This window comes from Bubalus bubalis, chromosome 6, assembly GCF_019923935.1.
Source record: "Bubalus bubalis isolate 160015118507 breed Murrah chromosome 6, NDDB_SH_1, whole genome shotgun sequence".
Lineage (NCBI taxonomy): Eukaryota > Metazoa > Chordata > Mammalia > Artiodactyla > Bovidae > Bubalus > Bubalus bubalis.
This window is the reverse complement of record NC_059162.1, coordinates 6129785-6273963: the sequence shown is the minus strand read 5'-3', so window position 1 is coordinate 6273963 and position 144179 is coordinate 6129785. Positions and strand designations below refer to the sequence as shown.

At 39.6% G+C, this 144179-nt stretch overlaps 1 protein-coding gene across 2 annotated transcripts; it reads right to left on the bottom strand.

The window, feature by feature from the left end:
- Positions 1-25724: 25724 nt before the first annotated feature.
- RGS5 (regulator of G protein signaling 5) lies at positions 25725-83180 on the bottom strand. 2 transcript variants are annotated; one of them, XM_025287450.3, is made up of 6 exons: positions 83029-83138; positions 74725-74838; positions 53976-54086; positions 46559-46620; positions 35358-35524; positions 25725-30786 (listed from the first exon to the last, which is right to left on the bottom strand). In XM_025287450.3, the coding sequence occupies exons 5-6, from the start codon at positions 35457-35459 to the stop codon at positions 30625-30627; spliced, it is 264 nt and encodes an 87-aa protein (XP_025143235.3). In that variant the 5' UTR covers positions 35460-35524; positions 46559-46620; positions 53976-54086; positions 74725-74838; positions 83029-83138; the 3' UTR covers positions 25725-30624. The 2 variants fall into 2 exon arrangements, with proteins under 2 accessions (XP_025143235.3, XP_006052896.3); XM_006052834.4 differs by lacking the exon at positions 74725-74838 and having other exon boundaries at positions 83029-83180.
- Between the last annotated feature and the right edge of the window lie 60999 nt (positions 83181-144179).

Here is a 144179-nt window from a genome sequence, read left to right as displayed (position 1 = left end):
CATCAACAGGAGAATGTTGGATCCCTCCAAGAAAAGATACCCCATGTTCAAGGGCAAAGGAAAAGCCCCAGAAAGATGGTAGGAGGGGCAAAATTGCATTTAAAATCAAACCCCATACCTGCCAGAGATGCCCAGGGGGCTCAAACAAAAACTTGTGCACATCAGGACTCAGAGGCCTCACAGAGGCTGAGCCAGACCTGCCTTTGAGTGTCTGAGTGTCTTCTGCGGAGGTATGGGTCAGCAGTGGCCTGTCTCAGGGACAGAGGCTGTGGGTACAGCAGACCTGGGTCACATAGTGTGTGGCATAAGCCCTCTTGGAGGAGGTCATCATTAACCTCACCACAGAGTCACCGAGCAGATGACCAACAAACGGTAGAACAATTATACCAAGTAAATTGACTGTGTGGATCATAACTGTGGGAAGCTCTTAAAGAGATGGGGATACCAGACCATCTTACCTATTTCCTGAGAAACCTGTATGTGGGTCAAAAAGCAACAGTTAGAGCCCTGTGTGGAACAACTGATTGGTGCAGGATTGAGAAAGAAGTACAACAGGGCTGTCTGCTGTCACTGTTTGCTTAAACTATACACTGAGCATATCATGAGAAATGCCAGGCTCGATGACTTACAAGCTGAAATCAAGATAGGTGGGAAAAATATCAACAACCTCAGATACATGGATAATACCACTAGAATGGCAGAAAGCAAAGAGGAACTAAAAAGTCTGTTGATGAGGGTGAAGGAAGAGAGTGAAAGAGCCAGCTTAAAGCCAAGTATTACTAAAACTAAGATCATGGCATATCCAGCCCCATTACTTTATGGCAAACAGAAAGGGAAAAGTGGAAGCAGTGACAGATTTGCTTTTCTTGGGCTCTAAAATCACTGTGAATGGTGACTGCAGCCATGAAATCAGAAGATGATTGCTTCTTGGCAGGAAAGCAGTGACAAACCTGGACCCTGTGTTGAAAGCAGAGACATCACTCTTCCAAAAAAGGTCCTTGGTCCTTGACCAAGTCAAAGCTATGGTCTTGCCAGTGACCACCAACAGTTGTGAGAGCTCGACTGTAAGAAGGCAGAGCACCAAAAAATCGATGCCTTTGAACAGTGGTGCTGGAGAAGACTCTTGAGTGTCCCTTGGATGGCAAGGAGATCAAACCAATCAATCTTAAGGGAAATCAGCCCTGAATACTCATTGGAAGAACTGATGCTGAAGCTGAAACTCCAGTATTTTGGTACCCTGATGGGAACAGCCAACTCATTGGAAAAGTCCCTGATTCTGGGAATGATTGAGGACAGAAGGAGAAGAGGGCATCAGAGGATGATGGCTGAATGGCATCACTGATGCAATGGACATGAACTTGGGCAAACTTCAGGAGGATGGTGAGGGACAGGGAGGCCTGGTGTGCTGCAGTCCATGGAGTTGCAGAGTCAAACATGATTGGGAGGCTGAACAACAACAACAAAAACCCTAAAGATTAGCAAAACTTAACTCACCTGATATCAAGTATTAGCAATAATTGTCAAGGGGAAAAGAAACATATACATTGCTTTTTTTGGATTATAATCTGGGACAACCACTTTGGAAAACAATTTTGCATCATTTATGAAATTTTAACATTTCCATAACCAAACCACTGGTTATACACTTTCAGTTTCAGCATTAGGCAAATTACTGTGCATGTGCATCAAGATGTGTAAACAAACATTACTATAGCATTATTCATAGATGCAAAATAAGTAAATGCACAGAATGATAATAAGAGAAACAACTCAAATGTCTATCCAGATTCAAATGGATAAACAAATTATAGTACTTTCCTTGTAATATAATATTATATAGCTGCTGCTGCTAAGTCGCTTCAGTTGTGTCCAACTCTGTGCAACCCCATAGACCGCAGCCCACCAGGCTCCCCCATCCCTGGGATTCTCCAGGCAAGAACACTGGAGTGGGTTGCCATTTCCTTCTCCAATGCGTGAAAGTGAAAAGTGAAAGTGAAGTCACTCAGTCGTGTCTGACCCTCAGCGACCCCATGGACTGCAGCTTTCCAGGCTCCTCCATCCATGGGATTTTCCAGGCAAGAGTACTGGAGTGGGGTGCCATTGCCTTCTCTGTATTATATAGCAGTCAAAATCAATAAAACAAAGCTATATGTACCAGCACATTCTCAAAAGTATCATTTAAGCAATGGAAAAACAAAACATATTATTCCATTTATATACATTTCAATAACATAAAACTAAACTGTGTTTTAGTTATATATCCATAAGTGATAAGCTTGTGAGAAAAGCAAAAGAGTAATTAACAAAATTTTGTGTTATGATCATTTTCCTTGGAACTTATTTCTGTTCCAATTATTATATCCTTTCAGATCAATTTCTAATTAGAAATTTTTTTCTGTAATTTTAAACTTAGTATATAATAGAGGTTCCCAGGTGGCACTAATTGCAAAGAAATTGCTTGCCAATGAAAGAGATGTAAGAGATGTGGGTTTTATCCTTGGGTCAGGAAGATCCCCTGGAGGAGGAAATGGCAACCCACTCCAGTATTCTTGCCTAGAGAATCCTATGGACAGAGGAGCCTGGAGGGCTACAGTCCTTAGGGTTGTAAAGAGTTGCCCAACTGAAGCGACTTAGCACACATATATACAATAGAAGTTATAAACTGTATAAAGTTTATTTGTTACCCCTCTTTCCCCAAAAATGAGGTTTAAAATAAGATGTAAAATAATCAAAAAATCAAATTATAGGGAAGATAATTGAGCCTGGAGGAACGGAAACTTGGATGAAAACATAAAATTAACCCTTGGGCAGATGTCATATGGCAGAGAAGGCAATGGCAACCCACTCCAGTACTCTTGCCTGGAAAATCCCATGGACAGAGGAGCCTGGTAGGCTGCAGTCCATGGGGTCGCGTAGAGTCTGACACCACTGAGAGACTTCACTTTCACTTTTCACTTTCATGCACTGGAGAAAGAAATGGCAACGCACTTCAGTGTTCTTGCCTGGAGAACCCCAGGGACGGGGGCGCCTGGTGGGCTGCCGTCTATGGGGTCGCACAGGGTCGGATAAGACTGAAGCGACTTAGCAGCAGCAGCACCAGATGTCATATGGAGGAATGAGTGCTCTGATTTTCCAAACATAGTGCCTTAGAAGAGAATTAGAATGAAAATCACAGAGTCATAGTAGGTAGATAGTGGCTATTTTTTAAAGTGTGTTTGTGTATGTTGAACATGTATGTATTTTTAACAACAATAGATTTCAATATTTACAAATTATAAATACAATTTAAAATATAGAGATATAGTCTGATATTGTTTTCCATTTTTTAATTGAGCTATTCATTCTCTTGCTGTTGTTTTTCAGTGTTCTTTATATATTCTGGATACAGTCCTCTATCAGATATATGATTTACAAATATTTTCTCCCAGTCTGTGACTTGTCATTTCTTTTTTTCTTTTCTTTTTTTAAATTTTATTTTATTTTTAAACTTTACATAATTGTATTAGTTTTGCCAAATATCAAAATGAATCCGCCACAGGTATACATGTGTTCCCCACCCTGAACCCTCCTCCCTCCTCCCTCCCCATTCCATCCCTCTGGGTTGTCCCAGTGCACTAGCCCCAAGCATCCAGTATCGTGCATCGAACCTAGACTGGCAACTCGTTTCATACATGATATTTTACATGTTTCAATGCCATTCTCCCAAATCTTCCCACCCTCTCCTTCTCCCACAGAGTCCATAAGACTGTTCTACACATCAGTGTCTCTTTTGCTGTCTTGTACACAGGGTTATTGTTACCATCTTTCTAAATTCCATATATATGTGTTAGTATACTATATTGGTGTTTTTCTTTCTGGCTTACTTCACTCTGTATAATAGGCTCCAGTTTCATCCACCTCATTAGAACTGATTCAAATGTATTCTTTTTAATGGCTGAGTAATACTCCATTGTGTATGTGTACCACAGCTTGCTTATCCATTCATCTGCTAATGGACATCTAGGTTGCTTCCATGTCCTGGCTATTATAAACAGTGCTGCGATGAACACTGGGGTACATGTGTCTCTTTCCCTTCTGGTTTCCTCAGTGTGTATGCCCAGCATTGGGATTGCTGGATCATACGGCAGTTCTATTTCCAGTTTTTTAAGGAATCTCCACACTGTTCTCCGTAGTGGCTGTACTAGTTGGCATTCCCACCAACAGTGTAAAAGGGTTCCCTTTTCTCCACACCCTCTCCAGCATTTATTACTTGTAGACTTTTGGATTGCAGCCATTCTGACTGGTGTGGAATGGTACCTCATAGTGGTTTTGATTTGCATTTCTCTGATAATGAGTGATGTTGAGCATCTTTTCATGTGTTTGTTAGCCATCTGTATGTCTTCTTTGGAGAAATGTCTATTTAGTTCTTTGGCCCATTTTTTGATTGGGTCTTTTATTTTTCTGGAGTTGAGCTGTAGGAGTTGCTTGTTTATTTTTGAGATTAGTTGTGACTTGTCATTTCATTCTCTTATGTTGTTTTAAACATTTGTATGATCTGCCTTGGTGTCTCTTTATTACTTTTTAATACTGGCAATTTCCTAACCCTTCCTTACTGGTAGTTTCAGCTTTCTCAAATTCTTTTGGTATAGTCTCATTTGCATGCATAGTTGCTCAGTCATGTCCAACTCTTTGCAACTTCGCCAGGCTCCTCTATCCATGGAATTTTCCATGCAAGAATACTGGACTTCCTTCTCCTGGGGATCTTTCTAAACCAGGGAGCAAATCCATGTCTCCTGTATCTCCTGCATTGGCAGGCAGACTCTTTACCACTTGAGCCATCTAGGAAGCCCTAGTTTTTATGAAAAACAACCTATTAGCTTTTTTGATTCTAGAAAGAATTTTTGTTTCCTGTTATTTCCTGTTCCAAAATTCATTTTACTTACTTCCGTCTACTTTCATTAAGTTTATTATGCTTTTCTACTTTTTTTTTTCTTTTTTTGAGATAAATGCTTAGACCATGGTTATTTGTCTTTTGGACATTCTTTCTGTCATACTAATATAAGCACCTTAAGTTGTCAATTATTCTATGAGCACAGAATTGGCTATATTCCACACACTTTTTATATCATAATTTTGTAACTATTCACTTAAAATTTCATTCTAATTTGCACTTGACCCTTTTTTTTTAACTTTTGAAAAGAAGACAACGTATTTCAGGCTATCAAAAATGTGATATTCACAAGGATACAAGTGAATATTAAAAATAAAAGATAAAGTAATATCATTTGTCCATTTTCAGTTTTGCTTAATTGTATATGTTTTGGTATGATATGTTTTTTCCCTAATACCTTAGTAAATGGTGTACTTAGGCTATTTTGTTCCAAGCGTTATTGTACATTGTTGTTTCTTAATTTCTAAGCAGGTAAGACTATGTTGGTAGGGTTTTTGTAATTCGTTTCCAACTTCATGTGTTTTATAATAAAAATGTAATATATACACATATTTCTTTCTCTTAAATGTGTATCATATATAAGTGTGTATTGAAAAAAAGATACTTTATGTATAGGAGAACAAAGGTAAAGTTGATTGTTGCTTTTTTATAAGAAGCTAAGTAACCAAAAGACAATGAAAAAACAAATTCAACCTAGAATTCTCTTTCAAGAGAAAAATATCTATCAAAAATAAAGGTATTTCTCTAATAATGAGCAATGTTGAGCATCTTTTCATGTGTTTGTTAGCCATCTGTGTGTGTTCTTTGGATAAATGTCTGTTTAGGTCTTTTTCCCACTTTGTAATTGGGTTGTTTGCTTTTCCGGTATTGAGTTGTATGAGATACTTGTATATTTTGGAAATTAATTCTTTGTCAGTTGTTTCCTTTGCTATGGTTTTATCCCATTCTGAGGTTTGTCTTTTCACCTTGCTTGTAGTTTCCTTTGCTGTGCAAAAGATTGTAAGTTTAATTAGGTCTCATTTGCTTATTTTTAAATTTATATGCATTACTTTAGGAGGTGGGTCATAGAAGATCTGCTTTGACTTATGTCATTGTGTGTTCTGCCTGTTTTCTCGAAGAGTTTTATAGTTTTTGGTCTTTCAATTAGGTATTTAATTCATTTGAGATACCACTCACACCAGTCAGGATGGCCATCATCAAAATGTCTACAAACAATAAATGCTGGAAAGGGTGTGGAGAAAAGGGAACCCTCTTGCATTGCTGGTGGGAAGGTAAATTGATATAGCATTATGGAGATTCCTTAAAATACAGTATGGAGATTCCTTAAAAAACTAGGAATAAAACCACCATATGACCCAGAGATTTCAGTCATAGGTATATATCCTGAGGAAACCAAAGTTGAAAAAGACACGTGTAACCCACTGTTCATTGCACCACTGTTTACAATAGCTAGAACACGGAAGCAACCTAGATGTCCATCAACAGATGAATGGATAAATAAATTGTGGTACATATATACAGTGGAATACTACTCAGCCATAAAAAGGAGTGAATTTGAGTCATTTCCAATGAGGTGGATGAACCTAGAGCCTATTATACCGAGTGAAGTAAGTCAGAAAGAGAAATATAAGTATCATATACTGATGCATATATATGGACTCTCAAAAGACGGTACTGATGAATTAATTTTCAGGGCAGCAGTGGAGAAACAGACGTAGAGAACAGACCTATGGACACTGACGTAGGGGATGGGGGAGAGGGTGAGATGTATGAAGTGAGTAACATGGAAATTTACAATACCATCTGTAAGATAGATAGCAATTGGAACTTACTGTATAACTCAGGGAACTCAAACAGGGGCTCTGTAACAATCTAGAAGGGTGGGATGGGGAAGGAGGCTTGGGAGGGAGGGCACATGGGTGTCCCTATAGCTGATTCTTGTTGATGTATGACAGAAAACCACAAAATTCTCTAAAGCAATTATCTTTCAATTAAAAAAATAAATAAATTGGTAAAAAAAAAAAGGTTAAAAAAAGACATTTAAAAACAAAAGCTGACAGACTTAAAATCTTCAAATACTTACTACAAGAAATGCCAATAGATTTCCTCAGACAACTCTTCTAAACAAAGGAATAAAGACCACCAAAAATGAGAAACAAGTGGGCAAATATAAAAGTGAAAGGAGACTCTAGGTCCATCCATGTCTCTACAAGTGACCCAATTTTATTCCTTTTATGGCTGAGTAATATCCCATGGTATATATGTACCACATCTTATTTATTCATTCATCTATCAATGGACATTTAAATTTCTTCCATGTCTTGGTTATTGTAAATAGTGCTGCAATGAACATTACAGAGACATGGATGAGCCTAGAGTCTCATACAGAGTGAAGTAAATCAGAAAGAGAAAAACAAATATCATATGTTAATGCACATATATGGAATCTAGAAAAGTGTTACAGATGGACCCATCTGCAGGGCAGGAATAGAGATGCAGATGTAGAGAATTAACATATGAACAATGCAGGGAGCAAAGAAGGTGGGATGAATTAGGAGATGGGATTAACATATATACATTATCACATGTAAAATAGATAGCTAGTAGGAAGCTGTTGTATAGCACAGGGAACTCAGCTCGGTGCTCTGTGATGACCTGGACAAGTGGTATGAGAGTTGGGAGGGAGGTCCAAGAAGGAAGGGATATATGTAATCACTGCAGATGGTGACTGCAGCCATGAAATTAAAAGACGCTTACTCCTTGGAAGGAAAGTTATGACCAACCTAGATAGCATATTGAAAAGCAGAGATGTTACTTTTCCAACAAAAGTCCTTCTAGTCAAGGCTATGGTTTTTCCAGTGGTCATGTATGGATGTGAGAGTTGGACTGTGAAGAAAGATGAGCGCTGAAGAATTGATGCCTTTGAACTGTGGTGTTGGAAAAGACTCTTGAGAGTCCCTTGGACTGCAAGGAGATCCAACCAGTGCATTCTGAAGGAGATCAGCCCTGGGATTTCTTTGGAAGGAATGATGCTGAAGCTGAAACTCCAGTACTTTGGCCACCTCATGCGAAGAGCTGACTCATTGGAAAAGACTCTGATGCTGGGAGGGACTGGGGGCAGGAGGAGAAGGGGACAACAGAGGATGAGATGGCTGGATGGCATCATCAACTTGATGGACGTGAGTTTGAGTGAACTCTGGGAGATGGTGATGGACAGGGAGGCCTGGCGTGCTGCGATTCATGGGGTCACAAAGAGTCAGACATGACTGAGCAACTGATCTGATCTGATCTGATAACTAATTTACCTTCTTGTGAAACTAGCGTATTATAAAGCAACTCTATCCCAACTAAAATATATAAATAAATAAATAAAATTAATCTTTATTGAATTAAAAAAAAGGGAAAGTAAGAGAAAGAAAACAAAATGGAAACTTTAATCATAAGAAACCTGGAGTGGATATGATACAAAGTATACTATAAGACACCCACTCCTGTGTTCTTGCCTGGAGAATCCCAGAGATGGGGGAGCCTGGTGGGCTGCCGTCTATGGGGTCACACAGAGTCGGACACGACTGAAGTGACTTAGCAGCAGCAACAGCATACTCTAAGGCAAAGAATAATACTGGATATAAATAGAAACATTTTACAATGATAAAAATGTCAATTTTTCAAGAAGACATAGCATTCCTAAATTTATGTATACCTAATAATAAAGGTTTAAATCATGAAGCAAGCAATAACAGACTCAAAGTTAATAAATATAGTCTAATATTCATCACTCAATAATTAGAATAAGTATACAAAACTGTAAAGGTATAGAAAGTTTGGACAATATTATCAATAAAATGTCTTCTCAGAAAAATATATTGTCCGTGAAATAAAAGGGCAAGACTATATCCCAGGAGAAAATATTTGAAATAATTATAACTGACAAATAAGTTACATACAAAATATAAAAAGAACTCCTATATTTCAATAAAAAAGAACAAACAGCTCAATAAAAGCAAGCAAATGTTTTGGTACATGGTACCATGTCTGTCACCAAGGAAGATAAGCAAAAGGCTAATAATTATATGAAAAAAGTACCCATCACTATTAGTCATCAGCTAAATAGCTAAAATCACAATTCACCCATTAGAATGGCTAAAATTTAAAAAATAGTGATACTAATTATTGGTGAGAATCTGGAGCAATGGAATCTCTCATACATTGCTGATGCACATCTTGCAACATTTTAGTGAAAGTAAGTGTCATCCTGGGGTTAGATTTTTGCAAGTGATGGTTTAGTCACTAACTTGTGTCCAACTCTTGTGACCCCATGGACTCTAGCCCATCAGGCTCCTCCATCCTCAGCATTTCCCAGGCAAGAATACTGGAGTGGTTTTCCATTTCCTTTTCCAGTCAATCTTACTGACCCAGGGATTGAACTCAGGTCTCCTGCACTGCAGGCAGATTCTTTACAGACTGAGCTACCAGTGAAGGCCTTAACTGTGCAAGAGAACCTGGGAAAATAAAATGAGCTCAGGATTTTTAACTCCTAGCTAAATATTCACATGCAAGATCTAAAAATTATATAACTTCTCAGAATGACTTTTACCTCCTATAATCACAGATCCTAAAATTCTGAAAATCAAACCATATCTAACACTGTAGGTGGCTGAATTACAATGCAAATTGAATCTTCAGCTTCACAAGTCTTAGCTGTTAAAGCTAAGGCCTTTATTGGGAAGGAATGGAATTCTGAAAATTGAGATGAGGATATAGGGGCAGATCCAGATGAAGCCACAGTTCAGTTCAGTTCAGGTGCTCAGTTGTGTCCGAGCCTTTGCAACTGCATGGACCGCAGCACACCAGGCCTCCCTGTCCATCACCAACTTCCGGAGTTTACTCAAACTCATGTCCATTGAGTTGGTGATGCCATCCTCTGTTGTCCCCTTCTCCTCCTGCCTACAATCTTTCCAAACATCAGGGTCTTTTCAAATGAGTCAGCTGTTTGCATCAGGTGGCCAAAGTACTAGAGTTTCAGCTTCAACATCAGTCCTTCCAATGAACAGTCAGGACTAATCTCCTTTAGGATGGACTCGTTGGATCTCCTTGCAGGCCAAGGGACTCTCAAGAGTCTTCTCCAACACCACAGTTCAAAAGCATCAATTCTTTGGTGCTCAGCTTTCTTTATAGTCCAACTCTCACATCCATACATGACTACTGAAAAAACCATAGCCTTGACTAGATGGACATTTGTTGGCAAAGTAACATCTCTGCTTTTTAATATGCTGTCTAGGTAGGTCATAACTTTCCTTCCAAGGAGTAAGCGTCTTTTAATTTCATGGCTGCAGTCACCATCTCCAGAGACTTTGGAACCCCAAAAAATAAAGTCTGCCACTGTTTCCCCATCTATTTGCCATGAAGTGATGGGACTGGGTGCCATGATCTTTGTTTTCTGAATGTTGAGCTTTAAGCCAACTTTTTCACTCTCCTCTTTCACTTTCATCAAGAGGCTCTTTAATTCTTCTTTACTTTCTGCAATAAGGGTGCTGTCAGCAGCATATCTGAAGTTATTGATATTTCTCCCAGCAATCTTGATTCTAGCTTCTGCTTCATCCAGCCCAGTGTCTCTCATGATGTACTCTGCATTTAAGTTAAATAAGCAGGGTGACAATACACAGCTTTGACGTACTCTTTTTCCTATTTGGAACCAGTCTATTGTCCCATGTCCAGTTCTAACTGTTGCTTCCTGACCTGCACACAAGTCTCTCAAAAAGCAGGTCAGGTGGTCTGGTATTCCTATCTCTTTCAGAATTTTCCACAGTTTCTTGTGATCCACACAGTCAAAGGTTTTGGCATAGTCAATAAAGCAGAAGTAAATGCTTTTCTGAAACTCTCTTGCTTTTTCAATGATCCAGTGGATGTTGGCAATTTGATCTTTGGTTCTTCTGCCTTTTCTAAAACCAGCTTGAATATCTTGAAGTTCATGGTTCACGTATTGTTGAAGCCTGGCTTGGAGAATTTTGAGCATTACTTTGCTAGTGTGTGAGATGAGTGCAATTGTGCGGTAGTTTGAGCATTCTTTGGCATTGCCTTTCTTTGGGATTGGAATGAAAACTGACCTTTTCCAGTCCTGTGTCCACTGCTGAGTTTTCCCAATTTGCTGGCATATTGAGTGCAGCACTTTCACAGCATCATCTTTTAGGATTTGAAATAGCTCAGCTGGAATTCCATCACCTCCACTAGTTTTGTTTGTAGTTATGCTTCCTAAGCCCCACTTGACTTCATATTCCAGGATGTCTGGCTCTAAGTGAGTGATAACACCATCGTGATTATCTGGGTCATGAAGATATTTTTGTACAATTCTTCTGTGTATTCTTGCCACCTTTTCTTAATTTCTTCTGTTTCTGTTAGGTCCATCCCATTTCTGTTCTTTATTGAGTCCATCTTTGCATGAAATGTTCCCTTGGTATCTCTAATTTTCTTGAAGAGATCTCTAGTCTTTCCCATTCTATTGTTTTCCTCTATTTCTTTTTTTTTTTTTAGATATATTTTATTTTATTTTTTTGTTTAACTTTACAATATTGTATTGGTTTTGCCATATATCAAAATGAATCCACCACAGGTATACATGTGTTCCCCATCCCGAACCCTCCTCCTTCCCCATACCATCCCTCTGGGTCGTCCCAGTGCACCAGCCCCAAGCATCCAGTATCGTGCATCGAACCTGGACTGGTGACTCGTTTCATATATAATATTATATATGCTTCAATGCCATTCTCCCAAATCATCCCACCCTCTCTGAGGAAGGCTTTCTTATCTATCCTTGCTATTCTTTGGAATTCTGCATTCAAATGGGTATACCTTTCCTTTTCTCCTTTGCTTTTCACTTCTCTTTTTTTCTCAGCTATTTGTAAGGCCTCCTCAGACAGCTATTTTGCTTTTTTTGCATTTCTTTTTCCTGGGAATGGTCTTGATCCCTGTCTCCTGTACAATGTCATGAACCTCTGTCCATAGTTCATCAGGCACTCTGTCTATCAGATCTAGTCCCTTAAATCACTTCCATTGTATAGTCGTTAGGAATTTGATTTAGGTCATACCTGAATGGTCTAGTGGTTTTCCCTACTTTCTTCAATTTAATTGTGAATTTGGCAATAAGGAGTTCATGATCTGAGCCACAGTCAGCTCCCGGTCTTGTTCTTGCTGACTGTAAAGAGTTTCTCCATCTTTGGCTGCAAAAGATATAATCAATCTGATTTTGGTGTTGGCCATCTGGTGATGTCCATGGGTAGAGACTTCTCCGAGGCATGTAATTTCAAGTACTGTGTATCTTCCATTTTCTCTTCCTACCACACCCAATTTTTGTTAATATTCCACACCTCTGTAGAATCTCACTGAATTCTACTCACCTCCAGTTTTCTTTATCAACCACAGACTATCACCTATGGGTCCCTGGGTAGTTTACATATTCTCTTTAAAAACATTTTTTTTTTTTAAATTGGAGGGTGATTGCTTTACAGTGTTGTGTTAGTTTCTGCTGTAGAGCAATGTGAATCAGCTATACGTATACATGTATCCCCTTCCTCTTGAACGTCCCTTGTACCCCCGTATCCCTCCCCTCTAGGTCATCACAGAGCAGCAAGCTGAGCTCCCTAGTTTCATAAACACAAAGAAGTAATAGGCTATGCATATTAGGCAACCAGAGGTTACAGAGATTTTCCAAGACAGTTGCCATTTCAAGTATCCTATTCTATTTCCCAAAGTACACTTGTCAGACTATGTGTTCTGGTTTAGGGGTTAGAAAGTACATTTAGTCCAGCTAAGATGTAATTCAGCCCAGACAGACCAGGTTTGTATAACCTTGGTAATGTTAACAAATCAGCAGCTGTAGAACCTTTCATTCCTAAGCTTCAGAGTACAAACTGCTAATCCTGAGGCATCATGGATCAAATCACATACTGCCTAAGAAAACTTCTCTGAAAATGGTGGCCTAGTAGGATAAAAACAAAAATCCTGGTCTGATCCTTATGGACATTTCAGCTTATGAAGTCTTTGACAGCACTCCCAGCAGTGTCTGTGGCTCCCTGCTTCTCTGCACGTTAACATTGTTCTGAATGAGATTATAGCACTTACTGCAGATGTTTCAGTTCAGTTCAGTTGCTCAGTTGTGTCCAACTCTTTGCGGCCCCATGGACCATAACACACCAGGCTTCCCTGTCCATCACCAACTCCCAGAGCTGCAGTTGTTTAATATACACTTAATTACTGAATTCTATGTGCTAGGTCCTATGCTAGTTAGGAACACAAATATGGGTTAAGCCTAGCCCCTGTTCTCCTAAGGGCCTGGGATCTAGATGGGGGGTATAGGCATTAATAGAGTTCCCAAAGGTAACAAGTGACATGGTAGAGATCATGAATGTAGAATACTAGAAGAAGGAGCCATGGTAGAGCACAGTGGGTGAATTTGATCATATATTCATACCACATGGTCACTATCTTTTATCTTCTACATGAATGAGCTCATCAAAGAGGTCTACACTGCACACAACCACATCCATCCTCTTCATTCCTAATGCCTTCTCCCCAGCTTTACCCAACTGAGCCATTTTTAAAAGACTCAGCTTGAGGGCCACTTATGAGCCATGTTATTCTGACCACACCTTTTACAAAGTAAGAATAACTCCCTTTGTTTAATATTTTCTCTCTAAAACATTGATATTGATAATAAAATAATTTTTGATAGGCATTTTTCCCAGCTCTTTCTGTCCATTATCATAATAGTCTCAAGAAATAAACAGGAGATATCTGTTAGCATTCCAGTTTTGAAAATGAGACAAGAGACTTAGTAACTTGCCCAAGACTGCAGTGTTTCTTCTATTCATATAAACTATGAACTCTATGACTTATTTAAATGTGTAACCCAAGGAACATAGAATAGGACTGTGCCTATGATAAATTATAATCGTAAGAGATGTTTGTGGAAAGAAATTAGTGATTGGATGCTAGACAAAAGTGAAGCTCAATTCACCTTCATAGTAACTTTGTGAGGTGGGTGTGGGGAAATTGACAGGATGGTGCCAGTCAGGCTCTCTCACCCCATGCTCTCATGTCCTCTTGCCCCATGTTCTGTAAACAGTGACTTTGCACAGTGATGTAATGACTGAGATCATTTGTAGCCCTGTGCATGTGCATCACAAGGTACTCGCTTGGCCGCGGACTGCTGTGTGCAGTTCACCCGTGTGAGCTTCACCATGAAAGCCCTGGCTGCTGCTGCTTTGGGGCTACACTGGAGTGACACCATGTTTATGCTATATGAGGTTATGATTATGTTCTGACTGCTGCTATGGCTGCTGAGTCAGCCAGGAGAGATACTGTGTTATGGCTGCCATGCCAGCCAGGACAGAATGAGTGTGTCTGCAGTTCCTATTGCTCCTTGAGTCTCCTTCCAGTCTCTTAGCTCACGCCTTGCCTACCCTGGGTTCAGGGAACAGTGCGGACAGTGTGAACAGGGAGACAATTGGTCCTGTGAGCAGGATCAGCAGTACAGTAGGGAAAGCACATGCCATTATCCCCACTTTACAGTTGAGGGAGATTAAGTAATCTGCCCAAGTCCCACAAGCAGAAAAGGCCAGACATCCATGTCAGGAACCCTAGCCCAAGACCTGTATCCCACCATTCCTTCATCCTGTTAAAGCAGCAGATGCCTTTTCATTATGTCTTCACATGTCTAAAAGCAGAGTAAAGTTATGCCAACACTAAAAAATCAAGCTGAGTTCCGGGGTTTCATTATCTGTGATGTCCTACCCCCAGAACATTGAATGTTATATTCATTAATCACAAATATTCATCAGTCACTCACTGCTCTCAGTTTTGGGCTGTTAAGAAATAGTCCTGGCTGAAAAGGATTTCCCTGGTGTAGAGCAAATGGCATCTGATCAAAATTCCTTTTGGTCCCTATATGTGTGAGTCTGCTTCTTTTTCGTTATATTCACTAGTTGTATTTTTTAGATTCTACATATAAATGATATCATACAGTATTTGTCTTTGTTTGACATTTCTCTTAATGCAAGGTCCTTCAAGTCTGTTCATGTTGCTGAAAATGGCAAAGTTTCATTGATTTTTATGGCTGAATAGTATTCCATTGTCTATAACACATCTTTATTCCTTTACCTGTTGATAAACTCTAAAAATACTGTAAACTAGTAAGCATAACAAAAAAGAAGCCGAGTCACAGATACAGAGAACAAACTAGTTGTCACCAGTGGGGAGAGGGGGAGGGGGAGGGGCAATATAAGAACAGAGGATTTAGAAGGTACAAGCTATTTGGTGTAAAATAGGCTACAAGGATATATTGTACACCATAGGGAATGTAACAAGTATTTTATAATAACTATAATTGGAATATTTCCTTTAAAAATTGTGAATCACTGTATTGTACACCTGTAATATAATACTATACATCAACTCCATTTCAGTGTAAAAAACTCCTTTTGGGTTTTTCAGTTCTTGATAGGTCATCACTAAAGGATGGTTTAGAAAATAAGTGTTTACCACTTTTAATAAGTAATATGATTACTGCTTCCTTAAGTTAGAGAGATCAAACTCTTCAAGCAGGAGTAGAACATTTTTTACTAGTGAAAAGGCTCAAGCAAATTTTGATGTTCAAGGTCTGTGACTTCATCATTCATGATGATGGGGAAACAGTGGAAACAGTGACAGACTTTATTTTGGGGGGCTCCAAAATCACTGCAGATGGTGACTGCAGCCATGAAATTAAAAGACGCTTACTCCATGGAAGAAAAGTTATGACCAACCTAGACAGCATATTAAAAAGCATAGAAATTATTTTGCCAACAAAAGTCCATCTAGTTAAGACTACGGTTTTTCCAGTAGTCATGTACGGATGCGAGAGTTGGACTGTAAAGAAAGTTGAGCGCCAAAGAATTGATGCTTTTGAACTGTGGTGTTGGAGAAGACTTGAGAGTCTCTTGGCCTGCAAGAAGATCCAACCAGTCCATCCTAAAGGAAATCAGTCCTGACTGTTCATTGGAAGGACTGATGTTGAAGCTGAAACTCCAATAATTTGGCCACCTGATGCGAAGAGCTGACTCATTTGAAAAGACCCTTATGCTGAGAAAGATTGAAGCGGGGAGGAGAAGGGGACAACAGAGGGTGAGGTTGTTGGATGGCATCACCAACTCAATGGACATGAGTTTGAGTAAACTCTGGGAGTTGGTGATGGACAGGGAGGCCTGGCATGCTGTAGTTCATGGGGTCGCAAAGAGTTGGACATGACTGAGCAACTAAACTGAAGAAGTCAAAGAGAAAATCTAGGCATTCTTCAGGATAAATCAACCTGATTTGAAGTTAAAAGGAGGGAGAATAAAACTAAAGAAGAAAGGAAAAGGGAAACACCAAGCTTGGTATTGACAGCTATCATCTATCCCAGTGTGGTCCCTTTCTAGCTGTGTGACCAGAAACTTATCACTGACTCGCCCTGAGTATTACTAGTTCCTCAGAGAAAAAAGTGGAGTAAAAGTTCTGATAGCATAAAACCATATATATATTCACCAAGAATATAAGCAAATTAAATTTGAAGTAAGATGAAAGTTGTATTCTATTGTATTTTTCAAACATTTTATTTAAATATAGTTTATTTACAAAGATGTGTTAGTTTTAGGTGTATAGCAAAGTGATTTAGTTATATTCTTTTCCCTTATGGGATATTACAAAATATTGAGTATAGTTCCTTGTGCTATACAATAATTCCTGTTGGTGATCTACCTTATACATAGTAGTGTGCAATCTTCTAATTTCTCCTTGCCCACCCCTTTCCCCTTTGGTAACCATAAGTTTGGTTTCTATGTCTATGGGTCTATTTCTGCTTTGTAAATAAGTTCAGTTGTATCATTTTTTTTAATGATTCCACATGTAAGTGATATCATATGATATTTGTCTTTCTCTGTCTGGCTTACTTCACATAGTATGATAATCTCTAGGTCCATCAATGTAGCTGCAAATGGCATTATTTCATTCGTTTCATGGCTGAGTAATATTCCATTATGTGTGTGTGTGTGTATATATATATATATATATATATATATATACACGCAATGAAATATGTATATTAACATATATATCATATGCTCTGTATACATTCATCTGTTGATGGACATTTAGTTTGGAAAGCTGCGTGATATAAATTAAAAAGTAGAAAGGAGTCAAAGAAGAGGGAAAAAAGAGCAAGGTCAAAAAAGTCAAGAAGAAATTAATCCCAAGAATGATGTAATCTGACCTCAAATGATATAATCTGACCTCAAAACAGAATTGCTCACACTAGAGATAGCTACAAAGACTCTAAGGAAAGAGAAATTGGAAGTAGGAAGCTATGTAATCTCATATGTAGAAATGATTTGAGAATTTAAAGAATACATCCAGATGTGAGCAGTAACTAAACACTAAAGCAATATAACCCATCACTCAATACCAGGTTTACACAAAAGGTCATAAAAGTATAATATCAGATATCAGTCTAGAGGTCCAGGTTTAGGGAAATTTGACAGATGGCCCAGCTGGCTGAAATCTAAGAACACCTTTTTAAAAAAAGGGACCAGGCAGAGGCATTATAAATAAACCTGACCACAGACTACAGAAAAATATTCACTCCTGTATCCTTCTTTTTTTCTTATCCACTTACATAAACTATGACTTTATTGATGTTAACCTCCAAAGAGGAAGATTGAAAAAGAAAAATTGTATTTTTTATATGCATACACATTCACCCATGAATCTTCAATAAAGATCACAAAGACATTATTCAAGATTTTCATTCTATTACCAAACCCCAAAATATGCTTTAATGCTGAGTTTGTTAACTGCACCCTATAGAGTCTGGCATAAAAAATGAGCTCCAAAACTAGAACCAGAAGATTCCTACTCTAGGCTTAGCTATGCTGATGCTAACTGTGTGACCTTGCTAAGCCCTTTAGATTTTATGAGCTTCAGACATCTCATATGTAATGTTACCATTTAAATTTTACCTACTTTAACCACTTCACAGAGTTATTATGACAATCCAGTGAAATAAGGTTGAGAAAATCTGTACAACAGCATTTATTATTAGGTCATTGAGTAGAATATTGTACTGAAGAGGCTAAAGTATCTCATGTAGGTATTTGGTGGGCCTGATTAAATTATATTCTAGACTCTCAAGACACACAGATGCTAAGGAATAAGATATGGCCCCAGCCTTTATTCAGGTCACAGGAATTGGCTGGAAGAAGGGAGCAATGTGGTGGAGATAAGGACATATTCTTGTTTTTTCTTCTGGCTATCCTACAGAACTGCTTACTTTCTCTGCTCATGCCTCTGATGATTGGCATTAGCAAGACATATCAAGGAGCCAACTAACCTGAATGAGACCAGGAGAAAAGAGCCTTAGTTTACAGATTTCAAAATCTTTTCATCCATAATATTTTATTTACTCCTCATCACCTCTTTGTGTTATAGAAAATCTAGGTAGTCCTGCTTTTGCACACAAGAGCCTCAGGGAGTTACTTCTGCTGCCCAAGATGGTATAAAGGAAGAACCTAGCCTACAGCTCAAATTTCCTGATTCTAAACCATATATATTGAGCCAACAAGAAAGAAATGATGGTTGTAACTAGAAAAGCCATTTTTTCATTTCTAAAACCTAATACTATCTACACACAATTTTCTGAAGTTTGCACTCATAGTTCAAAAAGGCATTGATTTAGTTTTTACCAAAGTATGCCATCTGTATCTTTAAAAACCTCTTGAAGTCTATTGCCTATCTTGAGGAGCTAAGATCAGAGTAAACACTTTCATTTGGATTTCAGATGCCTTTATCTTCACCATGCAGACACTCAGGAGGTAGCCAATAAATAAAACATAAGGTCCCTCACACAAGCTAAAATATATATACTCTTTTGCTTCTTCTACCTATTTTTGTTCATTCTCAAAGGACTCAGTTGAGAATATTTGTCAAGATAATAAACATGCAACCCTCAAATGCCACTAAATGTTTTTAGAGAAATGAAGTGCAGTTTTAAAAGGGTGAGATTAGCCTGCTCTTCCAGTTTCTCTCTTAAAGTGAAACAGAAATGTTATTAGAATGAAAAGTCACAATAGCTATCCACCATTAAATTTCAATAATTACCCATTTCTTTTCTCTGTTTTTATTTTTTTTAACTGTTAGCAAATTCTCTGGGATTGTGCAGGAATAAAGAACCTAAGACATGTCTGACCTGCTTACACGGAAAATGAGCAAAGCCAGAGAGCCAAGGAAATTCAATGCATAGCTGCCTTGAAAGAGATGAGTAGGCGGCCACCTATCTGGAAGGGTCTAAGGCAACAGGTCCCAGAGACTTCCTGTCTGTCTTGGTGCCAGCCTCCCTTCCTCTCAGACTTGGTGTTTATCACATTGGACACCAAATGTGATGGGTTGTGGGAGGAATACTGTTTCTGGAGGGCATAATTAAAAGCCAAATCATTTCCTTTCATGGATTGTCCAAGGAATTTGGGGAGAAAGGGGCATCAGAAGTTTTCATGCCCATACTTTTTCAGAAGTTAAAATACTAGACCTTTGCTTTTCCAACACTTGGCAAAGAAGAGAATCTCCTAGCTGTTCCACATAATTATCCTATCCAGTGGTTAGGGACATGTCTTGGATGGGTGTAAAGGAAGTTTCCCAGGGAAGATGGTATCTCTACTCTAATTCTTTAAAAACATGTAGGAGTTAACTAGGTGATACAGAGAGAATCTGAGGAATGTACTGTCCCATAAGCCTACAGCATATGGAAGCATGGTGAACTGGAGTTCTGCAAGATGTCACCCAAGACTGACTAGTCTAGAGAATTTTGTGTATTAGGCTAAGGATTCAGGATACTCTTCTCTAGGGCAGTGGCAAGCCAAATTTTAGAGTTACAACACATTTTTAAGAGTAAAAGCAATGTGTAAGGCATCCATATGAGAGAGGATGTAATACCATTACCTATTAATTTAAAATATTTGAAATGACAAGCTAGGAAACTCAGGTGTGTTTCTAAGTGAACTTGTATTTGCTTTTAAAACTTGAATATTTGAAACAGCTCAGCAGATAAAGAATCTGACTATAATACAAGAGACATAGGAAACATGGGTTCAATCCTTGGGTCAGGAAGATTCTCCTAGAAGGGGAAATGATAATCTACTCCAGTATTCTTGCCTGAAAAATCTCATAGACAAAGGAGTCTGGCGGACTCCCTTAAGGGTAGTGTCATCTGCATTTCTGAGGTTACTGGTATTTCTTTCCCAGCAATCTTGACTCCAGCTTGTGCTTCATTCAGCCTGGCATTTCACATGATGTGCTCTGCATATAAGTTAAATAAGCAGGGTGACAACATATAGCCTTGATGCACTCCTTTCCCATTTTTGGACCAGTCTGTTGTTCCATGTCCAGTTCTAACTGTTGCTTCTTGACCTGCATGCAGGTTTCTCAGGAGGCAGGTAAGGTGGTCTGGTACTCCCATCTCTTGAAGAATTTTCCACAGTTTGTTGTGGTCCACACAGTCAAAGTCTTTAGCATAGTCAATGAAGCAGAAGTAGATGTTTTTCTGGAACTCTCTTGCATTTTCCATGATCCAACAGAAGTTGGCAATTTGATCTCTGGTTCTTCCCTCTTTTCTAAATCAAACTGAAACATCTGGAAGTTTTCAGTTCACATACTGTTGAAGCCTAACGTGGAGAATTTTGAGCATTATTTTGTTAGCGTGTGAAATGAGTGCAATCGTGTGGTAGCTTGAACATTCTTTGCCATTGCTTTTCTTTAGGATTGTAATGAAAACTGACCTTTTCCAGTCCTGTGACCAGGGCTGAGTTTTCCAGATTTGCTGGCATATTAAGTAGAGCAGTTTAATAGCATCACCTTTAGGATTTGAAATACCTCAGCTGTAATTCCATCACCTTCACTAGTTCATAGTGATGTTTCCTAAGGCCCACTTGACATCACACTATAGGATGTCTGGCTCTAGGTGAGTGATCACACCATCGTGATTATCTGGGTCATTAAGATCTTCTTTTGTATGGTTTTTCTGTGTATTCTTGCGATCTCTTAATGTCTTCTGCTTCTCTTAGGTCCATACCATTTCTGTCCTTTATTGAGCCCATCTTTGCATGAAATGTTCCCTTGGTATCTCTAATTTTCTTGAAGAGTTCTTTAGTCTTTCCCTTTCTATGGTTTTCCTCTATTTCTTTGCATTGATCACTTAGGAATGCTTTCTTATCTCTCCTTGCTATTCTTTGGAACTCTGCATTCAGATGTTAAAGGAGTAGTTGTTAAGCATGAAGGATATCTGTTTGGAAAATTATTATAGGGATAATGGAAAGGAGTATAGTGGCTCATATGGTAAAGAATCCGCCTGCAATGCAGGAGACCCAGGTTCAGTCCCTGGACTGGGAAGATCCCCTGGAGAAGGGAATGGCTACCACTCTAGTATTCTTGTCTGGAGAATCCCATGGACAGAGGAACCTCACAATCTACAGGCCCATAGGGTCACAAAAGTCAGACATGATGGAGCAACTAACATTTTCATTCTTTATACTTTTGAGAAGTAGTTTTTCTGGACTAACCCTACCCTACCATTTCTCTAGTAGTAATTTTAAGAACACCTATTATTATACACATGTGAATAAGGCATAACATGAATATTGTTCCAAAGGAAAAATACCACAGGATGAGAACCAGATCCTCTGTAAGTAGTATGTCGTTATCCAGACACATAACTTTGGACAAATCATTTCAGCTTAATGGGCCTCAGTTTTCTCATCTTTAACACAAAGATGGAGAAAAATAATTTCTGAGGACAGCAGAGTGGCTTTTAGTGTGTGTGACCTATGTTACTGGACTGGTTATCCCAGGCAGTTCGTCGATCTGACTGACCAGGCAAGAGGATGCCCCCTCTGCTCCCAGAGCTTCAAGTGCTTTTGCTCCCAGCCCCCTTAGCTGCTGGTATCTCTGCTGAAGGGAAGCTTTGTGGAGAGAGGAGGACTGGACCTTTATAAATTAATTTTTTTAATTGGAGGATAATTGCCTTACAATATTATGATGGTTTTTGCCATGCATCAACATGAGTCAGCCATAGGTATAAGGTGTCCCCTCCATCCTGAACACCCCTCCCATCTCCCAGCCCACCCTATTCCTCCAGGTTGTCACAGAGCACCAGCTGTGTGTGCTGCATCATACATGGAACTCACACTGGCTCTCTATTTTACATATGGTAATGTACATGTTTCAATGTTACTCTCTCAAATCATCCCACCCTCTTCTCCCACTGAGTCCAAAATCTGTTCTTTACATCTGTGTCTCCTTTGCTGCCCTGCACATAGGACTGTTGGCACTATCTTTATAGATTCCATATATATACATTAATATATGGTATTTGTCTTCTTCTCTCTGACTTACTTCACTCTGGATAATAGGCTCTAGGTTCATCCACCTCATTAGAACTGACTCAAATGTGTTCCTTTTTATGGGGACAGGACTTTCATCCTGAGCATAAGAGAAGGTTTGTAATGTCTGTTCCAGTTCTGACATTTTCTGAACCTGGATTTTTCTTGTCACCCTGAAACCATGCCTCATAGACATGACAGAAGCTAATGGATAACAGGCATTCTTGACCTGGTCTTGCAGAGCAACTGATACTTGTTAAAATTCCTCTGTGTGAGGTGGATGAATCTAGAGCCTGTTATACAGAGTGAAGTTAAGAAAGAAAAAGACAAATATTGTGTATTAATGTTTATATACCAGCTTCCCAAATGGCTCAGCAGGTAAAGAATTTGCCTGCCAGTTCAGGAGATACAAAAGAGGCGGATTTGCTCCCTACATCAGGAAGATCCCTAGAGTAGGAAATGGCAACCCGCTCCAGTTTTCTTACCTGGAAAATTCCAAGGACAGAGGAGCCTGGTGGGCTATAGTCCATGGGGTCGAAAAGAGTCCAAAACTCATATATAGAAATCTAGAAAAATAATACTGATGAATCTACTTGCAGGGAAGGAATGAAAATGCAGAATGAACTTGTGGACCCAGTGGGGGAAGGAGAGGATGTGATAAATGGAGAAAGTAGCATTGACATATATATACTGTCAAGCGTAAAACAGGTGACTGGTGGGAAGTTGCTTTATAACACAGGGAGCCCAGCCTAGTGTTCTGTGATGACCTAGAGGGATGGGGTTGGGAGAGGGGAGGGAGACCCACGAGGGAGGGGATGTATGTATAATGATGACTGATTCACGTTGTTGTATTGCAGAAACCAACACAATTTGTAAACCAATTTTCCTCCAATTAAAAAATAAATTAAAAAAAAATCCTTCTGCTTGTAAACTGCCTTTAAACTCACCTGAGGTTATTTTTCCCTTCTTTTGCTTCCCCTGCACCCTGTCTTTCTTTCTTTTTTTTTTTTTTTATAGTTTATTTTTAGCCACACCAAGAAGCATGTGGGATCTTAGTTCCGCAACCAAGGATGGAACCTATGCCCCCTGCAGTGGAAGGGCCAAGTCTTAACCATTGGACTACCAGAGAGTGGAAGTCCCACCATCCCACCCCACTTGCCACAGCCTTTAAATTGTATGCTTTCACAGCTTCATGTAGTCTCGGGAATTTGGAGTCAGCTCTTGTCCAGTGCAAGTCAGTTAAGGGTGGTTGTGGGCCACTGACCCTAAAACTGGGCCTGTGCAGTTGTCTGATGAATGTCATTGTGACATCAGAGGGCTGGAAAACTCCAGCCTCAGATCATGAGAAGCACCTCCATCTTGAATATGCAGAAGTACATAAATGTGTACAGAACACTGTACAGAAATCTGTGCAGAACACTGATGACCTCATCTTTTCCCTAGGCCCAGCCACCTTGCCCCATGCCTAAGATCACCCTGCTTATCCCATAAATATCCCAACTCTCTCCCTTTCAAGGAGATAGATCTGCAACTTCTTTTCTCATTTCATCGCTTAGTTGCCTTGAGAATAAACTCCTTGGCCACAAACTTTGGAATCCAATGTTTGGATTGCAGAGTGTTGGATAAAGAGAACTAGTTCGGTAACAATCCCTGTTCTTGTGGTCAGTAGAATTGTGAATGAAGCTCAAGTAGCTCCTATGGCTTTCACTGCTAAATTAAAAAGTAATAAAAATATATTCAGTTAAAAGAAATAACTGAATATCAACCTCTGTTCATCTTTATTCATTGAAGCCTCTAGGCTCTAATTCCTCTTTAAGTGTCTGTGATGTTTTCAATGGTACAATCTGAGGTAGGAATCTATTTCTCATAGGTCACAGACAGGTCCTTCCTGTGGCAGACAGGGCACCACTTCTTCAAAATATAATGAAGTCTTCCAAAGTCACCTGCAGGAGGTGACTGCCTGTCTCACCCCTGCCTATCTGTCTCACACCTAGGATTCTCTCAAAGTGAGAGTACTTTGAAAATGTGACCTCATTAAATAAGAGACCTGGCAGCCTGGCCATGTGGGGCTGGCTGCCAAGAATTGAGCAAAGACTGCCTCCTCATAAGCTTGATGTTTTAATACAATTTCAATCCATGTTTTTAATTGTTTCAATACATTTAAACACTTGAGAATGTAGAAATTGACTGAAAAGTGGAAAAGCATGGAATTTGAACCAGGAATTTGCCAAATAAGAACTAATTTAAGTGTAGAATGCACTGAGGCACTGGGAAGCCATCTGAAGAGGTAAAGGTGTTTGGAAAGTGGTTTGTGAGCAAAATAATTTTCAAGATACTCCTGATTCAGAAAATGTAAACTTAGCAAAAGATTTTGGAGATCACATAGCTTGGGGAATATGGCTTACATCACTAATAGGTGATAGAATAGACTACCACGAGGGCAGGGGTGAATTTAGCCAATTTTATTCAAATTAGAATCAGCGATCTTAATGTTCTGAGGGGTCACGTGTGGGTCCTTTGGTCTAGTGAACTGACAGGTATCTGAGAGGCAATCTGACCTCTAAACTTTATTCTGCCACTGATTCACATACTGACCTGAGACATCACTTAATCTTTGTGGGGGAGACTAAAGTATTAGTGATCTTTGCTCTAATAATGCTTCTCAGAAAATCATCCAAGATAATAACAATAAAAAAAGGAGAATAGATGGTACTGAAATGATTCAGAGTGATAACATCTACATTCAAACATCTACAATAAATATACCAGCTTTATTGGAATTGTTAATGAGAACTTACCAAGCAGGCATTCTCTAACCTCTCAACTCCTCTCTCCCACTCTCCCTTCACATGAATTCTCATCAGTTTCTTTCTGTAAACTCATTTTATTTATGCCCCTTTTCTGCATACACATTTACCCTTTCACCCAGTCCAGTCCCACTAGTTGTATAATCTGAACCCATTTCCTAAACTATCTGAGCACCAAATCTAAGGTCATAGAATTGAGCTGTTTGCAGTGGCTCATGGATTTTAGATCTTTCACAAGTTCAGGAAGAGAAAGGAATAAATATACTCACTATTTCAGGATCCAAATGATATAATGAGCTGAGTCAGCGCTAACAGAGAATACTTACATCAATAAGTTGTTGCCATCTGAATCCAAGGGAATGCAGTGAACAGTGAATGAATAGCAGACACTTTGCTATCTCTCTGAGTTTTGCATGTCAAGCTGTATTACAGTTGATGTTTATTAGGAGAGGGATATTCCCACCTGTTGTTGTAAGGAGCATAGTGAATAAAGAAGCCCATCTTAAGGGAGAGTTTCACATCAAGAATGTTCAGGAGTCAAGAAGGAATCAGAGATTGTTATATAGATACATATTTAATATAATAAATGTGATTGTGGTTACAGATACATATTTGGTGCTTTATCAAGTAGTATGAGTTACAGAGTACACAACACTTTGGATACAAAATTTGAAGATAAACACAATTGTTCCTAAATGAAAAACATGGGATACATGCTGATGAATGGATTTCCAAACTTTCATTTCCACTCTTTTCTCCAGGCTGGTCTCCTGAAGATGAGTTACAAGTTGTAGCAGTCTTAAAAAAAACTCAGTCCCCCAAATTCTAATAACATGTAATATGAAAAGAACTTTTGGCAAAAAATTATCCAGATTACTTCTCTCCATTGGAAAAATTTGCAACATTTCCCATTGTTTTGTTTATGCCTTAGTTTATACATGTTTCTAGATAGGGAGTTAAATGCTTTAATTGTATTCGTTATTAGATAAATGTGGTTAGACTCAATTATTTTGAATGTATCCTCATGCCGGAGGAGAAGAGAAATGGAGACATAGGTGTGAAAGAGAAAGGAAAATTTTCTCAGGTGAGAAAACAAGAGACTTATCAAACTAGATATAAATGTTGAGTGAATTTTTAGCTTCTCTACTAGAAGATAAAATTATTGTTAAACTGTGAGGTGAGGATAATATTCCAAAGTTTGGTTATCTGTCTTTTTCCCTTTACTGTCTGCTGTGAGTTTCCATTCAAAGCTATTAGTATCTTAGTTGGAAGACTTGATCTTTTCGGTTACAGGATGTTGGGGGAAGCCTTTCTTTTAATATCTATTGCTCTGATCTGCCACATGACCTGTTTGGGTGAAAATACATTTAACACAGGGAGTAGTTGCTAAATTGTTAAGGAGCCTTGTCCAAAGCAACTATTAAACACACACTTGTCTAATAGAATGGAGAGACTGGAAAACCCATAAACCGAGATATAATAAGACCTCATGTCCAGAACCTACAGAGAGTTGTCTGGCCCTTGGGTTTGGACATTCAGATATTAGAAACTGAGTTCTCCATGCTCTGCTCTCTGGCACATGCAAACCCACTGGGGAAAGGATGGCCTCCGTGTTTCTTCTTTTATCTAATCCAAACTTCCTAGGATTTTAAAATGGAGTTTCACATCTAGCTTCATTGTTACTAAAGAAATGCCTTCCTGCCAATCTTGGTGGTGACACCAAAAAGTTATTTGATTTTCAATCAAGTGGAGTTGCTCTTAAATGTTTTCTACTGAATGGACTCACCTTGTAGGTAAGTCTAGGCACTTACTTCTTCACCACTTCTCACTCCTCCTTTCCCCCCTTTCTTTTCTCATGACCCTATTTGTACCAAACTTGCTAAATTACTGGGAAACAAAGAAAATGACTACTAGAAGGAATGATTTCAAGGGTAAAAGTCATTTCCCTGAAATATAAATAGCCTTTGAAATGATTCTCAAATTATCAAATTTGTGATGGGACAGATAGATTGAAAAATCCCCGACAAAGAATGTTTATTAGTTTACCAATTGATTTGTTATACTTTGTGAAATAATAATAACTCCACTCTGTTGAAAGGGGGTGTATACAGAGAACAACAACCAAACAAAATCAATGGCTCTATAGAAGGCAAAAATAAAAACAATTTCTTTAACAAATTCTTCTCTTTATGCACTAAAACCTGAAATATGCTTAAAGCGTAATTTGTACAGTAGAGAATGAGTACATGGGTGGTTTTGGGAGTGGGGCACAAAATGTGTTTATAAATTTGCTTCTACTGATTTGAAAGCAAAATTACTGAAACACATCAGTTCTACATTTCAGAAGGTGTGTGTGTGTGTGTTGGTGGTTGCTCATATGAACAAGCACTGCGTTAGCAGATAAACATGGAACACAGCCTCCTAACTTATTCCAGAATAGATAGTCTTCCTCTTTGTTCTGGTCAAATTTGGATACTAATCTGATGCCAAGCTCAAACTATATCAAACACAAGCAGAGAGACAGGGCATGGGGGCTACCCGGCCTCCCTAACCTTGGGTTTCTCTCAAAGATGAGAAGCATGTACTCCTGTTCCCATTGACCACCTCTCTACATCCCAGATCTACACAGGACTGTGTTACATTTTCTCCAGGGAGGAACATATCAGCGCCAAGGGCTTCTCCACTGAGCTTCATACTTTACCAGGCAATTTACTCTAGGGAGATTGCGGAGGAGGGGGAGGAGGGAAAGGAAGTGATAAACAGACATTACACATTCTTTTTCTGGAAAGATCACCCCAATTTTCCCAACTTCCCAAAATCTAAAAGAATGCTATTTTGTTTGTTTTACCATGGAAATTTTTGGTAGTTCAGTTTTTTCTCTTCTACGTTTAAAAGTACTCTCAAAATATGTCAAAGAACTTTCTAGGGAGATGTTTATACGCTTGCTCTTTCATTTGGGGCTGTGATATTTATATTCCTTTTAATTTTTACTTAGAAGAGTGTCTAATGTGTGTGTTCATACTGCTTTAAATTTAAAATCATGTTCACATATATATATATTACATGTCACCAGTTGACTGCAAGGCATTCGCGCTTCTTGTAGCCTTCACAGCTCTGCCCTCCTGGTGCTTTTCCTGCTTTTTCTGCCTCCTGTGTTTTCAGCTTATGAAAAGGCAAAGGCCCTTTTTATCCTCCACTGACAAGTCTACCCACTTACATAGGATGTGCAGTCAATTTGTGAATACGGTAAGCTTGAGTCTTTGTAACATCAACCATCTTGGTGAACTTTCTAGTCTCTAGTCAATTCTCTGGGTATTTGTAAACATTTGGTTATTTCAAATGATATGAATAAAAGATTTGATATTTTAATGACATCAAAATTTTTCTTAAAAATGTTTAAGCATCTCAGAAAAAACCTAGATTCTTTGGTTCTTACATTTTCTAGCTGCTTGAGCAAGTATAGGATTGGTGGTTTTATACCCATTTGGGGCAGCATAGACAGATGCTGAGAAAGGTCGTGCTGGGAATTCTTGTGAATTGCTTGTCAGTCCTACACTAGTAGACACGGTGAGAACTTATCTTTCATGCTCACAGTGTTGACCTGGCCTGTCAACCTCTTGACAATGGAGTTTCTTTGAAGTGAGCAATATTGACACATATGAATGAACTCATACCAGACTAGCAATTGTTGGCACTAGACCCAGTCACTCCAACCCATTTTCAGAGTTTGAAATGGCAAGTATTCAGAAAGGGCACATTAGTCTTTGAAATAACAAAAATAAGAAAAACCCAACAAATGTAGTCAGTGTTTACTCCAAGAATACAGTCATATAGTTGCTTTACTTTCAATATTCTTAGTGAATAACTGAATTAATAGGTTACAGACATGTGAAACTAGGAGTTTTGTAAATGAAAGAAAGAAACAAAAGGAGGAAATACAAGACTAAACAATGTAATCTTCTACTTAAACATTTAAGATGTTTATTAATCCCTTAAAAATCACTTTTTTAATTAACTCTCTATCCTCACTTGGTTACCCTCATACACAGTTGGTCTCTTTATTACTAGATTATGTATTGCTTAGTCAAATCTACTAAAGATAATAAAAAATGCTAGTAAGACTTATAATAATGAAATACAGCATTAAAAGTTTAAACCTACTAAAAATTGGCTATATGTAAGGCATGTTACTGGTGATGGACAGGGAGGCCTGGCGTGCTGCGATTCATGGGGTCGCAAAGAGTCGGACACAACTGGGTGACTGAACTGAACTGAAGGCATGTTGGGGTATAAATGTGTGTTTTGACTATAATACAATTCATTACTATGGTGAGTAAAATAAGGAGGGGAATGAGCAGTTGCTAGAAGGTCAGATCATTTTGCAAAATGCAGGGTACTGTAAAACTCTATCTCACTCAGAAAGTCTCTGCATTTAGTCAAATTAAGTTTTCTGAAGATAATTAGCTATTTTGAAGATAATCATCCTGTACTTAAGAAACTGATGGCACCATCGGACAACTACCCCTGTTAGGTTGGACAAGATTTCTCCCTTGTAGTATACAGCCCTCTTGGTATTGAGGAGGAAGACCGCTGCAATGAGCAGCACGTTTTTATTTTACATGATTGGAGTTAGCAATTTTGGAATTTTGCACTCACACAAATTTTAACTAATTTGAAAATTTAAACCTTGGGCCTACATGTTAGAGGCATAGATACATTTATAAAGTAGTCCACTGGCGATCTTAGGTCACTGTTTAATACAGAATTTGGTAACTTTATGTGTGGGAAGGTCTGAGGGAATTATAAGAAGCCCCATGGATTGTGTTCAGATTGATTTTATATAAACACAATATATTCTTGGCTGTATCTCTTGTTTATAATCTCTAGTTAACACAAAAATGGTCTCAAAGGAAGACCGATGTTTTGAACGATGTATTTGCTTAAAAAAATCAAATAATGGTTGCCTCATAAAATGCCTACCACATTTTACTAACCAAATTCAGAAAATAATGAGTGGCCTCCCTGGATCAGAATTAAAACAACAAATGAGATCAATTAATCTCACTTGAAATTGGTTTTTCCATATCCATATTCTTTTTCATTCCAATTTAGATGGCAATCCATTACCAAGTGGAACCACATTCAACGATATCATATTTCTGCTTTATGTTTCCCTAAGTAGAGTTTTTCTGTTGTTCTGAGTTTCACAACAATCTACAAAGTAGAGCTTAAATGAGAACAGGGGCAGGAAGGGGAAACTGGAAAAGGAAGACATTGGGGCAATAGATAATCATCCAAAACAATGTGGGCAAAAGAGTAAGCAACCCTCCCTGGGGCTTTCCATCTCAGAATCTTGGAGCAAGCTGCTATAGGAAGATATGTGGGTTTCTGGAAAACGCAGGGTGATTATGGACAAAATAACTCTCAGGATGATTCTCACAGCCTGACTGCATTGCTACTTGATGAACTCCTGATAAAATTCAGAGCGCACAAAGCGAGGCAGCGAATCCTTCTCCATCAGAGCATGGATTCTTTTCTGGGCCACGTCAAAGCTACTTGGGGAAGGCTCCACCAAATTCTTCACTGTGATTTCCTTCGTGAAGTGATCAATATTCACCTGTGAGCCAGAAAACAGGGGTCACTGAATCAGCCCAGGTTGTGGGATTTGAGGAGGGGTAGGGAGAAAAGTGTTTCTCACATAACACGTGAGGGGAAGAGAGGCATAGGAAATTAGAATAGCTTATCACTTCTATTTTATATGCAGTAGGGTAAGGCAACTGGTGCTTCAACAGATGCATGACTCAGATTACGTTCTAACCAATATTAGGCACCCAGTGTTAGAAATAAACAACTCATTCAGGCAGACCTCATATAAGCTTCTCAAAACCCTAAAAATGAGTCTTTCCTTTTCTAGGTGAAAGGCAGATAGGGACTTCCAGATCACAGAGCTAATAAATGTATTTGAAGGCAGAGACCCAGAATTTGAATCTAGGTATCCTGCTGCCTGATCCCATAGTATTCCTACCACAGCATTTGGTTTCACGACTAATGGGGAGAATGAAGAGAGAGGAATCAGGGATACAAGACTTTATGCGTGTCTCTAGAAGAATAAGGACACTTGGTTTTTTCCTGAAACAAACAAAGACACAGTGGTTTTAGCACAACATTCATAACAATAGCAACTAACATTTATGGAGTGCTGAGAACTTTACTTTCACCAGCACTGCGCTGTGAACTCCTTGAGTCTTACAACTCTGAGAGGCAATACTGACATCCACATTTTAGAACTGAGGAGCAGAAGAGTTAAAGTGGTTTGCCCAAGATCATAAGGGGTAGTTAGAAGATTCAAAAGCCCAGCAATGTTGCTTTTGCCCAGAAGACTGGAGTGTTGGGAGGCATCATGCCTTATTTGGCCTGAATGCATGGCCATTCTACACTGTGTCACTCCCAGGGACATCATTCATGTTAGGGTCCATGTGAATGGTCCCCTGGGCTTGTGCAATGTACAGCCTGACTGGGCTTGCCTGAGTATGATTTGAGAGAAATCATTGTTTATCACGTTGTTATTCCAATGACTTTTGTACCTGAGTCTACAGAAGAAAGAAACAAAACCCAAATCAACCAATGGTTCTGAACTGAAACATTAGGAAGTGTTTGGGTCTCTCCTGGGCTGCTGAAGTTTCTTGATACTGAGAAAAGCTATCTGGGCTCAAAGAATTATGGAGTGTCTTTAGGTCAGAGTCAGGGACAAAGGTGTGACTGGAGACAGCCAGGCCAGAACAGACATGAGTGTCTGTGATCGAAGGTCCAGGACAAAGTGAGTTGAGGCTATGACGTGCTTTCCACAGGTGAGAGCAACCTGTGTGTTTTATGCAGGAATGGTGGAAGACTTCACAGACTGGGCTGGAAACGGCCTCAAAGGTGAGGTAGTCAGATGTCTGTCTTCAAAGGTGAAGACTCCAAGATCCAAAGAGGTCAGTTTATATGCCTACAAACAGCTAGTGAGGAACAGTCTGTTATCCTTCCTGCCACACTAAAGCAATACTTCTTCCTTCTTTTTAATATATACTGAATTAGATGAGCAGCCAGACTGCTCATCAGCCAAAATAGTTGAAAATTTTAAAGCTAAAAATTATAAAATCTCTAACAATTATAAAGCTATCTATTAATCCTATTTTTTAAAGAATTGATATGTTTTTTAAAGAAGTGATACATATTTTAACCTCTCTAACACATAAATGGGAGAAGGCAATGGCACCCCACTCCAGTACTCTTGCCTGGAAAATCTCATGGATGGAGGAGCCTGGTAGGCTGCAGTCCATGTGGTTGCTAAGAGTTGCACACGTAACAGCTATTTTTTCTTACTATTTTTATGTGCATGGGCTCCTCTAATGAATCATTTTGATATATACTCACCTGTACACTACTGGGCAAAGAAAAAATTTTTTATTAAGATACAGACATGACAGTTTTTAGTATATAAATTATCTGTTTATTGAACTACACAGGGTAACTTCTCATTTTTAAATCTTAGTTCCAATTTTTTACCACTGCATCTCTCCTTCAGTTCCTAATATTAAAGAACTGAAGTGAATATTCAGATAAAGAAAATTTAGATTACTATTTGCGTGGGTAAACTTGTTATACAGGTCATTCGGGTATTCATCAAAATGAAATAGTAGGCCTTCCCTGGTGGTACAGTGGATAAGAATCTGCCTGCTAACGCAGGAGACACAGATTCAGTCCCTGGTATGGGAAGATTCTATATGCAGCAGAGCAACTAAGACCATGCACCACAACAAGGGAGCCTGTATTCTAGAGCCTGCAAGCCGCAGCTACTGAACCTGTGCGCTTCAACTACTGAAGTCTGTGCCAAGAGCCTGTGCTCTACAGCAAGAGAAGCTATCGCAACGCACTGCAAGGAAGAGTAGCCCCTGCTTGTCACAACTAGGAAAGGCCCACACACAGCAACGAAGACCCAGTGCAACCAAAAATAAATGGTAAAAAATAAGTAAAAATAAGTAAATAAATAAAACATGTTTTAAAAAGTGAAATCATAAATTTTTGTCAAAATGCAAGTTAATTTTTAAAACAATAGCTACAATTTATTAAACATCCTCTAGGTATATACATATTGGAGAAGGAAATGGCAACCCACTCCAGTGCTCTTGCCTGGAGAATCCCAGGGACGGGGGAGCCTGGTGGGCTGCCGTCTATGGGGTCGCACAGAGTCGGACATGACTGAAGCGACTTAGCAGCAGCAGCAGGTATATATACACATACCACACACATACATGAAATTATTACAATTAAAGAGAATTGAGAATTAAAAAGCTTTAGTTAGAAACTTGCCCAAAGTCATACATCAAGAAAGGTCTGGAGTCAGTATACCTGCATCCATTCATCTCACAAACATTCACAGAGTGTTTATTATGTAACTGGAGTGGGATTTACATCCCTCTGATGCTCAACTCAGAGACTGGAGGCCAAAGCTATTTTAATTAGAGCCCAAACGTCCTTATAATGAAGGCCATCATTTGTGTGTTCTAGTAACTCAACAAGGGTTTTATTTATTTTGAAACTCCATTCTTAATTTCTCATATTTTCATGATACCCCTGAGTGTTCTAGTAAGGAACTTTGAGAACAATGTTTTCCTAGAGCTCAGAGCAGCTAGCAATAGCCTGGATGCATCTCCATCATTTGCATATACTCAAATCCTAGACTTCTGTCAAGAGGAATGAAGGTGGTAAGAAGATAGGCTGGAAATGGGAAATCAGTCAAAGTCAGGAAATTGTGTCAAATTTAATACTAACAGTAGATTAATGTCCTTGGTAACATCACAAGTAGAGGTTCCATGCTGACAGAACAGGCCAGCACAAATGCCGTCAGAAGTAGGGGAAAGCCAATACATACGCATGGGGTGAGAGACTGAGGGGTAGAAGAGGGGATCTAGGGAGGATTCCAAAATAATTCCCAGAGTAAGACTAAACCCAGGTGCATGCTAGGATTCTCACTTTCTCCAGCTTGACCTGTAGTACTCTATACTCTCTGCTCCTCACCTCCACCTCCTATGTCATGGAGGTGGCTCATCTGTTGTCATTAGGTATATAATCTAATTTGATTATTCAATTATAATAATCCATTCAGATAAAGTTGCCCTTTCAAAAGGATCAGTGATGAGTAATGCATTACCAAAGGAATAAGTCTCAAATGATAGAACCTTGAGAGTCTAGGACACCTGTGAGAGAAAAAAGATATTAGGGTTCCCCTCTCTCAAATCATCTTAAGTTAATTACTGCCTGCCTAGAGGGTTTGCTCAGATCACCTCTGTACCTGACCCCAAATTTTGATGAAATGTTTGATGTCCAGATTGGATTACAGTGTGCAATTCAAAATCAGTGACCTGACCGAAACATGATGAATGGGTCTTGCTGAGGCCATCCTGAATTTCACAAAAAATCTTTTCAACTCACTTTTACAAATAGGAAAGGGCAGATAAACTGCCCTAAAGCCTCTTTGAAATCAACACACATCTTTAACAGTTAATTAATATTATATTGTCCTCCAACATCTGTAGCACTGTTACCATGTGATCATTTGGTTTTCATGAGTAGAAATCTTGTCCAGATCAGAGAGTAAATGCAAAAGCCCTAAGGGAGACCAGGGTGTGGTGGAGAATGGGATGGAAAAGAGATAATTTTCACCAAAAAAGAAAAGGAAGGAGGAAAGGAGAAAGGGGAAAAGGTGAAGTGATAGAAACATTCATCAGACATTAATTTGTTCAAATGCTGAGATATGTATTTTCACATCCACTGTTTAATTTCATCATCACAACAATCCTGCAAAATAGTCTTCATTATCCTCATTCTCCCAAAGAAAGAAACTAAGTTCAGAGAGACTGAGTACTTCACCCAAGATCATACAGCCTGTATTATCCTCATTTGTGATTACATGCTACTAAGAGAGACCCATACTGCTTAGAAAGTGGTCTAAACAGAGATGAAGTTCACATCTGCTTGATTGTATTGCTCTCCCTTTGCATTCAGTAGGTGTTTAAGAAAGGTGGCCCACTTTCAAATAGGAATAACCTTTAGCTGCAAACTGTATTGCAGATGGAAATCCTTCCTGGGAAGTGGTTGAGCTGACCCCCACTGACCACTCTCACCCACCTTCCAGTCAGGACCAACCTCTTTAGGAGCTTCCGCTTGGATGAATTCTTCATAAATTTTCTTTGCTGTCTCAGCCATCTTGACAGGGGACTTGATCTTCTTGTAATCTTCACAGGCCATCCAGAACTCAAGATTCTCCTCACTGAATTCAGACTTCAGGAAACTTTTGAAGCTGGCAAGTCCATCTAGCAAGGAAAAAGGTTATTTGAGGAAATGCATTCTGTCTATCATCTGTCTATCACTATATCGCATGTCGTAGCCTAGGTTTATTTGTAACACATTTCTTTATTTGTGTAATAACCTTACTAAAGTTAACTCATTTGTTAATCATTACAAACCTAAGAGGCAGAGGCTGCTATATCCTATTTTACAAACAAGGTCAGAGAGGTCAAGTAACTTTCTGTTAGTTAACCAGCTGGAAAGTGGCAGAGCTGGGGTTCAAATACAGACAGTCTGTATTTGGGTGATAAAAGTTTAACTGTACATAGCATTGAGGAACACTGTGAGCACTAATGCCATTCTGGATACTTACCAGTTACCAAAAAGAAAAAGATACACTTAAAATTTGATTTGGTAGTGTAAGTAATATTAATGTTTACTCTCATGTATCCACTACTCAGTTTTTTTCTTTCTAAAGTTGATTTTTGGAGCAAATAATATGTTCCAGGAACTATGGTAAGTAAAATAGACATGCTACCTGCCCCAGTGAAGATTCCGGGGAGGTAGAAAAGAAAATGATGAAACATATACAAAAAATGTATACACAACAAAAGAAAGCAATATGAAAGATAATAAGAGTAACAAAAGGGTCCTAGCCTGATTTTACATTTAAAGAAGGCCTATATGAGAAAGTGAGACAGGAGACCTGAAGGAGGAGTGGTAGGACCCTGATGAAGGGGGCCCACGTATAGAGCAGTTACTACACCCATCAGTGAAACATCAGTCTTTAACACATATTAAATTAAGTGTAAGAATGACTGTTGTGGTCCTTTTTTCAGAGTACTGTTGTTCGTGTAGAATATATTTCAGCTTGTAAACCCAGGTCTCCTGCATTGAGGGCAGATTCTTTACTGTCTGAGCCACCAAGGAAGCCTATATATATATATATATATATATATATATATATATATATATATTATACAAATATGTATATTAGAGATTCTTGGGTCTGATCCTTTTGTTTTCTTTTTCTTTCTTCTAACCTTGTTCTGCCGGAGAAGGCAATGGCACCCCACTCCAGTACTCTTGCCTGGAAAATCCCATGGATGGAGGAGCCTGGTAGGCTGTAGTCCATGGGGTCGCTAAGAGTCGGACATGACTGAGCAACTTCCTTTTCACTTTTCACTTTCATGCACTGGAGAAGGAAATGGCAACCCACTCCAGTGTTCTTGCCTGGAGAATCCCAGGGGCGGGGGAGACTGGTGGGCTTCCATCTATGGGGTCGCACAGAGTCGGACACAACTGAAGCAACTTAGCAGCAGCAACCTTGTTCTGCAGCTCTAAGCTCCAAAGTGGTAGATAAGTTGAAGGCAAGGTCAGGAATTAGGAAGGCAATGAAGAGGAACAAAGGAAAAATCATTTTATATCTTCAATATTTTCCTCCTTTTAAAGGTGACATATAGATAGATAGTTAGATATATATGTAGCTAGATAGAGAGATATAGATACATAGGTAATTGATAAATAGATAGATACTTTTTTTAACCCCAATTCTAACAAATCTGTATGTACTGAGAGAGAATCCACGCACATTTATTATGTAAGGTAAGTGGACTTCTAAAGGAAGGAGAGAAAATTTTAGCTCCCCACAGACTATATCAGAGTTACAGGCACGCCTGGCCTGGCGTTTGCCTCCCAGGCTGAAGGCTGGACTGACTGGAACCTCAAGGTCTACATTTCCTCTAACTTGTCCCTCATCAGAGGACACTTCTACAATTCATTAGTTTTACTTGGAGAACATAGTCATGTACTGAATTCACTTCCTTTGACCTAATTTCTATTTCCATTCTTCTTGAATATTTCTCCCTACTTCTTTTTATAGATTCTAACTTTCATTCATTAGTCATTGCCCAATACATCAATTTCAAACATTATGCACAAAATATCATGATTAAGCCAGAAATATAGCATTGTCAGTTTCCAATTTTCCTTCTATACATTTTGTCTTTATATACCTCACAGTTCCCAGCAACTGCGCTCACTTTTAAAGAAACAGAATTGCTGAATTATAATTAACTTGTATTAGGGTCACTGACAATTCTGGATCCAAACAAGAAACTTTGCATTTTAATCCCTTCTCCCTGTACTTAATATAAAAACATTTCTTTTTAAATTGAGCAACACCTAAAAATACATTGGGGAGTGATGGTAGGTATGATAAACAATTTTCTCTAATAACCGACCTAGAAGAATTGCTTTAAAACCACTTAATAATGTTCACCAGAATAAGATCAGATATATTTTCCCTCACTCCTGCCCATATTTCCAGCACTATGTGATTTCATAAGCCTTTCAGGTATGACCTAAATCAAATCCCTTATAATTATACAGTGGAAGTGACAAATAGATTCAGGGGACCAGATCTGATACACAGAGTGCCTGAAGAACTATGGACAGAGGTTCATGACATTGTACAGGAGGCAATGATCAAGACCATCTCCAAGAAAAAGAAATGCAAAAAGGCAAAATGGTTGTCCAAGGAGGCCTTACAAATAACTGAGAAAAGACAAGATAGGAAAGGCAAAGGAGAAAAGGAAAGATATACCCATTTGAATGCAGAGTTCCAAAGAATAGCAAGGAGAGATAAGAAAGCCTTTCTCAGTGATCAGTGCAAAGAAATAGAGGAAAACAACAGAATGGGAAAGAGTAGAGATATCCTCAAGAAAATTAGAGATACCAAGGGAATATTTCATGCAAAGATGGGCTCAATAAAGTACAGAAATGGTATGGACCTAACAGAAGCAGAAGATATTGAGAAAAGGTGGCAAGAATACACAGAAAACCTATACAAAAAAGATCTTCATGACCCAGATAACCATGATGGTGTGATCACTCACCTAGAGCCAGACATCCTGGAATGTGAAGTCAAGTGGGCCTTAGGAAGCATCACTGTGAACAAAGCTAGTGGAGGTGCTGGATTCCAGTTGAGCTATTTCAAATCCTAAAAGATGATGCTGTGAAAGTGCTGCACTCAAAGTGAAAGTGAAAGTGATGTCGCTCAGTCGTGTCCAACTCTTTGCGACCCCATGGGCTGTAGCCCACCAGTCTCCTCCATCCGTTGGATTTTCCAGGCAAGAATACTGGAGTGGGTTGCCATTTCCTTCTCCAGGGGATCTTCCTGACCCAGGGATCGAACCTGGGTCTCCTGCATTATAGGCAGATTCTTTACCATCTGAGCCACCAGGGAAGTCCATATGCACTCAATAATTTGCTGCACTCAATATGCCAGCAAATTTGGAAAACTCATTAGTCGCCACAGGACTGGCAACAGTCAGTTTTCATTCCAATCCCAAAGAAAGGCAGTGCCAAAGAATGTTCAAACTACCACACAATTGCATGCATCTCACACACTAGAAAAGTAATGCTCAAAATTCTCCAAGCCAGACTTCAACAGTACATGAACCATGAACTTCCAGATGTTCAGATTTAGAAAAGGCGGAGGAACCAGTGATCCAATTGCCAACATCCACTGGATCATCAAAAATGCAAGAGAATTTCAGAAATATATCTACTTCTGCTTTATTGACTACATTAAAGCCTTTCACTGTGTGGATCATAACAAACTGTGGAAAATTCTGAAAGTGATGGGAATACCAGACCACCTGACCTGCCTCCTGAGAAATCTGTATGCAGGTCAAGGAGCAACAGATAGAACTGGACATGGAACAACAGACTGGTTCCAAATTAGGAAAGGAGAATGTTTATTGCTTACTTAACTTATATGCAGAGCACATCATGAGAAATGTTGGGCTGGATGAAGCACAAGCCAAGATTGGAATCAAGATTGCCAGGAGAAATATCAATAACCTCAGATATGCAGATGACACCAACCTTATGGCAGAAAGCGAAGAAGAACTAAAGAGCCTCTTGACGAAAGTGAAAGAGGAGAGTGAAAAAGTTGGCTTAAAACTCAACATCAGAAAACTAGATCATGGCTTCTGGTCCCATTACTTCATGGCAAATAGATGGAGAAGAAATGGAAATAGTGACAGACTTTATTTTGGGGGCTCCAAAATCACTGCAGGTGGTGACTGCAGCCGTGAAATTAAAAGACGTTTGCTCTTTGGAAGAAAAGTTATGATCAACCTAGACAGCATGTTAAAAAGCAGCGACATTACTTTTCCAGCAAAGGTCCGTCTAGTCAAAGCTATGGTTCTTCCAGTGGTCATGTATGGATGTGAGAGTTGGACTATAAAAAAGGCTGAGTGACAAAGAATTGATGTTTTTGAACTGTGGTGTTGGAGAAGACTCTTGAGAGTCCTTTGGACTGCAAGGATATCCAACCAGTTCATACTAAAGAAAATCAGTCCCGAATATTCACTGGAAGAATTGATGCTGAAGCTGAAACTCCAATACTTTGCCCACCTGATGCAAAGAACTAACTCATTGGAAAAGACCCTGATGCTGGGAAAGATTGAAGGCAGGATGAGGAGGGGACAACAGAGGATGAGATAGTTGGATGTCATCACCAACTCGATGGACATGAGTTTGAGTAAGCTCCAGGAGTTGGTGATGAACAAAGAAGCCTGTTGTGCTGCAGTCTATGGGGTCACAAAGAGTCGGACACAACTGAGTGACTGAGCTGAATGAACTGAACTGATGTGTTATCATTTAGTGACACAGGAATCAATAGTACATGCTGAAAGAAGAAATAAAGACTGAGTTTTCTGTCATCCTTAAAGTTTTTATTGTTCCTTAAACAAAAGGTGTCAGTTAATCTCTGCTGAAATGAGAAAATTCCCAGGCACTTTCTAGCTGCTGGGAAATGACGATATGAATGAAGTCTTATGAACTCCCACACTATCAGGTCCAAGACTGCAGAGGAAGCAATAACTTCACGGAATAAGTGTAGGGCAAATTAACTCTCATTAGCCTCATGTCCCCATGACATAGTGATTCAGGCATTCTGAATCACCCTTTCCACATCTTTGAAAAAGGTACAGCTAAAATTCTAGTCCTCCAAAACATTGTTATTTATGACCTGAGGATACATTCCAGGATGCCACAACAATAACATTTACCACATTACCAAGACATCCTAGACAGGGAATGAGCTCAGAAAATAACATTTCCTGGATTCACGTAAGAGAAGTGATTACTTTTTTTTTCCCCCATGGGATTATTTGCTACTATGACTCTTTCTCCCAGAATGCTGTTGATTATCTGAGTTCAAGATTCGAGTTTCACTTATCTTTGCCCCTCTTTCAAAAGTATCCCACCTCTTAGTGTAAATCTGTGGATCTAATATTTAATAAAGGTTCATACTGAATAAAATAAGACTCACTGAGATAAAAATTTCCTCCTATGTCTCAAAACTGAAGAGCACAAACATTAAGGAAAAATAAATTTACTGATTTTGCTATTGCTGGAGTATTTTATTTCATGGGCAAGTTACCTAAACTCTCTCTGTCTTGGTTGCTTTTTCTGAAAAATACAAATTGTTTGCATATCTAAGTGCTAAAATTATTGAAATCATTAGATAACCTAGTGTATGCAAAATGTGTAGAACAGTGACTGAATAATGAATGTAAGCTATTCCTTTTTTGTAACTATTGCTTTAAAGAAAGTTGTGACTACTAGTGAGTAAGATGATGATAAAGAACAGCCAGACAAAAGAAGGGAGAAAATTGGAAATCAAAGAAGAGAAGTAGAGGAGAATGCAAAGACAGAAACAAAAAGAGGAGCCCAGATCCAGGCTATTCCATTCCCCATGCAAGAGTCCAAATCTCAAAGATGTTTCAGGAAAATGTTCTGACCTTTTGGAATTCCTGGGGCAAAGAGATTCACATAAAAATTGTGTGGCTACTGGGCTATGTTTCATTCTTTCTCTGCTCTTAAAAATAGTACATGGAAGAGTTTAATGTCACTGTCTCATTTAAACTCCCACATGCAATCTGTTTTTGTATTTAAAAAGCAGTGCATCAGTTATGTGCCCCATGGACCTTCAAAAAGAAAACAGATGGTTCTGTATATAAAACTGAAGACAAAAACATAAGAAATTGGTGTTTTCTCAGAACAGAGTCAAATATACTTGGCAATTAAAAAAGATTTTGAATATGTTATTAGGTAAGGCCTATTAGGTTTTAATAGGCTTAATATAATCAGTAAAAAATAAATAATTATTCTGTACACAACACAGTATTATAAATCAATTATATATCAATAAAGAATATTTTATTAAATAAAAAAATAATCTTGTGGAACAGATTGAGTAGCAGCTTAATGGTCTTAACTTTTTTTAAAGGTTTGGTACCAATTGATTTCATTTTCACTCAAAAAATTTTTAGTAAAACATGGATTTAAGGAAGGCTTGAGGGACTGTATCAATGATGAGAATCAATATCCTATATCAGCACAAGAGAATGTCAAATGTTCCTCATAAGTCAACAAACATGACACTCTCTGAGGTTAAATGATTTAATTTATCAAACAAACATGCAAAAAGGAATCATGTTTCTAGTGCATGTTTTTCAAATGTATCTTTCTTTATTACCTATTCTGAATCAATCATAGCTAATGTCAGAACCATAATAGTTCTGGTAATAGACCATTGGTTTTTGCAGATGCAAAGAATATCTTATAAGAACTGAGTTGCCAAAGTTTGGCTTAGTTATTCACAATGCATGAAAGTTAGTGTTTGGGAAAATATGTCAAAAACTGTTTCTTTTAGGCTAATGGTGTTGGGGTAGAATTACTTGGGCACGCCTATCATTTCACTGGTCCTTCTTTAGAAATAGACAGAGAGAAGCAGAGACAAAGGGGCAAGAGAGATAGTGTCATAGAAGCAGAGATCGACGGGAAAATGGAAAGACAAAAAGGAAGAGGGAGACAGAAACGTGGAACAGAGAAACAGAGGTGGGGAGGGAGAGGCTGTCCTGTGTGCCCAGGGCACCACCTCCTCTAGGGTCTGGTTCTTTTTCATTTCTGTGAGACCTCTGTATCCATACCAGAAACGCTTTTTATTATTTGTGCTGGTTTGAATGGATAAATACCCTTTCAAGGAAAGACTTTCAACTGGAACAGTTATCAAATGTTTTCCCAATTATTACTTGGGGAAATTGTCCAAATCTTAAAAGTATTAATTACTTAAGAAGATAATGATATGGAACTTAAGATTATACACACACACATATATACTCAAGACACATACATAGTATATATAATTTTAAATTATTATATCTAATTAAATAAAATGTGAATATTACATATATATTTGCACACACATATATATGCATATACATATTTCCCCTTTAGAGGCAAAAAACATTACTGCAAGAATGTCGGATCTCAAGCTCACACCATGGAAATCAACTATTTGCAAGCTGAAAAACTTCAGTCCCAAAATGCTAGGTGTTAACACTAAGTGCCTCTGGCTTAACTTATTCTATTAGTTCTCTATCTGCTAAAAGCCTGAAATATATAAACGTGTGGCCCTAAGGATTAGTGTGACTGAAAAGGATTGTGAATGGGCATATAAATTTATATCTTTCTCCTTAATAGCTTTAAAAACATGACAACAGTTCTTCTAATTTTGTTTATTGATAGTAGCAATAAATACCTGTACCCAGGGTATGCATAATTCATGTGTCAGGTATTGGCCTTAAAGCCACAGGTAACACAATTAATAAGTCAACTGATAAACATAAATATTTTCTTCCTAGTTGACTTCATGAAATTTCTGTGTGCCAGAAGGATAATGAAGTCATTCATTAACCCAGTTATTCAATAAATGTTTGTTGAACACTTTATATGCACAAAGGAGAAAAGGAAAGATATAAGCATCTGAATGCAGAGTTCCAAAGAATAGCAAGAAGAGATAAGAAAGCCTTCCTCAGCGATCAATGCAAAGAAATAGAGGAAAACAACAGACTGGGAAAGACTAGAGATCTCTTCAAGAAAATTAGAGATACCAAGGGAACATTTCATGCAAAGATGGGCTCGATAAAGGACTGAAATGGTATGGACCTAACAGAAGCAGACGATATTAAGAAGAGGTGGCAAGAATACACAGAACTGTACAAAAAATAGCTTCATGACCCAGATAATCACGATGGTGTGATCACTCACCTAGAGCCAGACATCCTGGAATGTGAAGTCAAGTGGGCCTTAGAAAGCATCACTACGAACAAATCTAGTGGAGGTGATAGAACTTTAGTTGAGCTATTTCAAATCCTGAACGATGATGCTGTGAAAGTGCTGCACTCAAAATGCCAGCAAATTTGGAAAACTCAGCAGTGGCCACAGGACTGGAAAAGGTCAGTTTTCATTCCAATCCCAAAGAAAGGCAATGCCAAAGAATGAGCAAACTACCTCACAATTGCACTCATCTCACACGCTAGTAAAGTAATGCTCAAAATTCTCCAAGCCAGGCTTCAGCAATACAGGAACCATGAACTTCCAGATGTTCAAGCTGGTTTTAGAAAAGGCAGAGGAACCAGAGATCAAATTGCCAACATCCGCTGGATCATGGAAAAAGCAAGAGAGTTCCAGAAAAACATCTATTTCTGCTTTATTGACTATGCCAAAGCCTTTGACTGTGTGGATCACAATAAACTGGAAAATTCTGAAAGAGATGGGAATACCAGACCACCTGACCTGCCTCTTGAGAAACCTATATGCAGGTCAGGAGGCAACAGTTAGAACTGAACATGGAACAACAGATTGGTTCCAAATAGGAAAAGGAGAACGTCAAGACTGTATATTGTCACTCTGCTTATTTAACTTATATGCAGAGTACATCATGAGAAACGCTGGGCTGGAAGAAGCACAAGCTGGAATCAAGATTGCCAGGAGAAATGTCAATAACCTCAGATATGCAGATGACACCACCCTTATGGCAGAAAGTGAAGAGGAACTCAAAAGCCTCTTGATGAAAGTGAAAGAGGAGAGTGAAAAAGTTGGCTTAAAGCTCAACATTCAGAGAACGAAGATCATGGCATCTGGTCCCATCACTTCATGGGAAATAGATGAGGAAACAGTGGAAACAGTGTCAGACTTTATTTTTTTGGGCTCCAAAATCACTGCAGTTGGTGACTGCAGCCATGAAATTAAAAGACGCTTACTCTTTGGACGGAAAGTTATGACCAACCTAGATAGCATATTGAAAAGCAGAGACATTACTTTGCCAACAAAGCTCCGTCTAGTCAAGGCTATGGTTTTTCCTGTGGTCATGTATGGATGTGAGAGTTGGACTGTGAAGAAAGCTGAGCACTGAAAAACTGATGCTTTTGAACTGTAGTGTTGGAGAAGACTCTTGAGAGTCCCTTGGACTGCAAGGAGATCCAACCAGTCAATCCTAAAGGAAATCAATCCTCAACATTCACTGGAAGGACTGATGCTGAAGCTGAAACTCCAGTACTTTGTCCACCTCATGCGAAGAGTTGACTCATTAGAAAAGACTCTGATGCTGGGAGGGATTGGGGGCAGGAGGAGAAGGGGTTGACAGAGGATGAGATGACTGGATGGCATCACTGACTTGATGGACATGAGTCTGAGTGAACTCCGGGAGTTGGTGACTGACAGGAAGGCCTGGCGTGCTGCGATTCATGGGGTTGCAAAGAGTCGGACACGACTGAGCGACTGAACTGAACTGAACTGAATCACTGTAGTACAGGAGTAACACATTATAAATGAACTATACTTCAGTAATGTAAATTTTTTTAAAAGTCAGAAGTTGATAATATTGAGAAAGTTTCAAATTAATGACTTTGGTACTTTGCCTCCAGATATTAGATATTGATTCTATCACAGGTAAACAGAAGATGACCTTGCCAAAAACAAGACAAAAAATGTTGTTTGTATACATTTCCTCATACATTCTTGGCCACCTATTCTATGTCTATGAATCTTGATGGTCCTGTGGGAAATATTTTTTAAATCCTTATTTTCACAAAGCATTGAACAAAGTTTCATATTCAATTTTTATAGTGAGAATGGAAAAATGTGAGTTAGAAAATTTACATAAATACTAGTTTTAGGGAGAACCATTCAAGATTTTTGTATTACCGTGCACTTCCTGTTGTGAAATTATCCAGATGAAAAAGACTAAATCCTGGCTGTCAATGAGTTTATAATCTGTTATAGGAGGAAGATGCCGTGATCAGAGCATGATGCAGCGAATAACAAGTAGCGGAAAAATGTGCAAACTAACTCCTGGAAACTCAGAGGGAGCATAAATCATTCTGGATGGTCAAGGAAAACTAGGCACTTAGTATTTAGATTCGCTGTAGTGGGAGAGGAGAATTTCAACTGATAGAGATACGAATACAAAATCTTCTCGTCAAAGGGCTGACACATAGAAATGGAGGGGAAAACAGTGCAGTTTGACTGCAGACCAGCAATAATAGTTACTGTGGAGAAGTCTAAGAACTAGAAATTTAAACTCAATACTTCCGACCTTGGGAGTCAGTAAGGATTTTGCATTGGGAAAAGGCAAATAGTGCTCAGGGGTATTGGTATTAGCTTGGAGAGGAGATCTTGCTTTCGCTTTTGTCATGTCTTGAATGAAGATACAAAGGCGTGCTGCCAGAAGAGGAAAATAAGTTTCGGAGAGGTTAACAACCTGTGGCTGGTTCCAAAAGCAATTAATAGCAATTTGAAATACCACCCAAACCATGCCTCAGAGTTTAGCGATATGTACACTGATACACCCAATCCATATCAAGCCATTATGAGGCCAAGCTTGAAGATGCAGTGTCTCTATTTTACTGATGAAAATTTTAAGACGAACAGAGGTCAAACTACTAGCTCTGCTCATTCAAGTAAGCAGGACAGATGGGAATAAAACTTGTACTCAGGAGCCCTCCAGACAACTCATTTTCACATTCTCCCAAGATGAGCTAGATAATCATACTCCCTTGGCATCCTTCCAAAGTTGAAGAAATATCAAAATTTGAGAAGAAGGCACTGGCAACCTAAAGCTCCCCCTTTTTTGGCCTCTTTCCCCTGACCTTTATAAAAATAATTCAAATTTACGGTTGTTCTTTTTTCCCCAAACTTACAATTATTCTGCAGGAGCTTGTCCAGGGAATCACGCCACTGCAGGGCCTCGTCCAGCGAGGGTCTAAATTAAGCATTAGGAAAGAAAAAAGGAGACAGAAAAAGTTGCATTAGAAGAAAGTTAAACACATACACCAACAATGACTTGGACCTGCTTTTCTTTGAAATGTTATAGTTGATGACATTCTCAGAAAAAGAGAGTTACAGTTGTTTTATTCTGATCAAGTGAGTTTGATGAGCTGGGTTTGATTTCCTACATCTATCTTGCATATTTTCATCTTTGTTGAACAATTTGGTTAGGGCTGTCCCTTTTCAGAATCAGAGTGTATTTGTCATGAAGCTGTGTCTTGATATTCTTGAGTATCCCATGACAATGTCTCCAATTGTGGTCTTTCCTTTCCAAATGTAACTGAATAAAATCCAATTTTCCTACTATGGGTCTTGAACTCATGTTTCCTGCTTCATCAGGGCTACACTTTAAACACCAATTTAATCTACAGAGAGCATTTTTTTTTTCTGATCATTGCAGGATTTATTCATTTTAAACATGCCTTTTCTCCCTAGCTTACAAGGAAATCTGCTTATTAAAGCTACAGAACTCCCAGTGGGAGATTATATGCGGACAACCAAGATTTTAGAATCCAATAAAAAATAGATAAAACTGAATCTCAAATAATACAAACAAATCATGGGTACAAACTAAAGCATGCATTTAGGAAGAAGTTTGTACTGCACATTTATAACCAGGGGCCCATGAGGCTCAGCCCTAGCCTGAGGTCACTCAAAGAGCATTTCTTTCACATTGACAGCCAGTTGCCATCTCACTGGGGCTGATGGAAGACGCAAGGCATGAAGCTGCCTCCTGGTGGGAATATTACCATAGCAAGTCTACACTGAAAAAAATCTGGAATTAAAAAAGAATGTGGGGGGTACTTCTCTGGTGGCCCAGTGGTTAAGACTCCGTGCTTCCAGTGCTGGGAATGTGGTTTGATCCCTAGCCCGGGGATGTGGTTCGATCCCTACTAAGGTCTCATATGCCGCATATCATCGCCAAAAAGTTTATTTATTTATTTTTTTAAATTTTATTCATTTTTATTTTTTATTTTTTAATTTTATTTTATTTTTAAACTTTACAATATTGTATTAGTTTTGCCAAATATCGAAATGTATACCTGTGGCGGATTCATTTCGATATTTGGCAAAAAGTTTTTTTAAATGCAGGTGCATTTTCCTGCCCAAACAAAACAGGATAATTTTTTTTTTCCCCAAGATTTACTCTTTCTGAAAAGAAAATGGTGAGACTGTGAATCAGTTCACTTCAGTCTCTCAGTCGTGTCCAACTCTTTGTGACCCCATGAACCGCAGCACACCAGGCTTCCCTGTCCATCATAACTCCCAGAGTCCACCCAAACTCATGTCCATTGAATCGGTGATGCCATCCAGTCATCTCATCCTCTGTCGTCCCCTTCTCCTCCTGCCCCCAATCCCTCCCAGCATCAAAGTCTTTTCCAATGAGTCAACTCTTCGCATGAGGTGGACAAAGTACTGGAGTTTCAGCTTCAGCATCAGTCCTTCCAGTGAATGTTGAGGATTGATTTCCTTTAGGATTGACTGGTTGGATCGCCTTGCAGTCCAAGGGACTCTCAAGAGTCTTCTCCAACACCACAGTTCAAAAGCATCAGTTTTTCGGTGCTCAGCTTTCTTCACAGTCTAACTCTCACATCCATACATGACCACAGGAAAAACCATAGCCTTGACTAGACGAATCTTTGTTGGCAAAGTAATGTCTCTGCTTTTCAATATGCTATCTAGGTTGGTCATAACTTTCCTTCCAAGGAGTAAGCGTCTTTTAATTTCATGGATGCAGTCACCATCTGCAGTGATTTTGGAGCCCAAAAAAATAAAGTCTGACACTGTTTCCACTGTTTCCCCATCTATTTCCCCAAAAGTGATGGGACCAGATGCCATGATCTTAGTTTTCTGAATGTTGAGCTTTAAGCCAACTTTTTCACTTTCCTCTTTCACTTTCATCAAGAGGCTTTTTAGTTCCTCTTCACTTTTTGCCATAAGGGTGGTGTCATCTGCATATCTGAGGTTATTGATATTTCTCCTGGCAATCTTGATTCCAGCTTGTGCTTCTTCCAGCCCAGCGTTTCTCATGATGTCCTCTGCATATAAGTTAAATAAACAAGGTGACAATATACGGCCTTGACGTTCTCCTTTTCCTATTTGGAACCAGTCTGTTGTTCCATGTCCAGTTTTAACTGTTGCTTCCTGACCTGCATATAGGTTTCTCAAGAGGCCGGTTAAAATAAGCCAAAAATGGGAGTAACATACCTGATTAAGTAATCTTTAGTGGTTTAATTTTCCTGACTAGAAACACAGATGTAATGAATCAAAAACTCAACCAGAATTCCTTGGAAATTTATTTTTAACAAGAAACTAACTTCTCACCTCCCTTTTTCTTCTGATTAGTATAAAGGAACACAGGGAGGAGAGAGGAGAAATGACATGAGGAAGGAATTACAAGCATGCCCCTATATTTTTCTGCCTCATTTTATTTCTAACCAGAAAATGAGCTATTTTCTACAAGTCAATAAGTCCTATGGGCTCTTCTATATTACCTCATACTGAGAATTTTTCCTTTGCATATACTATTTTGTACCTACAGTTTTTCACAAATGGCCTTATCCATCTTAATTTTTTCACTACAGTGGGTTTAATGTTATGCATATGACACCCACCAAGTCTTTATTGATTGCTGACAGAAACAAGAAGACATTAAATAATTGAACAAAAGAAACAGAGCAAAGGGAAGACTGAATTGGCTTCTGATTTTATAAATACCTTTGTATAATGAAGTCACCTTCCTGTCCTCCATCTCCTCAGGGTAGTGTGGAGGGGCACAGGGAGAAGAAATGGCAAGAGCAGGTGCACCAAACTCAGGCACGGTACCACATCCAATTTGTCTCAAATGGTCTTGCTAGAATGAGGCTAATGGTCACTATCAGCAGCACATCACAGCCAAGATTAAATTCCTGAAAACGATGTGTGCAGAACTTGCTTGGGGGTAATATTAGTCCAAATTGATTCAAGGACACAGTCAAGCAGAACACATCCCCCACAGCATGAAGCCCAGTACTCTGATTACCAGCCTAGGAGGTGCCACAGGTTCATCCTGTCCTGATTCTCAGAATTTGCCATTAAGTCTGACTTCTTTGAAACGAGATAGGTACAGATCTAAATGACCAGTAAGTATCCTGGTTTACAAGGTCATTGCTGACCACAGAAAGTGGGCATGGAGTTTCTGTCTGTGGATTTGGGGGAGAGGAGGAAACCAGTCCAAATGAAAGGCAAGATAAACATTTATAGAGATGCTTAACTGTTTTATAATAGCCAGTGTAAATGCCACTTGGTCCAGGAAGTGATGATCTCAACTGGAAGAGCTCTCTTCCTCTACTGAACTCTTATCACGTTTACTTTCTGAATCTCCTACAAGGCAATGATACTCACTGCCTAGATGCCATAGCTTGTCAGTCACAGAGAGATTTTTTCCATTCTACTTGCTGATGGTGCATTCCCTGCAGTATTAATCTACCCTGCAATATGCATGTCAGATTAATGCATAAATTAATAATGGTTCAGTTTGCCCAAGTTTAGTCTAATTGATGAAAGCTACAAATTACCCAAAAACTTAGAGTACAAATATTTTAGCCCCATGAACCATGACTATAGTTATAAGCAACTCTGGCACTTCCCTAACTAGAACCATGGGAGAATATTTTATTCTCTCTAAGCACTGGTGGTTTTCTTTTTTATTTTCTTCATAAAAAAAAATCTACATAGTCTCTGGCACATATTTAAACTTGCTTGATAGTGTTCTCGCTCTTGACAAGAAAAATGAAATCCAGGTTATTTATGGGCATTTAAGTGCCTGTTCAGCTCTTCCTTCTTTCCTGCAATATGTCTGCTCATGTCCAGCCTCAAGTTCATAGACATTTATTGAGATTTCACCCCAGGACCAACAGTGACCTAAGCACCGTGGATGGGGATACATATAAACACACCTGCCACTTTTTGATGTCTATTCACGGGTTAGACATTGTGCATCCATCTTTAATCCTCACAACAAAGCTCACTCTGCAGTTTACCAGGCTGGAGTATGTGTAGGACAACACTTTCTAATTGTTCTCTCCTATGCAATCAGTCCATTCTGAAGAAGATCAGCCCTGGCATTTCTTTGGAAGGAATGATGCTAGAGCTGAAACTCCAGTACTTTGGCTACCTCATGTGAAGGTGAGGTGACTCATTGACTCATTGGAAAAGACTCTGATGCTGGGAGGGATGGGGGCAGGAGGAGAAGGGGACGACAGAGGATGAGATGGCTGGATGGCGTCACTGACTCGATGGACATGAGTCTGAGTGAACTCTGGGAGTTGGTGATGGACAGGGAGGCCTGGCGTGCTGTGATTCATGGGGTCGCAAAGAGTCAGACACGACTGAGCCACTGAACTGAACTGAACTGATGCACAGGCTAAGAACTTTTACATGTACAGGTCATTCTAGAGTTATAAAGTGGTAAAACAATAACAAAAAAGTAGGTAAAAATTAGTGACTTTGACAGAGAGAAATAGAACATCTAAAATATAAAATAAACTATAAAAATATCTACATCATCTCCTGAGCATTTTGCAATTGATTATTTCATGAGCCATGATAACAGTTATTGTAAGCTATATATTCATGGTTTCATGACATGTTTATTGTTCATTATGAGGACCTATAGTGGAGTGTTACGGAATGCTCACATATAGAGGGAGGGCAAAAGTGGGAGCCCTTAGAGAGAGAGAGGGCAGGGGGAGAATTTAAAGTTAGAAGTTAAGGAGGAGAGATTTAAGATGGCCAACTGGTGAGCAGAGTCAAATTCAGCCCACAAGTCAGGAGTTAACCCTTAATGATAACAGTTTCAGTGAAGTAGTAAGGTTTCGACCTGATAAAGGGAGTTAAAGAAGAAATGGAAAGCAGTGATTTTCCATTCCTAGAGTTACCCAATGAAAGCAAAAGGAAGGGATAGGAATAGAAGAGGTGAAGTGCTTGTTGCTGAGGGTGGCAGGGTGCACGTTTTTAAGACTGGAGCATGGTACTTGTTTGTTTTATTGGAAAACAGTCCAGAGGGGGAAAAAAGCAGTCAAGAGCACTAAAATGGTAACAGAAGCTGACCTTGGGCAGGAGAGATATAGGCAACTTTTTTTTCCAATCGTTCAATTTTTTTTTTTCTAATGAGAGGAATGAAATTATATTTAAAATAGAGAAAATGCTTTTTTAAAAGGGATTGCTTTTTTTAAAAGATGAGAGGAGTTAAAAATACCTTCCATCCGGAGAAAGTCTATTTTCTCCTCTGAGATTTATTTTCTTCTCCTTGAGAACAACGTGGGTAAAAAGAAAAAAATACAGAGAATCTTGAAAGTGAGAAGAACAGAGATCAGTTGAGCTCATGCAGAACACAGTCTTCTTCTGCTAGTTAAAAGGCATGGAAATGTGCCAAATATTAGGTGGTGAAAGGGGTTTAGGAGTTTGGCAGAAGATGGGAAAGCTTTGTAGTGGTCACTGTTAAAAATGAGTAAGAGACACACAAATATTCTCTAAGGATAAGAAGGATTTTTCCAAAACAATTCAAACTTCTGGAAGAAAAAGGGGGCTGGAAGACAAGAGAAGAAAATAATCCAGTAAATGTGAGCCTCAGGTTTTCTTCCAAAACTGCTTCTCCCTGAATCCCTGTTCAGCCAAATATTTCAAGTATCTATGTGGGATATTAAAGCTGAGAATCAAAGCAGGAAATGTAGCCCTATATTTATTTTTTAAAAGTTAATTCCAACAGATCAATAACCTCCACATTGTTTATTTCGAAACAGACTTTTTGATCTTCTGCTATAATGAAATATGGTTCTTATTCTCTCCCAGTGCTTGGTTCCTGCTCTCCACATTAAATTAACTTCCCTTTTTCTAAATGCAGAAAACTCAATTATGCCTCACTTCCAGTTTGGGATCACTTTGAAGTAATAAAAGGGGGAGAGTGGAAATATCCACTTAGACTGATGAAAAAAAAATTTGAAAGGAATAACCCATCTCTCTAGCTCCCAACCAATCCAGCTACATTAGTGGAAAGGTCATTTGGAGAAAAGATTGGCCAATTTATACAAATGTTAAATTTTAAAAGAAATGGAGGTTCAAAGGCATTCCTCTATTTTTACCACACTTCTGTGATCTCTGCAAAGCTTTTAGGTAGTAGAGTGAAGGGTCTTGAATACATTTAGCTCTTCTTCTCACTTTCCTTTCTTGATTTTAGGGGTGTCATTGTTTTAAAGAGAAGATGGAGTGCATTTGTCTAGTCAGTCATCGGCTGTGTATTTAGTGGACCAACAGTAAATACCGTGAATGCTGTGAGTAGTGATGCTGCTGCTGCTACTTCTAAGTCGCTTCAGTCGTGTCCGACTCTGTGCGAACCCATAGACGGCAGCCCACCAGGCTCCTCCATCCCTGGGATTCTCTAGGCAAGAACACTGGAGTGTGTTGCCATTGCCTTCTCCAATGCATGAAAGTGAAAAGTGAAAGTAAAGTCACTCATTTGTGCCCAACTCTTAGCGACCCCATGGACTGCAGCCTACCAGGCTCCTCTCTCCATGGGATTTTCCAGGCAAGAGTGCTGGAGTGGGCTGCCATTGCCTTGTTAAGTTCCAGTAATATCAATGAAATTGTGGATTAGGTTCACTGCCGTAACATCTTGAATCTTTGGAATTATAGTTTCCCTCCATGCCTAAATATGTGGGGGCAGTGGGGGAGGACTGCAGAAGTCCTATAGAAATATTAATTTATGGACTAGGGAAGAGCTGTTTGATGTGCTTTAAATAGAAGCATCTGGTCAAGTATTCATTCATTTCCTCTGTGGGACCTTGAAGGGACAATGTGTTGGAGAAGAAACTATTAGACTTAATGGTTTCTCTTGATGCCAGCCTCTTCTTGAGTGAACTGTTCCCACTTATATCTCCCTGCTGAGGAAGCAGTCTTGGATATTTCCTGAGCAGGTGAGCATCCGGTCATTGTAATTAATTGGATCAAGAATGCTCACCTCACCCAAGGATAGCAAGTGAACAGGTATTTTAAAACATACTTACGATGTCCCAAGATGAGGTCTTATCTTTTTTGTTTAAGCATCCTGCCAGTAAGCAATATTATGCTCCATATACAGGAGAGTGTAAAAAAAAAAAAAATCCTGCTTATCAATACAAACCAACTCTCTGAGGACTCTTATAATTCTTGATGAGTCACTGAAGGGAGTAGTTCTACAGAGGGATGGTTCTCTCCACTTGAAGAATAGCCATCCTCCAGAAGTAGAGAGTGTAATCCATAATCATGACTCACTTCTGGGTCTTGGCTGGCTTCTCCGGCTTCTCATTGTATGGAATGATAAGGTCAATGGCAGATTCCGGCTTTTGGAGGAGAATTCCCAACTTGATCTTAATCTCCTTGGCCCTGAAAAATGAGACATATGAGGGGAAAAGGACATTGCATCAGCATAGAGATCTAAAAAAGAGACTTCTTTGCATGTCAGAGAAACAAAAATGAAGAAAAAACCATTTCACTGTGGTGGTGGAAAGAATACTAAAATAGAAATTGGGTTACATAAATTCTAATAACACTTATCAAGCTCTTAAAACATCCCTGGATAATACGTGTTATCTCATTTTAATCTCAATTGTTTCATATGTATTTTTTCACATTATATATAGCAGATAGTATAGTATTCCCACTTTACAGATGAAGAAACTAATGACAGAGAATGCAAATAACTTAAGATAACCCAGCCAGTATGTGATAGAAATGGCCCTCACCCCCAGCTGTCTGATTTTAAATTCACAAGTGCAATTCACTGTTTGCCTACCAGGGCTCTGGTCCTAGCTCTGGCACTAATTAGACACGTAACATTTGGAAAAAGGTAATCATTTTTTTTTTTTTTATTGCCAGACCTCAGTTCCCTCATCTGTAAAATGACAGTTAACCTAGATGTTTCCTTTAGCCATTTCCAGCTATAAAGTTAAATTATTCTGCTTTATGATTAATTCTCTATATAACTTTTTTTATATGATTTTTTGCACCCGCTTGCCCATTGTTCCACAGTGGCTCTTGTAGCAGTATCCTCTATGCAGAAAGCCTTCAGTAGATGAGTATTAATTATCAATGGACCGACTGTAACAGCATTATACTACTCCTTTCTGTCTTCAACATTTCAGTGAATATATGTAGTCCGAAGTCTGGGTATTTCTCTGTCCTAGGATACAACTCTTTTTATGCCCAGTTTCAAAACTAACTTCCTAAATTACTCATTATTTTCTCACAAGTCTGAATTCTTAAAGCGCCAAGCAGATCTTAAAAATGAATCCATATGACAAGCCACTGTATATTGAGAGACCCAAAAAGCTGCCCTCTCGCTGCCAGCTTAGCACCTCACTCATGCTTTTAAGATACGGTTTATCATATTGCAGGACTTCCTGGTGGCTCACTGGTGAAGAATCTGCCTGCTGGTGTAGGAAATGCAGACTTGATCTCTGTCTGGGAAGATCCCCTGGAGAAGGAAATGGCAAGCCACTTCAGTATTCTTGTCTGGGAAAATCCTATGGACAAGAGGAGCATGGCAGGCTACAGTACACGAGATCGAAAAGAGATAGGCGTGACTTAGCGACTGAGCAATTATCATATTGCATTATGGTTACTGACTCATGTGTCTGTTTCTCAAGCTGGATATAAGACCTCTTTGCAGGAGGGAATTGAGTCTTAAATACCTTTTAACTCCTGTGTATAGCACGAAGCTTGGCAGCATAGCCAACTTTCAAAAATATTTGCCAAAGTGAACTAAACATATCTTGATTTTTGTTCCTTACACATCTGCTAACATTTATCTCCCAGTCAATGCTGATCATAATCAAAGTCTCAGAGAGCTGTAATGGGATTGTGAAGTCATGTTGTGGTCTGATAGAATTGTGTTACTATAAACACACTTTCTTCATCCAGTCACGTGAAGATGGTACTGAGGCAATTAAAAAATATAAAATACATGAGATTAGCAATTATGGCCACTAGGGAGAAAAAGGAAATATACTGTATAACTTTATAAAATCATAGATATTCAATCATATCATAGGTTCCTTTAGTATAGTAAATGTGATTTTGGAATTATTGGTCACTTTCAGTGTCTTTTCCTTTTCAGTTCTTCCTGCTTCTCTTCTTTCCCTGGGACCCACTGTCTGGCATAAACCAACTCAGGTACCACACTATAGCAGCTTGAACTCAGCTGTGTACAACATTATGGCTGAATTGAGAATGTTCTGCTAAGCGAGCTTATATAAAACATGAAAAGAAGAATAAGTATCAGTTTGATTCCAGACTTTATAAGTTGCTTAAATTATCTAATGTTTAGTTTTTTGCCTAGAAACTGGGACTAATAAAATAGTACATACTCATAGAATTTTGTAATGATTTAATACACTAATGCATGTGAATCCCTTAGAGCAGCATTTGGCTGCTTCAAAGTTAGTTCTAACTACACAATCATTCTTTTCCAGCCAAATTCAAGCCATGTTCCCTAGCTTTGAGTACCAAAGTAAAATATTCAAAAGCTTCCCACATGTTACTAAGAATTAATACATCCACTTCCTCCCATATTCTACCTCTAGAGACAAGAACTGCCAATTTTATATTTATCTGAAGGAAGAAAACAGTATTTGGCTGTGAAAATGCTGGCCATGTGTGTGGCTACCCTCTGCTGGCCAGTGTGTAGAACTACAACCAGAAACACTAGGCTCACCTTTTCAAGACAGGATAATCTACTTAGACCTTGAAGAGTTCCATCCAGAATACCTCTCCTCCTGGTCCCATAAGCCCCTCACTTCCTGACCATAGGAGAAGGCGTGAAGCAATTGTTTCCCTCGACCCAACGGTTCACTCACCAATATTTAGATAAAGATTATCTGTGCTGTGCTTATTTGTGTCCGACTCTCTGCGACCTCATGGACTACAGCCCAACCAGGCTTCTCTGTCCATGGGAATTCTCCAGGCAAGAATACTGGAGTGGGTTGCCATGCCCTCCTCCAGGGGATCTTCCCAATCGAACCGAGGTCTCCTGCATTGCAGGCAGCTTCGTTGCCATCTGAACCACCAGGGAATGGTTCTCATGTTTTGCTTTTTCCCCTACTCAACTTCTATATCTTTTTCTCTTTTGCTCCACTTGCCTTTGTAAAAAGGCAGAGAGATATTTGTGTTTGATTTGCCTAGTCAAAGAGTAAGTTGGACACGAAGAGGTTATTAGAATGAAGGTGTTGAACATTTTAAGATTTCGTTTATTCATTCCTACTTTGCTCCTTGATCGTGTTTACTGTGGCATCAGTATGCAGAAAACAAACACTCAGAGAGTTTTGGCTTTACCTGCAAGGTGCTGACAGCCTATTGACATCTCAAGCTTGTGAACGAGCACAGTGGCTGTTCAAGAAGAAGGCAGCAGAGCATGGTGGAGGAGCCCAGCGCTCACGAGGAGGAGCCAGGAGGGCTTCTCAGAAAGGGCAAGGGTGGAATAGCAGTCAGCAAGGTGGGCAAAACAAGGCTGGGACTTCTGGGGTAGGAAGAGAATATTCATATCATTTAAAAGCGTTAGTCGCTCAGTCATGTTTGACTCTTTGTGACCCCATGAACTGTAGCCCTCCAGGCTCCTCTGCCCATGGAATTCTCCAGGCAAGAATACTGGAGTGGGTTCCTATTCCCTTCTCCAGGGGATCTTCCTGACCCAGGGACTGAGCCTGACTCTCCCACATTGCAGGCTGATTCTTTACTGAGCCACTAGGGAAGTCCATTTGAAGGGGTGCAAAAGTGCTTCTGCATTGCCTGAGTGTAAAGTAATTGGAGAGAGCAGAAAGCAATATTGATGAAGTATGTTCACTCTGTCTCCCCTTCCTGATAGAAGGATGGATGAGAGAGGAACCTCTGTATAGTATGCAGCCTTCAGCAAATTCTGTATGAAAGACCGAAAAGAGGTAAAATTATTGAAAGTTGCCTTCAAAGAGGTGGCATCCTATCTTACAAACCTGTTTCAAATTTTTCTTTGCTAACTCTTTCAGATGCATTTACTCATTTAAAAATACTGTCTATAACTGGTGGTTAAATTCTCCAAGACATCCTGTAAAAGCCTTTTAAAACCAGAGTGAATCAGAACCCTTGTATAATTTTATCTATATCATTATTAAACTTGTCTTTTTGAAAGGTAATCTAGAAATCAACTGCTATTTATAATATTGCCTATAGAAAATCACATTTCATTTCCTCAAAGCAGTGAAACACATGAGAACATAAGATTCCTCTTTTCCTCATACTTGCCCTGGGGATGTAAGGCAGAAAGGAGATGCAGTGCTTCAGAAAATACTTCTTTCTATTGTTTAGTGGAGGTTTCACATGTATGACGTTAAAATGTCAGCTTACTTGAGAAGTCTGTTTGATTGAATTAGGATTTTGAGAGAATACAGAGTGAATAATATTACTGTTTTTCTTATAAAACAATAAAGGTTTAAAAGCTGAACAGTTTGATGCTGAGGTAGAAACCACTTGAAATACCTTACTCTTTGGAAGAATAAACAGCGTTACTACATTTGTTTTTCTCAAGATTCCTGGATTACTTTCACTCCACTTTCACCCCTTCCCCCCACCATAGTGACACACACAGATATGGGAATGAAACAACAACTGGAAAATAAAGCAAAACAAAAGCTCAAACCTTTCTATTTATTTTCCCCTTTAAAACATAAGGCTTCCCTGTGGCTCAGCTGGTCAAAAATCCGCCTGCAATGCGGGAGACCTGGGTTGGATCCCTGGGTTGGGAAGATCCCCTGGAGAAGGGAAAGGCTACCCACTCCAGTATTCTGGCCCGGAGAATTCCATAGACTGGATAGTTCATGGGTTTGCAGAGTCAGACAACTGAGCAACTTTCACTTCACTTTAAAAGCAAGCTTGAATGTATCTGACATTCATTTAATGTCAAAACAACTCCATCCAGAGGAAGAAACTTTCTAATGTGACTTCACCTCAGTCCTTGGCTCTATTTGACCGCCCACCAGGCAGTTTTCCTAGCTTTATTACATTAAGGCTTGTTAACAGGAACCAAGTCATATCGCCTCTCGTCTCACCCCCAACCTCGCTATCTTTGGTTTTACAAAGAAAAACTTGTTTTGAAATAAAATCATTGTAAATGCCTGGGTGAAAATTTTAATTAAGGGTTCAGAGGAAGATAATCTTTTCCCTAGATGACTCACATTACTGATTTCAAACTGAAAAGAGTTTGAATAATTGTATGGTTGTGAAATTTTAAATCTGTCCCTTGTGTGGGTATGTTTTCAGAAGGCCCTGGGTCACCTCAGTCCTTCCGACTAATTGGTAAATTGAGGGAAAGCTGTTACCTTAAAAGGTGAATAAGTGTGGGAAACAGTACAAGCAATCACTAAAACAAAAATGTAGCAGAATATTTAAAAATGCAATTATGTTCAAATAAACTTTGTCAATAACCAACCATATATAAAGTCCTGTGCTGGGTGTTTCAAGGGTTACAAAGATGTCCCTTGCCTAAGAGACACGTGGGACAGATGAGTGTAAGACACATACATGTAAATTATTTGCTAGATACTTTGATAATCATGGATAAAAGTGGAGGAGATATATTAAAAAAAAAAAGTAGGCCCTAGCCTCAAGCAGCTCCAATGTGATAATGTGAAAACCATATAATGGCAGGCACGTGCTCCAACAGCTGCTCCTACTGTATTCTCTAGAGCCCTCTGTATTGTTCATTTGTGGTCTTTGTCAATTTACATTATGTCTCTGCATATTTATTTGAGTACCATCTGTCCCTCTCCCAGTAGAATGTCAGGTCCCAAGAAGAGGGTTAATATCTGTTTTGTTCACAACTTCAGGTTCAATACTCAGCCCAGGGCCTGGCACTTTACAGGCATGTAATAAGGATTTACTATGTAAAGCGATGAATCAGTAAATGAATGAATGAATTGCTAGGTTATAGTAAAACTGCATTTTGGAGTGGGTGGGTGAAATCCTGGGATGAAGCACAGAAGAAGTCATCAAGGACTAGACTGTCTCTGCTTTGGTTAACTGGGGAGAGGGTAGAGTCATTAAATGACTAGAAAGACTCTCACTGAATTCAATTTCTGTCTGAGAAGTTGGAAACAGACAAGTGAGGGCTCAAACTGAGTCTGCTCTTCAGTCCCTCACACCAGGTAGAAAAGGCAGGCAGGGTAATTACAGTCATTAACAGTCTGACTATAATCCATTATGAGGCCACAATTTATCAGGTTTTACTTAAACAGAAGTAGCCCCGAGGCACGGACTAGTTCTGAGGTTGGATGTATGTTTTAAACAGCCGGGAAAGAAGACAGGATGGAAGAAAATCAGGAAGTATAGGACAGGATTTTACAATACATTTCCAAAAGAAGTGTTCTAACCTGTCCCCTATCAAGGACAATCCAATTTTAAGCCAATCCAACTTAGATCTGTGTTGCAGACTTAAATCTGTGTTGCCGGACACAGGAAGGTGAGCTCATCAGTGAAGCACGTCTGTTCCGGGCTGCTGCCTCCTGAAGAAACACTACAAACCTTGTTTCTACAGGGGCAAAAAGGACATGACCTTTCTTGGCTCCAAAAAAGAAATGTAATAAATACCCATGAAAGATAAATAAAAGTTCCTAAAGCATTGATTTGCAATAAGACCACAGCTGGAGAGTACTGGCAACCGGATCTGAAAAGCAGAGGAATAAAGGAGCTCTCTGAGTTCTTGCTGCCGAGATCCGAGTCATGTAGACAGAACCCCAGCAGAGGCTGATGGAAAGAAGGGGGCCCAGGGTGTGTGTTCACTGTGCTGAACCCACCTAGAGAGATTCATTTGGTTCAAGACTGGACAAGCCCTCTTGTTGGCTGTTCATTTAAAACTTGATATCAGTAGAGTTTGTCTCTCATGAGAGACAAGGGTGATCTTGAAAAACTTCAGAAGAACATAAGGAAACATCACTGGAAAATCAGGTCAATTCTGAAACTCCACAGGATCCCCCTTAAAACCAAGATTGATTCTCACGTGCAGGGAGAAGGCCCTCCAGGGTTATTTTGGTGGAGAGAGAATGTATAATTTTGGTATCTACCATTTTCCTGAAATAACCTTCTTCTACCTGGACTAAAGAAAATCCACTCGTTGCTTATCAGAAAGTGGAAGAGTAACTTACTAATGCACTGAGATACCATGTTAAAGCATGCATTTATTTTTTTTTTACCTGACATATATTATTAATATGATACATTATGGAAAATGACTCTAGGTTACTTAATATGAAATACTCCTTAGTGGTCCCAATGATAGAATGATGAAGAAAATGCTAAAGCATACACAGTATTATTATTACTCATGCATTAGGATATAACTCCAAAGTGACATCTCCATTTCCAGACACAATTGAATCATCCTTGGTAGCGCTTTAAGTGTTCACTTATATTAAATCAATTAAATAGCCAGCACTGTCCCACTATAAGATGGCTAAAAAAAATTGAATTGACAATGTCTGTTGTGCCCAATGGATGCAAAGAAGTTACATTTGTCTATTGTAACCTCTCAACATTTAATGTTTTCTGATCTCTTCATTTGGGCTTCCCAAGTGGCTCAAGCGGTAAAGAATCCGCCTGCTAATGCAGGGGACCCAAGACATTGGTTTGATCCTTGGATGGGGAAGATCCCCTGGAGAAGGAAATAGCAATCCACTCCAGTAATTCTTGCCTGGAAAATCCCAGGGACAGAGGAGCCTGGCGGGCTACAGTCCATGGGGTCACAATGAGTCGGACATGACTGAGCACACGCACACACGCACACAACCTCTTCTTTCAGTAAGTTCTCGTAATAACAGCTACTTTCATTCTTATGCTCAAATTCCTAACTGTCCCAGATTAACTCAGCATCAGGGCCCTAGACAGGCAACTGCAGTAAAAGACTATGGACCTCATCTACAAGCTGACTGACTTTATTTCATAGATTCACATTGAGATAGAAAAGACCCGCCTTAGTAGCTTCTCCTTTTGCTCACTTCTTTATTCAACAAATTAAAAGTATGTTTATTAAATGCTTGCCATGTGCCATAGACTATCACAGGTTTTGAAATTCTTGTGAAACAAAAAAACAAGATCTTCTCACAGAGTTTATGTTTCAGTTGGGTGAGACAAACACAAAATCAGGAATCCAAACAGTGAAATGAAAACTTTCAGCTGCTTGTAATTGCTACTGTGTGACACTGTGTAAGCATTAGCTTCAACTATTTGCCCTGATCACAGTGGTCAGCAGGCTTTTGAAAAAGCCCACGGGGTGGCTGCTGAAGGTACCTTAGTTGTCCTTACAGAGGGCAGGCCCCATCAGATGCCTCGTCAATTACCAGAGCACGTTAGAAGTGAGTTTTTACTCATAGATTTGTTCATTAGAGAATGGGCTCTCTACAGTTACAACGATAGTCAAGTCATTTGTACTGGTGATACTATTGTGGAAACTCACATCAACCCCATAGAAAGGTTGCTGGGGCTGCTGCTAAGTCGATTCAGTCGTGTCCGACTCTGTACGACCCCATAGACGGCAGCCCACCAGGCTCCCCCATCCCTGGGATTCTCCAGGCAAGAACACTGGAGTGGGTTGCCATTTCCTTCTCCAGTGAATGAAAGTGAAAAGTGAAAGTGAAGTTGCTCAGTGTTGTCCGACTCTTAGCGACCCCATGGACTGCAGCCTACCAGGCTCCTCCATCCATGGGATTTTCCAGCCAAAAGTACTGGAGCGGGGTGCCATTGCCTTCTCCCATAGAAAGGTTATAAGGAAGGTTATAAGGTTAGAGATGGCAGCTGTGACTTCATTCCTAAGTAGTCCTATATCCCCTTGATTCAGAGGTTTCTTGTTGGCTGATACCAGCTACAAAGGTATTAGAATCCCATCTCAGGGGCCTCCCTGGTAGCTCAGGGGTAAAGAATCCACCAGCCAATGCAGGAGACACAGGTTCTATCCCTGGTCTGGGAGATCCCATATGCTGAGGAACAACTAAGCCCGTGTGCTACAAATACTGAGCCTGTGCTCTAGAGACGTGGAGCCCCCATGCCACAACTACTGACGCCTGTGCACCAGAGCCCAGGCTCCACAATAGGAGAAGCCACTGCGATGAGAAGCCTACGCGCCACAACTAAAGAAAAGCCTGCAGCAATGAAGGCCCAGCACAGCCAAAAAAAAAAGAATCCCAGCTCAGAATTTTATTGTCAGGGTGAAATTTTCCTGCAAGTTATAGTCAGAGCACAAAGAATAAGCCTTTATTAAAAGTACACAACAAGTTGTGTACATATTTTGCACCAATGTTAACAATTATATGCCTAAGTAAGTATGGAACATTGGGTTTCATTATACATATGGTGATCTTGCCTTTATAAGCTGGTAGTGAAGCTGTGCAGAAAGAACTAAGCATCATCCACCACTAACCAGTAATAGCTAGCTACAGTTATCTACAAGAAGAACCTAAGAGTGACAGGAATAAGTTGATTTAGGCTAGTTTTCAATAGCCACTTACAATCTATGGCACCTTAGGCAAGTTATATAATGTCTCTTGGCCGCAGTTACATCATCTGTAAAATGAGGAAAACATTACTACGTATGTGCTGTAAAAAGTTTCCATGTGGTATGTATGAGACGATGCATGCAAAAGTTAGCCCAGTGCCTAGCACATACATGGCACGCAATGCATGGCAACCATCATCATCATCTCTACTTATTTAACACCCATCTTGTTTTGCCTAGTATTACAGTTTATAGCAGTTACTCTTAACTTCTAGGATGTTAGTATTTGATTTCATTAAGCTCCTTTTCTCTTCATGGGATGAGTGAATTATATGCCCTAAACACTACTTTCCTGGTGAAATCACAAAGATACTAAAGCCTGAGAACTGGGAAAAGTCAGAAGCAATTTCTGGTGACTCTATACTGGGGAAGATAGAAGGAAAGCTCCACGTTGAAAGCCAGGAAGATATTTGGGCTGCAAAGCAATGATGAAAACAGAAAGTGAGGCCCTCACTCACTTAGAGGCAGTTGGGGAAAGTCTACCTTTGTTTGTTCCCTGTCGGTCAAATGCAGGCTGGGAAGACCGATAGAGCCTGATGATGCGTTCTCTTCCTCCGTCATTTGAGGGAGAAACACACTCTGTCTCTCCACATCCCTGATATTTCCAAGTGTCACTGGACTTTCATTGTAATCACATGATCCCTGAATCTAGGTGCAAGGACTCTAGCTGTGGGCAAGAGTTCCCTCCTCACAGTACACAGGCAGAGAACGAGTGGTCTGCAGCAACTCTTAAAGATAATAGTGATAACATATAAAATATTAATGAATTGAGGAGTCAGTTCATGCTTTTCTATACTAATAGTTTTTCTTCTGACTTTCAAGAAGGTAGGTGCTTCTTGAAAGGATTTGTGCTTTCTTACTTCTGAAGGAATTGTGCTGTAAGGCCAAAAGCAGGTATTGATTGAAGATAATATCTCATTTCTAGCTTTTGTTTTCCAAGACCCTAAACTCGCTGGGGAGATACACAGGCTTGATCCTCAAGAGAAATGTTGCTTTTGATGAGTGATAAAGAAAGAGGCAGAGAAACAGAGGGGAAAAGACAGAATCTCTGAGACAAGTTTACAGGACTCTGGTTTAGGGTTCTCTAGCTAATCAACAGCCCCTCTCTTCCCTGCCACACACACACATTTGTGGGACTCCAGGGAAATGCCAGGATCACAGAGAGGGACAGCTATATGGTGCTCATAATGAGACTTGACCTTTTTAGTCCTGGAGCTCCCGGCTTCACTCAAGCTAATACCCAGACACAAGCAAGGTTCTTGGAATGACTTCAAGGCATTATGATACTTAAAAAAAGAAAGATATAAATAACGATGTTGTTGTTGTTGTTCAGCCACTAAATTGTGTCTGACTCTTTTCAACCCTATGGACTGTAGCATGCCAGACAGACTCCTCTGTCCTCCACTGTCTCCTGGAGTTTGCTCAAATTCATGTCCATTGAGTCATAAATAATGATATCCACCTTTTGAAAATTGTTCAAAAGTCATCCTTCTATAAGTGTGAAAAAAAACCCTTAAAAAAAACCAGGAAGCATTCAGGAGAACTTACTAACCATATGGCTGATGAAACCATGGAAACTGAGCTAAATGCGGCCAACTTTCCATTGCTGAAGAAAATTCACCAAGAAAAGACAAAACCAGCTGTTGTGGATAAGCTCTAAGTCATATGACATCTGGATCAGTCCAGATGATTTCATAAGATACTTTCCAGATCTCGAGCTCCTTATTGTAGTCACAAGCAACATGTTGGATTGTGTTCAATCTTTCCCCTGCCCTTGGCAGAGAAAATACCCAACTCCTAACTGTGGCAAAACTCCCATCTCAAGTTATGTAACTGAAAGAATTTGCCAAGCAAGTAGGCTACAGGTCAAAGAGGCTGTTCTGAGAGAGAAAGTGAAGTGAAACTCTTCCTAGGAGAATCTGGCTAATGCCAAAATTAAGCAATTTTTTTTTCCTAAAAGGCATTAGCCAGTATAGCACAGTGGTTAAGGGAATGAAGGCTAAAGTCAAACTGACCAGATTTATCTTACTATGTGTTTGACTTTTGGCAGATTTCTAAACCTTACCTTGCTTCAGTTTTCTCATCTATAAACTAGAGATACTAATGATACCTACCTCAAAAGTTTTTCATGGTGATGAAATCAGTTATTTTATATGAGATGCTTATAGTATTGCCTAGCACAGACAATGGAATCCATAAATGACAGGGACTATTATTATTATTATTTACTAACTCCTGTGCTAATGAAGGAACATGTCTACCTTATTTACACACAAAAAAGACAACTGTCAACATATAACAGTAGGAAGGAAACTTAGGAAAGAGTGAACAGTAACATTTGCCATTGACTAAACCCTGTTTTCAACTCTGTCACTAATTTGCTGGGTGAGCTTAAGAAATTTGGGTAGAGAACAAGAGATGTCTTCAGTCAGAAATAAGGAGAGAGGAAGGAAACAAGTTTAGTGAGAAAACCTGTAATATCTTCTTTAGCTATTATAAACTAAGACTTCAGGATTATCATACTCAACATCTTGAGAATATAAATGAGAAAGCCAGGACTTGAGATGTGAAATGACTTGTGAATGGTACCGTGGATTCCTTTTCTCTTCCATCCTCCTTCCCAACATCTCATCAGTTCAGTTCAGTTCAGTCACTCAGTCGTGTCCGACTCTTTGACACCCCACAGACTGCAGCACACCAGGCCTCCCCGCCCATCACCAGCTCCCAGAGTTTACTCAGACTCATGTCCACCAAGTGACTGATGCCATCCAACCATCTGATCCTCTGTCATCCCCTTCTCCTCCTGCCTTCAATCTTTCCCAGCATCAGAGTCTTTTCAAATGAGTCAGTTCTTTGCATCACATGGCCAAAGTATTAGAGTTTCAGCTTTAGCATCAGTCCTTCCAATGAATATTATCCCAACATCCCATGTTTATCTATAATTAGAATGTTCTCCTCCTCATAATTTATAAACTCTCTGATTCACATTTGACTGTCTTCTTCATTTCCAATAGCTAATCTGTCACAAATGTTGTTCAGTCTTCCTAGAAAATTCTTTTACATGTGCCTTTTCTTCTCCATATCTAAATTTAGCACCTTTCTCCAGGCCTGAACTAGGATTCCCACCTCACCATTTCCATCTTTCTACCTGAATGTATCCTACACTCACTACCAGAGTACAATTTTCTCCTTGTTTGTAATGGCTTTCTAGTATTTACGATGGTTCTCAAACTTGAATATGCACCCCAGTCACCAGCATGTCTGGTTAAAACACAGATTTCTCAGACTCATCCCAGAGTCTGAGACCTCTCATTCCAGACCTCTCATTCAAGAGGTCTGAAGTGGGGCCAAATATATAAATTCTCTGCTCCCAGGACCACACTTTGGAGTATCTCTGATCAACTGTATCAATTTCAAACATTACTTTCTAAGCTTCTTTCCCTTAGTTCCCCAAAACTACTTGTGTACCTAATCCCAAGGGCCAACTCTTTAACCCCCAAGCACACAATCTCTGCCTTCTTCCACTCATATGATAATTAAAACTCTTCTAATGCTCTAAGACCAGAAAGATCTCATTTTTTAAATCCTGAAACCTCTGTACCTACTCCAGTCTGTAATGATTTATCTCTTCTCTAACATCAGATCACAAAACAGAGGCATATTTGATGGAGCTTACAGAGCTTTTAATTTGCTCTTCCCTTATTTTAAAAGTAAAAAACTAATACAATTATGTAAAGTTTAAAAATAAAATTAAATTTAAAAAAATAATAAAAGTAAAAAACTGAGGTTTGTATAAGATCTTATCCTTAGATCTCCAGTAAGTTATGGAGTAAAGGATAGAATGCTTTTATTCAGCTGAACTTATGGACAGAACATTTTCACCCAATTACTCTAGTTTCTCATCAATGCATATCTAAGAGTTCCATGCATATGTACTCCCAGTGAGATAACAAGCTCATTGACGGTGGGGGCCATTTTTTACTTCCTTGGTTTCCCAAAGCATCTTGAAAATAATTAAGTACTTTAAAGTTGTTCTAACTCCTAGGATGGTGTAAAGGATAAAAGTACAATATATACTAGTTTGTTTATATTATCTTACTTACTAGCTGAGTGACTTTGGGCAAGTTACTTAAATTCTAAGCTTCCAATTTTCTACATAAAATTGATCATATAGTTGATAATATAGTTGATTAATATATTGATAATATAATATAGTGATAATATAGTTCCTACCTCATTTATGTGTATATATGTATGTCTATATATGTTGATCATTTGCTCAGTCATGTCCTATTCCTTGCAACCCCATAGACTCCAGCATGCCAGGCTTGCATTTTACACTACCTCCTGAAGTTTGTTCAAAGTCCTCTCCATTGAGTCGGTGATGCCATCCAACCATGTCATCCTCTGTCACCCCCTTCTCCTCTAGCCCTCAATCATATATATCATTCCCAAGCATCATATATATAGAGGGGGGGGTGTGGAGAGAGAGAGACACACACACACAGACATATATGTGTGTGTGTGTGTGTGTGTGTAATGGAGCTAAATATGTCAAGGCATTAACACATTTAGGAAAGCACTTGTGTGCTAAGTTGCTTCAGTCATGTCTGACTTTTTGTGACCCTATGGACATGTAGCCCACCAGCCTCCTCTGTCCATGGAATGCCCCAGGCAAGAGTAGGTTGCCATGCCCTCCTCCAGGGGATCTTCCCAACCCTGGGATCAAACCCACATCTCTTACGTCTCCTGCATCAGCAGGAGGCTTCTTTACCATTAGGCCAACTGGGGAGCACCTAGGAGAGCTCTTGCCACATATTAAATATTCCTTAAATATTGCTTATTACTATTACTGTTCTACCGTGTTTGTTCTACTATCTTATCACAGAAACTTGCACCTGGTTTTTGGAAAACAAATGCTTATTAAATAAATAGACTAGAATAGAATTCAACAAAGATCCTTTTGACTGACATACAAGATAGGCTCCTTTCAGAAGGTTTCCATCTTGAAATAATGCAACTCATTCTGAAAGCACAGAGAATATACATTTCTGGGCAACAATCCCACAGAGAGACAAAGAAAGCAAATTGGAAGACCTTTGCTGCTGCCTCCCACAGCTCAGAGTTATATTAGAATATCACCAGCCTTGTGCTGCTATTTTAAAATGAAAAAAATAATAGTATTGTTTTTCCCAAGAGCTGGTTACACCCTACCCGAGGATTCCCATGGAAATTGAGAAAATTCCCATGGTTTTATGGCCTGTCTCTGACATAGTCATCGCTCAGAGTAGGTTATTAAGGGTAATGAGATAGTGGAGAGACAAGACAGACAGAGTAGAGGGCTTTTTTCCCCCCTCTTTGACCTTCAATTTTCTGTCTTATTCGAAATATTGTTGGCAGGATTTCTGGACTTTTTGTAATTCAGTTTGGAAGCCAGATAATAAACAGTGGGAAAATGGTCTTCAAGTTGAGGAAGACAGAAATTTGAGGTTTATTTTGAGTTCCAAAGGTGGAGGGGTCAGAAGCCATTCCCATGAGAGCCTCTCTGAACACTGGTGTGACCGTGGCTTTTGAATATCTCCATCTCATTCTGCTTTAAATTATGAAGAAGGACTTTCTAGAATGAAATTTTCTAGCTGTCCATGGACTCTAGTGGTTTTATATTTTACAAAAGCAGGAAATAAAGGTGGCAATAAGAGGTACTGGAAAAGAAGGGAAAGAAAGAGGAGTAAAGTCAAATTTACTTAAAACTTAATGAACATAAACATATAAATGACATCACTTAGTAAAACTATGATTCTCAGAATTAATGTGTCCTCTGGTAATGAATTTATACAATAGACACAAATTCATTAGCTCAGACTATAGAACACTAGGCCATTTGTCTTTGCCAGATTATTATGTGTGCAGTATAGCAATGATATAACCATGAGGAGTAAGAGGACTGTTACTTGTCTGAAGTATAGAAGTACATTTCAGACCATTTCTTCTCTCCTTCCCTCAACATATTGTAATAATACCCTATTATTCTCAAGATTTCTATTTTTAAGAGTTATCTATTTATTGCTTCACAAATTCATTTATCCATTCACTTTTCATACTCTAATAGAGTAACCACTGTGTGTCAGGCACCATACCAGACAGTAAGGAGAATGCTTTACAAAATTAATAAGAGATTGTTCCAGACCTTAAGCAGTTCCCATTTTACAAAGAAGATGTGTATACAGTTGCCCCTGGTATCCACGGAAGACTGGTTCCAGGGCCACCCCCACTTCCCATGGATATCAAAATCTGCAAATGCTCAAGTTTCATATAAAATGGTGTAGTACTCACATATAACCTATACATAATCTCCTATATACTTTAAATCATCTCTAGATTACTTCTATTACCCAATACAAAATACATGTCATGTAAATAGTTGTGAATAAAATACAAATGCTATGAAAATAGTTTGCCAGCATGCAGTAGATCCAAGTTTTGCTTTTTAGAGCTTCCTGGATTTTTTTCAAATACTTAAAAAAAAATTATTGGAGTACAGTTGATTTACAATGTTGGGTTAGTTTCAGCTGTACAGCAAAGTGAATCAGCTATATGTATACCCATATCCACTCTTTTTAATATTCTTTTCCCATATAGGCCATTACAAAGTATTGAGTAGAGTTCCCTGTGCAGTAGTAGGTCCTTATTAGTTGTCTCTTTTATATATATAACTGTGTATATGTCAATCTCAATCTCCCAATTTATCCCTCGCCATAGTAACCATGACTTTGTTTCCTACATCTGCAACTCTATTTCTGTTTTGTAGATAGGTTCATCTGTACTTTTTTTTTCATTCCACATATAAGTGATATCGAATGATATTTATCCTTCTTTGTCTGACTTACTTATTATTTTCTTTGTCTAACTTACTTTCTCTGTCTGATTTCCTGATTGGTAGAATCTGTAGAACCTCCAGGGACTATGGGCCAACTATATATATAGCTTTATTTGGATGCAGCTATGACATGGTGGAATGGTCCCAGGTTTGAAATTGGCACACCAGAACTCTGGCATCACCAGAACTGATACACACCAGTGTATCAGTGTATGAAGTGTATCATCTGGCCTTGGGCCAAACATTTAACTCATCTGTGCTTCTTTATTGGCAAAGTAGTGATGTTGATAATATCTACCTTACAGGGTTAGAATAAGAATTAAGTTAGGTCATGTCAAATATCCAACCAAAGTTGAATCTGAGAAAAGCTGCTTAGGAAGTGATACAAAATACAAGGAAGATGAAAAAGCTCTGAGAGTTCAGTGGATGGAGAATCAGTTTCTCTCTGAGGGAGAAAAGGGAAGGCTTCTCAGAGGGTTGGGGTTTGAGGACATATGATTTAGCTGGACTCCTGTGTGACCAGGGAGGAGAGGTTATTGGTTTGGATCCCGAAAGCAGGTGCTCTCCCCCTGTCCTTCTCCCAGGTTCCCCAGAGGTCCTCCCCAAAGTTTAATATGGAAGTCTCCATCTTCCTCATATATTTTCTAAAAGTTCCAAAGAAACTTTTGAGGTCCATGCATATATCACAGGGGCATAATCTTTCCAGCATCCTTAGAGCATTCCCTCATTTTTCTCCCAATGAGCAATGAATTCTGATCTGAGGTACTCATGCATTGTGACTTGGTGAATAGGGATTCCTCCAATTGTGTGTTTATTGAGATAGGAGTTACTAAGTTAGAAGTCTATATGTCAACATTTAGTTATCTAAATTTCCTCCCTGGACAAGTTATTCTTCTCTAATCTTGCTCCCTCTCTCCTAGCCCCCAAAGCTCAAACCAGACATAGTGTCCTGTTGGCTTCATTATTATGGTGTAACTCTCTAGGTGTTATTATCTAGGATCTTTTTTTTCTCTAGAGTCTTGCATATAGCATTTATAGTTAGTCTTTTTTTTAATCAAATTAATTTAGTAACTATAAAAGTATCAGGAAAATCAGGATAAGGTGTTCTGACTTGACATCATCTGAGATTTCCCAAGGGAGAAGACCAGGTAAGACCAGATAAAGAGGAATAACCTCATTACCTACCCTAGGCAAACATATTCTGTCCATAGTCCCTTTGTTCCATCAACCCCAGGCTCAGAGGTGTTACCTGTGATCCTCCTTCTCTCCTGCTCCCTCTTACCTGCTGTCCCATTTGCTGTCAATTTTTTTTTTTGCAATGTGTCTTTCCATTTGTGTCCCCTTTCCATACTTCTTGTTTAACTCTGTAGGGAGATGAAGGTAGTTTCTGGATGCAGACTCTTCTGATTTGGCTGCAAGGGTCTCTCAACATAAAAATAACTAAGATAAATCATACACTTATAGAAAGCACATGTTCCCCAGGTAACTAAATGTTTTACCCAATCCATATAATATATAACCCTATTTAGTGTTTATAACAGTCCTGAGGGAAGTATAAATATTGTTTCCATCTTGCACATGACAAAACTGAGTCACAGAGAGATTAAATGATCTGCCCCCAAATCACCCAGTAAATGAGTCAAACCCATCTCATTTCAACTCCTGAGCTCTTAATAACTATGCAATATCACCTCTCTTGTGAGTTCAGATGTTGTCATTGGCAGCTATAGGCATAGTTTTTTAAAATCATTTTTTTCTTAAAGACTACAGTTTGTTTCCTAATCAACACCTTTTTGAAAGATGATGGCTTGTGTAATAATAGATATTTTAAAAGTGTAGAAACAAAATTCATAAATTAAAGTTCATCAGACCAAATGAAATGAAAATGATAGGTAAATCCAGAGACCTTGAAGTATCTGGAACTGTGGTCTTGGACAAGTCACCAAAAAAGCTGGTGACATCACATCTCATCTCAAGGGGCAGATTCTATGAATCTGAATCACTCAGACTTTATTATGTGTGTACACATAATCAAAATTGTGCTGGACACTCAATTCTACAACTGTCACAATTGTTGGTTGTCTTTGCTCATCTTGTCTTTTTCATTCTCTTAAGCTGGTATCCATCTGACAAAATATATTCCTTAAGCAGCTAATGAAAGCTACATATTCCTTTCCTTCAGCCGCAGTCCAGCCATCTGCACTCACATGTCAGCATAATTGCAAACAAGACCCTGTCTGAACCAGGAAGGGAGGCAAAGGTTAAGCTATTCTTAGAGGATCTGGAAGATAAAAACTAGAAGGCAATTGGAAAAAAAAAATAATTTAAGGCTTTTCAAATGGTCAAATTTGAATTTTGAGACAATCCCAAGTTACAGAAAGTGTTTTTCTTCACTGTTGCCAGCTAAAGGAAAATGTGTAAAATTCAACCTGTGAAGAGTAGAAAAAATCCCCATTGATCTATAATGAATCTATATGGAAAAAAAAAAATTGCTTCCTCCTAGCCAAGGCAATGGCACCCCGCTCCAGTACTTTTGCCTAGAAAATCCCATTGACTGAGGAGCCTGGTAGGCTGCAGTCCATGGGGTCGCTAGAGTCAGACACGACTGAGCGATTTCCCTTTCACTTTTCACTTTCATGCATTGGAGAAGGAAACGGCAACCCACTCCAGTGTCCTTGCCTGGAGAATCCCAGGGATGGGGGAGCCTGGTGGGCTGCCGTCTATGGGGTCGCACAGAGTCGGACACAACTGAAGTGACTCAGCAGTAGCAGTAGACAATGCAGACACTTTCAAGCTGTCTACATGGGTCTCTGATTTCAACCAAGTTATCTTTTCTCCAAGTCATAAAAAAATCAGGTGTGTGGGTGTGCACATGTGCACAAGCATGCATGTGTGTGTTCAAGTGATATACTGTTTGGTCTTGGGGGATTCAGAAACAAAGTCCAAGACTCTGGAAACTTGTCGTCAGAAAGCACCAGACCTTAGACAGTGGGCTCTTCTGGGAAAGTCTGCAAGTCTTGGGATGCATTGTTGACCTTGTCTCAAAGTGTACAGGTCATTCAGTCCCATGCTCCTGTCGACCCAGATATCTCTTGAAAACTATTACTTAAAATAAGTTGCCAAATATAACAAACTACTTTGTTAATGAAACATCTTGATTCTTTCTAAACTTCCTGAATTCTCACAGACAAGTGCCTCATCAAGAAATATATGGTCCTCACAAAATTTGTCAAACAGTAGTAGCTTGACGAAACAACTCCACTCAGTTCACTACCAATGCTGAGCACTTACGCAGTCTATCACTTCACATTTTTCAAGTATTATATTTTGTCTCTTCTTCTGAGTCTAATATGGTAGTTCTAACATCTTTCTAGAATGTAGAGTTTAGGAATCTGAGCTCTATTTTATCTAAAGGGTTAGGTATTGTTTTGAGAAGTGTCTGGAGGAGCAGTTGGAAAAGAGAAAGGAAAGCATGCAGAATATAGAATAATGGTCTTAGCCTTAGTTGCTATTTATGAAGCCTGCTGATTATCAGGTATCTATGACCAAAGCATTAGCTGAATCTTTTCAATCTTGCAATATTTCCTTTTTGAAAGAGAAGAAATGTCCGGCCAAAGTATTTTATCTCAACATGCCAACTGAATAGTATGCTTTGTAAGGAAATACTTCATCTGGACTTTCCAAGAGAACGATGGTCAGGGTGATTAAGCCCAAAGTCACATGTGCCTTAGCTGTGTTGGTGATGCATGCATGCTATGATTCAGCTGGCCTCATCTATATATTTTCCAAGAAAGGCCCACTTTCTAATGCCTGGCCTACAGGCAAGGTATATGTCTTCATTCTAGTCAGAAATTGCAGTCCCTGTGCATTCATGTGCCTGACCTGGATTCATGCCGTCAGAAGCAGTATTCATGCCACTTTGAGAACTGCCTGTACTCCATGATCTACTCAACTGGTAGATGAGAATTGGCTCATTATATAAAAGCCAAGAAACCCCGATTCACCCTTCTTATTGCAGCCTTCCTAGTGGCTCAGACGGTAAAGAATCTGCATACAATGCAGAAGACCCAGGTTCGATTCCCTGGTCAGGAAGTTCCTCTGGAGAAGAGAATGGCTACCCACACCAGTATTCTTGCCTGGAAAATCCCATGGACAGAGGAACCTGTTGGACTACAGTCCATGAGTTTGCAAAGAGTCGGACACAACTGAGCAACTAACACTTGATTAACACTTGAACTTCACTTCATGGCAGCCTCAGGATGGAAACTCACTGTTAAGTCAAAGGATGAGTCTCTTTCTGGGCAGCTTTCAGAAGAGCCTGAGTGGGCCACCAATTCCACTCCCTGGAGAAACACGTGACACAGTGTGAAGGCAGTCAGAAGCACTGCACACCAAAGGTGAGGTGTGTTTGTGTCTTTATTTCACTTTTCCTCCCTGATCTTGAGGAACTTGTACTCCAGAGATAAGAGAGAACTAAATTAACTGTAAGCTAAATACCCTTGAACGACAAGGATTTGAACTGCACAGGTCCACTTAGACGTGGATGTTTTTCAGTAGTAAATACTACAGTACCGCACCATCAGCAGTTGGTTGAGTCAGCAAAGAGGCAGAACCATGGATCCAGAGGAGCCAGTGGATTTTTCATTCCAAGGAGGTTGGTACCCATAACCCTCGAGTGGTTCAGGGGTCAGCTGCACAAGAAGTTTAGATTGTTAGAATCCATGATCTCTGATCCTAATTCACCCTTGAATTGTGTAAGAAACCAAAACCATTTGTGTCTTTCATGGAATTCACCAAAATAAAGACCAAGTCACTTTTCACTACTTATATGTTTTTCATAAACTAGATGTTTATTCTGAATTTGGTACAAATATTTTTTAAGAAACATAGGGTACTGAACTTAGCCATTGAGGTCCAAGTGACTAGAACAAAAATGCATAGTTTTAATTGGTGCTTTCAGGCTATAATACATTGAGAAGTTAGTTCCCAGGCCTTTCTGTAGGACCTGAGAAGTGTAGAAAATTAGAATAAAAATACAGTCTTTCTTCAGAATATACAGTGTCTAAATCAAGAACAATGAAGTAGTGGAGCTGGAAGGAGTGCAGAGGACTATATAATTGGATTTCTCAGTCTTTTACAAATACAATAATGAGGAGGAGGAAGGGAGGGACTGATTCATGACTTGCCCTCTGCTATTTAGTAGAACCTAAGGTTACAGCTCAGAATCCCTGGATTCCCCACCCAGTATCATTTCCACATGTTACATAGCCTTTTATATTTAATTGAAAGTAAAAAGAGAAATAAAAGCAGGAAACCAGTTGATCAGGAGAGATTGAAGAGGCTCTGAATCAATCTCAGTGTGTGACCCTGGGGTCTCTGTGCTATTGGTGCCTGGGTGGTGACTTGGGGTTGCTCATTCAGTCTTGAGGGGAGGGTGACTTGTGTGTGAACCTCAGGATTCAACCTCAGTTCAACAGTACCTCAGGAATAATGGGCTAGTTTCCTCACTGTTCAGGAGTAGAATGGAGAAAGGATTTGTGCCCCAGCAGGCTTGCAGCCCTGGGTGTGGTGTGCTGCACACAGTAGGAGCTTAATAAACATGATTTGATGTAGAAGAGTCAATGGGGAGCCCAGGGAGAAGCTTCCTGAAATGACTAATGGAATGTGAGAGGTGGGTGTAAGGGCACCTGAGACAAACCCCTCAGGTTGGCTTGCTTAAGAACCGTGGGTGCCTCACTGCATGCCACTCTATCAAACCACTCCAAACTAAGACAGCTAATGTGTCCCTGGCTTCCAGGTGGTGCTAGTGGTCAAGAACCCACCTGCCAATGCAGGAGACATAAGAAACGTGAATTTAATCCCTGGGTCAGGAAGATCCCTGGAGGAGGAAATGGCAACCCACACCCATCAGGTACAAGACATTTGTCTCTCAGTTTCTAGAGGTCCTTAAAGGACATTTGCAAGAAGTGCCTTTCTGCAGTTAAAGCCCAATTAACTGTAGAAAGATCACTAGCCTGAGACTTCCCTGGCAGTCCTGTGGTTAAGACTCCATTCTTTCAGTGAATGAAATTGATTACTAGTGTTTATTAGTCTAATAATAAAATTTAATAACAGCCCCCCAAAATGTGTGACCCTCATTTAGACTCTGAGGGGTCAAACAATCCAACTACCAAAAGATCATCGAGGATATTGGGATACTTACTGAATATGTAAGGATATTAAAGAATTGTTAATTTGTCCGTATAATCATGGTTTTTAATGTTTTGTTAAGAGCTCTGCAAAGGGATACCTGCTGAAAGAATTATGGGTGAAATGGCAAAAATAGTATACTATTACGCAAATGCATTGTTATTGTTTTTTAAAATGAGATTATGATTTTTTTCTGACTACACATAAAGAAGGAAGGGCTTCCCTGGTGGCTCAGACCATAAAGAATCTGCCTGCAATGCAGGAAACCAGGGTTTGATCCCTGGGTAAGGAAGATCCCCTGGAGGAGGGCATGACAACCTATTCCAATATTCTTGCCAAGAGAACTCCATAGACAGAGGAGCCTGGCAGCTAAAGTCCATAGGATCTCAAAGAGATGAACACGACTGAGAGACTAATACACATACATACACACACACACAGAGGGAAAGAAGGATGGAAGGAAATTTGATAGTTAATAGTTGTCCACCTACAAAAACCTAGTTACCTTGTATTATTTCATTTACTATTTATAGCATTTCTCCTTAACAAGATAAATATCCTCATTTATAGGATACGAAGCTCAGAGAGGCGTTAGATTTTCAAGTTTATACAACTAAGGAAGTAATAGAGGTAGAATTACCACATCCATTTTTTTTACTCCACTACATTGCTGATGTTAAGGCATTGGCCAGTGGAGGAGTTGGGTTGGTCAGAGAGAGTTTAAGTTCTGAAACAACATATCCTCACTCTCACTTTCTCCCTCTCCCTCTTGTAGAATAGGTGTTTCCTTGACTTTCCTTCCAGATTGCTGCACCAGAAGGCAGCAGCCATTTGACTGTTCTTCCTGATGTAATACCATAAATGCCTCTACCTATGGAATCTCATCATTTTTACCTGCCCTTTCACAAAACAATTTTACATCCTTTCTTATGCTGGGTTTTCTTTAATATCCCTGAAATGTGTAAACTTAGGAGTTATTTTCTCGGTCAAAAACAATCAGGCTTTCATGGTCTTTATCCTCTGGGTGACTCAGCCTCTAAAACAGAGTGCAGGTTTAATGTTATCTAATGAACTTAAAGGAAGAAAGATATAGGAACCTGTTATCTTCTGGCCTCCAGCCACATTCTGGTTCCTGTTACTAATGATTGATCCTGACTGAACTAAGTAAAGTTTAGTTCCTTTCCTTTCCGGCCAGCAGGACAGACAAAAGCTATTAACACTGGCCCCAGAAATATAAACTCGTTCCCTAGATATCATCTATCCCATAACAGTCTTTGCTAAAGAAGGAGAAACAGATTAGATTATCTTTCAGGGATCCTTCTAAATTTAAGATTCTGGAGTCTAAAAGTGTTGTGTATTGGTGTTTCAACATAGCCCAGGCCAAATGAAAGAAATACTAAGAAGAGGCAACAGTTGGAATACAGATTATAATTCCTTAAAGAAGCTGGGACAGGAACTGCATGAGAAACAACAGTGATACAATTTCATGAGGTTTACCAGTAGCTAAAAGCTATCATTAGAAGCAAAAAGAAAAAAAAAAAAAAAAAAAGATTTACCTCTTTAATAAGGTTTTTCCTGATGAAATTATAGAAAAGCTTTCCCCCCACCACGTCCAATCTCATCCAGTGCCCCTTAGCAGGAATCCCTCTTTATTTTACAAGATACTCTCTTTATCCTATTTCAGCCTAAAAGTCACTGCTACTGTCCTTCTTGATCCTTTTGGAAACAGAGAAAGCACCAGGACGACCTGCAAGCAGGTTTTTCTCTACTTGCTGTACATTTATATGTGGATTCTTTTGACAAAATATTTGTTAAGTGCTTACTACTTTCCAAATACAGATTATCTTTTTAGTAATTGAAGTCTTTAGGCAAAGGAAGGGAAAATCTTTTTCATGAACAGATCTTTTCAATCTTCAGATTCGGAGTGGATGGGGACTAGATAAGTCCCAAGGCGACAGTATGAAGGACAAGCTGCACAGGAGGTTAACTGTGATTGGAAATTCAAAATTGTCTCCTTACTTGCCTGGGAGAGACAGTATGGATTGCACAAAGATGTTACAACATCAATAAGACTCTCTGGACCTTCTCATCCCCTGCCTTTGCACATGCAGACCTGTTCCTTAGTCTGGAATGTCTTTCTTCTCTCTCTTCTTCCTCTCTGGACCTAACCAACTCCTTGGTCCTTTCAGGCTTAGCTCTTAAACCTTAGGCATCAGTCCCCTGTGACTTCTTACACAGTTTTGCATGACTACCCAAAGCTCTATTAGCTCCCTGCCACTTCCTCCACTTTTGTGCTTCTTGGCACTCAATTCATTTATTCCTCCATAGTTGGTCTCAACAGAGAGTTACTTTATTCTTATTCATTTCCCTTGTTATTATTTTGTCACTAAGTTGTGTCTGACTCTTCTGTGATCCCACGGACTGTAGCCTGCCAGGTTGTTCCATACATGGGATTTCCCAGGCAAGAATACTGGAGTGGATTGCCATTTCCTTCTCCAAAGGATCTTTCTGAATCAGGATCGAACCCACATCTGCAGTGGCAGACAGATTCTTTACCCCTGAGCCACTAGAGAAGCCCAGATTTATCCCCCTACCTGAATTGCAATTTCCCAGAGAGATATTTTATCCTTATGCCTATGGCAAGTATGGAGGTTTGAAAAGCAATCCAGAGAAACAGTCAAAATCAGTAAGAATTGAAACAAAGTTTTTCTTAGGGACACCTCCTCCTTATTATTTTATTACATACTTTATTCACTTCCTTAAGATTACAGAGTTTCTCTGAAATATTTGCCAGTAAGTCACACAACTCTCTATCAGCAACAGCAAGCTTCAAATTCACACTTGTTTCCAGAGAGCATGATCTCAAACTCTACTATCTCTTTAGGCTTCTTTGATGATCCTGTGTCCATTCTGACTCATTTATCTTTTATTCAAGTTCATTGCTATGGTGTTTCAATTCTTTATGTACTTATCTTTTCTCTATAATTTGCCCAAGGATTTGCTCATGCCTTTGGAAAAAGCTGTATTTACTTAATTCTGTGAACCCAGGAGTCTTGATCCATTCTATTTGTTGCTTCTGTGTGGCTTGAAAACCTTAAAAGTTACTTGATTAGACACCTTTCTTCTCTAAATTGTCAACACTTAGATCCACATAAATTAAAGAAGATGGGGGAAAACTGGATGCTTAGTAAAATGATAATAAACAACTAGATGAAGCATTATTTCCCCATTTACTTTCTATAGTGTTGAAATTCTCAGCATGTCATATACTTGAGATAACCAGAAGCACCTGTGTGAACCATGGATTAAACACACTCGTCATTAGCAACCCACAAAAATCATATGTATGTCAGATATGTCAAACTCTTCTATAGAGAAGAGTTTGTGACACTTTATTAACAGTTCGGGAAAATTCTTGGTCAATAGTTGCTGTCTTCATTATTCTTTTACTCCCCTTTATTTAGTAGAGACTGTAGATTTGGTATCAGGAGTAATCAACACCACCAGACAAAAATAATAATAACCACATTGGTTGCTTTATATAATGGTAATAACTTCTGGGAATCATAATAATACTTTTTATTTCAGAAGACTTTCATGGTTTTCCGAAGAGCAATATTTAAAAATTAAACTTGTTCAGAGACATTCCAGAGACTTAAAATAAATGAATTTTTAAAAGAAGCCTAAAATTCATAGTTGAATATCACTGGTAAAAATAAGTCTTTCAATTGATTCAGTTCTTTACTTTTCCACTGACTTTCTAATATTCCCACCCATATAGTGTTAGGTTTCAGTATGACAGAAGGTAAAAGTTGTGGGGTGGTAGTCATTCATTTCTCAAATGATTATTGTAGGTCTTTTTAAATATATAAAAATATCTAAGGCCAACTTTGAGTTTTAATGAGTAATAGTCTTAAAAATCTAAATAAATAGTAGAAGAATAGTTTCTACAAATACATCAAAGTTGACTCTGGCTTAATGCTTTCCTAAACATTGAGAAAGAACTATTTTCTAAAGCTTCCCTTACATGAAGTAAATGTTGCTTTTTTTGTAAGTCAGAGTCTCACTGAGTAGATTACTTCTGCCACAGCCATGATTTCAACACAGGGTTGAATTCTTTTTTCACTCATTGACTTCTAAGCTTTCAGAAAGAAATAAATTAAGAAAACCTTCCCTTTAATTGCAACTCTCATTAGTCACTGAAACCAGGTGTATCTCACTTTATTTAAGTTATAGAACACCTAATCCAAAGTTCATTTACTAAGAAAGAAAATAGAAATTCCAGGAAAGTGAAATAAATTGCTCATGGACACAAATTAGTTAATGACAAAACTAAGTCTGTTCCTTACTCCCTAACCTTTCCACTATGAGTAGAGCCAAGGAAAGCAGATTTGGAAGGATTTATTCAAGTATCATTTTCCCCTTAGAATAAACAATCTTTCCATAAATATTTTCTAACAGCTCCAAATCATGGCTGTGGCAGAAGTGATCTACTCAGTGAGACTCTGACTTACAAGAAAGCAACATTTACTTCATGTAAGGGAAGCTTTAGAAAATAGTTCTTTCTCAATGTTTAGGAAAGCATTAAGCCAGAGTCCACTTTGATGTATTTGTAGAAACAGCTCCACAATTCCACTTCTCCAAATCACTCATTACAGGTAGCACTTAATTGGAAATATGACTGCAATGGTAACAGATCATGAAAAAATGTATATAATATGACACCATAATTGCAGGATTCTACCATATACCTCAAAAGTTTCAGGTAATCTATGCAAAAAAAGCTTGCTCCTTGGATGCTCTATAATGTTCAGTGTGAACATTAGTTATATCCTGAAGCACAAGAATTTACTGTGACTTAAAAAACTTGTAAAGTGATCAATAACAAGGTAGGTAGTAAATTAATGACTCAGATATGAAACAGTTATAGGAATCAATTTAAAAAATGTTCAGTCCATGTGTCTCAGTAAACATTATGCATATGTATAAGAACAAATAGGGAAATATCAGCAACAGTGCCAAGCTTTCAATACAATTTATTGAGTATTCACTAAATGCCAAGCAGTAGATCGTATGATCACACAATGACCAGCAGATCAATGATTTACTCATTCTGAGTAGAGAGTCCATCAATTAATAAGGTAAGATTTATCCATTACAGGAAAGTACATGATTTCAAACAATAAATGGGCTAAAGATATATGTTAAAATTATGGTAAAAGTCAGATATGCAATCTCAGAGTTGAAAAAATGGAAAAGGAAAGAATTATGCATCATGTCATGTTCCAGGAAGAGTCTTTCACTCCGGTGTTGTGTTTTGGGCTTTCTATAGAGGGAGAGGTAGTCTGAGATCAGTAAATGGTATCCAGCAATGAAACCTGTCTTCCTCCCCAGGTTTGGTCCAATGGCCAATATCACCCACCTGCTTACCATCTCACTACTAATTGCTGATGTCCTACTTCTCTTTTTATATATATATATACACACATATATATATATACACACATATATACACACATACATCTTAAAAAAAAAAAAAAATCTGTGCTTTTGACAGTACCAAGTGAGAGTAGGCTTTATTCCCAGTCACTTTTCAGTATTGTTCGAGACAAATTACTTTGTTAGGATGTTACCTCTTTAAAATCATTTTGAGATTATTTCTAAGGTTGAAGTCGTCAAAAAGAAAACCTGAGCTCGTTAGAGACAGAGTATAGATCTACTGAACAGCACAACCTTCTTAGGCAAACATTGCCACTGCCTTTAGGAATGAAGTTAGGCTGTACAAGGATCATCTTTATTTCCTTTAAATAATGTAGGATCAAACAAAATGTAATCAAATTCATTCTTAAGAAAGGAGAACCCTACTTCTTTGCATCAGGTAGGACTGTTGGGTTAAATTCTCTAACAAGTCAGATGCTTCTTCTCCTTCAGTTTACTTAATCTAGATACTTAGGATTCCCTCTAGAATATTGTCCAGTCTAAGGATAATCACAGAGCCTCAGAGGCGTTCCTCTATGTCTAAAAAAATAAAAGCACAATGTTAGCTGATAAATAATCTCTACATCCCAAGGACTGTCTTCTGTCCAGCAACCCAGCTTCTTCTGATGGTATCCAGCCAGAAGGCAAAGAGCAGTGAGAAGTCCTCTCTGCTTCATTGCAAAGCTGAGTGTTCCTCTCTGAGTTCATGTACATTAATAAAGGTTAACATTTATGCAGTTCTAATATGTGCCAGACAGTGTTCTGAGAGTTTCACACACAGTAATTCATTCAGCCCTCGTAACCAGCTAGTTAGATAGACACACAGACCCATTTTACCAGTAGGGACCCTGAGATACAGAGAGTTCAAATAAATTGCCCAAGACCACACAAATAGTAAGTAATAGAACCAGGATTCAAACTCAAGCAGTTTGATGTTGGAATCCATGCTCTTAACCATACACTTTTGAGTCTGCACAAGCACCTATAAAATAGGAGGAAATCGTTGGAGGAAGTGATGTTCTGGATACAAACGATGTATGCTATATCTCATATTGTATCCATCTCCTAGCTCAGATCTTTCAAAACTTTGTCATTTAACAGAGGAGACAATTCCCAGTCTACAATCAACCACCTGTTTTGCCACAAACCACAGTGACCCCTGAGTGAAGATTCTCCTTATCTCCATCTCTTAAACCAAAATAACTCATTCTCACCTTTCCAGGCATGAGTGGGGCAAGGCTGCAAGTCCTTTGCACATTTTGGCAAGTGGCTTAGCTCCTCAGCTTTGAACACAAGTCCTTATCAGCAGAGCAAGTCTTTGAAAACTTCAAAACCGTCTGAGACTGCCTTTTTCTCCGGGGAATATATAGAGGCTCTCTTCCAGCCCTCTGTCACTCTGTGCACCAATCCAGAGCCTTAGAGGAAATTGCAAGCTGGAGAGCAACAGCGCTTGTGTGGGAGGTGGAGGCTGGAATCTGTCCTCTGTGGCAGGCACTGCCACATTAGGTTTTCAACTGCTCTTATCAGAACACTGCTTCTGCCAGAGCAGGGGTAGGCCCTAAACTGTGCACAGGTTGTTCATGCTTTAACTCATAAATTTGAACCCATCACAGCAAAGATGTGGTTTTTGTTATGAAGCAGAGTGCTTTGGGCTACTTCAGATGTGTCAGTCACAAGATTGTTAGGACTACAAGGGCCCTTGCAGATCATGTAGCCCAGCTTTGTTCCACAGTACAGGAAACAGTTTTAGAGAACTCTGGGGGACATATATGTGAATCCCTATGCTGTGCCAGGCACTGAGCTGGATGCTGGAAATTCAAGTGAAAAGATACTCTATGCTCTCAAGATCCCACACGCCATATAAATATGGTATAAGTGAGTGACGGAGGCAGGCCCAGAATGCTGTGAGCTTTTAAGCACCAGAAAAGAAGAATTTTTGGAGGAAATAACACCTGAGCTGAGTGGTGAAAGAGATAAAATACCTTACATGATTCTATCTACTCTATTTTATCCTCTGTTCTAATTCTGTAAATGGTCTTCTGGTTGTCCTTCTACTTTGATGACTAGGTTAGGTTATTCTCTGGAGCAACACCCCCATGGACCCACTCACCCTTGGCTGGGTTTATCATGCTTTCCCCTTCAACATTTTCCTGCTTCCTATCCTTCAAGGATTATTTTCACCAAAATTTACCTTCTTTGTGTTTCGTCCTGTTAGGATTCAAGGGGCTAATAAGTGCATGCCTGCTAAGTTTCTTCAGTCATGTCCAACTCTTTACTACCCTGTGGATTGTTGCCTGCCAGGCTCCTCTGTTCATGGGATTTTCCAGGCAAGAATACTGAAGTGGGTTATCATGCCCTCCTCATGATTTCAACCCAGGGATTGAAACTGTGTCTCTTATGTCTCCTGCATTTGCAGGCAATTTTTTTTTTTTTTGCTACTAACGCCACCTGGGAAGCCCTGAATTTATCATTAGTATGTAATGATATTTATTATATCATATTATATCATTAATGTAATGATATTTATCATTAGCATGTAAATGCAGATGGCTAAGGGGTTGGCAAGAGTCTAAGGTAAAAATAAGCAGCATCATATAATCTGTAAGAAAAGCTCTAAACTTGGAATTAAAGGTGATTCTCATAACATTCCACATTATCTGAAATTGTTTTAAACTGTTTTAACTATTGATCAGGACCTGTAAAGTCAATAAAGTGTATAAAGTCAATATAGTGTATTATAACCTGGTGCTTTAAAGCAAATAAATAGAATATAATACACAAATATTCAACTGCATTGTGTTAGACACTGTTTTCTGAAATTTTTGCTTTAATTAACCATATGTATGTGTGAATAGGATCATTAGTTAAACTGTATCTCTGACTATAAATCATGATCATAAAGGTTTGAAAGCTATTATTCTATACCGTACATTATTTTAGATTTTTAAAATGTGGACCATTTTTTTAAAAGTCTTTATTGAATTTATTACAATATTGCTTCTTCTTTTTTTTTTTAATGATTTGGTTTTTAAGCCAGGATCCAACCCATGACTACTGCATTGGAAGGAAGAGTCTTAACCACTGGACCACCAGGGAAGTCCCTATCATACATTTTTTAAAATAGGGAACCCTATTGTAGTCAATTCTGACTTTGCACAACATCAGGCACATAGACATTTACAAAGATTGCTTGAACTAAATACAGCTGTCCAAGTTCTGCCATTACTGGCCACTCAAACATCAACAAATCCATTAATCTGAGTGATGGAGTATTCAGTGTTCATAGAAATATAAACATTGTTATTGATGACTGAGTCTCATAGTAGGAATATGTGTAAAGCTAGCAGAAGAAACTCCTTAGAGCCAAAGCCTAAATTACTGTTTGATACACAAGTGGCCTTGAGGAGGAAATAATATGAAAAAAAAATTAATGTAGAACATTGGAGAGTGATGCTTTGGCTAGGTCTGAAAATCGAAGCATGTTTCTGACTATCCCAGAAGAATGATGAGTGGAGTTATTCAAAACTAAAAATTACATGATATTTTACATGTTTCAATGCCATTCTCCCAAATCTTCCTACCCTCTCCCTCTCTCTCAGAGTCCATAAGACTGTTCTATACATCAGTGTCTCTTTTGCTGTCTCGTACACAGGGTTATTGTTACCATCTTTCTAATGGTATGGGGAGGGAGGAGGGAGGAGGGTTCAGGATGGGGAACACATGTATACCTGTGGCGGATTCATTTTGATATTTGGCAAAACTAATACAATTATGTAAAGTTTAAAAATAAAATAAAATTAAAAAAAAACTAAAAATTATATCTATCATTGTAAATGATGAACTAGAACACAAAATGAAAAAAGCAAACTCAAATAGAAATAAATATTAATTCAGCACGTATTTGTTTTAAAAACTTCATAAGGAGGGCATGTAAAAGAGTTTGCTCATTGTATTAGGGTTCTGAAGAGATATATACAGAGATGTGTTATAAGAAATTGACTCACTTGATTCTGGACATTGAGAAGTCCCAAGATCTGCAGTCAGAAAGCTGAAGACCCAGGTATGTGCTCCTAGTCCAGAGGCCTGAGAAGCAGAAGCAATGGTATAAGTTCCAACCTGAGTCCAAGTCCTAGTCTGAAGGCAGGAGATGATCCATGTTCCAATGAAGACAGGAAGAAAGGATGAAATGTCCCTTCCTCTGCTTTATGTTCTATTCAGGCTATCAATGGATTGGATGAGGCTCACCCATGTTGGGGTAGGCAATCAGATTTACTCCATCTTCTGACTCAAATGTTCGTTTCATTCAGAAACACCCTCACAGACACACTCAGGATAACATTTGACCAACTATTTGGGATCCTGGTGGTCCAGTCACCTTGACATATAAATAGAGTCATCAGTTCAGTTCAGTTCAGTCGCTCAGTCATGTCCGACTCTTTGTGACCCCATGTATCACAGCACACTAGGCCTCCCTGTCCATCACCAACTCCTGGAGTTCACTCAGACTCACATCCATCAAGTCAGTGATGCCATCTCATCCTCTGTCATCCCCTTCTTCTCCTGCCCCCAATTCCTCCCAGCATCAGAGTCTTGTCCAATGAGTCAACTCTTCTCATGAGGTGGCCAAAATACTGGAGTTTCACCTTCAGCATCATTCCCTTCAAAGAAATCCCAGGGCTGATCTCCTTCAGAATGGACTGATTGGATCTCCTTGCAGTCCAAGGGACTGTCAAGAGTCTCCTCCAACACCACAGTTCAAAAGCATCAATTCTTCGGTGCTCAGCTTTCTTCACAGTCCAACTCTCACATCCATACATGACAACTGGAAAAACCATAGCCTTGACTAGACAGACCTTTGTTGGCAAAGTAATGTCTCTGCTTTTGAATATGCTATCTAGGTTGGTCATAACTTTCCTTCCAAGGAGTAAGCGTCCTTTAATTTCATGGCTGCAATTACCATCTGCAGTGATTTTGGAGCCCCCCAAAAATAAAGTCTGATGCAGTTTCCACTGTTTCCCCATCTATTACCCCAAAAGTGATGGGACCAGATGCTATGATCTTCGTTTTCTGAATGTTGAGCTTTAAGCCAACTTTTTCAGTCTTCTCTTTCACTTTCATCAAGAGGCTTTTTAGTTCCTCTTCACTTTCTGCCATAAGGGTGGCATCATCTGCATATCTGAGGTTATTGATATTTTTCACGACAATCTTGATTCCAGCTTGTGCTTCTTCCAGCCCAGCGTTTCTCATGATGTACTCTGCATAGAAGTTAAATAAGCAGGGTGACAGTATACAGCCTTGACATACTCTTTTTCCTATTTGGAACCAGTCTGTTGTTCCATGTCCAGTTCTAACTGTTGCTTCCTGACCTGCATATAGGTTTCTCAAGAGGCAGGTCAGGTGGTCTAGTAAATTTTCCACAGTTTATTGTGATCCACACAGTCAAAGGCTTTGGCATAGTCAATAAAGCAGAAATAGATGTTTTTCTGAAACTCTCTTGCTTTTTCCATGATCCAGTGGATGTTGGCAATTTGATCTCTGGTTCCTCTGCCTTTTCTAAAACTAGCTTGAACATCTGGAAGCTCATGGTTCATGTATTGCTGAAGCCTGGCTTGGAGAATTTTGAGCATTATTTTACTAGCGTGTGAGATGAGTGCAATGGTGTGGTAGTTTGAGCATTCTTTGGCATTGCCTTTCTTTGGGATTAGAATTAAAACTGACATTTTCCAGTCCTGTGGCCACTGCTGAGTTTTCCAAATTTGCTGGCATATTGAGTGCAGCATTTTCACAGCATCATCTTTCAGGATTTGAAACAGCTCAACTGGAATTCCATCACCTCCACTAGCCTTGTTCGTAGTGATGCTTTCTAAGGCCCACTTGACTTCACATTCCAGGATGTCTGGCTCTAGGTGAGTGATCACACCATCATGATTATCTTGGTCTTGAAGATCTTTTTTGTACAGTTCTTCTGTGTATTCTTGGAGAAGGAAATGGCAACCCACTCCAGTGTTCTTGCTTGGAGAATCCTGTGTATTCTTGCCACCTGTTCTTAATATCTTCTTCTTCTGTTAGGTCCATACCATTTCTGTCCTTTATCGAGCCCATCTTTGCATGAAATATTCCCTTGGTATCTCTAATTTTCTTGAAGAGATCTTTAGTTTTTCTCATTCTGTTGTTTTACTCTATTTCTTTGCATTGATCACTGAGGAAGGCTTTCTTATCTCTTCTTGCTATTCTTTGGAACTTTGCATTCAGATGCTTATATCTTTCCTTTTTTCCTTTGCTTTTCGCTTCTCTTTTGTTCACAGCTATTTGTAAGGCCTCCCCAGACAGCCATTTAGCTTTTTTGCATTTCTTTTCCATGGGGATGGTCTTGATCTCTGTTTCCTGTACAATGTCACGAACCTCCATCCGTAGTTCATCAGGCACCCTATCTATCTGATCTAGTCCCTTAAATCTATTTCTCACTTTCACTGTATAATCATAAGTGATTTGATTTAGGTCATACCTGAATGGTCTAGTGGTTTTCCCTACTTTCTTCAATTTAAGTCTGAATTTGGCAATAAGGAGTTCATGATCTGAGCCACAGTCAGCTCCTGGTCTTGTTTTTGCTGACTGTATAGAGCTTCTCCATCTTTGGCTGCAAAGAATAGAATCAATCTGATTTCAGTGTTGACCATCTGATGATGTCCATGTGTAGAGTCTTCTCTTGTGTTGTTGGAAGAGGGTGTTTGCTATATCCAGTGCATTTACTTGGCAAAACTCTATTAGTCTTTGCCCTGCTTTATTCCGTATTCCAAGGCCAAATTTGCCTGTTACTCCAGATGTTTCTTGACTTCCTACTTTTGCATTCCGGTCCCCTATAATGAAAAGGACATCTTTTTTGGGTGTTAGTTCTAAAAGGTCTTGTAGGTCTTAATAGAACCGTTCAACTTCAGCTTCTTCAGCGTTACTGGTTGGGGCATAGACTTGGATTACTGTGATACTGAATGGTTTGCCTTGGAAACGAACAGAGATCATTCTGTCATTTTTGAGATTGTATCCAAGTACTGTATTTTGGACTCTTTTGCTGACCATGATGGCCACTCCATTTCTTCTAAGGGATTCCTGCCCACAGTAGTAGATATAATGGTCATCTGAGTTAAATTCACCCATTCCAGTCCATTGATTCCTAGAATGTCAACATTCACTCTTGCCATCTCCCGTTTTACCACTTCCAATTTGCCTTGATTCATGGACCTGACATTCCAGGTTCCTATGCAATATTGCTCTTTACAGCATCGGACCTTGCTTCCATCACCAGTCACATCTCTTTTGTGGAAGACATGGTAGTAGCCCTCAAATACACTGAAGAATCAATGACAAAATTAACTCAAACAGTAAAGAATTCAGTAAGTTATCATAATATACAATTAACAAAAAATTGATTAGAAGTCACAATGTTACAGAGGAAATCCACTTATAAACTCAGAAGATTAAATGCTTAGGAACAAGCTTAAGAAACATATAAAACTAACACAAGGAAAATTTTAAATATTTCTAGCAGACACGAAAGTTAAGTCAATCAAATGAAAAGATATTCTTCTTTTTAATCAGTATGACTCAACATTATAAAAGTGTCAGTTCTCCCTAAATTAACGTCTAAATTTAACACAACCCTCATAACAATTCCAGAAGGTTTTTTTTTAATGGAGTTAGCCAACTAGATACTAAAGTTTAACTTGGAAAAAATAAATATGTATAAATATCATGACATTAACATACTATGTAGAGCCTCTATAATTAAAACAGTGTAGCATGGGTATATGAATAGACAAATATACAGGAAAAACAAAATAGCTCAGAAATAGATCCAAGTATGCTTGGAAATTAAGTATGAAACAAAGATATATCAAAACACTGGGACCAAAATAGACATAATAAATGGTGCCAGACAGTTGGTTTGCCATTTGGAAAAGATGAAATTAGATCCATACCTCATATTCAAGAGTATAGGTCAAATGGATTAAAGATCTAAAGGTACAAAATGAAACCCTGAACACTAGAGGAAAACATGGGTGGATTGCTCTTTAACCTCAGTATAGGGAATGGCTTTACTAGTCAGTCAGTCAGTCAGTTCAGTCGCTCAGTCGTGTCCTACTCCTTGCGACCCCATGAATCGCAGCACGCCAGGCTTCCCTGTCCATCACCAACTCCCAGAGTTCACTCAGACTCACGTCCATCAAGTCAGTGATGCCATCCGGCCATCTCATCCTCTGTCGTCCACTTCTCCTCCTGCCCCGAATCCCTCCCAGCATCAGAGTCTTTTCCAATGAGTCACCTCTTCACATGAGGTGGCCAAAGTACTGGAGTTTCAGCTTTAGCATCATTCCTTCCAAAGAAATCCCAGGGCTGATCTCCTTCAGACTGGACTGGTTGGATCTCCTTCTAACCAGTGTTCAAAATTCAAAGACAATAAAGAAACAAAATTGGTAAATTTTATACACTAAATAATAATAATGCTGCTGCTGCTGCTGCTAAGTCACTTCAGTTGTGTCCGACTCTGTGCGACCCCATAGACGGCAGCCCAACGGGCTCCACCGTCCCTGGGATTCTCCAGGCAAGAACACTGGAGTGGGTTGCCATTTCCTTCTCCAATGCATGAAAGTGAAAAGTGAAAGTGAAGTGGCTCATCCGTGTCCGACTCTTCGTGACCCCATGGACTGCAGCCTACCAGGCTCCTCCGTCCATGGGATTTTCCAGGCAAGAGTATTGGAGTGGGGTGCCATGGCCTTCTCCGAAATAATAATAAGTCAAGACAAAAAATCTCAAAACTAAAATCAAAAAAAAGTACAAACTGGGAGAAAATTTGTAGCACAATTCCCAAAGGGCTGATATCCCTAACCTCTATCATAAACTTTAAAATTGAGGACCAAAGAACCAAAATAAAATAGAAAAAAGAGGAAAAGACATATTGGCCTTTATTTTTCAAAAGTATTAAAGTCATGAAAAGAAAGAAAACTGAGCTACCATCATAGACTAAAAGAGACAGTCCATGTAGGGTCCTGGCTTAGATCCTAGATAAGAAAAACAGCATTAGTGGGACAACCGGAAAAACTCAAATAAGCTAATAGTATTTTTTCAATGTTTAAGTCCTGGTTTTGAACATTTTACTTGGGTTATGTAAGTTTTAATATTAAGAAAAGTTGGGTGGAATGTGTTAGGAATACCACAATTTTGAAACTTTTTCATAAGACTGAGAGTATTTCAAAATTTAAAAAGTAGATTATTACGTATATATTCTAATCTTAATCCATTGCTTTACAAATATATTTTCCTCCTTTGTAGCTTATCATTTTGTCTGTAGTATATTTTGATTTTGTTGTTTACCTAATTTTTTCTCTACTTACAAGATTTTTAGTCATGTAAAAAGGCTTTCACTACAAAAAGCTCATAAAGATAATCTCCTATATTTTTGCTTATTTTTATTTTTGTTGTTTACAAATTTACTCCCTTATTAGCCTTATCAGAGAACTAATTTTAGTTAGTGGTGACCATCTCTTTTGCTTTGTATTCTATTACTTTGTTTTTGTATTTTATTGCTTTGTATTTTCTATAGTTTAAAGTTTGTTTTCTTGTGTGTATTTTTAAAACTGGTTTATAATTTAAACACTTGGATAATTCATATTTTGTTTTTCTTTTGTTTGAAGCCATAAATTATTTTCTAAATACTTGCATTATTTTCATTATATGTGTTAGTATGTTATTTGTCTAAATATAGTTTTCATTATAGTATCCTTTTAATCCATGATTACTGAGAAATGTGAGTTTTAGTTTTAGTATTTTACTTTCTAGAAGCATAATTTTGAAAGAAAAACTTTCTATTTTGGGCTTGTAATTTAACTCCATTATCAGTTCAGTTCAGTTGCTCAGTCGTGTCCGACTCTTTGTGACCCCATGAATCGCAGCACGCCAGGCCTCCCTGTCCATCACCAACTGCCGGAGTTCACTCAGACTCACGTCCATCGAGTCGGTGATGCCATCCGGCCATCTCATCCTCTGTCATCCACTTCTCCTCCTGCCCCCAATCCCTCCCAGAATCAGAGTCTTTTCCAATGAGTTAACTCTTCGCATGAGGTGGCCAAAGTACTGGAGTTTCAGCTTTAGCATCATTCCTTTCAAAGAAATCCCAGGGCTGATCTCCTTCAGAATGGACTGGTTGGATCTCCTTGCAGTCCAAGGGACTCTCAAGAGTCTTCTTTAACGCCACAGTTCAAAAGCATCAATTCTTCGGCGCTCAGCCTTCTTCAAAGTCCAACTCTCACATCCATACATTATAGTCAAGATAAATTCCTTATCTGTTTGGAAAAATGTTTATTTTCTTTTTGTTGGGTATAGGCAAGGTTCAATACCTCTCAATTTATTGTAATTATTCATTGTATTAATTCTTTGCTCTGTTTACTTATTATGTCTATCTATCAGTTCCTTGGGGGAGATATTTTAATACTTTCCAGTATGATAAGGATTTTTCAGTTTCGTCTAGTAACTGAGACAGTATTTGCTTTGTATATTATGAAACTATATTTTCAGAAGCCTGAAAAGTCATGATTGCTATACCTTTTGAGTGGCTTAAAAAAAATCTGTATGTAATATCCGTCACTGTTTCTTTTAATAAGTTTTGCTCCAAAATCTATGTTATATGGTATTAACATTTCTATGTCACCTTTGCTTTAGTAAGTATTTGCCTATGCTCATAATTTTTGAGTATTTCTTTTAAATTAAAAAAAAAGCATATCTCTGAGTTTCAAATTCAATAGTCTATGTTCCTTAATAATTTGCAGGTATAGTTTTTTTCCTATTGTGCTCAACAGTATATTTGAATGCATTTTTGCAATCCTATTTTATATTAACATTTCCTTCCCATTTTAATCTTCTCTTTGAGACACAATTTCTTTTGTTTTTCATTTCTATGATACTTTACTTATTTAACAGTTGTAGATTCTATTTTTAATGGTCACTAACAGATGTTTAATATATATATTAAATAAATTTTAACAGTCTAAACATTACTTAGTATTTCTCTCTTCCCCCTCAAATAAAATTCTTAGCTTCTATACACTATCTCCTTCTCTCATGTTATTATTTTATTGCTAAAAGAAGACAAAAAATCCAAAAAAAAGTAAGCTATTGTTTCCCTTAAAGGTATTTCATTGTCACTATATATGAAAGTTTATTCTCAGGTCATGCTGATTTTTTTGGTCTATTGCTTTTCATCTCCTATTTTTTTTTTTTCTTTATAATTCATTTTTCTCCTTTTTGTAGTTGTTCCAGCAAGGATCTGTGAGAGTATATGTTGAGATCCTCGTATTTCTGGGGAAAAAATGTTAGGCTGCTTGTACAATTTTAGTTCACAATCTTTTGTACTGAGCACTTTGAAGATATTTACTTAAGCGTTTTCCAGATTCTATTTGGTGCTGATGCAAATTCTCCTGTCAATGTGCTTACTCTATTGTGAGCAGTGTCTGAGAGCCTTTAGGATTTTCTTCCATTTCAGTACAAAGGGTGTACTGTGGCTTTATTTTTTTTTAACTTTTTTATTGTTCATTTATTTATTTTTTACTTTACAATATTGTATTGGTTTTGCCATACATCAACATGCATCCACCACGGGTGTACACGTGTTCCCCATCCTGAACCCCCCTCCTACCTCCCTCCCCATACCATCCCTCTTTCTGCTCGATAGCAAGGACTTTTTAAACTGACATTCCATCTTCAGTTCTAGAAATTCTCAGCCATTCTCTACATATTACTTCTTTTCTCAATAGTCTCTATTCTTTCTTGAAGCTTCCTACAAACAGTGTTGAGCATCACATTCTATCATCCCTTTGTTTACTTCACTTTTATATTCTCCATCACTTTAAATTTCTGAGTAACTTTCTGAAGTACTTTCTCAAATATATCTTCCTAGTTCACTAAATCTGAATTTAGCTGTGATAATTCTACTACTTAACCTTAAAATGAGATGTTTTCTTTCTTAAAGTTGTAACAGTCATAAATTTAATTTCTATGATTTCTATTTGATCCATTTCAGTAACTATCTTAGTTCTAGTTTTATAGATACAATGTCCTATTCTATTGCCTTGCAATTTTAAAAACATCTTATTTTAAAGTATTTCAATGGTCTTTCAGGGAAGCAGTATAACATAATGGTTAAGAGCATACCTCCGTGGAGGAGGAAATGGCAACCCACTCCAGTATTCTTGCCTGGAAAATTCCATGGACAGAGGAGCCTGGTGAGCTACAGTCCACAGGGTCGCACAGAGTTGGACACGACCGAGTACACACAGTAAGAGCATGTACTGCAGAGACAGAAGTGACATCCAAGTGAAAGTCGCTCAGTCATGTCTGACTCTGTGCGACTGTACAGTCCATGGAATTCTCCAGGCCAGAATACTGGAGTGGGTAGCCTTTTCCCCAAGAGTTTCCTGGGGTTCAGATACTGCATTATGGTCAGGGTTTTATGTTGTCTGCCATGTTATGCTAGATGGACTGGTTTTATTTTTTACGTGTGTCTATTTTTTAAAAATTGGAGTATAATTGCTTTACCATGCTGTGTTACTTTCTGATGTACAAGGAAGTGAACCAGCTATATGTATACACAGATACCCCTCTCTCAGAACCCCAGTCTTACCCACCTAGGTCAGCACAGGGCACCAAGCTGAGCTCCTGTGCTATCTGCCACAGTCCCTTATCTATTTCACACAGGATAGTGTGTTTATATCAAACCTAATCACCCAGTTTAAACCAGGTATTGTCTTAATTTGGTAAGCCTGGAGGATGGAGTGTGGAGATGAACACATTCGATCTGTATCACATTTATGAAAGATCTACACTAAAACGGCAGTGTTCCTGAACTGAGCCTTCAGCAAACAGAAGTGAGAGCTGTGTTTGCTTGTTTCAGGTTTTAGTTTAGCTGGTTGACTGAGAAAATAAATTGAAGCTCACCATTTCTGAGAAGTTGTGGGTGCAGAATGTAAAGAAATTTTCTAGTGAATAGGAGTTGAAGGGGTTTCCCAGGTGGCTCAAACAGTGAAGAATCTGCCTGCAATGCAGGAGACCTGGATTTGATCCCTGGGTTGGAAAGATCCCCTGGAGAAGATAATTGCTACCCACTCCAGTATTCTTCCCTGGAGAATTCCTTGAGCAGAGGAGTCTAGCAGGCTACAGTCAATGGGGTCTCAAAGAATCAGACACAAATGAGTGACTCACACACACACACACACACACACACAGAGGAGTTGAAGATGTTGAAGCAATTAGTAGACTATTCTTTCAAGATGTTGAGGGTGATTGGAAGGGAGACAAATGATATGGGAACCTGAGCAACAATCAGTAAGAATTACTTTTCAAAGTAGGAATGAGATATGAGCATGTCTACAAGGTGACTAGTGGACAGGTTGAGGTTTGAAAAGAAAGTAGATCCATCTGAGATTAAATAGAAGGAAAATGAAAGAATGGTACTTCTGAGGATATTGATGGCAAAGGGAACAGAAGATAGTGAGCCTTCTTTGTTAACCCCAATCTATCCACTGAGGAAGAAGCAAAGGCATAGAAGCTGTGAAAAGATTTTCACTCACTCTTTCCATTAGGTTCATGGAAGAATTAGAAGCAGAAATGTAGTGCTTTGTTAAATTATTAAATATTTTGGTAAATTGAATTGTCTTTTAAGGATGGCCTCACTGTATCTAAACACAAGATAATTCATATGGAAACCCTAGGAAGCTCTTATTATGTATGTTGAATCAGAGGTAGAATGGAGTTGGGTGCAGACTCCACACTTTTTTGCCTCTAGAAGGCATTAAAAACAAGGAGTCCTACTTTGCTTCTAAAGGGAACAGACAGCATAGTTCTGTGAGAGCTGATCTTCTGGTATTAAACTTATGTAGTATTTTTCTTCAAGGTCAGTAGTGGCTGTTAAAATGGTTGTCCCTTTCCCTGGAGAACAGCATCTTCCCCTGACATATAATTTCTGTTGGAAGAACATTCTGTAAGTCCATGTTCTCACTACAAATATTATCCAACTTAGCAATGAAGGACATAAAAAAAAAGCCTTTCCTGACCTTCTGAGACAAAACAGACCTAATTCTCTTTCCACGAAATAAGCAGTATCTTCTAGATGGAGCACTAATCTTTCAATCCTTAATCTCTATCTTCTACACAAGTGTGTGTGTTTTGTATTTTGCCTTTGGTTACCACATCTGAATGAGGGATTTGGATAGATGACTTCTAAGTTCCCTTCCATTTCTAACATGCTCAGTTCAATTCAGTTCAGTTCAATTACTCAGTCGTGTCTGACTCTTTGCGACCCCATGAATTGCAGCACGCCAGGCCTCCCTGTCCATCACCAACTGCCGGAGTTCACTCAAACTCACATCCATCAAGTCAGTGATGCCATCCAGACATCTCATCCTCTGTCGTCCCCTTCTCCTCCTGCCCCCAATCCCTCCCAGCATCAGAGTCTTTTCCAATGAGTCAACTCTTCACATGAGGTGGCCAAAGTATTGGAGCTTCAGCTTTAGCATCATTCCTTCCAAAGAACACCCAGGGCTGATCTCCTTTAAAATGGACTGGTTGGATCTCCTTGCAGTCCAAGGGACTCTCAAGAGTCTTCTCCAACACCACAGTTCAAAAGCATCAATTCTTCGGCACTCAGCTTTCTTCACAGTCCAACTCTCACATCCATACATGACCACTGGAAAAACCATAGCCTTGACTAGATGGACATTTGTTGGCAAAGTACTGTCTCTGCTTTTCAATATGCTATCTAGGTTGGTCATAACTTTCCTTCCAAGGAGTAAGCATCTTTTAATTTCATGGCTGCAGTCACCATCTGCAGTGATTTTGGAGCCCCCAAAAATAAAGTCTGACACTGTTTCCACTGTTTCCCCATCTATTTCCCATGAAGTGATGGGACCAGATGCCATGATCTTCGTTTTCTGAATGTTGAGCTTTAAGCCAACTTTTTCACTCTCCTCTTTCACTTTCATCAAGAGGCTTTTGAGTTCCTCTTCACTTTCTGCCATAAGGGTGGTGTCATCTGCATATCTGAGGTTATTGATATTTCTCCCGGCAATCTTGATTCTAGCTTGTGCTTCTTCCAGCCCAGCATTTCTCATGATATACTCTGCATATAAGTTAAGTAAGCAGGGTGACAATATACAGCCTTGACGTACTCCTTTTCCTATTTGGAACCAGTCTGTTGTTCCATGTCCAGTTCTAACTGTTGCTTCCTGACCTGCAACCAGGTTTCTCAAGAGGTAGGTCAGGTGGTCTGGTATTCCCATCTCTTTTAGAATTTTCCACAGTTTATTGTGATCCACACAGTCAAAGGCTTTGGCATAGTCAATAAAGCAGAAATAGATGCGAGAGCTCTTTGAAAGTGAAGTGAAGTCGCTCAGTCGTGTCTAACTCTTAGTGATCCCGTGGACTGTAGCCCACCAGGCTCCTCCGTCCATGTGATTCTCCAGGCAAGAATACTGGAGTGGGTTGCCATTTCCTTCTCCAGAGCTCTTTAAATCTGGGCAATTACAACAATCTGTGTCTCGTATCCATATTACAGTCAAAGATATTTGAGGCTCAATAGGGAACACACTTTGTCTTTGGGTTCCCCAAAACACATAGGAGGGAGTGCTTCTATCAGTAAATCTGTTACTGAAAATATAAATGAATTAATTAAATAATGATAATACTTCTAAATAGCACAGCTTTGACCAAGGATAGCCTACATAGAATTAGAGAAAGAAAGGCCATTCTGGGTGGACAAAACACCTACCACATGGCTTCATTGATGGAGCATGAGTTGCGGCTCATCTCAGCCTCCTTTATTGGTCATGTGCTCTTGTGCAGAATACAAGCTCTATGACTGCACCGGGTGGCCCCACTGCTCCCTACATCATCTTACCTCTCATGAAGCCAGAGGCTCAGGCGCCCTCATAACTCCTTTGTAGGCCTGCATGTAACTGAGGGGACAACTCTCCTGGGGACCATCATGCCACTAACATAAGCATCTAATCCACAACCACAAGGAAATGCACAACCTTGTCTGAGTTACTGCTAGGGATCAATATCATCATGCCTCCTATCCCTCTGTACCTCAAGGAACCTCCAGAAATAAAGCCTTGCCCTTCATCACTATTAACTTCATACTTTTCTGAACCAACCCCTTTTTTCCTTACAGTCACATCACTGGAACTTCCATAGCTCTGAATTTATAAATTGGCTTATTTTCCTTAAGCTTCTCTTACCATTAACTGTAATTTAACTTCTCAAAATAGAGGATTTTTATTTTTGCTATTGTAGTTTTGTTTTGTATCTTGTAGTTTTGTTTTGTATCTTCATATCCTTCATATCCATGTTTCATTTCCTATTTCTGACTTCAGGATCAGAAGGTATCTACATTTTCTCCCTTACCATACATTGTTACTTCAAGATTCATATGCTTATGTGCTCTCACAATATCATCTGTCCTTTTAGACTCACATCTCCTGCATATAATACATTGCAGATGCTGCAAGTTGCCTATATATTACCTGTTCTTTATTTTTTTCTCCAAAGCAGAAAACTGATTTCATATGGAGTATACCCAGATTTTTAAAAAATAATTTAAAAATTCCCTTGAAGCTAGATTAGCCAAGTCACATGGTTTTATCTAATATGGTGAAAACAGAAATCAATGGATAGAATTTGCAGGAACTCACTCAAAAAGGAAGCAGACTCAGCTCGATCTCTACTTTTGTCCCCCTTCTTCCCCTTCTTGCTGACTGTTGAGACAACTTCTGTCTACATGTAGCATTTAGTTGGCATTTCATCCTGATAACCATGAGGCAGCAGGCATGAGGGCAATAGTCAGAAGTTAAAAATGGCTTAAAGAGAAAAAAAAATCCTATTGGTATCAGCTTAGAGAGCCTATATCCAGACTTCTTGTTATGAAACAAAAAATAGCTCTTCATTTATTTGACCCACGTTTGAAGTTAAATAAGCATCTAATTTCTCTGGCTACTCATTCTCTGAGAACTTTGACAGAGGGATCACAGTCTTTCTCTAACATTCTGTGCCTTAATTCTAACCATCATTCACTGTGGTATCAGTATCCAAGTGGTGGTGGTGGTAGTGGGGCAATCAACATTTACACCTAAAGATTTTTTAAAAACACATTTCTTATTAGCTGTCTCACTCCACCAAGTACTCACTCAGGATTTTGTCATGAGCCAAAACAGCACTACCCAAAAATCTAAAATCCCAAACTTCTTGTAGAACATTCCTGTCCTATAAGATGAATTGATCAAGCCATCCCATTAAAATAATCTTCTGACTTTGTCAGACCACCAAGCCATTGAACTCATCACTGTATCACCAACCATAAAATCCTTCCTCTCTTTACTTCCTTATTTTCCCAGGTTAGACTCTGTGAACCTGAAGTGTGACCACTCTTTGCAAACACTCTCAACACTATTGACTCCTGCTCCCTCCAGTGAATTCACAGGGCAAAACCTACATCAAGTGTTACCATGCACTTCAACATTCTTGAAGAGAATTCACAGATTTTCAAACAATGGAGGTAGGTTCCACACTGATTTTGTGATAAACTTCAAATGGGTCCTCAGCTGTCCCCAGCAATTCCAGTAGGTCGTTCGTTTCCCTACTTGCTGAAATAATTAAAGAATTGTCTTATATCTTCTCTTCAGAGTCTTGCATCTTATTTCATTATGGGGGGCGAAGAACGTCAAGACTCCAGAAACTAACACCTTCATATTTCCCTCACCATAAGATAGTATGAAAAAACCCAAATAAGCTTATGGCCAACCCGATTCTTCCTCCTCATTTAAAGCTCCCAGGGACCTTCCTCCTTCACATAATCCCCCTCTGTCCTCCTCACCATCAGCCTCTCCCTTCCTACTGGTTCCCTCTCCTTTATCATATAACCAAGCTTCAATCTCTCTCTCATCTTCACAAACCTTAAGTGAAATGACAGCCGCTCAAACATGTCCAACTCTGCAATCCCATGGACTGGAGCCCACCAGACTTCTCTGTCCATGGAATTCTCCAGGCAAGTGGAGTCGGTTGCCATTCCCTTCTCCAGGGGATCTTCCTGACCAAGGGATGAAACCTGGGTCTCCCACGATGCAGGCAGATTCTTTACCATCTGAGCCATAGAGGAACCTATCCTTGATCTCAACTCCTGCCCACAGCTGCCTCTAACTCTCTCCTTCCCTTTTGGGTCAAAGTCCTTTAAAACAATTTTCTCCACACCCAATCTTCATAGTTTCACCTCCTATTTTCTATTCACATGTATAGTTCTTTTAATACTTTGTCATTGGTTTTTTTTTTTTTTGAAAACGGGCTTAAATTTTTTAAAGGCAACATAATATAGCAAACACTCATGATCTAGAATCAACAATTGCTAACACTTTTGTCTTTTTTTCTTTTTTCCAGAGTATTTCACGTTTTGTTGTTTTAAGTGAATAAACCATCACAGGTAAAGTGGAAATCCCCTTTACTCTCTTCCCTAGACATTTTTTATTACCTAAAAGGTCATTATGATGTATTTAGTTTACACCCAAATCATTTTTTACTATGTATAAATATGTGTGTGCTAAGTCACTTCAGTCCTGTCTGAATCTTTATGACTCCATAGATTATGCCCCACCAGGCTCCTTTGTTCACAGGATTCTCCAGGCAAAAATACTGGAGTGGGTTGTCATGCCCTCCTCCAGGGATCTTCCTGACCCAGGAATCAAACTCACTTCTCTTAAGTCTCCTGCATTGGCAGGTGGATTCTTTGCCACTAGCGCCACCTGGAAAGCCTACTACATATATGTGTGTGTGTATATATATGTATATATATATATATATCTTTTAATTTTTATTTTATATACTATAAAAATAAATATCTCTACCTATACAAATATACGGAGAAGGCAATGGCACCCACTCCAGTACTCTTGCCTGGAAAACCCCATGGATGGAGGAGCCTGGAAGGCTGCAGTCCATGGGGTCGCTAAGGGTCCGGCACGATTGAGTGACTTCACTTTCACTTTTCACTTTCATGCATTGGAGAAGGAAATGGCAACCCACTCCAGTGTTCTTGCCTGGAGAATCTCAGGGACGGCGGAGCCTGGTGGGCTGCCCTCTACGGGGTCGCATAGAGTTGGACACAACTGAAGTGACTTAGCAGCAGTAGCATGCAAATATATATCCATAAATAATCTGAATCTAGTTTTATGTATTTATTTTAAAATATACATAAAATGGAATGATTCTGAAACTTTTTTTTATCAGATTTAGACTTTTGAGGTTTCTTATGTTGATTCATATTTGTTTACATCATTCACTGTAAATATTCCTTCATGTGTGTTCAAAATTCACTTATTTGAGAGGCTGCATTGTATGGTAATTAGGATCAGGGGCTCTGGAACTAGGCTGCCTGGGTTTATTCCATGCACCTGTCACATCCTAAGTGTGCGACTTTAGGCAAGTTACTTTAACTCTCTGACATCAGTCACTCCATCTCTAAGATGTAGGCAGTACACACAGCTGCATTCTTTAATCAGATGAGGGTTAAATGAGTTACCTATGTGAAGTGCCTAGTTCCTCCATGGCTTACGACAAGCACGCAATGCTGGTGTGACTGTAGGAAAGCAGATGGCACTCTCAAATTAGGATAATTGGACAAGGGCTCCCTTATGCAAGGGCTAATTATAGAAGTGTAGGCAGAGAAGGGAAGGGGTAAGGAACAGGACAGTAAGCCACTGGCAGCAGGAGGGCCTGTTAGTACTGCTAGGCCAGAACAAAAAGAAATGTATCATTAAGGAACAGATTGTTACAAATGAATTGAAATCTGGCTCTGCTCCCTTCTCAGTCTTCTTCCTTCCCCTGTTTCAAGGGAACTGCTGATAGACCTTTGGTTTGTATCCAAACAATATTTTAAAACTTTTAATGTATGCAGATACCTAAACCTCCTCAAAGAAAGAGGTCCCCAGAACCCAGGGTAGAGTTGTGTGATAGAGGTTTCCTTCTAAGAGGAGCCGGGTCCTTCCATTGGAGGACACAGCTTGGACTGCTTTCAAAGGGAGGGAACCGCAGAACTGTATACTCTGACCTCTTTCTTGTCTTTTTCATCAGTCTCTTTCCAGGGTTCTCTATTGGTCAAACCCAACCAGAAGCCAAAGGGCAAGGAAGTCTCTTCTTTAAGGGCCAGTCTCCCAGGGCAGATTACATTTGGAAAGTGAGTAGAGTAAGCAAATGGCTTACTGGATTTGTCCTTCCTTCCCTTCCTCCTGTTTGTAAGGACAACCTGATACTGGAAGCAGAGCAACCATCATGCAACCTTGAAACAACCAAGGTGAGAACAGAACAGAAAGTGAAAGTGAAGTTGCTCAGTCGTGTTCGACCCTTTGCGGCTCCATGGACTGTAGCCTACCAGGCTCCTCCATCCATGGGATTTTCCAGGCAAGAGTACTGGAGTGGGGTGCCATTTAGTGAAAGGGAAAAGAGTCTGTGTCACTGTTGACATCGCATGGTCATTATATCAGCCCGGATAGCCTACACCAAACTTTCTGCTATTTAAGAAAAACAAAACCCTTAATTAATTAATTGTAGAACTGGGATATTTATTTCTTTTCTCCAAAATTTAAATTCACAGTCTGTTCAACAGAGTTTTTTAAAAAAAAATGTTGTGCTTTTTAAAGATAGTATTTTATTGAAGTATAGTTGATTTACAATGTTAAATTCTGCTATACAGCAGAGTGATTCAGTGATACCTATATACACATTCTTTTAAAATCCTTAATTTACTTAAGTTACTGTTTGAGATTAAATGGAACAACTATCCTTAACCCTGCTTCCTTGGTGGATCAGTGGTAAAGAATCCATCTGCAGTGCAAGAGACACAGGAGACACCAGTTTCATCTCTGGGTCAGGAAGATCCCTTGGAGGAGAGCATAGCAAACCACTCCAGTATTCTTGCCTGGAAAATCCCATTGACAGAGGAGATTGGCTGACTATAGCCCATGGAGTCACAAAGAGTCAGACACAATTTAGCGATTAAAAAATAACACTTACCCTCACCTTCCTGGTGCGGTGCTGTGCTTAGTTGCTCAGGCATGTCCGACTCTATGTGACCTCATGGATGGTAGCCCACCAGGCTTCTTTGCCCATGGGATTCTCCAGGCAAGAATATTGGAGTGGGTTGCCATGACCTCCTCCAGGGGATTTTCCCAATCCAGGGATAGAACTCAGGTCTCCTACATTGCAGGTGGATTCTTTACAGTCTGAGCCACCCAGGAAGCCCAAGAATACTGGAATGCATAGCCTATCCCTTCTCCAGGAGGTCTTCTCAACCCAGGAATCAAACCCAGGTCTCCTGCATTGCAGGCAGATTCTTTACCAGCTGAGCTACCATGGAAGCCCTACCCTCCTGGCATCTCCTTCTTAATCTCAATGCCTTTTAACTCTTAGCTCACAATTTCCTTAACAACACTGTAATTGGTTCTTGTTATCATTCATTATGACCTCAATATTCATGTGACATTTCCAGACAACATTCAGTTTTTTGAGAAGGGTGGAAAGAGGTTCTGGAGGGAAGGATCTAATATCAAGCACGGTCCACCCTTCTTACTCGTCTACATTCACTCTTGTCCTTAATCTAGGAGAAAAGTTTGTGAGCTGAACACAGGGTACAAAGTCATATCAGCTGCCATATTATCATGGGAAGAGGTCAATTCATTATATTCTGACATAAGACATAAAATGTTATTTGGCATTTACGTGTTTTTACATTAGAAACCAGTGTATTGCATGAATATGCACCATTATCACACACCACCTTTGATATACAAGGTAATCTTGGATGAACGGGCAACGCTGTATGGCATGTTACAGTGATTAATAGGGCGTTTTGTAAGACTTTCAGTAACACTGCTGGAAGAAATGCTGCGGCAGTAAAGGTAAACCCATACGGGCATATTGGTCTGTCTCTGTGAATCAAAATGCCGCCCTCTCTCCCTTCTGCTAGTTACAGTAAATGATCATTTCAGAGGATCAGCACTGGCCTCTAACTTTGACAAACTGAATATTTTCCCTCTGGGTTTGGAGAAGATAGTATGCTTCAACGTGCATATTCAAAAATGCCATCTTTACCACCTATATTCATTTGAACTGTAAACTTACTGTAGACACATGTTTAAAAAGAAACCTGGGGGATTATGCCATTTGCATTATCTGACTGAAGAAAGCATAAATAATCTTTGGAAAGGTCTTAGATTCCCTTCTTTCTACCTGGAGATTCATCTTTTTCCTTTTTTTTCCCCCATTAGCTTATTCATAAGTGGAGCAGTGGATACAAATCTGATTGGCTAGATTTCTAGCACAGATCAGTGTGGGTACATAAGGGCAAGAGATCTCATATGTGGTCCCTGCCTCCACGTGATAAGCCAACTTAAGCAAGACATGATCCTTTAGTGTATGCCGGCCTTCATCTTTCATCTCTCTTTTTGATCCCAGGCTTGTTTGCAGGGTCTATTGAGTTAGGACGTCTCTTGGGGCTGAGGTTTCTTCACGTCCTTATTCTCCATTTTGTTCTTTTCTCTTTCTTCTCATCTCTTCTTTCTATTATCCTGTCTCCTCTCTCATACTTTCCTCCTGTTATCTCTCATATTTCCTTCTCTTGATGGGATTCAAGACGTGATAGCCCAAAATATGGCTCCTTGACATACTGAATAAGCTGAAGGTGTTTAAGAAACTGGCAGAAGGAAGACAGTCTCTTTGACTCTCCTTCTCCCTTTCTCCCCTGAAGTAGATCATAGGACCCTCATATGAAAAGTGCCCTGCCTATTCATGAGGAAAGGAGTCTCCTATTTCTAAGATGGAGGGACACCAATCAGAACCCAAAGGAATGGGCCTTGCGAATTTCTCCCAATTTACAACACTTGGCTCATGCTATTTGACCTATCATATTTCCCCATGCCTTTCCACTCTTCATCAAGTCTAACATAAAAATACTCAAGTTTAGCTGATTCTTCAGATCTTCATTTCCTTAGGAAGGATCCCTTGTCACATAAAACATGTGTTAAATAAATTTGTAGGTTTTCCCCATTAATCTGTTTTTGTTTAAACTCAGTTCAATTTTCGGACCTAGTCAGAGACTCTAAGAGAGTCAAGGAAAATTTCTTCCTCCTCTACACTAGTCATTCTTGCCTCTGCCTTTCCTCTTTCTAGCTCCATTTGACCTCATGATAAGATGGTGTTACCCTCACAAATCAAGTCCACAGGATACCTTACCAGCTTCTTCTCTTCCTGTTCTTTCCTCTCTGGTGTATATCTGTGTGGATAGGAGTTTTAAAAATCCAACTCTTTCTTCTTAACTTACTTTCTTTATATGGCCAGCCAAAGAATGGTAAAATCCAATATTTAAAATGTTCTTAACCAGGTCTTTAACAAAGTTTTTATTGATGAATCAGAGCTTGTTAAGTTATGTTGATGTATGGCAAAACCAATACAATATTGTAAAGTAATTAGCCTCCAATTAAAATAAATAAATTTTAAAAAATAAATAAATAAAAAATCAAGTTACTAACAGAATAGTAATCCTGGTGTCCTTTCTGCTAATGATTTTGAAAAGGCTGGCAAATACAATACTATTTGCCAGAGTATTTTTTTGACAACCCTCAGTCTTTTGCTCATAATAGTCCTAAATCTCCATTCTGCTGCTGCTGCTGCTAAGTCACTTCAGTAGTGTCCGACTCTCTGTGACCCCATAGATGGCAGCCCACCAGGCTCCCCCATCCCTGGGATTCTCCAGGCAAGAACACTGGAGTGGGTTGCCATTTCCTCCTCCAATGCATGAAAGTGAACAGTGAAAGTGAAGTCGCTCAGTCGTGTCTGACTCTTAGCGACCCCATGAACTGCAGCCTACCAGGCTCCTCCATCCATGGGATTTTCCAGGCAAGAGTGCTGGAGTGGGGTGCCATTGCCTTCTCCAAAATCTCCATTCTAATCAAACACAATTTCGACATGAATAAATACCAATAATTTATGCCTTAATAAGGTATAAGTACAGGTTTCCTGTTTCATAGTGTCTATATTTTAAACCCATTCTCTAACTGCTTTCTGAAAGTTTTTTTTTTTTTTTTTGCTAATAGTTCATGCATTAGTGAACAATCAGGAAAATTTCTGGTGATGATATTATAAGAAAATCAAGTAGAGTCACCCATTTCATCACTGATGGATGTCAGGCAAATTCTTCACTGTTATCACCTGTACTAAAACAGAAGGGAAAATCTCTCTCTAACAAAAACCTCCCCCTGCAGTTCTTCAGCAATACTACCACCTCATACACAACCCACTGAACTCAGAATATACTACAGTTTTGAGGAAACAAATTTGTTTTTACTATAACATAAGAGCATTTCAAAATCCAAACTGAATACAGGTGAGGAAAATCATGTATGTGGATTTACCTGGTTTAGTTCTATTAGGTCAGTTAGGAGCACTGTACCCTCATCAGATGACCCTGAAATCATGCCAGGTGAGTCACTGTCCAGAGGTCTCTGTGAAGCTAATCAGTTCTTCAAATGGCCAGACACAATTCAGGTAAGAAAGGACAGATAATTCAAGCCCTAAAGGAAGATTCACTCTCAGAAAGGCAGGAAGTTTACATCCAGTTCAGGGCTGTTCCTGAAATAACTGTGTTCTTCATAAAAAGCTGGACATCACAGTTGGTTAAGGGTTAAGGTGTATAGGCTCTACTCCTGGTTCCCAAATGAAAAGTTTAGGATATTTACAGTTTCCATTTCACAAAGTTATTCTAAGGCTTTGTTGTTTTTCAGTCACTCAATCGTGTCTGACTTTTTGCGACCCCATGGACTGCAGCACTCTGGGCTTCCCTGTCCAACACTATCTCACAAAGCTTGCTCAGACTCATGTCCACTGAGTTGGTGATGCCATCCAACCTTTTCATTGCCCTCTTGTCCTCCTGCCCTCGTTCTTTGCAGCATCAGGATATTTTCCAATGATTCTGTTGTTCCCACCAGGTGGCCAAAATGTTGGAGCTTCAGCTTCAGCATCAGTCCTTCTAATGAATATTAAGGGCTGATTTCCTTTAGAATTGACTGATTTGATCTCCTTGCAGTCCATGAGACTCTTAAAAAGTCTTCTCCAGTACCATGGCTCAAAAGCATCAATTCTTTGGTGCTCAGCTTCTTTATGAACCAACTCTCACATCCACACATGACTACTGAAAAAACCATAGCTTCGACTATATGGACCTTTGTAGACGAAGTGATGTCTCTGCTTCTTAATATACTCTGTAGGTTCATCACAGCTTTTCTTTCAAGGATCAAGCATCTTTTAATTTCATGACTGCAGTCACTATTTGCAGTGATTTTGGAACCCAAGTAAATAAAGTATGTCACTGTTTCCATTTTTTCCCTATCTATTGCTGTGAAGTGATGGGACCAGATGCCATGATCTTGGTTTTTTGAATGTTGAGTTTTAAACCAAAATTTTTACTCTCCTCTTTCACTTTCATCAAAAGGCTCTTTAATTTCTCTTCATTTTCTGCCATAAGGGTGGTGTCATCTGCATATCTGAGGGTATTGATATTTCTCCCAGCAATCTTGGTGCCAATTTGTGCTTCATCCCACCCAACATTTCACATGATGTTCTTTGCCTCGTTGTTGTTGTTCAGTCTCTCTGTAATGTCTAGCTCTTTGCAACCCCATGGACTGCAGCACGCCAGGCTTCCCTGCCCTTCACCATCACCCAGAGCTTGGTCAAACTAATGTCCATTGAGTCGGTGATGCCATCCAACCATCTCATCCTCTGACATCCCCTTCTCCTCCTGCCTTCAATCTTTCCCAGCATCAGGGTCTTTTCCAATGAATTGGCTCTTCGCATCAGGTGGCCAAAGTATTGAAGCTTCAGCTGTAGCATCAGTCCTTCCAATGAATATTTAGGATTGATTTCCTTTAGGAATGACTGATTTGATCTCCTTGCTGTCCAAGGGACTCTCAAGAGTCTTCTCAAGCACCACAGTTCAAAGGCATCAGTTCTTCAGCACACAGCCTTTTTTTATTGTCCAGCTCTCACATCCATATACATGACTACTGGAAAAACCATAGCTTTGACTATAGGGATCTTTGTTGGCAAAGTAATGTCTCTGCTTTTAATTTTTTTTCAAAAATTGAATAAGTAGTTATTGTTCCAGAAGGTACACTGCTTTTTATACATATTTTATAAATAATACAGGATTTTTACACATCTTCAATATTTTGCTATTTGTTTAAAGGATTTTTCTTCTAGGTTTGTCATTCCTTTCCTCCAAGGAGCAAGCATCTTTTAATCTCATGGCTGCAGTCACCATCCACAGTGATTTTGGAGTCCAAGAAAATAAAGTCTGTCACTTTTCCAATGTTTCTCCCATCTATTTGCCATGAAGTGATGGGATCAGATTTCATGATCTTAGTTTTTTGAATGTTGAGTTTTAAGCCAGCTTTTTCACTCTCCTCTTTCACTTTCATTAAGCGGCTCTTTAAGTCCTCTTCACTTTCCGCCATAAGGGTGGTGACATCTGCATGTCTGAGGTTATTGATATTTCTCCCAGCAGCAGAGAATGATTCCAGCTTGTGCTTCACCCAGCCTGGCATTTCTCATGATGTTCTCTGTAGAAAAGTTAAATAAACAAGGTGATAGTACACAGCCTTGATGTACTCCTCTACCAATTTTGAAACAGTTCATTGTTCCATGTCCAGTTCTAACTTTTCCTTCTTGACCTGCATACAGATTTCTCAGGAGGCAAGAAAGGTGATCTGGTATCCCCATTTCTTGAGGAATTTTCCACAGCTTGTTGTGATCCACACAGTCAAAGTCTTTGGGGTAGTCAATGAAGCAGAATTAGATGTTTTTCTGGAAAACCCTTCTTTTTCCTATGATCCAATGGATGTTGGCAATTTGATCTTGGGTTCCTCTGCCTTTTCTAAATCAGTTTTTACATCTGGAATTTCTCAGCTCGCACACTATTGAAGCCTAGCTTAAAGGATTTTGAGCATTACCTTGCTAGCATGTGAAATGAGGGCAATTGCGCAGTAGTTTGAACATTGTTTGGCATTTCCCTTCTTTGGGACTGGAATGAAAACTGATCTTTTCCAGTCCTGTGGCCACTGTTTTCCAAATTTGCTGGCATATTGAAAAGAAGCACTTTCACAGCATCATCTTTTAAGATTTGAAATAGCTCAGCTGAAATTCCATAGTCTCTATTAGTCATGTTCGTAATAATGTTCCCCAAGGTCCACTTAACTTCACACCCTAGGATGTCTGGCTCTAGGTGAGTGATCACACCATCATGGTTATCAAGGTCATTAAATTCTTTTGTGCATAGTTCTTCTGTGTAGAATTAATTACAGTAATACAAGTTAAATATAACATCATGTCTGGCACAAAATTATGGCTCATTAAATGTTAGTGATTGTTATTCACAACTTTGTGAAAACAGAAGTGCATTAGATGCCAATAAAACCAAAATATTATAGAAACGCTTTGTTTCAATATCTTATAGGCATCTGTACACACTTATATGTACACTAAAAAATTTTGGAAATATACAAAGTATCGAACCCTAACAAGCATTTGGCTCTTTATTTTCCTGTCTCATTTAGCGAATAATTTAATAAAATGAGAGAAACATTAAGACAGAAATGCCATGCTGTTTACCTTTTTCTGCTTTGGCAGTTCATCCTGTGTTTTTTTTTTGTTTTGTTTTTATTTTCCCACTTACTTTTTCCACTCCCAAATCTCTTACTCCAGATTCTGCTAATATATTTTGATTCTCTAGATTTTCTGAGAACATTGTAAAGAAGATTTATTTATATGTCTTACATTCTTTGTCAGGTAAAATCAGTCACAATTTCAGTTCAGTTCAGTTGCTCAGTCATGTCCGACTCTTTGCAACCCCATGGACTGAAGCACACCAGGCCTCTCTGCATCACCAACTCCTGGAGCTTGCTCAAACTCATGTCCATCGAGTTGGTGATGCCATCCAACCATCTCATCCTCTGTCATCCCCTTCTCCTCCTGACTTCAATCTTTCCCAGCATCAGGGTCTTTTCCAATGAGTCAGTTCTTCACATCAGGTGGCCAAAATATTGAAGCATTAGCTTCAGCATCAGTCCTTTCAATGAATATTCAGGACTCATTTCCTTTAGGATTGACTGGTTGGCTCTCCTTGCAGTCCAAGGGACTCTCAAGAGTCTTCTCCACAATTCAAAAGCATCAATTCTTTGGCACTCAGTTGTCTTTATAGTCCAACTCTCACATCCACACATGACCACTGGAAAACCCATAGCTTTGTCTAGACAGACCTTTGCTGGCAAAGTAATGTCTCTGCTTTTTATTATGCTGTGTAGGTTGGTTATAGTTTTTAGTCACAATTTATGATCCAATAAATGCCAAGATTGTTATGGGAATGACAGAACAACAGCATTTATGACAGAGCCAACTAACACAAAAGAAAACATCTCCTCTTTTTCTCCTGAAAAGACCAAGAATACAGTGGTCAGGTGATCTTTTCTCTTTCTTTGATTCTATAAAGATTTAATGAGTCTTTATTGCATGCCTACCCATTCTCTTGGTTGATTAAAATTTTATGTGTTTAAAAAATTTGAAAAAAAATTTAGGTGTAAAACAAACTTTACTTAACACTTCATGAAGCAGGCAGTCTGTGTTCTCAAGAGTCCAGAGAACTCTGAGGCAGGGGAAAAGTGGCACATTTTTAGACAAAATGGAAAAGATAAAAATGAAAAATGAGCAGGGAACAAGGAAAACTTTTGAAGTAGTAGGTGATTAGGGATTGGTTACCTGAATGGTGTGGCTTCCAGAAAGATGGAGTCTTTACAAGAATATGGAACAATAAAAAAAAAAAGAATATGGAACATTAAATGTTAAGTTTTGGTTTGCTGATGTAATCTCACAGTTTACTGAGGAAAGGCCACTCACTGTTAGGTTGATTAAATATTTCAACATAAGGCAGAAAATGCTTGCAAAGCAAACAGAAGGCAGAGTTTAATGTCTGCTTTCCACCAGAGTTTGTTCAGTGGAGCCCTAGCATGTCACTGGGCTTCTTCTCAAATAATTTTAAAAACCGTTACACAATTCTTTACACAGAGATGTCTTTGAGTGTTAGTTGTGTTAGAGTGGGAGTCAAGGACAAGTCCAAAAATTCACACTGGGATAGATGGACTGGTTAGATGAAATACTAGAAGTAGAGACAGTGTTTTCAGATGGAAACATTGCCCAGGATTTCATACCAGTTCTTGAAACTACTTTGACCACTGTACCCATTATCAACTACATGGACATTGTTTGCTTGACCTAGAGATGTCTGAGTTCCACATCAAAGACCAACTCCTTGAAGAGTAAAAACAAAACAGACAGAAAATGAAGCTCATTACATCTGCTCTATTATTATTTTTTTAATCTCAAAAATCTATGCAAACAAAAAAAAACTATTAAAACTTAACAATAAGAAAATAAAGAACCCAATTTAAAAATGGGCTAAAGATCTGAACGGGCTCCTCACCAAAGAGGATGTACATGAGAGATAAATGTAGATAAAGATAATCCACATCATACAAAGCAGTGAGACATCACTGCACGTTGATTAGGATGGCAAAAATCCAAAACACTGACAATATCAATGCTGGTGAAGTTGCACAGCAACAAGAATTCTGTTTCATTGTTGGTGGAGATGCAAAAAGATAAAACCACTTTGGGAGACCGTTTGGCAGTTTCTTTTAAAACTAGACCTACTCTTACCACATAATACAGCAATCATGCTATTAAATATCTACCCAGTTAAGTTGAAAACTTGTCTCCACATAAAAACATGAATATTTATATTTATACAAATTTATTCATAATTACCTAAACTTAGAGAAACCAAGATATCCTGGGTGAATGGATAAACACACAAACTGTGGTACACATCCGGGCAGTGAAATATTATTCAGTGCTAAACAGCAATGGACTATCAAATCACAAAAATGATATGAAGAAATCTTAAATGCATAATACTAAATAAAAGAAGCCAATCTGAAAAGACAACATACTGTATGATTCCAATTATAGGACATACAGGAAAAGGCAGAACTATAGAGACAGGGAAAGGATTAGTGGTTGCCAGAGGGCTGGGGAGAGAGGGATGTATAGACAGAGTACACAGGATTTTTAGGGCAGTGAAACTACTTGAGATTTTATATATATATCTGCCAATATACAATTGTCAAGGTGCTTCCCTGGTGGCTTAGTGGTAAAGAATCCATCTGCCAATGCAGGAGATGTGGGTTCAGTCTCTGGTTTGGGAAGATCCCTTGAAGAAGGAAATGGCAATCCACTCCAGTATTCCTGTCTGGAAAATCCCATGGACAGAGGAGCCTTGTGGGCTCTAACCCATACAAAGAGTCGGACATGGCTTAGCAACTGAGCACAAGCAGGATACACGTGTCAAGACGTGGAGAGATGCGGGAACTCTGCTTTTGTCTCAATTTTGCTCCAAACCTAAAACTTCTCTATAAAATCTATATTAATTAAAGAAAATATGTACAGCATTTGAAAAATTGTATTTATCAGTCATGCGTACTATCATAAAGAAGTTTACGTGACTACAAAATATTTCACATATTGTGTGAATTTTATTATAGGCCACTTCATAGGTAAGCACTCATCTGGAATAGATGTAACTGATAAGATTATTAGAATAAAAATATGTTGATTAAAAAATAAACACAAAAGACAATCATCTGTGTAAGGCACCCTGCTAGGTAGCATGCAAAAAACTTTAATTAAAACAAATACCACCCCTACACTTGAGAATCAAGTTAAAGAAACTTACTTTAAAAAGAAAATTCACTGGTACTTTGTCTTCAAGGAATAAAATGTACATCTGTAGCTTATTCTACTGACATCTCCATTTACCTTTATAAATGATCAAGTGTAAAAGGTGAATCCTAAAAGTCATGGATTAAACCAAGCTTATGTTTGTCATTTTTTAATTTAAACAATGTCTGGTTATTCATGTTTATACTGATTTTTAGATATTCTTTAATATCAACACTTTGACATGAATTTCAACTATATTTCTACCTTTATCACTTGATTTTCACCTTGTTTATGGCATCTTTTTCCAAATATAATTATATGAGTAACAGTTTTTAGTCTTCCGGTTAAAGTTTCTATCTTGTGCAATGCTTTATTTTTTTGTCCTTATATGTCTTCCTTTTTGTAACTTTACTTAATCTGGAATTAATTTTTGGATGATATTTTTAAATGTTTTGTCCATTATCTCTACTACAGAGCTTTTATTAAAAAAAAAATCTGTATGCACCATTTTTTTCTGTAACAATGACAAGTTGCTGCCTCTTTCAGATGAAAAGTTTCAACTATTCAATCCACCTTCCCTGTGGAACAGAACAAAACCACTCATACCTTTACATTTACATCTTTTTTAGATGAAGAAACACTGGTTGCTATAGAATGCCCCCAGGAAGACATCATCATTTGGCATTAATTTCACTGCAGAGAGAAGAAATTTGGGGCCTACACCAGAGTACAATAAATATATTTCCACAAGTTCTTTCCTATAAATATAATATTAAATTAAATCATTTAAGACTAATATTTGTACATACATATATATGTTAATTAGCATTGTGAATCTATAAAATGAGAATATTCTATGAAATATTTCCTAAGCATATATGTTCACTGGACTTTTGTTTCTTCCTTTGTTTTACCAGATATCCCTTTCCTGGGATTAATATCATCCTGTAGAATCATTTTAGAAAATAATGCTGGGAGAGGTACAGAGAATAATGACATTGTTGAGCTACTGATGAAAATAATTCTGAAACTGAATTCTACTATTATTTGAGACTTATGTGCGATTAATTCATTCTTATTGATTAAAACTGCTTGAATCAGAGCTTATATTATTTACAATGCAAACCAGCATGTAAAAAAGTTGGTACTCAGAGTATGGTGCTGTAAATAACAAAACCTAAAATGCAGAATCAAGTATAAGAAATTGGACATGGAGCAATGAGGAACCGACTATTTATATTGTTGGTTTGTGTTGACCGTTTGTTGTAGATCTGTACAAGATAAAGAAAAGCTAACTCTAAAAAGGGCCAACCTAAAAAGAGAAGGGGGAAATGTGACTTAACTACAGTCTGTAGAACAGATGGATAGAGAGTCTGGTAATTTCAGTTCAGTTCAGTTCAGTTCAGTCGCTCAGTCGTGTCTGACTCTTTGTGACTCCATGGACTGCCGGGAGCCAGCGTGAGGAACTCCACCCATGGCAAAGGTCATGAGGAAGGAGGCTCGGCATACACAAAGGCGGGATCAAGCCTCAGGAGTCCCCCTGGAAATTCTCGAGCATCTACCTCCAAAACCAGAGTCTGCCTACTTCACTGCTTTGTGGTCTCACCTACGCCTCTAACTTTACGGGGGGCTGTCCCCCACCACCTCTCTCTGAAAAAGAGTTAACTTACAGCTCCAGTTAATAAAGTTCCTGGGCGTGACAAGAGTGTTTCAACCTACAAACTCCTTTGGAAGTCCTCTAGCCTGCCTGAACAGGTTCTTCCGGCCACATGTGATTGTTCACAGCCTCCCAACTGTGAGAGGCATGCTGATACTGCTACTGCTGCTGCTAAGTCGCTTCAGTCATGTCCAACTCTGTGCGACCCCATAGACGGTAGCCCACCAGGCTCCCCCATCCCTGGGATTCTCCAGGCAAGAACACTGGAGTCGGTCACCATTTCCTTCTCCAATGCATGAAAGTGAAAAGTGAAAGTGAAGTCGCTCAGTGGTGCCCGACTCTTAGCGACCCATGGACTGCAGCCCACCAGGCTCCTCCGTCCATGGGAGTTTCCAGGCAAGAGTACTGGAGTGGGGTGCCATTGCCTTCTCCGATGAGAGGCATGAGATGTTCTAAACTGTCTAAATACAGATTCCTTTGAGCAGTTAAAAGATTGTTTAGAAATTGTATTGGTGAAGGGTTTTTCACTTGTTGGGCCAATGTTTGCTGCTAAGTTTCCGTATCACTTACCTACTGTGTCTCTGGGAGTGTATTGATTAATATAATTGGTGTATAGGAATGTAAGTAGTAGCTTTAATGTTTGTAACCTTGGACCCTTGAGTTAATTATTTTCTTGTTATAGCCCACCACACCTTTGCCCTATAGGAATGCAACTTTATATAATGCTTTTGGAGGGTGGTGCCTGACTTTAGAATAATCACCTTTAGAGAAAAATAAGTTTTCTAAAGAAAGGATCATAAAATGTTAACAGGCCTCCTGGCCAAAAGATGATGTAAATCACCTAAACTTATGCATATGATAAGTTTGCAGGAAGAAAGCCTGGCTTACTGCTGACTCTACCCCTTCCCCCATTATCCCTTATGCACAACTTGAGGTAAAAAACTACTTTGGAAAATAAAGTGCAGGCCTTGCTCACCAAGCTTGGTCTCCCCATGTCGTTCCTTCTCTGATCTTCTGGCTAAATTCCCATCTGGAACGTGGAGGCTCGTCAAGCCTACTAATTTTGCCTGGGCTTCTAAGATCTGACCAGGGAGGCCTTAGTGTCTCCTCTCCTTCGGAAGAACGGGAGGATGCCTGTGGCCTATGTAGGTGACGCAAATTCCTTGTCTTGGAATTTTATTGGCTTTCCACATAAACCAAGTTATTCAGCTTCTTTTCTCCACTGAATTTTCTCACTGAGCTATCCTTATTTAACCACTCTTTTTATCTTTAATTCTATCATATCCTGATCGCGAAACTATCTCCCCTTCGAATTCCCTGGATCCACCGGGGCTGGATCTCGGTAATGGACTGCAGCACGCCAGGTCTCGCTGTCCATCACCAACTCCTGGAGTTTACTCAAACATGTCCACTGAGTCGTTGATGACATCCAACCATTTCATCCTGTCGTCCTCTTCTCTGCTCATCTTCAGTCTTTCCCAGCATCAGAGTCTTTTCCAATGAGTTAGCTCTTTGCCCCAGGTGGCCAGAGTATTGGAGTTTCAGCTTCAAATTCTGTCTTTCCACTGGAAAAACCATAGCCTTGACTAGACGGACCTTTGTTGGCAATTTACTGACTCTGCTTTTGAATATGCTATCTAGATTGGTCATAACTTTCCTTCCAAGGAGTAAGAATCTTTTAATTTCATGGCTGCAATCACCATCTGCAGTGATTTTGGAGCCCAAAAAATGAAGTTTGACACTGTTTCCCCATCTATTTCCCATGAAGTGATGGGACCAGATGCCATGATCTTTGTTTTCTGAATGTTGAGCTTTAAGCTAACTTTTTCACTCTCCTCTTTCACTTTCATCAAGAGGCTTTTTAGTTCCTCTTTACTTTCGCCATAAGGGTGGTGTCATCTGCATATCTGAGGTTATTGATATTTTTCACGACAATCTTGATTCCAGCTTGGGCTTCTTCCAGTCCCGGGTTTTTCATGATGTACTCTGCATATGAGTTAAATAAGCAGGGTGACAATATACAGCCTTGACATACTCCTTTTCCTATTTGGAACCAGGCTGTTGTTCTCTGTCCAGTTCTAACTGTTGCTTCCTGACCTGCATATAGGTTTCTTAAGAGGCAGGAAAGGTGGTCTGGTATTCCCATCTCTTTCAGAATTTTCCACAGTTTATTGTGATCCACACAGTCAAAGGGTTTGGCATAGTCAATAAAGCAGAAATAGATGCTAGAGCTCTTTGAAAGCGAAGTGAAGTCACTTAGTCGTGTCCGACTTTTGTGACCCCATGGATTGTAGCCCACCAGGCTTCTCTGTCCATGGGATTCTACAGGCAAGAATACTGGAGTGGGTTGCCATTTCCTTCTCCAGAGATCTTTCAGTTCAGTCGCTTAGTCATGTCCAACTCTTTGTGACCCCATGAATCGCAGCATGCCAGGCCTCCCTGTCCATCACCAACTCCCGGAGTCCACTCAGACTCACGTCCATTGAGTCAGTGATGCCATCCAGCCATCTCATCCTCTGTCGTCCCCTTCTCCACCTGCCCCCAATCCCTCCCAGCATCAGAGTCTTTTCCAATGAGTCAACTCTTCACATGAGGTGGCCAAAGTACTGGAGTTTCAGCTTTAGCATCATTCCTTCCAAAGAAATCCCAGGGCTGATCTCCTTCAGAATGGACTGGTTGGATCTCCTTGCAGTCCAAGGGACTCTCAGGAGTCTTCTCCAACACCACAGTTCAAAAGTATCAATTCTTTGGCCCTCAGCTTTCTTCACAGTCCAACTCTCACATCCATATATGACCACTGGAAAAACAATAGCCTTGACTAGATGGACCTTTGTTGGCAAAGTACTGTCTCTGCTTTTCAATATGCTATCTAGGTTGGTCATAACTTTTCTTCCAAGGAGTAAGTGTCTTTCATTTCATGGCTGCAATGATTTTGGAGCCCCAAAAAATAAAGTCTGACACTGTTTCCCCATCTATTTCCCATGAAGTGATGGGACCAGATGCCATGATCTTCGTTTTCTGAATGTTGAGCTTTAAGCCAACTTTTACACTCTCCTCTTTCACCTTCATCAAGAGGGTTTTTAGTTCCTCTTTACTTTCTGCCATAAGGGTGGTGTCATCTGCATATCTGAGGTTATTGATATTTCTCCTGGCAATCTTGATTCCAGCTTGTGCTTCTTCCAGCCCAGCGTTTCTCATGATGTACTCTGCATATGAGTTAAATAAGCAGGGTGACAATATACAGCCTTGATGTACTCCTTTTCCTATTTGGAACCAGTCTGTTGTTTTATGTCCAGTTCTAACTGTTGCTTCCTGACCTGCCTACGAATTTCTCAAGAGGCAGGTCAGGTGGTCTGATATTCCCATTTCTTTCAGAATTTTCCACAGTTTATTGTGATCCACACAGTCAAAGGCTTTGGCATAGTCAATAAAGCAGAAGTGGATGTTTTTCTGGAACTCTCTTGCTTTTTCCATGATCCATTGGATGTTGGGAATTTGATATCTTGTTCCTCTGCCTTTTCTAAAACCAGCTTGAACATCTGGAAGTTCACAATTCACGTATTGCTGAAGCCTGGCTTGGAGAATTTTGAGCATTACTTTACTAGCATGTGAGATGAGTGCAATTGTGTGGTAGTGTGAGCATTCTTTTGCATTGCTTTTCTTTGGGGTTGGAATGAAAACTGACCTTTTCCAGTCCTGTGGCCACTGCTGAATTTTCCAAATTTGCTGGCATATTGAGTGCAGCACTTTCACAGCATCATCTTTCAGGATTTGAAAGAGCTCAACTGGAATTCCATCACCTGTGATGCTTCCTAAGGCCCACCTGACTTCACATTCCAGGATGTCCGGCTTTAGGTGTGTATGAGTGATCACACCTTCGTGATTATCTTGGTCGTGAAGATCTTTTTTGTACACTTCCTCTGTGTATTCTTGCCACTTCTTCTTAATATCTTCTGCTTCTGTTAGGTATATACCATTTCTGTCCTTTATCGAGCCCATCTTTGCATGAAATGTTCCCTTGGTATCTCTAATTTTCTTGAAGAGATCTCTAGTCTTTCTCATTCTATTGTTTTCCTCTATTTCTTTGCATTGATCGCTGAGGAAGGCTTTCTTATCTCTCTTTGCTATTTTTTGGAACTCTGCATTCAAATGGGTATATCATTCCTTTTCTCCTTTGCCTTTCACCTCTCTTCTTTTCCCAGCTATTTGTAAGGACTCCCCAGACAGCCATTTTGCTTTTTTGCATTTCTTTTTCTTGGGGATGGTCTTGATCCCTGTCTCCTGTACAATGTCACGAACTTCTGTCCATGGTTCATCAGGCACTCTATCTATCAGATCTAGTGCCTTAAATCTATTTCTCACTTCCACTGTATAGTCATAAAGGATTTGACTTAGTTCATACCTGAATGATCTAGTGGTTTTCCCCAATTTCTTCAATTTAAGCCTGAATTTGGCAATAAGGAGTTATTGATCTGAACCACAGTCAGCTCCTGGTCTTTTTTTTTTTCTGACTGGATGGAGCTTCTCCATCTTTGGCTGCAAAGGATATAATCAATCTGATTTCGGTGTTGACCATCTGGTGATGTCCATGTGTAGAGTCTGCTCTTGTGTTGTTGGAAGAGGGTTTTTGCTCTGACCAGTGTATTCTCTTGGCAGAACTGTATAAGCCTTTTCCCTGCTTCATTCTGTACTCCAAGGCCAAATTTGCCTGTTACTCCAGATGTTTCTTGACTTCCTACTTTTGCATTCCAGTCCCCTATAATGAAAAGGACATCTTTTTTGTATGTTAGTTCTAGAAGGTCTTGTAGGTCTTCATAGAACCATTTAACTTCAGCTTCTTCAGCATTACTGGTCGGGGCATAGACTTGGATTACCGTGATATTAAATGGTTTGCCTTGGGAAAAAAAAACAGATAAGTCTGTTGTTTTTGAGATTGCATCCAAGTACTGCATTTCGGACTCTTTGTTTGCTATGAGGGCTACTCCGTATCTTCTAAGGGATTCCTGCCCACAGTAGTAGATATAATGGTCATGTGAGTTAAATTCACCCATTCCAGTCCATCTTAGTTCGCTGAATCTTAGAATGTCGACGTTCACTCTTGTCATCTCCTGTTTGACCACTTCCAATTTGCCTTGATTCATGGACCTAACATTCCAGGTTCCTATGCAATATTGCTCTTTACAGCATCAGACCTTGCTTCTATCACCAGTCCCACCCACAACTGGGTGTTTTTTCTGCTTTGGCTCCATCCCTTCATTCTTTCTAGGGTTATTTCTCCACTGATGCCCAGTAGTATATTGGGCACCTACCAATCTGGGGAGTTCATCTTTCAGTGTCCTATCATGTTGCATTTTCATAATGTTAATGGGGTTCTCAAGGCAAGAATACTGAAGTGGTTTGCCATTCCCTTCTCCAGTGGACCACATTCTGTCAGACCTCTCCACCATGACTTGTCCGTCTTTGGTGACTCCTCCTGGCATGGCTTAGTTTCATTGAATGCCTTCTTACTGGTTTACATTTTGCTACCTTCTCATTTATCTTCACTTGGCAGAAAGAGTGAAATAGCTCTATTTCTCTTTTTATAAAGACGATAATATCATGGGAACATGACCTAATTACCTCTCAAATGCCCCATCTCCTGAGACCTTCACAAAGATGCAGTCCGTAACAGCAATTACTCTTGATATTTATCATCAGCTGAATTAGTTATAATATGCAAGGTACTATGCATTTAACAGAGTGATATTCTCTAAGTTGGTCCTATTTCATTGTTTTTACATAATTTATCCTGTTTAATTATTATAAATATTCACCTACTTTATAAACAGTTGTTGAATCAACTATAGGAAAATTTTCAAAAAATCCAATATGTTGCTTGGTCAAAGACATACAAATCTACTTGGCAAATTGGAGCTATGTTAAAACTCAGTTAATTCTCCACCATTGAAATCATTAATAGGACATTATAAATTTAATCACAAGTTCATTTAATGTTCTTTGGCTAAATTTATTGAATGTGCCTCTCTTTTCTCAGCAGACATCTCTAAGTTCATTATCTGATGAATAGACATATCATAAATCAAATCTGTTCAAATGACTGAATCATTGATGTACCATCATTATCACTTCAAAAATGTTTTGAGCTTTTTGAAATATAAATTACCATATGTGCTTTACAAAATACTCCAATTCACCTTATGAATGTATCAGGACATTTTGACTGTGTATTATTTCTTGGGAAAAATTTATATTAATTATCCTAAAAATTAATTAATCCATTTTGACATACATCTTTAGAAATACTTAAAATTGTTTAATAGAGAAATTTTTCTTGAAACACCTGTATTTTCCTAATTAGTAAAAATCTTAAAGGAATATTTAGCACTTAATAAGAATATTAGTCATAATATCCTTCCCCCTTTTCCTTCTCACAGCCAAAATAACAAGTATATTTAAACTACTGACATTTTTGAAAATAAAATAAATGTCTTCATGATATAAGTAAAAGTAACTGTAATAAAAAGAGAGTGATGGGGGCTTTCCTTGTGGTCCAATGGTTAACAATCTGTCTGCCAAGGCAGAGGACACAGATTTGATCTCTGGTGCAGGAAGATCCAACATGCCACTCAGCAACTAAGCCTGTGTACCACAACTACTAACCCAAGGCTCTGGAGCCTGCAAGTTGTAACTACTGAAGCCTGTGTGCTTAGAGCCTGTGCTCTACAGCAAAAGAGTAGCCCCCACACACAACTAGAGAGAAGCCATGCACAGCAATGAAGACCCAGCACAGACGAAAATAAATTTTAAAAAATTCAAAACAATTTTTAAAAGACTGATAAATTGAAAATATACTTGCAACACATGACAAAAACATTAATTTTTGTGAGGAGAAGAATTTATAGGGCTCTAAATAAAGAATACAAGTGAACATTAAACATGAAAAACTTAGCTTTATTTATAAGGAGATTAAATCTTACACTTGGTTTTATCCAGGAAAATCTGGTGATTCAGGAATAGTAGAAATCCCTTAGCCCAGGGGTTAGAGGTCATGCTCTACCATAGGGCAACCTATCAGCAATCCTCTCAAGAGAGTGTGGTGAGAATTGGACAGAGGCCTTCTCTACGTGCTATCCAGACCCTCAGGCCTCAGGGCAGGTGGGTGAGATGGGGGCTCAGGACAGTCTGAGGACTGTGTCCCACAGAGCTCCAGAGCCCTCACCATGGGTGCCCATTGGCTAGGTCCAGGCCTCAAAGTAGCCTTGACCTCTCCCCCATCCCTACCTCCATGACCTGTAGACAGTAGCAGTCCACTTGGGCGGTGGCCCCCAGAGCCCTTGGCAGCTGGAAGATATGACACTGGCTATTAAGGTAAGAGCTTCATCAGCTTCTGTTTCTCCATTCACGCTTCCACACTTCGTACAGCATTGATCAATTGTCCACCCCCAGGAGGTGGCGGGAGGTTAGGGTTGAAGTGCAAAGATCTTACACATCATTACTTCCAGCTCGCCTCTGTGGTTGGGACCTCTCTCAAAGAGGGTAATTGTTGTGAACTGGGAATTAACCCAATTGATATTTGCTACAAGAGATTCTCTCCAGTTTAAATGAAAAGCCTGAGGTACCAGGCTGGGTTCCAGGCGCCAGGCTCCCTCAGTGATAAAGGTTGGGTGGGGTCTGGGGACCTGACTCTGAGGCTGCTGCCTGCTGAGACCTGCCCCCTCAGCTAGGGTTGGGCACTGGCAGAGGACCTAAACTGGGTGCTGGATGGATGCCCTCCGGGCAGGAAAACCAGCCAGCCCAGGACCCTTTCTCTTGGCCTGGGCCTGGACCTCAGAGGTAGAGGGTGGTGCCTTGAGACTTGACCCTTTCTTGTCAGAACTGAGAGTAGCCTTTGTTTTGGTGGAGGTTTACAGGAACATCATGATCTGACCTCAAGAACAAAGGCTCTGACACCAGAAGTAACCAGGCCACTCTCTCAGCTTTCCTAGAAAAGGGCTTTTTTTCCGAAAGCTTTCAGGGAACTCAGGTTTATTTGTCTTTTCTCCTTGTGTGGCCCTGAAATAAGGCTTTCTCTGCTCTAGACTCCTGATGTTTTGGTATTGTTTGGCCTCCCTGTGTGTTAGGAACACAAACTTGTGATCAATACCAAGATGATATTCTAATCAAGAACAGAATCTCTTTTTATTCTCAATGGGTTAGCACTGTCCCTCCTCACCCTAAAATGTTCACTATGATCTATGTTTGGGAGGAAGGCCATTTTCTCTCATATAAATTATTTTCTTAATCATAGAGGAATGTGTGAGCCTGAGATTCAATTTTTAAAATAAAATGCTTATTCTGAAAAACCAAACTTGTCCACAGAAGCACAGTTTTGGATGGTAGCAGTTGGACTCATCCTGTGCAGAGTCCAGTTCGCTCTGAAAGTTCTGTGATGTATCTTCACCATGGTAATGTGATAATACACATTCTACATTTTATACCAACTGCCACTTTGTGAGTTGAGAGGTTCACATATGGTTTCAAGTGAGAAGGGCTCATCTTCAACCTTGAGAACTTGAAAATGGGCAACCTGAACTGTTCTGGAGGTAGGTTCCTACTGATCCTCCGAAGGGTGTTCCTTCAAATGGGCTGGTTAACTTTTATTGATGTACTTTCCTCATCTTTTTTTTTTCCATCCTTCTAATTTATCTACAGGGTTATAAATGTATTTTATAGCTTTGTTTTATTCCTTAAATTATATTTTTGATTCTTCTGTCAGCTGGTTGCCATAAATATCTTCCTAAATTTAGAAAAATGTACAATTCTCCAGTGCCAGTTTTGTACACACTCTACCAGAGAACAGATGGAAAGAACTGAAGCAGGAGAACCATGATGTCTCCCCCAAAATGGACATTACAGGAAAAGGGAATTATAGCTCAACTTTTCTAAAATGTAGCTGCCCAAATCTACAAGTACTAGCAGTGTAAATCCAGAGACATTTAAAAAGGAAAGAAACTGGGCTTTACTGGTGGGATTTCCATGGGTTGAGGTGGACAGGATCACTGTCTGGCTGTTGCCAGGAAGCTTGGTGAGACCAGGCAGTGCTGTCGGGTTAGTAGGATGAACGTTTGGTCACTGAGGGAAGGAGGGTCTGCCTGCTAACCCTCAAGGAGAATCTTGGGCTTCGATCTCCAAGCTGTGAGTATGGATATGATTTTCCAAAAGAATACGGGGCTCTGTCATCTTCCACTACAGAGGCTAGAGTGTGATGAGGAGTTGATAGAGTCAGAAGTTTAGTGAGAAAAGAAGAATTCCTGCCCATTCTTAGCTAATGCTTGGTCCAGGCTGTTCAAATCGGTGCTCAGATCAGCTGGGAGACTTTGAGCATCACAGATTTAATTAAGCCACCAAAGCCCAGCACAGATGGCCACCTCCCCAGTTAATTCACAGTAACTGCTCAGCCAGATTTGGTCAGTTGAAGGGAAGCTAATTCTTGGTAGTCATCATGTGGCCTTTGGTTCTGAGCTCTGAGCCAACTTAGCAGCCAAACAGACCACTGGTCACTCAGCAAGGTGACCTGGGCACTGGGAAGGCTGCTTGTGAGATGGTTGAGCTTGGGAAGAGGCTGGGAAGGATGGACAGAATTGGAATCCTATGATCTTTCTCAGGGGTCTTTGCTCAGAAGGAAATTGTATTTTGGATCAGGAATTGAAGAGACAAATGGTAGGAGGATTTGAGTTCTTTTTCAGGCGTAGGCATCTTCTCCATAGCATCAGCTCCCATCCAGAAAACCAGAAAGAAGAAGAATTTGAGTGGTGGGGGGAAGCTCCTGGTTCAGGGGTTTAGCACAAGTCTCAGGGGTGCAGGCGTCTCTGTCTGCAGGGAGCAAACTACAATCCTGTCCCAGATTGATCATTCATCATTGTGTGACCCTTTGAAAGTCACTTGATCTCTCTAACTTTCAACACCCTCCACTGTAACAAATGGGTTACAGTCCCCACTTTGTCTCCCCCTCCTCCCCAATAGGGTTCAGTGTCAGAGGAGGTGATAATAGATACTCTCCATGAGCTGTAAAATCTTGTTTCTGTGAAAAAGCTGAAGAGTAAGCTTCCCTTCCCACTTATTGGAGCTGTCCAAATGCCCTCTCTGCTTTCAAGGACTACTAAAGTCCCACTTTATTTTTTATTCCATCATTCAAAACTGATCACTTACAGAACATTTATGAAGCACCAGTGCTTTACTTTTCTATTTATCTGTCTATTTACTTGGCTGCATTGGGTCTTAGTTGTGGCACATGGGATCTTCATTGTGCCACGCAGATCTTTTGTTGCAGTGCTCTGACTCGCTAGTTGTGGTGCTTGGGCTCAGTAGTTGCAGCATGTAGGCTTAGTTGCTTGAAGACATGTGGGATCTTAGTTCCCTGACCAGAAATCAAACCCCCATCCCCTGCATTGCAAGCCGATTCTTAACCTCTGACCTCCAGGGAAGTTCCTCCTTTATTTTTCTAATACTTTACCTGTATTTAATCATTCTTGACCTCATAATACTAAAAATAGGCCATATTAACATTTCTCCAGCTTATGACAGGGAACTGAGGCAAAGGGAGATACATATGTCTTTCCCAAGTATGTGCTTCTCCTAAACAGGATTTGAATCCAGTCTATCAGGCACTGTCACTATGCTCTGCTGAGCTTCTAGGTCTCAGTGAAATAGAGATATTTGCCTGCACAAGCAGTCTGTTGGGTATTTTCAATGCATATCAAACTGCAGATCTTCCTGAGTCCACCTTGGATTCAGGAGGCACTGATAGGCATCTGGTGAGGAAGGGAACCAGAGGATTGAATTGTGGATCAATTATTACTGGTTTCCCTGTGGTCTTCTGCCATCAAGATGTCAACAACTCTCTCCATTGTAGTGCATTTCCCAGGATACTGTGCTAGGAAGGCAAGAAGAAGAAACATTAAGAACATCAACTGCCAACTGGGTCAAGAGGGCTGGTAGCTGGCCACACAATAGAGTGCCCCCTATAACTGACCCAGTTGAAGGTACTGTGGAAATGTTCTCAGTAAGTTCATTCAAGAATAATTATTGTAGTATGTTCAGTGCCTCATATTTAAGAAAAAAATAAAATATTAAGCAATGCTCTTCTTTTATTTCATGTGTTCAAATTGAAACTTACTACATCAGTTGGTACTGTTTTAACTATGGAAGGAAAGATGCATTTTAAATTCAACATTTGATTCATGTTTAAGCATGAAGATGGTCTCTAGCTATGGTTTAGGCATTGACTAATTTTTTAACATTAGCTGTGATATGTTCTTCTCTGAAACCATGTTTCAAGATTTCTTTCAATTATTAGATTTTATTTAGAACAGGATTACATTGACATAAAAGGTGTACAGACAGTTCCTATATCTTATCACTCCAGTTTCATCTAACATACGTTACTAATAGATAACATATGTGTGGTACATTTATTAAAATTAGTGAGATAATAAATTTTTAGTAATTAAAAGTCCATAGTTCACCTGAGATTCAGACTTTGTGTTGTTACATTCAATGATATTTTAAATATACAAAATATTATTTATCACCCTTATGGTACCATACAGAAATCTGTACACTAATGTTCATAGTGTATTCTTAGAGGTCAAAAGATAGAAACAACCCAAAGGCCATCATATGAAGAAAATGAAATATGATATATACACAGAATAGAATAATATTCAGGCATAAAAATGAGTTAAAGATTGAAATGTGCACAAAATGGATGGACAAAATAATACAAAAATACATTGTGGTTAGTGAAATAGGGCAGACACAGAAAGATAATATTGTATGATTCCACTGGTTTAAGGTACATAAAAGGCAAACCTGTCTGAGGCAAACTCTTGGAAACTGAAAGTAGAAATTAACAAAAAAGTAGAAATTAGAAATTACCAAAGTAGAAGTAGAAATTACCTAAAGCTAGGAGGCAATAGGGAGGGTGGATTATGACTTAATGGATACAGAGGTTATATTGGATCTGATGAAAAAGATTTAGATGTAGATGGTGTTGATAGGTACACACCATTGTGAAAATTAATGCTACAGAACTTTTTAATTCTTAAAAATTATGAAAAGAATAAATATAATGTATATTTGATCACAACACTCAGTCGCTAGATTGTGGCTGACCCTTTGTGAGCCTATGGACTGCAGCATACCAGGCTTTGCTGTCCTTCACTATCTCCCAGAATTTACTCAAATTCATGTCAACTGAGTCAATGATGTCATCCAACCATCTCATCTTCTGTGGCCCCCTGCTTCTCCTCCTGCCCTCAATCTTTCCCAGAGTTAGGGTCTTTTCCAATTAGTCTGCTCTTCATATTAGGTGGCCAAAGTATTGGAACTTCAGCATCAGTCCTTCCAATGAATATTCAGGGTTGATTTCTTTTAGGATTAACTGGTTTGATCTCCTTGCTGTCCAAGGGATCTCAAGAGTCTTCAGCACCACAGTTCGAAGTATCAATTCTTTGGCACTTAGCCTTCTTTAGGGTCCAAGTCTCACATCCATACATTACTACTGAAACTTAGTGTGATTTTTAGTGTTTCCCTTTGTCAGACTGACAATTACAAATTAATCAGGTTCCCCTTAGCTAGAAACCTAAAGATGTCTCATTTCTGAAACGTAGATCTCCTTTGCCTTCCTCCACCCACCAGGAAGCTTGTCCTACAGATCTCGGCCCACACTTGTTAACCACCCACATCCATACACTCCTCCCATGTGTCCACATTAACAAGATCTTCCCGATCAGCATCACAGATGTCCTGACAATTTCTCTATGTCCTCCTAGAGCTCCCTGAGGACCAGCTGGAGGTGCTATCCAATTTAAAGTCATAGGAACATATTCTTCCCACCTTCATGATAAGTGTCCTTATTTATCTGAGACAGAAGTGTTCATTCATGTTTTATTTTTCAGTTGAATTCAGATAAAGGTCATAATGTTCAGGACAGCTGATATATACAGTTTTTAATTGGATGGGTAAATGTTGAATCTTTCTGAGCAGATAACTTATTCAAAAATTTAAAAAATGACATCAATTAGAAACTGGAGTTGGAAGGACATTCTTCAGCAGAAAATGTTCTTTCTTGAAATAAAAGTTTGTAGTTGCTGGTCAAAATGGTCTTGAGAGATCTTTCAGGAAAAGCTCCAGCCTTTCCCAGAGGTGTCCTCTCTGTTTTCTTCTGGGGCCATGGACTCAATAACAGTTTGGTTCTCTGATAAGGAAAAAGAAAATGAAAAACCTGTATGCACTGGACCCAAGATGCTGACACCCTCACATTTTTTTCTTCTCTAATCTCAGGTGCATGGAAGAGCCAATGGAAACTGCTCCCATGCAGGGATCATCCCTCTGCTGATGAGCAATCTACTTGATGAAGGTGGTGCTCTCTGTCTGGCTTTGGTTGGAGAGGTGCCCTGACTTAGGGTCCCTACAAGGGGTGAGGGATGGGAGTGCTGAGCAGGAGACTGATCTCCTGGGTAAGAGCAATGTCTGCGTGCTATGGTCCCTGGAAACAATTACATCATTTTGATGCTGTGGGTTTGTCTGAATCAAGGCTGGGGGCACATGGTGTGAGCCCACATTATATGATTCTAAAGCTCTGTGTGTGTGGCTCAAGAGATATTTCCCTCTTACACCGCCCAAGTCAACTGTCAACTTTCTAAACACTTCTCATCACCACTGGACACTGGCTATCCATTGCCCGATTCTTCCCTCAACTCAACCGTTCCCCAGGTTTGGTTAATATTCATTTTCCTCAGATGGAGATGGTATGCAGACAAATGGCCTGAGCTCCTGACCTCCTAAGTGGGAAAGCCAAACAGAACCTGAAGGTGGTCCCAGGGTGGCTGCGCTGGCCCCCTGCCCTGCACTGATCACTCAGCCATGGGAACTTCAGTCATGGAGCAAGGGTGGGGGGTCCCTGCATTTATGTCCATGCCTGGGGGTCCTAGCAGCTCCAGAAGTCCAGATCCTGCCCATCATCATAAGGTAGCCTCAGTGGTCACAGAACCCAGGGCAACTCTAGGTGGATTAACAGTCAACTTTGGCACAGTTATTAGTGTGAAAGGCACCTCGGGACTCACGTCCTTCTAGCCAACTCACACATTCTCTCACTTCATATTCTCCCAGTCAAGGGAATTGTCTGTGTCTAGAAAGAACACCCTCAACTACTCATAGCTTAATTCTACTGAAAAAGAAATGAACCAATATTTCTATCTCAAACCAGAAGAAACAAGCTTGCCTTGGAGACACAGGAAGTCTCTTTTGTCCTATCACAAGGTGGGTTTACTGGCACATCCTCAGTGAAAGCTCGAGGGACACAGAGTGGCTGTCAGAACACTGCTGAGGCTGCTCAGGAATCACTCGGGGTTTTTTTCTTGATGGGGACATGGGGTGTATGCATGAGAGAGTTGTGTGGCCTCGTGTAGACAATGTAGGCCATATCTGTTGGTGATAGTGTCATTGCTTAAACAAGGACAAAAGCAGATAAGGATCAGGGAGATATTTCATTGCATTGAGTGACATGGCCATAAGCCTTATATTGATTAAACTCTGCAGCACACTCTCAAGGAAATGTGTCAAATAGATCTCACAGTGGAACATGACAGATAGCCTAGTGACCATGACTCTTGTAAATCTCCTGTACAGCTGGGTCAGAGGCAGTCCGTACTCACTGCATGGCTCCTCTCCATAATGAATGGTCCCACTAAATGTATGACTTCTGTGAGTGCAGACAGCCACTGACTCAGTGGACATGCATACCTTGTTTGGAAAATGAAGACTGGGAAAAAATTACATGATTGATAATAGCTATTTTGAAAAAGTAGGATTGAATTCAGTCCTCTAACAGAGTTTGCTTTTAATCAAGAACAAAGTCTCATAGAAAGACTTAGTAAGTACAATAGCTGCAACGGCGGATCCTGGGGAAGCAGTGACTGGGGAGAAATCCAGAAGACAGGGGTGATTCAGCAGAAGCTCAAAACAGGCAGGAGGCTCACATGTCTCTGTCCTGGAAAGCTAGCATACATTTCAGTATTTCTTTTTTCCCCATTGGTTATATTCCCATTAGTTAAAATGCTGAGCTGTTTTTAATTTCTTTCCTGTTCCTCTCCTTTGCTCTCTCTTCTTCATCCAGCAAAGAGGATGATTCAATGGCAGCTCGGTCCATAGCTACTAACTTCTCTCATGCATATACTCCACCCCATGTTCCCATCAAGAAAAAACCCCCGAGTGATTCCTGAGCAGCCTCACCAGTGTTCTGACAGCCACTCTGTGTCCCTCGAGCTTTCACTGAGGATGTGCCAGTAAACCCACCTTGTGATAGGACAAAAGAGACTTCCTGTGTCTCCAAGGCAAGCTTGTTTTTTCTGGTTTGAGATAGAAATATTGGTTCTTTTCTCTTTCAGTAGAATTAAGATATGAGTAGTTGAGGGTGTTCTTTCCAGATACAGGTGATTCCCTTGACTGGGAGAATATGAAGTGCGAGTTTTATTACCAAGTCATGATGCCTCAGTCTACAGGATATTAAAATTGCTAGCATCCTTTATACCCTGTAGAGTACAGAGTTCTCTCTCCTGAGAGAGGGAACTTTTTCTCTAGGAAAGGAATTCTGTAATTTCCAACCCAAATGGACTTGGAAGTTCCACCATCCTCCAGCAAAGGTCTTGCCTCTCATCCCGAGTGTGTGTGCTCTGATCTTGCTGAGTTCCCTGGACTCCGCCACTGTTCCTCATCAGGTTTTTTACTGTCACCAAAAGAACCAAAGACTGTGCATCAATGTGATCTTATCCTCAGTGTCTTCTCTTCTGTATTTGCAGGTGGCCCTGCATGTGAAAGCAGTAAGTATTCTAGAATCATTTACTTGGGGAGAGAAAGCTTTGTAGATGAGAATACTGGGGCTTTCTTGCTGGTTTTAGTGGCTGTCCACCTCACAGAAGTCATACATTAAGTGGGACAGTTCATTATGGAGAGGAACCATGGGGTGAATGCTGCCTGTCTCTGACCCAGCCATGCAGGAGATTTACAAGAGTCATGGTCACTAGGCTATCTGTCAAGTTCCACTGTGAGATCTATTTGACACATTTCCTTGAGAATGTGCTACAGGGTTTAATCAATGTAAGGCCAAAGTGATCCCAAATTCCTGCTGGGAATGAGTATAGGGACCCTGGTGATAGAAAGTAATTTACAAGTAGAGCAATGTGGCCAATTATTGTAGTTCCAGGAAGAAGCTGTATTATGGTTAATATGGTGGATTTGTGTCCATGTAACTGGGTGTGTCTATGTGTAAGGAATAGTGTGATTCTTGGTGTGCATGTGTGAATTCTTTGTGTTGTGTTTTCCCTGATTTTTGTCACTCTAAACATCACTGTTACTGGTGTCAGCTTCCCCCAATAAATTCCCATCACCATTGCACCATGAATGAGTATGAATATAAAAAATAAACAAAGTATACACATTCACTGTATGCATTGATTTCACACCAAGTGAGCATCCTTTAACCTAGAAGACAAATCTCATCACTACCCATGAAAATTAGACATACCAAGGGAACATTTCATGCAAAGACGGACTTGATAAAGGACAGAAATGATATGGACCTAACAGAAGCAGAAGATATTAAGAAGAGGTGGCAAGAATACACAGAAGAACTGTACAAAAAAGATCTTCACGACCAAGATAATCATGATGGTATGATCAATCACCTAGAGCCAGACATCCTGGAATGTGAAATCAAGTGGACCTTAGAAAGCATCACTACAAACAAAGCTAGTGGAGGTGATGGCATTCCAGTTGAGCTGTTTCAAATCCTGAAAGATGATGCTGTGAAAGTGCTGCACTCAATATGCCAGCAAATTTGGAAAACTCAGCAGTGGCCACAGGACTGGAAAAGGTCAGTTTTCATTCCAATCCCAAAAAAAGGCAAGGCCAAAGAATGCTCAAACTACCACACAATTGCACTCATCTCACATGCTAGTAAAGTAATGCTCAAAATTCTCCAAGCCAGGCTTCAGCAATACATGAACCTTGAACTTCCAGATGTTCAAGCTGGTTTTAGAAAAGGCAGAGGAACCAGAGATCAAATTGCCAACATCCACTGGATCATGGAAAAAGCAAGAGAGTTCCAGAAAAACATCGATTTCTGCTTTATTGACTATGCCAAGGCCTTTGACTGTATGGATCACAAAGAACTGTGGAAAATTCTGAAAGAGATGGGAATACCAGACCACCTGACCTGCCTCTTGAGAAATCTGTATGCAGGTCAGGAAGCAACAGTTAGAACTAGACATGGAACAACAGACTGGTTCCAAATAGGAAAAGGAGTACGTCAAGGCTGTATATTGTCACCCTGCTTATTTAACTTCTATGCAGAGTACATCATGAGAAACACTGGGCTGGAAGAAACACAAGCTGGAATCAAGACTGCCAGGAGAAATATCAATAACCTCAGATATGCAGATGACACCACCCTTATGGCAGAAAGTGAAGAGGAACTGAAAAGCCTCTTGATGAAAGTGAAAGAGGAGAGTGAAAAAGTTGGCTTAAAAAAGCTCAACATTCAGAAAACGAAGATCATGGCATATGGTCCCATCACTTCATGGGAAATAGATGGGGAAACAGTGGAAACAGTGTCAGACTATTTTGGGGGGGCTCCAAAATCACTGCAGATGGTGACTGCAGCCATGAAATTAAAAGACTCTTACTCCTTGGAAGAAAAGTTATGACCAACCTAGACAGCATATTCAAAAGCAGAGACAGTACTTTGCCAACAAAGGTCCATCTAGTCAAGGCTATGGTTTTTCCAGTGATCATGTATGGATGCGAGAGTAGGACTGTGAAGAAAGCTGAGCGCAGAAGAACTGATGCTTTTGAACTGTGGTGTGGGAGAAGACTCTTGAGAGTCCCTTGGACTGCAAGGAGATCCAACCAGTCCATTCTAAAGGATATCAGCCCTGGGTATTCTTTGGAAGGAATGATGCTAAAGCTGAAACTCCAGTACTTTGGCCACCTCATGCAAAGAGTTGACTCATTGGAAAAGACTCTGATGCTGGGAGGGATTGGGGGCAGGAGGAGAAGGGGATGACAGAGGATGAGATGGCTGGATGGCATCACTGACTCGATGGACATGAGTATGAGTGAACTCCGGGAGTTGGTGATAGACAGGGAGGCCTGGCGAGCTGCGAATCATGGGGTCACAAAGAGTCACACGACTGAGCCACTGAACTGACTGACCCGTGAAAATGTTTAGACGATTTTTTTTAATTTTTATTAATTTTTTATTGGCTGTGCTGGGTCTTCATTGCTGTGCAGGCTTTTCTCCTCTTGGGGAGAGCAACTCCTACTCTCTAGTTGTGGTGCATAGGTGTCTCACTGTGCTGGCTTCTTTATTGCAGAGCATGGGTTCTTGGGCTCTTGGGCTTGAGTAGTTTTGGCATGTGGGCCCAGAAGTTGCTGCTACTGTGGAGTATGTCTCCATGTGCTGTGGAGTATGTCTGAGCATGTCTCCCTAGGGCACAGGTCCTCATCCCCAGACACCCCTGAGGTTGCTGGCTGGGTCCTCCAGCAGCTCTACATTTGCAGGGAGGCTGGGGCCCATTGGGGTTCACCATGTGCTGCTGTTCAGGAGCTGCTGTCCCAGCGTGTTCTCTTTGCAGATCCCCACTGGGTTGGGCGTGGGGTCCTTCATCTCGCTCTGCAGGACCAAGCTCTGCCCTTCCAACCTCCCTAAAAGCAAAGGCAGCAGGCACAGCCCAGTTCATCACCAGCTGCAGTGACAGGTTGGGGTGGCCCCACCCTCCCCAGCCCTGTGCTCCTGGGAATGGAGTGCAGGAGATACAGGCAACCAGAGCTCATGCAGGCAGAGAGTCAACTGCCAGCTTTGTATCTCTGTGGATGCTCCCTGGTCCTGAGGGTCCCATCCAGACTGGGAATTGCCTGAGACTGGGGTCCCTCAGGTTCTGGAACCCTGGGGGGCCTAGGTCACCTCAGGGCACTTTCTTAACCTGAAGTTGGAGGTTCTGTAGATTCTTCTGTGTATGTGTCCAACTCCAGCTAAAGAAACACCAGAAAGCAATTCAGTGCACTATATATTTGGAATGGTTGTGCTAGTGTTAAAGAACCTGCCTGCCAATGCAGGGGATGCAAGAGACTCGGGTTCGATCTCTGTGTAAAGAAGATCTCCCGGGTAAGGAAATGGCAACCTATTCTTGCCTGGAGAATCCCAGGGACTGAGGAACCTGGTGGTCTATAATCCATAGGGTTGCATAGACTTGGGCACGACTGAAGCGACTGAGCAGCACACTTGGGATGAGTGGCAGGATTCAAGTTACTTATGTGTCTTTTATTTTTTTTCCCCAATTCAGTCATTTATAACATATCTTGTTTCATTACTGTTTAAAAAGCAGTGTCTTCTGTCAAATTTTAATTTTGCAATATGCTAAACAGATAAAATGTGCTTTTATATTTAAACAACATAATAACAGGTTAAAATCATAAGCCTCAGGAGAGTTTGGCTGGGGTTAGAAAGAATTATTAGGGAAGGCAGAGACCAGGTGTCTGTCCATGTCCAACACTCAGGTCTCAGCGGTAGTTGTACTGAGTGTAGGATGGGTGGGCAGGTTTTCCCACTCCCTGTGTCATCTGTCCTCCTGCTCCTCCCAGGGCCTAGAGGGGGTGGGGGATACCCAACCTTTTAGTCCTTGATCCCAGAGTGCCCTTTTCCTACACTTGGGTCTCACTGTCCAGGGGACTCATCTGTACATGCTCCTGTGAGACATTTCTAAACACTCCTTGCTAACAGACAATGCACTCAGCAAAAAGCAGCAAACACACCCAATGCCCTGCAGATCTGAGCCCCAAAGCCAAACCTAGATCCTGAGAAGTTTTCTGGGTCCTGCACAACCTCCCCAGGGAACCCTCTTCTGGCTGACTCTGCACCTCCCCAGGGACTCCATCACCTGTTTTGGTGTTGCAGGCTCTGCTCTGAATCCCTGATGACCTGGACCGGGATGTCATCTTGGACCCCAGAGGGGATGGAGCCCCCATAGCACCAGGAGCCTTGTATGGACCAGCTCGGGGGAGGCCTCACTGCTTCTCTCCTGGGGGTCTTCATGTAGTACGCGTTCATTTGTTTTGATGCATAGATTTAGTATTAGTTTTATGTACAGTTTTATCTATAGGTTCCATATGTATCTGTGTATGTTCAATATTTATATATAAGGTTTTTCATCAATTTTTTAAATCTATCTTGTTACTTTAAAAATAATTTTTGTAAAAACATACACATGTATAGAAAAGGAACCTCAACAGAGGCAGAACTTAATGAATTGTAAGACAGTCCACCACCAAGATCTCTCCCCCTCGCCCATAACTCAGTCTTCATTGAGTAAGGAACCACAAATTTAGTCTTTTCATCTATCCTTATGTCATTGTCTTAAAGGATTCTGTTTCCTCACAAGTGCTCATTCCACTAGTCATAGGAGATCAGTATTACCCTAGATCTTCCATAACTTACATGTCAGAGCTTCCGAAACTCAGTCCACTTGGCAGGTAGAAAGTTCATGATTCATCACTTCTCTCCTTGTGTAACTTAAATGTGTTTCTCTCTTTTATTCTAACACAGAGAATTTCTCTCCAAAAAGCCTCTTAAAATTCTAGTTTCTACTCCCTTATATTTCTCCTGCTCTTTTATCCCAGCATCTCAGAGGACTTTTACTTTTAAAACCTAGTAGCTTTACTACAGTATCATTTACTATCAGTCATTGCAAGCATATGCGCCAAAGTCTTTTTTTACAGAAAACTTTGCATCATAATGTTTAATATTTGCTTTGTATCTTTGCTTAATTTTACTCTTTCAGAGACTCCAATCATTCATATAAGGACGGGAAAGTCTAGTGTGCTGCAGTCCATGAGGTAGCAGAGTTGGACACGACTGAGCAACTGAACAACAGCCATTCATATATCAGATCTCTTGTGATAATCTTCCACTTTTAATATATTCATCAAATATTTTACAGTTTTTTCCTTAACTTATTTGCCATAAGTTTTTTAAAAAATAGTTTTTATTTTATTTTTTTTAATTTTATTTTATTTTTAAACTTTACAAAACTGTATTAGATTTGCCAAATATCAAAATGAATCCACCACAGGTATACATGTGTTCCCCATCCTGGACCCTCCTCCCTCCTCCCTCCCCATTCCATCCCTCTGGGTCGTCCCAGTGCACCAGAGAGTCTTCTACGCTTGCTCCTTGGAAGAAAAGCTATGACCAACCTAGACAGCATATTAAAAATTAGAGACATTACTTTGCAAGCAAAGGTCTGTCTAGTCAAAACTATGGTTTTTCCAGTAGTCATGTGTGGATGTGAGAGTTGGACCGTAAAGAAAGCTGAGTGGTGAGGAACTGACGCTTTTTAATGGTGATGTTGGAGAAGACTCTTGAGAGTCCCTTGGACTGCAAGGAGATCAAATCAGTCCATCCTAAAGGAAATCAGTCCTGAATATTCATTGGAGGGACTGATGCTGAAACTTCAATACTTTGGTCACCTGATGCAAAGAACTGACTCACTGGATGAGACCCTGATGCTGGGAAAGATTGAAGGCAGGAGGAGAAGGGGACGAAAGAGGATGAGATGGTTGGATGACATCACCATCTCGATAGACATGACTTTAAATAAGCTCCAGGTTTGGGGATGGACAGGGAAGGCTGGTGTGCTGCAGTCCATGCGGTTGCAAAGAGTTAGACACGACTGAGTGACCAAACTGAAATGAACTGAACCAGGCTATTAGCCTACTGAATTCCGATGTGTCTATGATGAGAAAAGTGCTAGAAAACCACACGACACTTGACATCTTTCAGCAGCTCAGGGAGGCTCTTGTGCCATAACCCAAACTGAATCCTGTACCTGATGAATCCTCTAACACATTTAATAAATCATATGAGAAATCACATTTCTGCCTTAACTGACCCACTTCCTAGTCTTGATGATCTCTTCAAAAACTGACTTGGCATGGGAAGTTCTTGGCTTAAATATTTACTTATAACTCTAATTAATGTATTAGCTATATTATTTGTATTTTGCCTGTGTTACAAGATTATTGTTTCTTACATTACCAACTGTGTGACTGAGCTTCCAACAAATATAATGATGACTAGGCAACTTGAAGCAACTGATCAAATATATGGTTCTATATGAGATCAATTACTGTAATAGTGTGATTCTTGATACAGGAAGATGCTACAAGAGGGAAATTTTTCCTGGACTATAACAGACTAGCCAGACAGATGGTCCAGCATTACCTTTAGCTATTGATTATAAGACCTAGTCCAGTAACAGCATATTGAATGGCCTTTCAGCAAAATCTCTGCCAGGCCTAGGAATGAGCCTTCCTAGCACCAGTGGACAAAATGGTCATAAAATGCCTCTCAAAGCACGATCAAATTTATTACCATGAGGTGGCCCTGTCAACTACAAACTGGCACCTGCCATGGGCAATTGCCATTTACCTCTACAAGGATTAAACCATGTGCTGCTACAGCTGCTGATTTCCAACACTCCCTGAAAGGAGCTCAGGGTGGAGAGCAGGAGTGAGGCAGGCTGTTGGCAGGACTGATTTTGAAGCTGAAACTCCAATATTTTGGCCACCCAATGCGAAGAGCTGACTCATTTGAAAAGACCCTGATGCTGGGAAAGATTGAGGGCAGGAGGAGAAGGGGATGACAGAGGATGAGATAGTTGGATGGCATCACTGACTCGATGAACATAGGTTTGAGTGAACTCCAGGAGTTGGTGATGGACAGAGGGGCCTGGCGTGCTGTGGTTCATGGGGTCGCAAAAAGTTGGACACGACTGAGCAAATGAACTGAACTGATGCTCTGGGAAAAACTGGAAGAACAGGTCTTCAGGTAGATATTTTCAGGAGCCAATTTTATGAGCCCGATTCTTGTGTCCTCTCATATCTAGAAAAATACTCAAATGGTGACAACTGCTCATGACCAGCAGAAACCTTTTGCAAAAAAAAAAAAAAAAAAAATATGTGCTTGTTCCCATATTTCCCCTTCAGCAAAATCACATATATACTGACCTTCACCCTACCTCTTTGGAAGAGTTTCTCAGGGCTATCTGAGATATGGTCTTCCAGGCTATAGTCCTCACATTTTGCCCCAAATAAAACTTCATTCACAACTCTCAAAATATAAATAAATAAATAAATAAGACAGTCTTCTTTTCATCTACTGTTTCTTATAAGGAATTATTTCTCAATATGTTTCTCCTACTTTTACTTTCATTTACAAAGTGATTTTTCAATTCTTTATTATTCTTTTCTGAGTCCCACACACTGATTTCTGAGTTTTCTCAGTTCTGATATATAATGTCCTTTCAAAATTGCATATTTTTTTTCTTTTTCTCTATTTTTTGTTTTTGACAGTGTTTACTCTTTATTGTTGGAGAAGGCAATGGCACCCTACTCCAGTCCTCTTGCCTGGAAAATCCCATGGACGGAGGAGCCTGGTAGGCTTCAGTCCATGTGGTCGCTAAGAGTCGGACACGACTGAGCGACTTCACTTTCACTTTTCACTTTCATGCATTGGAGAAGGAAATGGCAACCCACTCCAGTGTCCTCGCCTGGAGAATCCCAGGGACAGGGGAGCCTGGTGGGCTGCCATCTATGGGATCGCACAGAGTTGGACACGACTGAAGCGACTTAGCAGCAGCAGCAGCACTCTTGTTAATCACATCATCATGCATAGAATGAGAATATTTATACCCATGAAGAAGTTGCTAAGCATTTCTGTAAAGTTTATTTATTCCCAAGGTTTTTTCTAATTAAAGTATAATTGTAATTTATTTTTTTTAATTTTATTTTATTTTTAAACTTTACATAATTGTATTAGTTTTGCCAAATATCAAAATGAATCCGCCACAGGTATACATGTGTTCCCCACCCTGAACCCTCCCCCCTCCTCCCTCCCCGTACCTTCCCTCTGGGTCGTCCCGGTGCACCAGCCCCAAGCATCCAGTATCGTGCATCACACCTGGACTGGCAACTCCTTTCATACATGATATTTTACATGTTTCAATGCCATTTTCCCAAATCTTCCCACCCTCTCCCTCTCCCACAGAGTCCATAAGACTGTTCTATACATCAGTGTCTCTTTTGCTGTCTCGTACACAGGGTTATTGTTACCATCTTTCTAAATTCCATATATATGCGTTAGTATACTGTATTGGTGTTTTTCTTTCTGGCTTACTTCACTCTGTATAATAGGCTCCAGTTTCATCCACCTCATTAGAACTGATTCAAATGTATTCTTTTTAATGGCTGAGTAATACTTCATTGTGTATATGTACCACAGCTTTCTTATCCATTCATCTGCTGATGGACATCTAGGTTGCTTCCATGTCCTGGCTATTATAAACAGTGCTGTGATGAACATTGGGGTACACGTGTCTCTTTCCCTTCTGGTTTCCTCAGTGTGTATGCCCAGCAGGGGGATTGCTGGATCATAAGGCGGTTCTATTTCCAGTTTTTTAAGGAATCTCCACACTGTTCTCCATAGTGGCTGTACTAGTTTGCATTCCCACCAACAGTGTAAGAGGGTTCCCTTTTCTCCACACCCTCTCCAGCATTTATTACTTGTAGACTTTTGGATTGCAGCCATTCTGACTGGTGTGAAATGGTACCTCATAGTGGTTTTGATTTGCATTTCTCTGATAATAATGAGTGATGTTGAGCATCTTTTCATGTGTTTGTTAGCCATCTGTATGTCTTCTTGAACTACAACACTGAGAGTTTCAGGTGCACAAAATAGTGATTTGTATTTCTATACATTACAAAGTAATCACCACAATAAGTCTAGTTACCATCTGTAACCAAATTATTCTCATTGACTATATTCTCCGTGGTCTACATTTTGTACTCCAAATTCATTTATTTTGTAACGGAAGTTTGTAAGTCTTAATCTCTCTCGCCTAGTTCTCTCATCACCACATCCCTCTCCTCTCGGGCAACCACTTCTTTGTTCTCTGTATTACTTCATAATAATATAATAATGTAAACTTCATTACTGTTTGGTTATATTGATTCCTTTGTTCTGGTTTTCATTTTCCATATACAGTGACATCATACTGTATTTGTCACTCTGACTTATTTTACTTAGCATAATACCCTCTAGGTCCATCCATGTTGTCACAAATGACAAGATTTCATTCTTATTTATGGCTGAGTACCCACGTGTACCACATCTTATCCATTCATCTCTTGATACATGCTTTGAAAAAATACCCATAAGTGGACTTGCTAGATCATATGGCATTTCTATTTCTAATTTTTTGGGGAAACTCCATACTTGGTGTATATAACTGAAGATATTATCCACTAATGCACCCTAATACCTAAAGTTTATATTTTCTAGAACTGAATTATTTAGCATGACACTTGGACACCTATAAAAACTGTAGAAACAATTTTAATAAAATAATTTTGATTACAAAACAAATGTGTTTCTGTGTTATTGGATCAGTTGGGAAGATAAAGTTCAGAACGCAGAATTATGGAGAAAAGAGACACAAAGTGTGGAAATACATGAAAGTGTGGATTTTGCTACAGTGACCAAGCTCATTCTGCTCACTACACAGCAGAACAATAAATCCAGAGACAAACTGTTACAGTGAAGAATAGCAACTTTATTCAGAAATCTAGCTGACTGATAAGGTGATGGACTAGGTTAGCCCCAAAGAACTATCTTACTCAATTTATAATTCAGGCTTCTTTTATACTAAAAGGGGAGGGGAATTGCTGGTTTTTGCAAACTTCTTGGTACCAGAATCCTTTGTTCTTACAGCTGTCCATGTAGATCTGGTCACAATGCTCTTGTAAACCTCCAAAAAGACAAATGTTATTCTCTGTTCTGCAACTTTTAAATATGGATATAACTGAAGTATACTTGACTTCAATAGATATTGCATATCTATTTTATAATTAGAAATCTAGCAACAGAGCACAAGTGTTAAAGGAATAGATTCAATATGGAGTCAGAGTTGTTGTTCTTTGTCACAATATCTCTGCAGAATCCCATGGACAGAGGAAACTGGCAGGTCACATTCCATCGGGTTGCAAAGAGTTGGACATCACTGAAGCAGTTTAGTACATCAGTTCAGTTCAATTTCTCATTTGTGTCTGACTCTGCGACCCCATGGACTGAAGCACCCCAGGCTTCCCTGTCCATCACTAACTCACAGAACCTACTCAAACTCATGCCCACGGAGTCGGTGATGCCATTTAACCATCTCATCCTCTGGCGTCCCCTTCTCCTCCTGCCTTCAACCTTTCCCAGCCTCAGGGTTTTTTCCAATGAGTCAGTTCTTCTCATCAGGTGGCTAAATTATTGGAGTTTCAACTTCAGCCTTAGTCCTTCCAATGACTATACAGGATTGATCTCCTTTATGATGGACTGGTTGGATTTCCTTGCTGTCTAAGGGACTGGTGCACTGGGATGACCCAGAGGGATGAGATGGGTGGGAAGTGGGAGGGGGGTTCAGGATGGGGAACACGTGTAACCCATGGTGGATTCATATTGATGTATGGCAAAACAAATACAATATTGTAAAGTAATTAGCCTCCAATTAAAATAAATAAATTTATATTTAAAAAAAAGTCTTCTCACAGTTCATAAGCATCAATTCTTCTGCACTCAGCTTTCTTTATAGTCCAACTCTCACATCCATACATGAATACTGGAAAAACAATAGCTTTGACTATAAGGACCTTTGTTGGCAAAGTAATGTCTCTGCTTTTTAACATGCTGTCTAGGTTGGTCATAGCTTTTCTTCCAAGGGGCAAGCGTCTTTTAACTTCATGTCTTCAGTCACCATCTGCAGTGGTATTGGAGCCCCCCAAAAGAAAGTCTGTCACTGTTTCCATTGTTTCCCAATCTGTTTGCCATGAAGTGATGGGACTAAATGCCATGATCTTGGTTGTCTGAAAGTTGAATTTTAAGCCAAATTTCCCACTCTTCTTTTTCACTTGCATCAAGAGGCTCTTTACTTCTTCACTTTCTGCCATTAGTGTGATGTCATCAGCATATCTGAAGTTATTGATATTTCTCCCGGAAATCTTGATTCCAGCTTGTGCTTCATCTAGCCCAGCATTTAACATGATGTACACTGCATATAAGTGAGATAAGCAGGGTGACAATATACAGCCTTGGCATACTCCTTTCCCGATTTGGAACCAGTCTATTGTTCCATGTCCAGTTCTAACTGTTGCTTCTTGACCTGCATACAGATTTCTCAGGAAGCAGGTCAAGTGGTCTGGTATTCCCATCTCTTGAAGAATTTTCCACAGTTTGTTGTGATCCACACAGTTAAAGGCTTTGCCATAGTCAATAAAGCAGAAATAGATTTTTTTTCTGGAATTCTCTTGCTTTTTCAATGATCCAATGGATGTTGGCAGTTTGATCTCTGGTTCCTCTGCCTTTTCTAAATCCAGCTTGAACATCTAGAAGTTCACAGTTCACGTACTGTTGAAGCCTGGCTTGGAGAATTTTGAGCATTACTTTGCTGGCGTGTGAGATGAGTGCAATTTTGCAGTAATTTGAGCATTCTTTGGCATTACCTTTCTTTGGGATTGGAATGAACACTGACCCTTTCCAGTCCTGTGGCCACTGCTGAGTTTTCCAAATTTGCTGGCATATTGAGTGTAGCACTTTCACAGCATCATCTTTTAGAATTTGAAATAGCTCAACTGGAATTCCATCACCTCCACTAGCTTTGTTCATAGTGATGCTTTCTAAGGCTCACTTAACTTTACATTGCAGGATGTCTTTCTCCGGGTAAGTGATCACACCATCGTGATTATCTGGGTTATGTCATTTTTTTTTTTTTGTATAATTCTTCTATGTATTCTTGCCACATCTTCTTAATATCTTCTACTTCTGTTAGGTCCATAATATTTCCATCCTTTATTGAGCCCATCTTTGCATGATATGTTCCCTTGGTATCTCTAATTTTCTTGAAGAGATCTCTAGTCTTTCCCATTCTATTGTTTTTCTCTATTTCTTTACACTGATCACTGAGGAAGGGTTTCTTGACTCTCCTTGCAATTCTTTGGAACTCTGCATTCAAATGGGAATATCTTTCCTTTTCTCTTTTGCCTTTCGCTTGTCTTCTTTCCTCAGCTATTTGTAAGGCCTCCTCAGACAACCATTTTGCTTCTCTGCATTTCTTTTTCTTTGCGATGGTCTTGATCACAGCCTCCTGTACAATGTCATGAACCTGCACCCATAGTTCTTCAGGCACCCATAGTTCTATCAGATCTAATCTCTTGAATCTATTTCTCACTTCCACTGTATAATCATAGACATTTGATTTAGGTCATACCTGAATGGTCAACTGATTTTCCCTACTTCATTCAATTTAAATCTAAATTTGGCAATAAGGAGTTCATGATCTGAGTCACAGTCAGCTCCCAGTCTTGTTTTGGCTGACTGTATACAGCTTCTCCATCTTTGGCTGCAAAGAATATAATCAATCTGATTTTGGTATTGACCATCTGGTGATGTCTATGTGTAGAGTTTTCTCTTATGTTCTTGGGAAAGGGTATTTGCTATGACCAGTGCATTCTCTTGGCTAAACTCTATTAGACTTTACTCTACTTCATTCTGTACTCCAAGGCCAAATTTGCCTGTTACTCTAGGTATTTCTTGACTTCCTACTTTTTCATTCCAGTCCCCTATAATGAAAAGGACATCTTTTGGGGGTATTAGTTCTAAGAGGTCTTGTAGGTCTTCATAGAATCATTCAACTTCAGCTTCTTCAGCATTACTGGTTGGGGCCTACACTTGGATCACCGTGATATTGAATGGTTTGCCTTGGAAATGAACAGAGATCATTCTATTGGTTTTGAGATTGCATCCAAGTACTGCATTTTGGACTCTTTTGTTGACTATGATGGATACTCCATTTCTTCTAAGGGATACTTTCCCACAGTAGTAGATATAATGGTCATGTGAGTTAAATTCACCCATTCCAGTCCATCTTAGTTCACTGATTCCTAAAATGTTGACATTCACTCTTGCCATCTCCTGTTTGACCACTTCCAATTTGCCTTGATTCATGGACCTAACATTCCAGGTTCCTATGCAATATTGCTCTTTACAGTATCAGACTTTACTTCTATCACCAGTCACATCAACAACCGGGTATTGTTTTCACTTTGGCTCTGTCTCTTCATTCTTTCTGTAGTTATTTCTTCACTGATCTCCAGAAGTATATTCCACACCTACCGACCTGGGGAGTTCATCTTTCAGTGTCCTATCTTTTAAGCCTTTTCATATTGTTCATGGGGTTCTCAAGGCAAGGATACTGAAGTGGTTTGCCATTCCTTTCTCCAATGGACCACGTTTTGTCTGAGTGTTACTGTGCCCTAAATAAAAATGCAACTGAAACTAAAGGAATAATGTAAAACTCCCCATATGAAATAAGAATGGCCTTTATCTTGAAACTTGAGGCTTGGGGCTGGTGCACTGGGACGACCCAGAGGGATGGAATGGGGAGGGAGGAGGGAGGAGGGTTCAGGATGGGGAACACATGTATACCTGTGGCGGGTTCATTTTGATATTTGGCAAAACTAATACAATTATGTAAAGTTTAAAAATAAAATAAAATAAAAAAATACTATTATATTAAAAAAAAAAGAAACTTGAGGAAAAAATTTCAATATAATTTAATGGAAGGGAGTTATTTATGAGGGGGTTCTGGGAAGGAGCAGTCCTAGAAGTTGAAG

Excerpts from the sequence above, each read along its gene's own strand:
- RGS5 (XM_006052834.4), bottom strand. The coding sequence starts at position 83,072 with ATGTGCAAAGGACTTGCAGCCTTGCCCCACTCATGCCTGGAAAG. Across the intron at positions 35,525-46,558 it reads CAAGCTCCTGCAGAATAATT|ATGGACTTGCCAGCTTCAAA; the intron begins GTAAGTTTGGGG and ends TTTCCTTGCTAG. Across the intron at positions 30,787-35,357 it reads AAGCGGAAGCTCCTAAAGAG|GTGAATATTGATCACTTCAC; the intron begins GTTGGTCCTGAC and ends TCTGGCTCACAG.